General features: G+C 40.8%; 2 protein-coding genes across 5 annotated transcripts in view; both read right to left on the reverse strand.

Annotated features, from left to right (window-relative positions):
* Positions 1 to 1,838, reverse strand: part of LOC135092905 (scygonadin) — a 2,440-nt gene extending 602 nt beyond the window's left edge. The window contains exon 1 of the mRNA XM_063991686.1: positions 1,428 to 1,838. Within this exon, the coding sequence (XP_063847756.1) occupies positions 1,428 to 1,660 (233 nt within the window). The 5' untranslated portion in view covers positions 1,661 to 1,838. The remainder of the gene's footprint in view (positions 1 to 1,427) is intronic.
* A 15,390-nt stretch (positions 1,839 to 17,228) lies between these two features.
* Positions 17,229 to 88,084, reverse strand: LOC135092865 (antimicrobial protein 1). 4 transcript variants are annotated; one of them, XM_063991612.1, is made up of 4 exons: positions 87,559 to 88,084; positions 19,032 to 19,242; positions 17,848 to 17,978; positions 17,229 to 17,619 (listed from the first exon to the last, which is right to left on the reverse strand). In XM_063991612.1, the coding sequence occupies exons 2-4, from the start codon at positions 19,160 to 19,162 to the stop codon at positions 17,501 to 17,503; spliced, it is 381 nt and encodes a 126-aa protein (XP_063847682.1). In that variant the 5' UTR covers positions 19,163 to 19,242; positions 87,559 to 88,084; the 3' UTR covers positions 17,229 to 17,500. The 4 variants fall into 4 exon arrangements, with proteins under 4 accessions (XP_063847682.1, XP_063847683.1, XP_063847681.1 ...); XM_063991613.1 differs by lacking the exon at positions 87,559 to 88,084 and adding an exon at positions 76,717 to 78,693; XM_063991611.1 differs by lacking the exon at positions 87,559 to 88,084 and adding an exon at positions 76,691 to 78,692.
* Positions 88,085 to 105,000: the final 16,916 nt, after the last annotated feature.

Genomic DNA, 105,000 nt, shown 5'->3' on the forward strand with positions numbered 1-105,000 from the left:
GAGAGAGAGAGAGAGAGAGAGAGAGAGAGAGAGCATAAGAAAATAATGGAATCTTCAAGAAGCCGTCTGTCTTACAAATTGGAGTCCTTGCTTGAAACATACTTACCTATTATGCTCATCCATTATTTGCCTAACCGTTTTAAGCTCACTGATGGTTGTGCACTAACAGCTTGCTTACTGAATCTATTCCATTTATCAACCATTCTATTGAAGAATGTATGAAGTCTTAATGTATGAAGACTGAACCCATTACTCTTGCCCTTTGTTGATTTCTGACCCTGGGGACTTTCCTTCTGGCACCCTTGTTATATTCCCTATACCGTTTAAATATGTATCTCTTAAAATACGCTTCTCTAAGGAATGTAAATATAAAAGCTTCAATTCATTTTCGTAAGGAATATCTTTCATCCCTTGTATATTTTTAGTCAGTCTCCTTTGTACTGATTCAAACAAGGCTATGTCTCTGCTGTAACATAGAGACAAAAACTACACATCATTTCATGGATGAGGTTTGTCTAGCGAGAAATACAAGTTTAATATTACTTAGAAACTTCTACTTTTAGTATTCCTAAAGATGAATTTTAATGCATGAATTGCCGCCATATTTCTGGTCTCTGTACATTGTTAGTTTTCTGGCGAAGATCATAGCTAACTACAACTTACGATTTTTTTTTTGTTTTTTTGTTTTCTGATCTTACCAGAGCCCCATTCTTCATAATGTGTACGTATTGTATGGACTTGTACCTACATTAAGTACTGTACGCTTGTTAATTTAATTTTGATTTGCCGTCTCTTAGTCTATTCAATCGTCTTATCTAAGTGTGCCTGCAGGGAGACTGCATTCGAAATCCACCTAATTAATATATCTATCTTTGTATCGTCCGCAAATTAACTAACATCGTTACTAATCTCATTATCCAGATCATTAATGTAAATAAAAAGATAATAATGGTCCAAAATTTATCACTGTTGCACTTAGCTTGCCTCCACATCGCCGGCTTCTCTCCTGAATCTAACGATTTCCTAGTTTTATTAACTAGCATTTTATTAAAAAAATAAATAAATAAATTATATTCTTTCATTAATGAGGAATATATTTAATTTTGTCCTGGCGACTTAAATTCTACAGCCTACCCATCTCCTATTGCACTATCTAAATAGTTTTGGAAATATCTCTCAGCCACTATCTCGTTTGTTGTGGAAATATCAGATTATTATCATTTGCTCTACTTTTTTTGCCTGCATTACTTGCATTTTTTTTTCTGATTATAAGCATTTAGAAAGCCTTTTATAAATTTACTCATCTCTTCCTCGGCAGTAACTCTCCATTAGATGGCTTTCATAGGCATTCCTATTCTCCTTTCGGCGTTTTTGATTGCTACAAACTGATACTGGGGATTCAAATAAGTCTATTATTCTCAACTTACCCGACCATATAAATTATGGCGCTGACGATTTTAGGCATAAGTTTGTTGAGTGCCTGGCCTGCCATGCATGGAGGCACGATGACGCCCAGCAGCACCACCACTGTAAGGCCGAGTAGGAGAGATGAACGCATTGTGAGGGTCTGGAGGCGAGTGGATGTTGTGGTGGTGATTGAGGTTGCGGGTGTGTGTTGACTCCCAGGCTGCCTTCCCTTAAAAAGCACCGGGTTTGTCATGCAGGAGGTGCCACTCTCGCAATTCCGGACAACTTGGGTACATCATTACGGGTATTTCGAAAGATATACGGTGCACAACCAGAAATAAAGTAGATACTGCTGAAGAAGTAGAAGTAGTAGTAGTAGTAGTAGTAGTAGTAGTAGTAGTGGTGGTGGTGGTGGTGGTGGTGGTAGTAGTAGTTGTGATTGTATGTAATTGGAGTAGCCGTTGTTCTTGGCTTTATCGTTGTTGTTGATGGTAGTAGTGGTGCTTCTAACTGTAATAGTAGTATGAATGTATCTTATTGTGGTTATTACCACTAGTACTGCATTACTGAATATATATATATATATATATATATATATATATATATATATATATATATATATATATATATATATATATATATATATATATATATATATATATATATATATATATATACTAACTACATTTGGGATCATTACCAATTTTAGTAAAGTTGCGGATTACACGAAGTTAGGTAGATTAAGTAGGTCAGATTCGAATGCCATCACCTTGGAGGCAAATTTGGATAGTATAAAGAAAGGAACATAAAGATGGCAAATGGAGTTTAATGTTAACAAATGCAAAGTACCCAGTGTAAATAGAAGAATCACACACAATAGGTACAAAGTACAAAAGAACAAAGCACTTACAAGTTTTGAGAACTAAAAAGATTCAGGAGTTGTAGTTAGCTCCCATCTCAGAAATAAAACAAATCGGGTATAAGGATTTTTTTTTATTTTATTTTTTTCTTAGAAGTGTCAAAAGCACAGTACAAGTCACGAAGTAATACTAAAGCTATATATATATATATTTTTTTTTTATGTAGGAAGGACACTGGCCAAGGGCAACAAAATCCAATATAAAAAAAAAGCCCACTGAAATGCCAGTCCCATAAAAGATCAAAGCAGGAGTAAAAAATTGATGAATAAGTGTCTTGAAACCTCCCTCTTGAAGGAATTCAAGTCATAGGGAAGTGGAAATACAGAATCAGGCAGAGAGTTCCAGAGTTTACCAGAGAAAGGGATGAATGATTGAGAATACTGGTTAACTCTTGCGTTAGAGAGGTGGACAGTATAGGGGTGAGAGAAAGAAGAAAGTCTTGTGCAGCGAGGCCGCGGAAGGAGGGGAGGCATGCAGTTAGCAAGATCAGAAGAGCAGTTAGCATGAAAATAGCGGTAGAAGACAGCTAGATATGCAACATTGCGGCGGTGAGAGAGAGGTTGAAGACAGTCAGTTAGAGGAGAGGAGTTGATTAGACGAAAAACTTTTGATTCCACCCTACCTAGAAGAGCAGTATGAGAGGAACCCCCCCCCCACACACAAGTGAAGCATACTCCATACATGGACGGATAAGGCCCTTGTACAGAGTTAGCAGCTGGAGGGGTGAGAGAAACTGGCAGAGACGTCTCAGAACACCTAACTTCATAGAAGCTGTTTTAGCTAGAGATGAGATGTGAAGTTTCCAGTTCAGATTATAAGTAAAGGAGAGACCGAGGATGTTCAGTGTACAAGAGGGGGACAGTTGAATGTCATTGAAGAAGAGGGCATAGTTGTCTGGAAGGTTGTGTTGACTTGATAGATGGAGGAATTGAGTTTTTGAGGCATTGAACACTACCAAGTTTGCTCTGCCCCAATCAGAAATTTTAGAAAGATCAGAAGTCAGGCGTTCTGTGGCTTCCCTGAGTGAAATGTTTAGCTCCTGAAGGGTTGGACGTCTATGAAAAGACATGAAAAAGTGCAGGGTAGTGTCATTAGCGTAGGAGTGGATAGGACAAGAGGTTTGGTTTAGAATATCATTAATGAATAATAAGAAGAGAGTGGGTGATAGGACAGAACCCTAAGGAACACCACTGTTAATAGATTTATGAGAAGAACAGTGACCGTCTACCACAGCAGTATTAGAACTGTCAGAAAGGAATCTTGAGATGAAGTTACAGAGAAAAGGATAGAAGCCGTAGGAGGGTAGTTTGGAAATCAAAGTTTTGTGCCAGACTCTATCAAAAGCTTTTGATATGTCCAAGGCAACAGCAAAAGTTTCACCAAAATCTCTAAAAGAGGATGACCAAGACTCAGTAAGGAAAGCCAGAAGATCACCAGTAGAGCGGCCTTGACGGAACCCATACTGGCGATCAGATAGAAGGTTGTGAAGTGATAGATGTTTAAGAATCTTCTTATTGAGGATAGACTCAAAAACTTTAGGTAGGCAGGAAATTAAAGCAAAGGACGATAGTTTGAGGGATTAGAACGGTCATCCTTTATAAGAACAGGTTGAATGTAGGCAAACTTCCAGCAAGAAGGAAAGGTAGATGTTGACAGAGCTGAAACAGTTTGACTAAGCAAGGTGCAAGCACGGAGGCACAGTTTCGGAGAACAATAGGAGGGACCCGATCAGGTCCATAAGCCTTCCGAGGGTTTAGGCCAGCGAGGGCATGGAAAACATCACTGCAAAGAATTTTGATACGTGGCATGAAGTAGTCAGAGGGTGGAGGAGAGGGAGGAACAAGCCCAGAGATATCCAAGGTAGAGTTTTTAGCAAACGTTTGAGCGAAGACTTCAGCTTTAGAAATAGATGTGATAGCAGTGGTGCCAATTGGTTGAAATAGAGAAGGGAAAGAAGAAGCAAAGTTATTGTAGATATTTTAGGCCGGATGCCAGAAGTCACGAGGGGAGTTAGATATTGAATGGTTTTGACACTTTCTGTTAATGAAGGAGTTTCTGGCTAGTTGGAGAACAGACTTGGCATGGTTTCCGGCAGAAATATAAAGTACATGAGATTCTGGTGATGGAAAGCTTAAGTACCTTTTGTGGGCCACCTCTCTATCATGTATAGTACGAGAACAAGCTGTGTTAAGCCAAGGTTTAGAAGGTTTAGGACGAGAAAAAGAGTGAGAAATGTACGCCTCCATTCCAGACACTATCACCTCTTTTATGCGCTCAGCACATAAAGACAGGTCTCTGACACGGAAGCAGTAGTCATTCCAAGGGAAAGCAGCAAAATACCTCCTTAGGTCTCCCCAACTAGCAGAGGCAAAGCGCCAGAGGCTCCTTCGCTTAGGGCGATCCTGAGGAGGGATTGGAGCGATAGGACAAGATAAAGATATGAGATTGTTATCGGAGGAGCCCAACGGAGAAGAAAGGGTGACAGCATAAGCAGAAGGATTAGAGGTCAGGAAAAGGTCAAGAATGTTGGGCGTATCTCCAAGACGGTCAGGAATACGAATAGGGTGTTGCACCAATTGCTCTAGGTCGTGGAGGACAGCAAAGTTGTAGGCTAGTTCACCAAGATGGTCAGTGAAGGGAGAGGAAAGCCAAAGCTGGTGGTAAACACTGAAGTCTCCAAGAATGGAGATCTCTACAAAAAGGGAAGAGGGTCAGAATGTGCTCCACTTTGGAATTTAAGTGGTCAAGGTATTTCTTATAGTCAGAGGAGTTAGGTGAGAGGTATACAGCACATATAAATTTAGTCTGAGAGTGACTCTGTAGTCCTAGCCAGATGGTGGAAAACTCGGAAGATTCAAGAGCGTGGGCACGAGAGCAGTTAAGTCATTGCGCACATAAACGCAGCATCCAGGTTTGGATCGAAAATGAGGATAGAGAAAGTAGGAGGGAACAGAAAAGGGGCTACTGTCAGTTGCCGCTGATACCTGAGTTTCAGTGAGGAAAAGAAGATGAGGCAAAATGAAAAGATGAAGAGGAGAGGTGGTGTTCTACAGATTGAAAATTAGATCTTAGACCGCGAATGTTGCAGAAGTTAATGAAGAAAAAGTTAAGTCAAGACACTTAGGGTCATCGACAGAAAGGCAGTCTGACATGGGGACATTTATGGTCCCCTCCCCAGATATGGACTCCGAGGCTGGTGTAGGAGTCGCTATGATGATTTTAAAATTTTTGAGTGAAAGATGTGGTTGTCATTAGGTGCTTGTAGTTTTGTGTGGAGGAAGAGAGTTGTCTTTAGAGGGCGCGCTGTGACTGCCCTCTTGTGTTGTGAGACACAAAGGGAAACGTTCAGTGAGGTCACAGCTGGGTTTAATGATAAGTTCACAGCACCCTCTGAACAGTGCTTTAGACCTCACTGGGAGTAATTATCGTTTCGGCAGGTGTCTACTGCCTCCTCCTGGTGATGATCACACTTCATTTAGATTATGTTATACAGTTGAGTTCCCCATATTAAAGCAAGGATATAAAATGGCTAAAAGGATACAGATGACAGGTAGTACTTACGAAACGGGACTATAATTTTTAAATCTACATTTTTTAGAGAGGCTTAGGTTAAGAGATGACTTGACAGAGGTCTTTAAATGGTTTGGGGGATATAACATGGGTGAAGAATGCCAAATTCTCAAGTTCAAAAAACTTTCTTTCTTAAACATAATAGGTTTTCAAATAGAGTGGTAGGTGAATGGAATAGTCTCAGTAAGCAGATTGTTAGTGCCGATTCATTAGGGAGCTTTAAAAGATTAAACAAATATATGGATGGGGATAGTAAGTGGAAATAAGTAGGTACGTTTCATACATAGAGCGCCACGTGTAATCCTGATGGCTTCTTGCTGCTTCCATTATCACGTTTTCACTTCACTAACGCACTCAGTCTTTTCATTGCCAATAGATATATGGTGTATTTTTTCAATTTGTTTCAACATTCTAGTGAAACCAGAATATATATTTTCCAGCCGTCACACATCATCTCAGTAGAACACTTTAAAACAAACACACCCGTTTTGTTAGCCGAAGCAAAGAGCGGTTATAAAAGATAACTTTCTCTTATGTCAATATGTCAAACACTGAATCCGTTACTCTATGTTTTCAAAAATATATGTAGGGCTACCCTAAGTTGCCATGTAGTTATTTTCTCCTTTCTTGAGATTACCACAAGGGCTCAAAATAATTTATGATATGTTTTCACATCCTACCGTTGCGACCATATTATGTATCGAATGGTACCATTCTACACCACTGCCATCATTCATGTGGGCCTGACCATCTCATCCGACTATGGTCGCTGGTTGTGGTCCCCTTTGCATTGGGATCTCCCTGTGGGGAGTGACCTTGTTATGGTGGCGTGGACTGAAGCGTGGGTGGTGATGCCACCTTCTTTGATGTCTCGCCTGTCATTGAAGGTATTGGTTCTAATTGGCTCCGTGGACTGAAGTATTCATAGATTGTTCAAAGTGTGATGTTGGAGTCGAATACAATGTTATTTTACCTTCGTTTTGCCTTGGCCTTCTCAGTGTTACTTTTGTATTTATGGCAGAGCTGTCTCCCATTATCATAGATCTAAGAATTACTTTTACTCTTGCTGTTTCATCTTTTAGATTTTTTTTTTTTAGCGACACTCATAATGCTTTCTTCTGTGGAATTATTTGTCCTTTTTCCTTCCTCCTCTTCTTTTTTTCAGTTTTTGAGTGGCTTTACCTTTTCCAATGTGGAGGTTACCACGTTGGGTTTTGCTGGGTACCTGCACATGTGGGAGTTTCGGGAAATGAGAAAGTCGACAGGCTGGCTAATGAGACAGCAACTCGGGTTGCTCCTTCTAGACCCGTTCCATTTAACGATTTGCACTCCGGTATAAGGGTGGCAATTCTTGCCAGTTGGCAGAGCAAGTGGGAGGCTTTAACTACTACCACTAGGAAGCGGCGGATAACATCTTTTGGTGTTCGTCCTTGGACATATGTCCATGTGAGGGGCCGCAGCTCAGAGACTGCACTGGTGGAGTGTTCCAGCTCGTTGGACGTGCCATTGTGATACTTCTATCGTTTTCGGTGTGAACATGGAACGTTCTGCATCTCGCGGACACATGGAGGGAAGTTTCATTCCCAAGGGCATGATGAGGCCTTTAGGTTTGTGGATAATTTTTTTATTTTTTTTTTTATGTTCTAGCTTCCCTTTCACGTATATTTATTTTAATTATTTTATCTGTAATATATTAATAGGTAGGGCTTTAAGCTTACACGGGGAAATCCTGAGCAAGGCAGACACATAACGAACACTGCTGGGTCGTGGGGCCTGGGTCAGTGGCGTCAGTGTCTTGGGCACATAACGAACAACGCCAGATATCAGAATCAGTGGTGTCAGTGCCTTGGATAGGGAATGAAAAACACCAGACGTGCTGTTCTGGGTCCCTGCAACGCAAAACTCTTCAAACCGGTGCTCGCAAAGCTGGGGAGGCTTCAGCCGCCCAAGTTGAAATCCTTTCTGGTATATATGAATCAGCTACCTTTGAAAAAAAAATTCAATCTTTAAGAGTATGGATAGGGCATCAATAAAGGGCCTTGATATTTTATTTATTTATTTTATTTTTTTTATGTTCCTCAGTCCTTAGTTAAAACCTGCAGCAAAAAAGCTAGGGTTGTTCCACAAGGGAATGGTAGACTGCCTGTGGAGGTCATTTTTTTTTTTTTCTGAGATGAGCTCCCGGTTCCGTGCTATGTCCTCTGTACCAGCGCTGACGTTTCATAATCCATCAATGCTACCCTGAATCTGTCGAGGTGTATTGTTAACTCTTTGGACCTGCTTAAATATTTACGGGAACTTCTATTTAAGGAAGTGGAGTCTTGTAATGTAATGTGTGTGAACTGCACACATAAAAAAAAAAAGTAGAGGAAATTCCTTCACCAGTACAAACACTGTTTATTACTTTTGATCGTCTACAGTTACCTAAAATTATCAATTGTGCTTCGCTGAACTTCATCGTGAAATCATATGTCACCAACTGCAAGCGGTGTTTTCACTGTCAAACGTCAAACGTCGCCTATAAAACGGTCCGTGGTCGTCGCTTGTAAAACGGTGTATGTTATGTGCGCCAAGGACGACTATAGTGAGGACTGCCCGGACCCTGTGCGGTGCTACTACTGTGGCGATTATCACCCTGCGTCAGCAAAAGAATATGAACACTATAAATTCGAGAAGGAAATCTTCTTGACTAGGAATCAAGAAATCTTCGCCGAGGCGACAAGAAACAAATCACTCTAACCAGTCTCCACTCTTGGCAAGACATCTATCTGCCTTGTGGTCTCACACTGTACAACACTCTTATGCTGTTTTGTCTCTTCTTTTCCACCCTATCCAGCATATAACTGCTCTGACTTCTCCCGGTTAGTGAGATATGTCCTTTTCCGTTTCTGCAGAAACATCCCGCAGTGAAGAATACCTCGAGGATATGACTTCTGTCAAAATTCTGGAGCCACGCTCTACACTGGTAACGCCTCCTGTCTATCGGTCGGTTATAACTGGTACCGAGCTCCGTCAGAGGGTGCTGCCGTCACCTGCGGCGTCCTCTTCTGATCTTTCAATCCCAGAAGGGTCTCCTTCCTCTCCTTCCTCGACCAGTACTTCAGGGTGCAAGAGGTTAGAAAGGGCGAGGATAAGAAACTGTCAGCTGTGCATTCACTGCATCCACTGCATCTTAACATTGGATATCCTGCAAAGACGAATATTAATCCTACCCACCGCTCATCGCAGTCTAAGGATCAGGATCATGGAGAGAAATGCTTCGGATAGTTCTTGACATGTGTCTCCTTTCGTGATAATCTTAACAGGTGACGGAATCACATCCTGTTGTTGTTTTTTTTTTCCGTATATTTGATACAGAGTGGGTACATACTCTTCTTTATAGACTCCTTCTCACGACTGACGTCTGACTAGGGGCGAGATGTCAGTGTCCTTTTATTTGCTTCACGTGGACACCTGAAAGGGCAAGGATGAGATGGGGGAGAAAACAGAAACAAAGATTTATGAATCTTTTCCTGGATAGAGCCAGGAATTATTTATAGGTGTTGCCTAGTTTATTCTCCTAATATTTACTACAGAAATGAATATACGTCGCACATCAATAACAAAAGACATAGAAGTACAGCATAGTCCTATAACCATTCTTCTGAAAATGGGAGAGGTGGCAAAATCGTGCTATTTCTTTTTCGTAATACAACAAAATGTATATTCATATACTTACATAATAGTATTTTCATGTTCTTACATTGAGAGTTTCACTCACTCACTACCTTTGTATTCCCCCTGCAGTCCTGGATAATCTCTAGGCGCTTAGAACATTTATCAAAATTTTTATCATAAATGCATACAATGACAAGTTGTTCACTACATAAGTCGTGGAGTGGCTTTCTTCCTAGCAAGACCCTCGCCTGACGTGGTTTGAATCCATCAAGAATGCTTTGCTGAAGCCACCAAGAGCGGTCTAATTACAGAGGACGAAACTTGAACGCTTGAATAATGCAGATTTGTCCTGAACAAACTTAGTCTTTGAACACTTTTTCTAGGTATGTTATTTACTAATTTTTTTTTTTTGTAAAAGAAATTCTGCGTTCAAGAACATTCAGTAAAAAAAAGTATATATATATATATATATATATATATATATATATATATATATATATATATATATATATATATATATATATATATATATATATATATATATATATATATATATATTAGTATTCTAATAATAATTAGTTGATTTGCTTAAAATGTTGATGATAATAAAAATAATAATAATAATAATAATAATAATAATAATAATAATAATAATAATAATAATAATAATAATAAATGGTCCAGCTAGAAAAATTTTCCAAGTAACTGACACTACCCCCTCCTCTGTTCTCTCCTAATTTCTCTGCCGTTATTTTCAATCCAAAGCTGTCTGTGTGCAACGACCTAAGCTGGTCTTGTCCCTAACTCTTTAATCTTCCAAATAGACTTCCATCACTCAAACTAAATTAATCTTTGATGTATACCTCCTACCTGACTCTCCTCTGACGGTTTAACTTCCAAACTGAAGCACATCCTGACTTTCTACCCTCTCGCGGAGATCTCTATTCATATAGAATTCAATGTTCACACAAGCATTGGCTTTTCTCTTCCTACACTGACCAACCTGGAGAACTAGTCATTATGCCATCCTCCACGTCCTAGAGCAATCAGTGCAACACACTACTCATATTCTTGACCGTCTTGGAGATACACCCAACACTCTTAACTTTTCCTAACCTCTACTCCTGCTTATCCTGTCACTCTGTCTCCTTCATTGGACTCCTCCGATTACAACCTCATACTTGTATCTTGTCTTATTACTCTAATTTCTCCTCAGGATCTCCCAAAACGAAACTGAGGGGGTATTATTCTGATCTGGTTTGGAATTATTAATGCTTCCATGACAAAGCGTATAGCGGAGGAGATAATGAACCTCCCATCACCTGAATTTGTCCGGAATCATGTTAAGTTTGTCCATCAACAAGCTAAAATTTCCTTCACCAATAGAAAATGTCAAAATCTTTGTGAATTTGACTCCGGTCGTGATTTCTGGCATCTTGCCAAAAATATCTCTAATAACTTTACTTATTCATTTTTCTCTCCTTTATTTCAACGTGATGGCACCACTACCATCTCATCTATCTCTAAGGTTGAACTCTTCGCACAAACCTTTACTAACAATCCTACATTGGATGATTCATGCTTTGTTCCTCCATCTCCTCCACCCTCTGACTACTTCATGGTACCCATTAATATCCTTCACAGTGATGTTTTCCATCCCCTTGTCCTTAACCCTCAGAAAGATTATGGACTTGATTGGGTCCCTCCTATTGTTCTCAGAAATTCGCCTTCGACCTTGCCTGGTTAAACTCTTCCAACTCTATCTATCAACATCTACCTTTCCTTCTTACTGGAAGTTTCAACTTCTACTTCTATGAAATTGGGTGTTCTGAGTCTTTTCCGCCAGTTTCCATTTTTTCTCCCCACTCCATAAGTAAGCTGCTATGTATAGGGGGCTTATCCGTCCATGCATGTAGTAGGCTTCACTCTAAAGGGAGGGTGTTCCACTCATATTGTGTTTTTAGACCGGGTGGAATCAAAAGCATTTCGTCTTAACAGCTTATCTCTTCTAACTGACTGCCTTCATTCAGCCTTTCTCTCATCGCGGCAGTGTTGGATCTCTTGCTAATATCTACGTTATTTTCACGCTAACTTTTCTGATACTGCTAACTGCATGGGCACCCTCCACCTATGGCCTGGTTGCACAACACTTTCTTCTTTCTCTCATCCCTATTCTGTCTACCTCTCTAATAAAGGATTTAACCAGTATTCTCAATCATTCATCCTTTCTCTGGTAAACTCTAGAACTGCCTGCTTATGTATTTCCATTTTTCTATGACTTGAACTCTTTTAAGAGGAAGGTTTCAAGACACTTATCCTAATTATTTTTTTTCCTATTCCGCTGTCTTTTAGGGAACCGGCGCCCAAGTGTAGCTGTTTTTTTTTTCCTAAAATTTTCGTTGTCCTTGGACAGAAACCCTCTTACATAAAAAAAAATAAAATAAATAAATAAATAAAATAAAATAAACTTATGTGGTAGGTTTAAAAGTGATTGCAAAAATATAGTTGAAATCACTAAATATGAGAAAATGTAAAAGGAACTGAGATTAATCAGTGAGAAGTTGAGGACTACAAATTAAATAGGCTGATACTTGAATGCATTATTCCAAAAGTAGCTAAAAATATATGAATTAACATTTGTTTTCCTAAATATCCGTGTTATCTATAATTGCATGCTAATCCCTTCTACGATGTATACAAAGTTTGTTATTCTTTTTTATAATAACAATAATATTTATTATTATTACTATCGTTCTTATTATCATTATTATTATTATTTTTATTATTATTATTATTGTTATTATTATTATTATTATTTACCATTATTATTATAATTATTATTATTATTATTATTATTATTATTATTATTATTATTATTATTATTGTATTTATTATTATTATTATTATTACTATTATTATAATCGTAATAATAATAATGATTATTATAATTGGGATAATCATTATAATTGCATACATACTCTTTCATACAAGTCAACTTCCGGTCAGGGCACATTGAATTGAATCTCTTATATTTTTTTTTATGGATTTTTGTTGCCCTTGGCCAGTGTCCTTCCTACATAAAAAATAAATAAATAAATAAATAAATAAATAAAGATATCCATGAACAGCAAAGTTAAATGATGAAGGTAGTATCTATATATTTCTCTTAAATTCCTGAAAAGTTTTTTCATGTACTGTCTAAGTACGTATAACTTTTCTTTATTTTTTCTTTAATATATATATATATATATATATATATATATATATATATATATATATATATATATATATATATATATATATATATATATATATATATATATATATATATATATATATATATATATATATATATATATATATATATATATATATATATATATATTAAAGAAAAAATAAAGAAAAGTTATACGTACGTAGACAGTATATGAAAAAACATTTCAGGAATTTAAGAGAAATATATAGATACTACCTTCATCATTTAACTTTGCTGTTCATGGATATTTTTATTTGTTTATTTATTTATTTATTTATTTATTTATTTTTTTTATGTAGGAAGGACACTGACCAAGGGCAACAAAAATCCATTAAAAAAATATGCCCTCTGAAATGCCAGTCCCATAAAAGGGTCAGAGCAGTGGTCAAAAATTGATGAATAAGTGTCTTGGAACCTCCCTCTTGAAGGAATTCAAGTCATAGGAAAAGGGAAATACAGAAGCAGGCAGGGAGCTCCAGAGTTTACCAGAGAAAGGGATGAATGATTGAGAATACTGGTTAACTCTTGCGTTAGAGAGGTGGACAGAATAGGGGTGAGAGAAAGAAGAAAGTCTTGTGCAGCGAGGCCGCGGGAGGAGGGGAGGCGTGCAGTTAGCAAGATCAGAAGAGCAGTTAGCATGAAAATAGCGGTAGAAGACAGCTAGATACGCAACATTGCGGCGGAGAGAGGGGCTGAAGACAGTCAGTTAGAGGAGAGGAGTTGATGAGACGAAAAGCTTTTGACTCCACCCTGTCTAGAAGAGCAGTATGAGTGGAACCCCCACAGATATGTGAAGCATACTCCATACATGGAGTAACTTCATAGAAGGTGTTTTAGCTAGAGATGAGATGTGAATTTTCCAGTTCAGATTATAAGTAAAGGAAAGACCGAGGATGTTCAGTGTAGAAGACGGATGTCATTGAAGAAGAGGGGATAGTTGTCTGGAAGGTTGTGTCGAGTTGATAGATGGAGGAATTGAGTTTTTGTGGCACTGAACAATACCAAGTTTGCTCTACCCCAATTAGAAATTTTTGAAAGATCAGAAGTAAGCGTTCTGTGGCTTCCCTGCGTGATATGTTTACCTCCTGAAGGGTTGGACGTCTATGAAAAGACGTGGAAATGTGCAGGGTGGTATCACCAGCGTAGGAGTGGATAGGACAAGAAGTTTGGTTTAGAAGATCATTAATGAATAATAAGAGAATGGGTGACAGGACAGAACCCTGAGGAACAGCACTGTTAATAGATTTAGGAGAAGAATAATGACCGTCTACCACAGCAGCAATAGAACGGTCAGAAAAGAAACTTGAGATGAAGTTACAGAGAGAAGGATAGAAACCGTAGGAGGGTAGTTTGGAAATCAAAGCTTTGTGCCAGACTCTATCAAAGGCTTTTGATATGTCCAAGGCAACAGCAAAAGTTTCACCAAAATCTCTAAAAGAGGATGACCAAGACTCAGTAATTAAAGCCAGAAGATCACCAGTAGAGCGGCGTTGACGGAACCCATACTGGTGGTCAGATAGAAGGTTGTGAAGTGATAGATGTTTAAGAATCTTCCTGCTGAGGATAGATTCAAAAACTTTAGATAGGCAGGAAATTAAAGCAACAGGACGGTAATTTAAGGGATTAGAACGGTCACCCTTTTTAGGAACAAGTTGAATGTAGGCAAACGTCCAGCAAGAAGGAAAGGTAGATGTTGACAGACAGAGATGAAAGAGTTTAACTAGGCAAGGTGCAAGCACGGAGGCACAGTTTTGGAGAACAGTAGAAGGGACCCCATTAGGTCCATAAGCCTTACGAGGGTTTAGGCCAGTGAGGTCATGGAAAACATCATTGCGAAGAATTTTAATACGTGGCATGAAGTAGTGAGAGGGTGGAGGAGAGGGAGGAACAAGCCCAGAATCGTCCTAGGTAGAGTTTTTAGCAAAGGTTTGAGCGAAGAGTTCAGCTTTAGAAATAGATGTGATAGCAGTGGTACCATCTGGTTGAAATAGAGGAGGGAAAGAAGAAGAAGCTAAGTTATTGGAGATATTTTCGGCTAGATGCCAGAAATCACGCGGGGAGTTAGATCTTGAAAGGTTTTGACATTTTCTGTTAATGAAAGAGTTTTTGGCTAGTTGGAGAACAGACTTGGCATGTTTCCGGGCAGAAATATAAAGTGCATGAGATTCTTGTGATTGAAGGCTTTTGTGGGCCACCTCTCTATCATGAATAGCACGAAAACAAGCTGTGTTAAACCAAAGTTTAGAAGGTTTAGGACGACAAAAAGAGTGAGGAATGTACGCCTCCATTCCAGACACTATCACCCCTGTTATGCGCTCAGCACACAAAGACGGGTCTCTGACACGGAAGCAGTAGTCCTTCCAAGGAAAATCAGCAAAATACCTCCTCAGGTCCCCCCAACTAGCAGAGGCAAAACGCCAGAGGCACCTTCGCTTAGCGGGATCCTGAGGAGGGATTGGAGCGATAGGACAAGATAAAGATATGAGATTGTGATCGGAGGAGCCCAATGGAGAAGAAAGGGTGACAGCATAAGCAGAAGGATTAGAGGTCAGGAAAAGGTCAAGAATGTTGGGCGTATCTCCAAGACGGTCAGGAATACGAGTATGCTGTTGCACCAATTGCTCTAGGTCATGGAGGATAGGAAAGTTGTAGGCTAGTTCACCAGGATGGTCAGTGAAGGGAGAGGAAAGCCAAAGCTGGTGGTGAACATTGAAGTCTCCAAGAATGGAGATCTCTGCAAAAGGGAAGAGGGTCAGAATGTGCTCCACTTTGGAAGTTAAGTAGTCAAAGAATTTCTCATAGTCAGAGGAGTTAGGTGAGAGGTATACAGCACAGATAAATTTAGTATGAGAGTGACTCTGTAGTCGTAGCCAGATGATGGAAAACTCGGAAGATTCAAGAGCGTGGGCACGAGAGCAGGTTAAGTCATTGCGCACATAAACGCAGTATCCAGATTTGGATCGAAAATGAGGATAGAGAAAGTAGGAGGGAACAGAAAAGGGGCTACTGTCAGTTGCCTCAGACACCTGAGTTTCAGTGAGGAAAAGAAGATGAGGTTTAGAAGAGGAGAGGTGGTGTTCTACAGATTGAAAATTAGATCTTAGACCGCGAATGTTGCAGAAGTTAATGAAGAAAAAGTTGAGGGGGGGTGTCAAGACACTTAGGGTCGTCGACAGAAAGGCAGTCCGAACTGGGGACATTTATGGTCCCCTCCCCAGATGTGGACTCCGAGGCTGGTGTAGGTGTCGCCATGATGATTTTAATATTTTTGAGTGAAGGGTGTGTGTGTTATTAGGTGCTTGTAGTTTTGTGTGGAGGAAGAGAGTTGTCTTTAGAGGGCAGGCTGTGACTGCCCCATTGTGTTGTGAGACACCCCCTGAACAGTGCTTTAGACCTCACTGGGAGTAATTATCGTTTCGGCAGGTGTCTGCTGCCTCCTCCTAAAATATGAATGAAAGCCTTACATTAAACATGTAACATAGACTTCCTTGTCAAAAGAAAAAAAAAATAGATGTTGTTACTAATGGCAATCTTGATGTTAATGCTGCAGGTGTCTTGGCATTACTCATGGCTTTATAACGGCAAATCTTGTAAGAAGAACAAGAAAAAAAAAAATAATAAATCTAGCGCATCACACTCTCATTAGGAACTCATTCCCTGCATCAGACATCCTTCTAAATGTTTTTCTTTTTTGCACAATTCCAGCATCAATACAATACAATCCCTGCCTCTTCTTTTTTTTTTACCCTTTTTTTCTTGTTACTGTCTATTTCAGTTAGAATTTCCATGATGACTTTTTTCTGCTATCTTTTCATGCTTCTCACATTACAGCATCACATGTTTTACTGTCTTCCATGCTACGCATTTAGCATATTTTCGTGAGAGGCACAAGCCATCTGTAATTTCCTCCATTCACATTAGCACCTTCATGCTTAAAAATAATTTAATTCTTTACTTGTAAAGTTACTATTTTTTGTCAATGCACTCCCATACATAGTGCATATCAGTTGAACGATAAAAAAAAAAAGAAAGGAAGAAAGATGTGCCATAGTGAAAACTGAAAAAAAACTCTGAAAGTCAAAGTTCACGAAAAAAAAATTTTTTTATTCGTATTCTTCTTATCATTTATTATTTATTCTTGTTCTTATTTTCTTCTTCTTCTTCTTTTTCTTCTTCTTTTTCTTCTTCTTCTTCTTCTTCTTATTATTATTATTATTATAATTATATTTTTGTAACAAAAATATAATTATAATAATATAACAAGTATAGAATATTCTTCATCATCTTTTCTTCTTTTTCTTCTTCTTCTTCTTCTTCTTCTTATTATTATTATTATTATTATTATTATTATTATTATTATTATTATTACCTATTCTTATTGTTCTTCTTCTTATTACTCTTATTATCATTACAGCAAAAATAACATTTGTATACCTGGTAGAAGGAACTTGTTCCAAATAATTATTGATAACAAGGATATTAAAGAAAAAAGTGTAAATTTTGAGATTTCTTACGAGCAGCACTTGCTTCACAGAAAAGTGTAACAAATAAATTACTAAAAAAATGTGTTTCATTATCAGATTTAGTGAAGATGAATCTGAGTTAGTGTTTGTCCTCTATGATCAAACTAATACTGGTGGCTTCACCAAAGCAACCTTGATGGACTCGGAAAGCACGTCAAGTGAGCGTCTTAGTAAGAAGCAATCCAGTCCTCGACTTCCTCTATGGTGAACTTCTTGTAATCGGATGCAGTCTGGACAAAATTTCTGATGGAACCCTTAAGCGCCTCAAGTTCAACCCGGCTTCTTCCTGCGGGAGTGATACAGAGGCAGGTGAATGAGTGCACACAATATATGAATGTGTAAGTATCATGTATGTGTGAGTATATATATATATATATATATATATATATATATATATATATATATATATATATATATATATATATATATATATATATATATATATATATATATATATATATATATATATATATATATATATATATATATTGTTGAAACGTAACGATTTTGTCACCTTCCCCAACAATAGGATTATCAGAAGTCCATGAAGTACACCACATTTTTGCGGTGTAGAAACCGTCTGGCTGCCTTGTCGACTCCACCAGACATTGGTGGCCCAGGAAAGTGACACCTGCGTTCGGCTGCCTGAATCACAAACGCCTGTATGTTAGTATCACTACGTATCTGATACCTTTGCCAGTCTCTCGTGTTCAGCTAGTTTTTGTTCATAACATTTAGAAAAAAATCAGAGGACACACATATACACACACACAAATAAATAGATAAATAAATAAATAAGTAAAAAGTAGTGAAAGCTTGAAGATGCCGTTTGTCCCACACATTGCAGTCTTTGCATGAAACATACTTTGTGACGTCAGCAAATTAACTAGCATCGCTACTAATCCCATTATATAGATCATCAATGTAAATCGGAAATAAGAATGGTCCCATAATTTATCACTGTTGCACTCCGCTAATTACTTGCCATGATCCTATCACTTTACCTTCCATCCCATGCCCCTTAACCTTGTTCAAGAGTCTTATATGGGGGTACCTTGTCGAACGCCTTACTTAAGTCTATGCATATTATACCATAACTATCACGATTATCTACCTCTTCATAAACTTTACCACAAATGCATATCTTCCCACTGTGAAATCATGCTATGAATTTATCAACCTATGCTTGTCTAAAAGATTCCTAAAACTCCTCAAAATAATTCATTGGTTAAATATTTATCTTCTTTGTTAAAGATGGACACTACATTTTCCTCCACGACACCAGGTTCACTCCTATTTATGTTAACTAACGATTCATTAATTACATTTTTGTATTCTTTCATTAGCCTGGGATATATTTAATTTTGTCATGGGGACTTAAACTTTACAGCCTATCCATTTGTTCCACTGTTTCAGTCATGAAAGTATCTATCATCCACTGTCTCATTAGTCGTGGAAATATCTATCAACTTATCATTATCATCTGCTCTGAAAATCTGTTTTGGCCAACATTTTTTTGCATGTTTGCATGTTTCCAGGTCTTTTTTTCTCATCTTTTCCAAAGAACTATGCATGAGATACCCTTCGTAGATATTCTTCGTACATATTCTTCGTTCTTTATATAACTACATACACATAACTTGAGTTCAAAGGTTTAAACTTTAGTTACTACAAACTTATAAAGGAGCTTCAACTTACCCGATCATATAAATTATGGCGCTGACGATTTTAGGCATAAGTTTGTTGAGAGCCTGGCCTGCCATGCATGGAGGCACGGTGACGCCCAGCAGCAAGACCACTGTAAGGCCGAGCAGGAGGGATGAACGCATTGTGAGGGTCTGGAGGCGAGTGGATGTTGTGGTAGTGGTGGATGTTGCTGGTGTGTGTGTTGACTATCAGGCTGCCTCGCCTTAAAAAAAGACCGGGTTCCTCATGCAGAAGGTGCCACTCTCGCAATTCTTGGTAATTAACGTACATCAGTACATATATTAGGAATGATATCGTTGTACAACCAGTAATAAAAATAGCTGTAGCAGATAATAGTACTAGTAGTAGTAGTAGTAGTAGTAGTAGTAGTAGTAGTAGTAGTAGTAGTAGTAGAATAGTTGTAGTAGTAGTAGTAGTAGTAGTAGTAGTAGAAGTAGTAGCAGTAGTTATAGTTGTTGTTGTTGTTATTGTTTTTGTTGTTGTGATTGTACGTAATAGTGGTAGCTGTTGATCTTGTTGTTATTCTTGTTGTTGGTCTTGGTGGTGGTGGTGGTGTTTGTAAATGTAGTACAAGTAGCATGAACGTACTTTATTATAATTATTACCACTAGAACTGCATTATGTACCATATATATATATATATATATATATATATATATATATATATATATATATATATATATATATATATATATATATATATATATATATATATATATATATATGTGTGTGTGTGTGTGTGTGTGTGTGTGTGTGTGTGTGTGTGTGTGTGTGTGTGTGTGTGTGTGTGTGTGTCTGTGTGCGGAAACGCCTCAGAACGTATAACTTCATAGAAGCTGTTTTAGCTAGAGATGAAATATGAAGTTTCCAGTTCAGTAAAGGACAGACCGAGGATGTTCACTGTAGGAAAGAGGGACAGTTGAGTGCCATTCAAAAAGAGAAGATAGTTGTCTGGAGAGCTGTGTCGAATTGATAGATGGAGGAATTGAGATTTTGAGGCATTGACCTCTGTCCCAGTCAGAAATTTTTGAGAGATCAGAAGTCAGGCGTTCTGTGGCTTCCCTGCGTGAAATGTTTACTTCCTGAAGGGTTGGACGTTTACGAAAAGACTTGGATAAGTGCAGGATGGTATCATCAACGTAGGAGTAGATAGGACAAGAAGTTTGGTTCAGAAGATCATTGATGAATAATAGGAAGATAGTGGGTGACAGGACAGAACCCTGAGGAACACCACTGATAATGGATTTAAGAGAAGAACAGTGACCGTCTACCACAGCGGCAATAGAATGGTCAGAAAGAAACTCGAGATGAAGTTACCGAGAGAAGGATAAAAGCCATAGGACGGTAGTTTGGAAATCAAAGCTTTGTGCCAGACTATATCAAAACCTTTAGATATGTCTGAGACAAAATAAATTTCTAAAAGAGAATAACGAAGACTCAGTAAAGAAAGCCAGAAGATCACCGGTAGAGAGGCCTTAACGGAACTCTTTAGATAGGCAGGAAATTAAAGCAATAGGACGGTAGGTTCAGGAATTAGAACGGTTACCCTTTTTAGAAATGGGCTGACTGCAGGCAAACTTCCAGCAAGATGGAAAGCTAGATGTTGAAAGAGAGAGCTGAAAGAGTTTGACTAGGCAAGTTGCAAGCACGGAGGCGCAGTTTCGGAGAACAATAGGAAGGACCCCATCAGGTCCATAAGACTTCCGAGGGTTTAGACCAACGAGGGCATGGAAAACATCATTGCGAAGAATTTTAATAGGTAGCATGAAGTAGTCAGAGTAGAGGAGAAGGAGGAACAAGCTCTAAATCATCCGAAGTAGAAGTTTTAGCAAAAGTTTGAGCGAGGTGTTCAGCTTTAGAGATAGATTTGATAGGAGTGGTGCCATCTGGTTAAAAATAAAGGAGGAAAAGAAGAAGAAGCAAAGTTATTGGAGATGTTTTTGGCTAGGTGCCAGAAGTCATGAGGGGAGTTAGATCTTGAAAGATGTTGATACTTTCTATGAATGAAGGAGTTTTTTGGCTAGTTGGAGAACAGAATTGGCATGATTCAGGCCAGACATATAAAGCGCATGAGATTCTGGTGATGGAAGGCTCAAGTATCTTTTGTGGGCCACTTTTCTATCATAAATAGCATGAAAACTGGCTGTGTTAAACCAAGGTTTGGAAGATTTGGGTCGAGAAAAAGAGTGAGGAATGTACTCCATGCCAGACACTATCACTTCTGTTCTGTCCTCGGCACACAGAGACGGGTCTCTGACATAGAAGCAGTAGTCATTCCAAGGAAAATCAGCAAAATACCTCCGCAGGTTCCCCCAACTATCAGAGGCAAAACTCCAGAGGCACCTCCGCTGAGAAGGGATTGGAGGGATAGAAAAAAAAAATACAGATATGAAATTGTGATCGAAGGAGCCCAAAGGAAATAGGGTAACAGCATAAGCTAAAAGATTAGAGTTTAGAAACATGTTAAGAATGTTGGGCGTTTATCCAAGATGGAAAGGAATACGAGTAGGGTGTTATTCCATTTCCTCTAGATCGTGGAGGATAGCAAAGTTAAAGGCTAGTTCGCCAGGATGGTCAGTGAAGAAAGAGAAAAGCCAAAATTGGTGATAAACATTGAAGTCTCCAAGAATAGAGATCTCTAGAAAAGGGAAGAGAGTCAGAATGTGCTCCACTTTGGATGTTAGTCAAAGAATTTTTTATAGTCAGAGGAGTTAGGTGAGAGGTATACAGCACAGAGAAATTTAGTTTGAGAGTGACTCTGTAGTCGAAGTTAGATGGTAGAAAACTCGGGAGATTGAAGTGCGTGGGCACCAGAGCAGGTTACGTCATTGCGCACGTAGACGCAACATCCAACTTTGGCTTGAAAATGAGGATAGAGAAAGTAAGAGAGAAAAGAAAAAGGGCTATTGTCAGTTGCCTCAGACACCTATGTCTCAGTGAAGAAAAGAAGATGAGAATTAGTAGAGGAGAGATGGTGTTTTACAGATTGAAAATTAGATCTAAGACATGGAATGTTGCAGAAGTTAATGAAGAAAAAGTTGAGGGGGGTGTCAAGACACTTAGGATCAATACCAGAAAGTAGTCCGACCTGGGGACATTTGTGGTCTCCTCCCTTGTCCTTCTGATGGGATGTTTAAATCCATCAAACCACATCAACGTTTAATGGATGAAAAGCGTGTATCTACAACCAGGACGTGTATGAATTCTCAGATGACATCCTTCATCTACTTCCTGATAATGTTCAACGAGTGGCAAAGATTAGAAGAAATAGTAACATGATCATGCTCACTTTCTATGGTTCGTATCTCCCTGATCGTAAAAAAAGATTTGTTATCTTTCCCTCCAATTAAAGTCTTTTTATCGACCGTCCTTTACAATGTTAACTGTACAGTACAAATCGTCCCCGGTGAGGTCACTGCTCTTTCTCTGATTTACACCCTAGTCCTGAATGTGAATCTGAATCTTATTACTTTTACTGCATAAACAGTTCACCGTTGTGTCCTCAAGAATGCAAGAGGACCGTCTTTAGCAAAACATTTAGCTAATTCTCAATTCATTAATCTTGGTAGTGCTAAGCAGGAAGTCCTTTTTAGATAGAAGGATGGTGGTGCAAAGACATACACCTCCTCCCTCCAATCTTATTCTTCCACTGCTACATCTAATAAATTGTAGCACCTTCTCGCCTCTCTCAACCATCAAAGCTGTCCACAGCATCTTTAGCAACGTCATCACATACTCCTTTTACAGGGGAATCCATGTCGCCATGGTCTCTCAACCAACAACACCTCCGAAGGTTTTTAAGCTACAACAGACACAGCGAAAGCGTTCCAGAGGATCTGCTGAGTCCCTTGACTCAACGGGCGTTCACCCTTGAAAAATTAATTTGGAAGCATCATGTGGCCCTGAGCTGGACATAAATAAACTGATTCATCTACATACGATATGGAGATTGGGGATTTCTCAGCACATCTTCATATCTCTTCCTCCAGGAGCGATACCACTCCATCTATATCGAAGAATCCTCTTCTTCATGTCTCTTCACGAGTTTCAAAGAACCGTGGGCGGATTTCTATCACTGCACTAGGTACTCGATCTCATGTTTCTGGTTCTGCAAGTGATGCAGTTCCTCCTGCTCCTTCCGGATATTGTGCAATTTATTCTATTTTTTTATTTCGGGCAGGACCACCACGGCGGAACTTAATTCTGGTTCGCATTGATATATCTTACATTTGTCTTGAATTGTAAACACTACAGGCCGTTGCAGTCAAAATTTCCTTAAACTGTCCGCTCACTGTATGTAGTGTGTGTGTGTGTGTGTGTGTGTGTGTGTGTGTGTGTGTGTTCCACCTGGTGTTCCCATCGAAAGGAGCGATAATAACCGCCTCGTGCAAGTCCCTACTTCTCACTATATTTCTTCTTGTATTTCGCCATCCGCTGTGAGATGACAGCACAATCATCCCCAGAATTGTTTTACTTGCTTCTTTTATACAGGATGAGGAGTTGGGGTTTTTAAATTCAGGGGGACACAACGCATTTCTATAGTCAAACTGATACTTATACTTATATACTTATATGTTTCCCTCAGCTCTCCTACTGCTCTCTCAAATTTTAATTAACAAGTTTTACCAGATTTGTATGCTAGCGACCACTTTCCCATAATAATGGAATCGGCAGAATCTGAACCAAGGTCTCGTATTCCCCGTCGGCGTCTAGATATGGCTGATTGGCACTTTTTTACAAAACTCACTTCATCTGATCGTTCACTGGCTAACTTTCATAGTTCTAAAGAGGCTGCGACACATTTCACTAATATATTACATTCTGGTGTATCCCGATCCGTCCGTAAGATGTCTGGCGGTTTTCCTAAACATCCGGTCCCTTGGTGGAACGAAGATTGTTCAGCTGCTGTGCGGACGAAGCTGACATCGTGGGGACCCTCATTGCAATCCCTAGCTTACTGATGGTTGCTGGTGTCCTTCCATCGAAATTGCGTCGCCAGTTCTTATTATTAAGTTGCTGGTATCGACTTCAGCGTTTTCCTGAATCAGTTTTCTGTGTTTGTCTTCCACGATTCACGTTCTCAACTACATGTGCATCGCCAGAGTTAACTTAAACCTTTCAGTTTCAGGGTTGCATCTGCCATGGTGACGTTAAATGCACCTTACCTTTCTGTATGTCACTATAGTTTCGCAGAGTAGATTGAAGCAGTCGAGGTGTGTTATTGTGTCTGGGGTCCTGCTGAAATACTCGCAGGCACGTCTATTTAAGGAACTAGAATGCTATAATATAATTTCTGTGCAGCACATACAAAAAATATAGTTCCTACACCAATATTATTACTTTTAATAGTCTTGAGTTACCTAAAACCATCAAATGTACTTGGTTCAACCTCATTCTAAAATTACACTACAGGAATACGTCACACATTAATCATAAAAGACACTGAATTACAGCGCATTCTTATAACCATTCTCCCGCGCGCCTGCTCTGTTTGTGGGAGGACTTTAGAGCTGGTGGCAAACATTCCACATAGTTTCTCTAATCCCGAAGCTTGTAGACGTTGGTTCAACTCCGCTTCTTGTGTTGTCCACGATGGAGGCAGCTTACATACATACGTTACATTAGTTATATGTTCTTATATTCTTAAGAAAGCTACAAGAAGCCATCAGGCCTACACGTGGCAGTCCCTGTATGAAATATACTTACCTGTTTCTACCTATCATCCTCATCCATAAATCTGTCTAATCTTCTCTTAAAGTTCCCTAACAACTGAACACTAATAACTTCATTACTAAGTCCGTTCCATTCATCTACCACTTTATTTCAGAACCAATTCCTTTCTATTTTTTTTTTAAACCTAAATTTGTCAAGCTGAACCCGTTATTTCTTGTTCTATCCTGGTTACTGATCATAAGAAATTTGCTGACGTCCCCCTTGTTGTAACCCTTATACCACTTAAAGACTTCTATTAGGTCCCCTCTTAACTTACGTCTCTCTAAATCTCTCTTCAATCTCGCTTCATAACGAATACTCCTCATCCCCTCTATCCTTTTATTCATTCGCCTTTGTACTGATTCTAATAGACCTATATCTTTCCTGTAATATGGGGATCAGAACTGCATAGCATAGTCTAGATGAGGTTAGACCAGCGCCAAATACAACTTTAATTTTATTTTGGGACTTTTACTTTTAACACTTCTAAAGATGAATCCTAATACCCTATTTACCCTGTTTCTGGTTGTTTTCTTAGACGTAGTTCAGAGCTAACAGTAACACCAAATTGTTTTTCGTACACTGAATCTAAAAAAAGCTTCGTTGTTTATTGTATTCCTACTGTGTGGGTTTCCTATACCTACGCTAAGTACTTTACATCTGTTGATATTAAACTGCATTTACCATCTGTCAGTCCATTCGTTCATCTTATCCAAATTTGCCTGTAAGGCGATGGCATCCGATTCTAATCTAATTATTGTCATTGATATGTATTAAAAACAACAATGTTCCTAATACTGATCCCAGTGGCACCCCACTAATTACTTGACCCCATTCGGATTTAGAGCCATTTATTACAACTCTCTGTCGCCTATCGCTTAGCCACGACCTCTTCCAGTCTAAAACCTTTTCATCTAACCTTTCTCAGTAGCCTCTGCTCGAGTACCTTGTCAAACGCTTTACTAAAATCCAGATATAGGATATCAAAACTATCACTTTTATCTGCCGTCTCTTAAACCTTTCTGTACAAACTTAACGAGTTCGTCAGGCAAGACTTCCCTTCCTGAAGCCATACTGTGACTGATTTATCAAGTTATGCTTGTCTAAATGCTCCCTAATGTTCTTCGCTATTATTGACTCCATTATTTTACCTACGACAGAAATTAAGCTGGTAGGTCTATAATTAGACATTAAAGTTTTATCTCCTTTCTTAAAGATGGGTACTACGTTCGCCTGCCTCCACATTATCGGTACCTCACCTGACTCAATTGATTTCCTAAAGAGAGAAATTAATGTTTCACTAATAACCTTTTTGCATTCCTTAAGTACTCTGAGATATATTTCATCTGGTCCTTTTTTCAGCCTATCTATCTCCTGTTCCACAATCTCCTTATTTATGGTAATATCTGTCAGCTTCTCATTCTCTTTTGCTCTAAACGTCTGCTCACTATTCGGCATTTCCTGCATGTTTTCGTGGGTGAAGACCGTTAAAAAATACTCCTGTCCTGTCCTCTCTTCCTACTATTCATTAATGATCTTCTAAGCCAAACTTCTTGTCCTATCCATCCATGTGCTGATGTTACCATTCTGCACTTTTCCACGTCATTTCATAGACGTGGAAAACTCTTCAACTCTTCAAGAAGTATACAGCTCACGCAAGGAAATCACAGATCGTCTGACTTCAGAACTCTCTAAAATTTCTTTCTTTCTTTTCTTTTTTTGTGTGTATGAGGGACACTGGCCAGGGGCTACAAAAATACAAAAAAAAAAAAAAATGCTCACTGAGATGCCAGTCCCAGAAAAAGGTCCAAAGCGGTAGTCAAAATTTGAAGGATAAGTGTCTTGAAACTTCCATCTTGAAGGAATTCAAGTCATAGGAAATGGAAATACAGAGAGAGACCGCGGGAGGAGAGGAGGCATGCAATTAGCAAGATCAGAAGAGCAGTTGGCATGAAAATATCGGTAGAAGACAGCTAGAGATGCGACATTGCGGCGATAAGAGAGAGGCTGAAGACAGTCAGTTAGAGGTGAGGAGTTGATGAGACGGAAAGCTTTTGATTCCACCCTGTCTAGAAGAGCGGTATGAGTGTGAAGCTTACATGGACGGATAAAGCCCTTGTACAGAGTTAGCAGCTGGGGAGGTTGGGGGGGGGGACTGGCGGAGACGTCTCAGAACACCTAACTTCATAGAAGCTGTTTCAACTAGAGATGAGATGTGAAGTTTCCAGTTCAGATTATAAGCACAGAACAGACCGAGGATATTCAGTGTAGAAGAGGGAGACAGTTGAGTATCATTGAAGAAGAGGGGATAATTTTTTAAATTTTCTGAGTGAGTTTTTGAGGCATTGAACAATACCAAGTTTACTCTGCCCAATCGGAAATTTTAGAGAGATCAGAACTCGGGCGTTCTGTGGCTTCCCTGCATGAAATGCTTACTTCCTGAAGGGTTGGACGTCTATGAAAAGACGTGGAAAAATGCACGGTGGTATAATCACCGTAGAAGTTGACAGGACAAGAAGTTACGTTTAGAAGGTCATTGATGAATCATAAGAAGAGAGTGGGTGACAGGAGAGAACCCTGAGGAACACCACAGTCAACATATTTAGGAGAAGAACAGTGACCGTCAACAACAATAGAACAACAACAACAGACAACAACAATAGAACAGTCAAAAAGGAAACTTGTGATGAAGTTACACAGAGAAGGATAGCAGTCGTAGGAGGGTAATTTGGAAATCAAAGCTTTGTGCCAGACTCTATCAAAAGCTTTTGATATATCTAAGGCAACATCAAAAGTTTCACCAAACAGGATGACCAAGACTCAGTAAGGAAAGCCAGAAAATCATCAATAGAGCGGCCTTGACGGAACCCTGTACTGGCGATCAGAGGTTGTGAAGTGATAGATGTTTAAGAATCTTCCTGTTGAGGATAGATTGAAAAACTTTAGATAAGCAGAACATTAAAGCAATAGGACGGTAGTTTGAGGGATTAGAACGATCATCCTTTTTTTTAGGAACAGGCTGAATGTAGGCAAACTACCAGCAAGAAGGAAAGGTAGATGTTGACAGACAGAGCTGAAAGAGTTTTGACTAGGCAAGGTGCGAGCACGGAGGCATAGTTTCGGATAACAATAGGAGGGACGCCATCAGGTCCATAAGCCTTCCGAAGGTTTAGGCCAGCGAGGGCACGGAAAACATCATTGCGAAGAATTTTAATAGACAGCATGAAGTAGTCAGAGGTAGAGTTTTTAGCAAATATTTGAGCAAAGAGTTCAGCTTTAGAGATAGATTTCATGCGAGTGGTGTCATCTAGTTGAAATTAGGAGGGAAAGAAGAAGAAGCAAAGTTATTGGAAATATTTTTGGCTAGATGCCAAAAGTCACCAGGGGGAGTTAGATCTTGAAAGATTCTGACACTTCCTGTTAATGAAGGAGTTTTTGGCTAGTTGGAGAAAAGACTTGGCATAGTTCCCGGCAGAAATATAAAGTGCATGAGATTCTGTTGATGGAAGGCTTAAGTACTTTTTGTGGGCCACCTCTCTATCATGTATAGCACGAGAACAAGTTGTGTTAAACAAAGGTTTGGAAGGTTTAGGTCTAGTAAAAGAGTGAGGAATGTACGCCTCTGTGCTAGACACTATCAACTCTGTTATTCGCTCGGCACACAAAGACAGGTCTCTGTCACAGAAGCAGTAGTCATTCCAAGGAAAATCAGCAAAATACCTCCTCAGGTCCCTGCAACTAGCAGAGGCAAAACGCGAGAGGGACCTTCGCTTAGGGAGATCCTGAGGAGCGATTGGAGCGATAGGACAAGATACAGATATGAGACTGTGATCAGAGGAGCCCAACGGGGAAGAAAGGGTGACAGCATAAGCAGAAGGATTAGAGGTCAGGAAAAGGTTAAGAATGTTGGGCGTATCTCCAAGACGGTCAGGAATACGAGTAGGGTGTTGCACCAATTGTTCTAGGTCGTGGAGGATAGCAAAGTTGAAGGCTAGTTCACCAGGATGGTCAGTGAAGGGAGAGGAAATTCAAAGCTGGTGGTGAACACTGAAGTTTCCAAGAATGGAGATCTCTGCAAAAGGTAAACAGCACAGATATTTTTAGTTTGAGAATGACTCTGTAGTCGTAGCCAGATGATGGAAAACTCGGAAGATTCAAGAGCGTGGGCATGAGAGCAGGTTTAGCCGTTGCGCACATAAACGTAACATCCAGCTTTGGACTGAAAATGAGGATAGAGAAAGAAAGATGGAACCGAAAAGGGGCTTATGTCAATTGCTTCACACACCTGAGTTTCGATGAGGAAAAGATGAGGGTTAGAAGAGGAGACGTGGTGTTCTACGGATTGAGAATTAGATCTTAGACCGCGAATGTTGTAGAATTTAATAAAGAAAAAGTTGAGGGGGATGTCAAGACACTTAGGGTCGTTCTCAGAAGGGCAGTCTGACCTGGGGACATTTGTGGTCCCCTCCCCAGATGGGGACTCCGAGGCTGGTGTAGAAATCGCCATGATAATTTTTTATTTTTGAGTGAAGGGTGTGTGTGTTACTAGGTGCTTGTAGTTTTGAGTGGAGGAAGAGAGTTGTCTTTACAGGGCAGGCTCTGACTGCCGCCTTGTGTTGTGAGACACAAAGGAAAACGTTTAATGATAAGTTCACAACACCCCTTGGTCCAGTGCTTTAGACCTCACTGGGAGTAATTATTGTTTCTGTAGGTGCCTACTGCCTGCTTCTGCACAATCCTTCTGATTGTGGCAGAACAAATTTGATATTGTCCAATGTCTCACAAAGTCAATTCCCCCATTTATCAAATCGACACCACCTTCCAGATAACTTTGACACTCAACTGTCCCCTTCTACATTGAAAACTTTGTCTTTACTTTTCTAAGAATTTAAACTGAAAATTTACATTTTATCTCTAGCTAAAACACTTTCTATCGAGTTAGGCGTAAAGAATCGTCTCCGCCAGTTTTCTTATCCACCTAGCTGCCCTGTACAGGGTCCTTAACCTTCCATGTATTGAGTACGCTTCATATACCGCTCTTTTAGACATGGTGAAATCAAAAGCATTTCATTTTATTAATTCTTCTCTTCTAACTGACTGTCTTCAGCCTCTTTTTCAGCACCACAGTGTTGCATATCTTGCATAGTGACCAGTCTTTATATCTCCTGATTCACAGCATATATGTACATGTGTGATAGAATACTTTCGGTCCGAGAAACTGCCCTTATTATCTCAATACGTAGTCACACTCAACGCCTCATGGTGAAACCCTGCATTGCTTTATCGTAGTGATGTGACACAATGTCCATCATGCTACAAAGGCAATAACTTCTTATCATTATTGTACATTTCGATATGTTGGTTGACATTGTTTCAAAATCTTCAAGCATTTACATTAGCATCATGTTTAAACTGAAAGAATCCACAACAGCAGAACACGTAGTGTTTAAACTTCTTGTCGGTCATTACGGAGATGGAAGAAGACATGGCAGCGCAATCCCGTCCTTGAACTGTTGCGTCAATATTAAACTGGACATGGTCGTCGAGGGGTGGAAGGTGAGCGGTAAGGGATGGCAGATTTGTCCGGAATCAATGAAAGGGTAAGAAAAATGATGTCCCTATTTCATCATTTATATTCATGAAAAGAGTTCACCGGTTAAAGGATATTTCTACAATGTGTACCAAGAATAAGAAATAGACATACAAACATAAAAACATAAGAAAATAATAGAAGTTGTAAGAATCCATCAGACCTACACGTGGCAGTTCCTATACATGGCATACCTACCTATTTTCGCCGGTCATCCTCATCCATAAATTTGTCTAATCTTTTAAAGTTTTCTAATGAATCAACACTAACAACCTCATTACTGAGGCCTGGTTCACACTAGTTCGCTTTTTTTACGGATTCCGTCTTCGTACACCGTCCAACAATGACATCACCATCATTTCCGTTCGAGTTACTGTAGTGGGAACCGGGCTCCGTTTCTGCCTCCTCTGGAACGGACGCCATCGAGCGGAAGATATGAATCGAGTTTAACTTTGTACGGAGAGACAGGCACAGTGTTGCACGTAATGTTATTTTTAATGTCCTAGGTTTGATATTCAAGTATATGATGAAATGTTATTGAATTACAGCTTTGAAATGTATTCATGCTATATTGTAAATTAAATATTTTTACACTAGTCGTGGAAAAAGGGGAGTGATCTTGGTCCCAGCGAGAGGTGCAGCAACATCACAAAGCTATGTAAATAAAAGTACATGAATGGACTCGACAGGTTTTAGTCTAGCAAACTACAGAAGAGCAACAAGCCTCACTGGATAACTATGGTAATGACAGTGTACTAATAACTGACAACCAGGCAACCGAAAAAAATACTAGTATAACCTCCCTCTCCACCACACTGTGCATTGATACAGCAGACACTACTGCCTCCACAGTGTCTTGTAGGATTCACTAGCGTTTGGTTACTTTTATTTCTTTACTCTGCAATAAATGACACTCTTCTCCACTTCTCTGGCCTCTTCGCCAGCTTCGAACAGCAAGGTGGCAAGAAATATACAAAATTCCTTGTCGAGGAGGTCTCTTCTCCGCGCGTCCATGTTGACAAACAATGAATACGGAGACGGCAGTGAACTCCTCCATTCAGTACGGAATCCGTAAAAACGGCCAAGTGTGAACCAGGCCTGAGTCTATGCCTTTTATCCACCACACTATTTGAGAACCAGTTGTGTCCTAGGTTTTTTTTTTTTTCCAAACAATGACGGATATTCATGCCAATATATAGTGATACTGACAGAAACTTAATTATTTTGTCTTGTCCACAAGATCAACACAGTAATCCAGATATCGACCAGCTCCACCGCTGCATCTCCAATCCCGTCAACACACAGCTGGCGTAACGTAGTAGATGGCCATTCCCCAGTGGACGTCTTTGCCTGATAACCTGCCGAGCAACACTAAACTCCATTATCACTGGAAAATGGTGACATGACTGTCTTAACATTAAAATAGACTTTTATTTATATACAAATATGCTGACTTTAAAAGTAGGCTTTAAATTTGTGTTTATCACAAAGTAGGTAGAAATTTAGATATAAAATGTAGTGTTTTATTACCGCACACTATCTGAAGCGCAGTAGTGATCTGTTGTTCGGTTATCAAGTGGTACCTTGTGATATAAATCACAGTCTTCTTAAATGACACCATCTCAAATTCGCAGTCTTACATCAGCCACATGATTATGATTGGTTAATACATGATGGATCGATAAAATTTTAGCAGGGAAGTACACCTGTGAGGAAAACATTTAGCGGATGCAAGAATCATCTTCTTCAGTCTCTCCATTGTTCATATGGGGTTGGTCTTCCTTACTAGTCTTCTCTGTCACCTTTCCACTCAAACATCCCTTTCAAGTCCTCTTCTATGCACTTTTTCCATCTCTTCTTTGGCCTGGCTTTTTATTTCCCATTTACTGCCATTTTTACTATTCTCATGGCGACATAACTTTTTTTTTATGACTAAACAAACTCATTCTCTTTTCTTGTAATTTTATTCGACAACTCCGTAACTTTGGCTGTTCCTCCTTGTATACAAGAATGCCAAGCCAAATATCAGTCTCATTGGTTTAGTGCTTGACGAGGCAGTCCAGTACAGTAAGAGAACTCAACCGATCTAAAGGACTTTCAGAGACACTTAGAGTACTATCCCTCTAACCCCATGTCCATGCTGCATAGAAAATTATAAATAAATAAATAAATAAATAAACAAACGAACAAATAAGTGTGGGGTCCAACTTCAATTCTTTTTCTTTAAGATAGATTGTAATTTCAAAGCATGTTGTGTACAATGTTACTGTATACGTATAATGAGACCAGTTCATCAGTGTCATGTTATACGTGACGGTGTTGTAACGCTGGGTTTTAACGAGCATGGCAATTATAGCATTAAGTGTACACAGCGACTCGCCACATTGCTAGCACCAGCGGTGCAGGGCACGACTCTTCCTGTACACCGACACGAACCTCGTTAAGGGAACAATTTCTTGGTACAGAAGAATTTCAAACAAAACTAGGTGAAGTCAAAAACAGGGACACGAAGAGATCTGGTCGTAATGAGAAGCCTTGTTGGCAGCTGTAATACTGCATGAGCGGAATGTCAGCAAACTTTTACAAGCAGACATGGAACGTGACGAAGCGACGACGCCAAAGACTTCAGAGATTAGTTGATGTGCAAAGAGATACACATCCCAGAACAAGACTTCCTTCACTCTTTATCTCTTTCACTGCTAAACAAAATCTTTCATTTCAATACCTATGACTTCTTGGGCGTTATTTTCGTGCTAACATCTCGTAAGTATTTCCTTCTTTTAAGAAAAAAAAAAATTTTCTCTCCAAATTTTACTGTGGTAGGAATCTTAATGAAGGATAACTAAGGCAGTAGAAAGGTTAAGGATGTCATCAGATTTGTGACCACAAATGAGATACAACGTACACAAGCATCACACTTTTGAAGTCGATGTCTTAATCGCGAAGTGATGTAGCAGTATTTGATATCAGGTAGTAAATTATAAGTTATTTTCCTCTTACTCGATTAATATATAAAAAAAAATATCACTATTTTTTTAGATTATTCTAAGATATGCTTCACATGGTGAGATCCCTATTTGCACACTAAATATTCTTATATAAGTGATACATACAGACTCTTTAGAAAAACATAATAATAATTAGAAGTTGCCCTTGCAGGGACTGCCACGTGTAGACCTGACGTCTTCCTGCAGCTTCCTTTATTTTCTTATGTTTTTATAATTGCATAGTATTCAGGAACCATTTACCACCATTAACGCACATTTTTAATCCAATATCTTGAACCTCTGCTTTCATCTCTCTTATTACACAATCTTTATGTTGAGCAGTCAAGAGAATATCATAAATTTTTGTGTGACATCTTGTATCCTGGAATTTTCACTTGTTTCACTATTTACATTTTCTGATATATGTTTTTTTTTTCCATCCTTGTAAAAACCTTTCTCCCATTTCAATAAACTCACATCGTAAACCCTTAATACATCACACATTCCTATCTAAGCAGTTACGTCATACTTTTTCTCAAGGTCAGTTAATGCAGTACAAAGGGTCACCTATGTACAATATGACCTCTGTGCCTTTTGGGGACCGAGAGATTCTCAGGCGCACGAGTTTGAATTCTGCCCGCAGTCTGAGGATAGGAAGGACATCCACTCGGGGTAACTGTTCGCAAATGTCAAATCCAAAATCCTTCGTTAGGAGACTTGATAGTTTTAGGGATACCGAGCGTTTGAAAAAAAAAATAATAAAATAAATAATAATAATAATAATAATAAAGGAATAAACAAATAAATGAATGTAGTACAAACTTTCTTGGTGGCATTTTCCATCTGGCATCCTCACTTGAAAAAAAAAAACACCCCTCAATTTCTTAACTCTGTTCTTTTTATACCAACTCTGTGATTTTTTACATCCTTTCAAGACCTACTCTGCATTTGGTTTCCAAATCATTTGCATTCTCCTTTTCTTCGTTCATTGTTCCAATTACTCATATATTATAATCTACTCCTTTTCCTTCATCCCCGATTTTTTTTGTTCATGTTTTTTTTTTTCTCCCCCTCTCCAAAATCGTTCTTTTATCAATCATTTCAATCAACTTATTTATTTTGTTTATCTGCTTATTTTTTTTGTACCCTGTAAGTTAGATTCTTCAAACGTACTTTTCATCACTTGCATCCATCACTTCAGCCTTCATCCTTTACTCTACTGCAATGTTAGTCAATAAATTTCTTTTGGTCATTTACCTGGTGTACATGTGATTCATCATGTGGAAGGAGAGGGCGTGCTAGCAGGATCTACACTGCTAGAGGAGTTGTGTCTTCTGTGATTGATTCGCTACTATGATCTGCTTACAAGTCAGAGATTTCTGTCTGCTAATTTTCTTTAATATATTACGTTGGTGCTGTTGAGGTTTCTTTCCATAATGACCTGGTGATGATTTATTTATTATTATTATTTATTATTTATTTTTTCTTATGTCAGAGGGGGCACTGGCCCGCTGAGATGACAGTCTCAAAAGAAAGGAAAAAATTTCATCCAAAAGTGGAGAATAAGTTTGTTGAAACCTCCCTCTTGCAAGAGTTCAACTCAATGAAAGGAGGAAATAAAGAAGCAGGCAGGGAGTTCCAAAGTTTACCGGAAAAGAATAAAAGATTGCAAATACTGGTTAGCTCTTGCATTAGAGAGATGGACAGAATAGGGGTGAGAGAAAGCAGGAAATCTTGTGCAACGAGGCCATGGGAGAAGGAAAGGTATGCAGTTAGCAAGATAAAAAAAAATAATAATAATAATAATAATAGCAATTAGCGTGAAAATAGCAGTAGAAGATACCAAGAAATGCAGCACTGCGGCGATGAGACAGAGGCTAAAAAAAGACAGTTCGAAGAACTGGTAAGACAAGATATTTTAGATCCGACCCTGATGATGTCAACTTGAGAGTGTTTCTGATGAAGCGCTTGAGATCATTAATACGCATTTATGTTTTTGTTCTCATTGCCTTTTCTTTGCACAGTTTTATTTAGTTCAGGATGCCAAACTTCCACGCCATTATTATTTCTCTTTGTCTAACGAAATGTATTCCTAGAAGACGGTGGACATTTAGGATTTTGGAAAGTTCAAACAAAGATGAATCTATGTACTTTGTTTGAAGTTGTTAAGTTTTCGGAATCCTTCATGATGTGATGGCCTGATAAGGTTGTACACGTCCTGAAAAGAAACAGTTATCTGTTCTGCAGGTGAGGTAGTGGAGTTAAATGTCATGATTATTTAATTCACATTTTGCCTATACTCAAAGAATAATAATAGGAAAACCGTATATTAAATTAAATAATGATTATAATGATAATAATGATAATAATGAAAATAATAAACACTAAATGGAGAAATATGATGATGATGATGATGATGATGATGATGATGATTGATGATGATGATAATAATAATGATAATAATAATAATAATAATAATTATAATAATAATGATGATAATAATAATAATAATAATAATAATAATAATAATAATAATAATAATAATAATAATAATAATAATAATAATAATAATAATATTATTATTATTATTATTATTATTATTATTATTATTATTATTATTATTATTATTATCATTATTATTATTAATACAAATTTTATTTTAATATAATCAGTAAAGAAACAATATCAATGAAAAAAATACATCCGCATTTAACAAATATATTACAACGATTTCATATGCCAGTCCTCAGTAAGCCTCACATCACAGATTTTTCCTTTTTAAACACTTCTTTTCCTGTTCTGTTCCTTGTGTGCAAAGCTTATGTTAACTTTATAAATAATAATAATGGACATGACCGAGAAGTTGGGTAACTAATGGCAAATTGTGGTGATAGAACAATAGATGATTCATAATTGGAATTGAGGCCATTTGTTGAGCTATCCTGCTTTGGGTGACTTTTATATTACTGTGCGTGTCTTTTTACATCAAACAAATATCACGTTATTGAAAGGCGGATGTCCTAGTTCAGCGCCGCCGATTCAGCGCCGCTGCTTCAGCGCCAGCCCAATTCAGCGCCAAACTATTCAGCACCAGACTATACAGCGCATGTGTGCTTTTCATTAACCATAATAGGTGCCTTTGTTGCATAGCCGTTGGATGCAAGGATGAGGAGGGGTGACAGGAAACAAGGTACAAACGGTTTCCCCATTAACGACACCATAATTAGGATGCCTTGGTAGAACAGATCAGTTAAAGCATCTATGTTTACATATTAAGGATATCATTACCATCTTTGTGGATATTCAAAATTATCTCATTTACTATATAGCATAATAAACTATTAAACAACTGCTCAACAAAATACTAAACAACTCACCCCTCTTTTCCTCTAGTGAAAACCTGGCAATGGCTCAAAATTTCAAACTTTAACCCATCTCGCAACCAGTGCAAAGCAAGAGAGGAAGAGTGAAATTCTATCATGAAAGATATCTATATCGATTTGATAAAGTAAGCAAGACACAGAATGATGTTAAGTTTTGGCGATGGCATGGAGATGGAAGATATAAAGCCACAACAGTAATTAAGAGAATTAACGAACATACCCATCCCTATCTGCAGTTGAAGTTCAGGCAGAGAAGGCAAAAACAGATGCAAGACATCGGGGCGAGAAGACGTGTGAACCTCCAAGCATTATTATTAACAAGTGCTAGCCAGCGCTTATGCTAGCATTACACATTGACCAAATAGGCAACCAATGCGTAAAATCATTGAGTGAAAACGGGATGAAGTCAATCAAATTCATGAAAACCTCACGAATACAAAATATATAAGCCCATATCCGAAAAAAAAGACAAAATTTTGTTTGATGAATCAAGGAACGGGCCACGATAGAATTATTATTTTTGGAAGAGAGAGTTGGTTGGGACATAGAGCAACTTGAAGCATTTGGTATGTCGATGGAACATTTGCGATGACTCCTCATTTATTTTATCAAGTGTATGGCGTTATAATCAAGAAACATGCGGCCGTGCACCCTCTACTGTTTGCACTCTTAAAGAATAAGCAAAATATAACTTATATCAGAATGACTGAAACTATTAAGGAGATGATGCCAGATGCACGACGCAGTGCCATAAACTGTGATTATGAATATGCAGCTTTTGCAACCATCAATGACTGCTTTCGCGATGCAGAAATCAGAGGCTGCCTGTTCCATTTCTCGCAAATTTTACTAAAACAGATGAAAAGTATGGGTCTCATGGGTTCATATAATAGTAATCTCGACTTTGTTTTACATGTTAAAATGGTAACGTCACTTTCCTTTGTACCAGATGATGGCATTAACCGTCGCGTGGATTCTCTTGCAACGGCCTTGCTTGATGAATTGGTTCTGCTTTTAAATTGGTTTGAAGACAATTACGTTGGTCGTCCACACCGGACACAAACTAGTAGAAGACAATCATCGTTTCCCACAGAGATGTGAAACATGTAACAAGAAACTTTAGAAGAAGACAGAACAATTAACCATGCTGCAACCAATAACCATGTTGAATGCATCGAGTCCATGCTCTTGAACGAATCCAAAAAGGACAGGATGAACATTTCGAGAAACTTTCAGCTAAGCATGAATCTCAAATCGAATTATTAAAATACAGAAAAGCAGATGAAAGAATATTAAGAATAGTTTCTAAGTATGGGAACATAATTGAAGTATGCGTGCAATTGCTCACTGTTTATCACACACACAAAAAAAGAATACCCTTTTTAAACGATTCTAAATATGTTTTTTTTTCTAATTAGATAACCTGATTTCATAAATAAAAATAATATTAAGAAATATAAAGAAAAAAAAAAAGAAAAAAAAAAAAATATATATATATATATATATATATATATATATATATATATATATATATATATATATATATATATATATATATATATATATATATATATATATATATATATATATATATATATATATATAATCTAAATAAACAAATATAAATAAATATAACAATTGATTTGGTGTCGATGTATAGTCTGACTGGAATGGCGGCGCTAATTGTTACCCTATCCATTGAAAGGTATGGAGAGAGAGAGAGAGAGAGAGAGAGAGAGAGAGAGAGAGAGAGAGAGAGAGAGAGAGAGAGAGAGAGAGAGAGAGAGAGAGAGAGAAAGAGAGAGAGAGAGAGAGAGAGAGAGAATTCATATAACTTTATTTCTACTAATAGAGTGGCTTTTTTCTTACATTTACAGTACAACATAAAATGTGGTAAAGCAAGATACGATAAAATTAATTATATATTGACACACATTTTTTTTCCTGATTTTCCATGGAATGACTACTGCTTCCGTGTCAGGAACCCGTCTTTGTGTGCTGAGCGCATAACAGAGGTGATATTGTCTGGCATGGAGGCGTACATTCCTCACTATTTTTCTCGACCTAAACCTTCTAAAAATCGGTTTAACACAGCTTGTTCTCGTGCTATACATGATAGAGAGGTGGCCCAGAAAAGGTACTTAAGCCTTCCATCACCAGAATCTCATGCACTTTATATTTCTGCCCGGAACCATGCCAAGTCTGTTCTCCAACTAGCCAAAAACTCCTTCATTAACAGAAGGTGTCAAAACCTTTCAAGATCTAACTCCCCTCGTGACTTCTGGCACCTAGCCAAAAATATCTCCAATAAGTTTGCTTCTTCTTCTTTCCCTCCTCTATTTCAACCAGATGGCACCACTGCTATCACATCTATTTCTAAAGCTGAACTCTTCGCTCAGATCTTTGCTAAAAACTCTACCTTGGACAATTCTTGGCTTGTTCCTCCCTCTCCTCCACCCTCTGACTACTTAATACTACCTATTAAAATTCTTCGCAATGATGTTTTCCATGCCCTCGCTGGCCTTAACCCTCGGAAGGCTTATGGACCTGATGGGGTACCTCCTATTGTTCTCCAAAACTGTGCCTCCGTGCTTGCACCTTGCCTCGTCAAACTCTCTCAGCTCTGTCTCTCAACATCTATCTTTCCTTCTTGCTGGAAGTTTACCTACAATAAACCTGTTCCTAAAAAGAGTGACCGTTCTAATCCCTCAAAACTAACGTCCTATTGCTTTAATTCCCTGCCTATCTAAAGTTTTTGAATCTATCCTAAACAGGAAGATTCTTAAATATCTATCACTTCACAACCTTCTATCTGATCGCCAGTATGGGTTCCGTCAAAGCCGCTCTACTGGTGATATTCAGGCTTTCCTTACTGAGTCTTGGTCATCTTTTAGAGATTTTGGTGAAACTTTTGCTGTTGCCTTAGACATATCAAAAGCTTTTGATAGAGTCTGCCACAAAGCTTTGATTTTCCAAACTACCCTCCTATGGCTTCAGTCCTTCTCTCTCTAACTTCATCTCAAGTTTCCTTTCTGACCATTCTAATGCTGCTGTGGTAGACGGTCACTGTTCTTCTCCTAAATCTATTAACAGTGGTGTTCCTCAGGGTTCTGTTGTGTCACCCACTCTCTTCTTATTATTCATTAATGATCTTCTAAACCAAACTTCTTGTCATATCCACTCCTACGCTGATGATACCACCCTGCACTTTTCCACGTCTTTTCATAGACGTCCAACCCTTCAGGAGCTAAACATTTCACGCTGGGAAGCCACAGAACGCTTGACTTCTGATCCTTCTAAAATTTCTGATTGGGGCAGAGCAAACTTGGTATTGTTCATTGCCTGAAAAACTCAATTCCTCCATCTATCAACTCGACACAACCTTCCAGACAACTATCCCCTCTTCTTCAATGACACTCAACTGTCCCCCTCTTCTACACTGAACATCCTCGGTCTGTCCTTTACTTATAATCTGAACTGCCTCTCTCTTCTTCAATGACACTCAACTGTCCCCCTCTTCTACACTGAACATCCTCGGTCTGTCCTTTACTTATAATCTGAACTGGAAACTTCACATCTCATCTCTAGCTAAAACAGCTACTATGAAGTTAGGCATTCTGAGACGTCTCCGCCAGTTTTTCTCACCCCCCCCGCCACCCCACAGCTGCTAAGGTGCCCCCTAAGCGAAGGTGCCTAACAGGCACCTTCGCTTAGGGAGATCCTGAGGAGGGATTGGAACGATAGGACAAGATACAGATATGAGATTGTGATCGGAGGATCCCAACGGAGAAGAGAAGGTGACAGCATAAGCAGAAGGATTAAAGGTCAAGAATGCCCAATGGAGAAGAGAGGGTGACAGCATAAGCAGAAGGATTAGAGGTCAAGAATGTTGGGCGTATCTCTAAGACGGTCAGGAATACGAGTAGGGTGTTGCACCAATTGCTCTAGGTCATGGAGGATAGCAAAGTTGTAGGCTAGTTCACCAGGATGGTCAGTGAAGGGAGAGGAAAGCAAAAGCTGGTGGTGAACATTGAAGTCTCCAAGAATGGAGATCTCTGCAAAATGGATGAGGGTCAGAATGTGCTCCACTTTGGAAGTTAAGTAGTCAAAGAATTTCTTATAGTCAGAGGAGTTAGGTGAGAGGTATACAGCAGAGACAAATTTAGTTTGAGAGTGACTCTGTAGTCCTAGCCAGATGGTGGAAAACTCTGAAGATTCAAGAACAGGGGCACGAGAGCAGTTAAGTCATTGCGCACATAAACGCAGCATCCAGCTTTGGATCGAAAATGAGGATGGAGAAAGTAGGAGGGAACAGAAAAGGGGCTACTGTCAGTTGCCTTAGAGACCTGAGTTTCAATGAGGAAAAGAAGATGAGGTTTAGAAGAGGAGAGGTGGTGTTCTACAGATTGAAAATTAGATCTTAGACCGCGAATGTTGCATGAAGTTGCATGGGGTGTCAAGACACTTAGGGTCGTCGACAGAAAGGTAGTCCGACCTGGGGACATTTATGGTCCCCTACCCAGATGGGGACTCCGAGGCTGGTGTAGGAGTTGTCATGATGATTTTAAAATTTTTGAGTGAAGGGTGTGGGTGTTATTAGGTGCTTGTAGTTTTGTGTGGAGGAAGAGAGTTGTCTTTAGAGGGCAGGCTGTGACTGCCCCCTTGTGTTGTGAGACACAGAGGGAAACGTTCAGTGATGTCACAGCTGGGTTTAATGATAAGTTCACAGCACCTGCTGAACAGTGCTTTAGATCTCACTGTGAGTAATTATCGATTTGGCAGGTGTCTACTGCCTCCTCATATATATATATATATATATATATATATATATATATATATATATATATATATATATATATATATATATATATATATATATATATATATATATATATATATATATATATTTATTGTCATGTTGTTGGCCGAGTTTACCTGGAATGGGATCACGTTTTCTTAGTGTCCCCCGTGTTTCGGTTACCTGCCTTTCGGACATTATCCTTATTATTGGTTATAAGTAGTGTAAGGCTTATTTACTCTTTTTATATCATGTAGTATTATTCTCTTCATAATTTAAGTTGTCTATCTTTGTATGTATAAGGGAGGAAGTATAGTTGAGGTGGAATTATGTTGAAACGAGGGGAGCTTGAGTGGGCAACAACACATTCCAAGGAGGGGAAGGCAGAGCGCCTTAGGAAGTTGAGGAAGAACGGTGGGGAGGCGTCTCTCAGGGAAGAATCTTGGTGTGGATTGGTGATGGAGTGAGTTTGTGGAGGTATTAGTGGTGTAGCGATATAACCTTGATATCGAGGATTAGGTTAGTGACTCTTTTGTGGTACCAAGAGCTCTTGTCCGCTGAAATTCGGTTGTTGAGTTGTGCCAGTGACGCTGTTCGAAAGGGTCATAGGTCAAACTGGCAGCCATTTTGTGAGTGGAGGTTGTGGTGTTGACCTTAGAAACTGGTGTTGTGGTGTATTGGTGATTTTGGGGATAATGTTATTGTGTTATGGGTAATCTTTGGTGATGGTGGTAATCTCCTGCAAAGCTTGAGGAGGTGAAATACGGGAATTATTGTCTGGGGACGCGGTAATGGCGTCTGAGTAAATTCCTGCGGTTGAGGGGAAATATTTCTGTGACTGGTGGAGGTGTAAACGGGTTCTGGTGTTGTGTGAAGTGACGAGAACGTCATGTAGTAACGTGTACTACCTCATGTTGTTTGTGAATTATTATTAGTATTAATATATGTGCTTGTAACATAGAATAATCGTGTTTTCTACTCCCCCAACATCGATCTGGTATTAGAGGTGATCCCATGTGTGCTGGGTCAAGGTAAAGGAGAATGAGAGGGTGTAATTTTGGCGATTTCGGATAGGTCGGGTAGGCACTCGAAGCCTTTAAAAATCCAGAGCTTTAAAACTTTCCGGGATCAGTGTAACGTCCACTTTCTTGGAAAGATAACCGGGATCGTACGATCGTGACAATATATATATATATATATATATATATATATATATATATATATATATATATATATATATATATATATATATATATATATATATATATATATATATATATATATATATATATATATGCGAGGGGTGGACACGTGGAGTAAGCCAGACTACCGTGTTGTCATGCTGCGTCTGCAATGACGTGGCCTTTCGGCTGCGTAAGTGGAACAACAAGCACAGCTGGATGCAGAATGGGTGAAGGACGACACCAGGATATTGGAACACCTGTCTTCGAGGTTCATCATGGTCGACGCTACCGAAATTAGAATCTTGCATTTCGAGGAAGCCAGCCAGCTGCCTGGCGAAGGACTGATAGTGACTATGACACATCTAAAGTAGCTGGCTGGACAAGCATTCGCTAAGGTACCGGTAGATATTGTGCCCTAGCGAGTCGTATGACGTTTCCTGGTTAGGATTTGGGACAAAGAAGTGAGGCTGCACATAATTAAGGAAAAGTGGATGGAGGATGATGAAATCGCTAAGGGGTACGCTGCTTTGCTGATGATGGCGGAGTCTGTCCTGTCAACGAAAAACGCAACTTTCGCAACAGGCTAGATGAGGGTGGCACCAGGAAGGGGAAGCACGGCGCAAGTTTGGGCTAGACAGCCGGACGACTATGCAGCAGTTGTGGCGACACAAGAACCACCAATGCTGACAGCAGGAATTCTCCAAACCGCCCCTCCTGCCCATCTCAGGAGCGCCCCCTCTCCGAGGATACCGAGGATCGGCAACAGGACAGAGCACCAGCAGTACCGTACCGTACCGAGTGTTACTACTGTTTCAGAAAACACCGTGGAGGCTGGCGTTCATGCTTCGAGAGGCTACATGAGAACCCTGGATGGAAGCCACGGTCTTCCAGACAAGATTTTCAGTAGTGCCCGTTACGCATCCACGTGACTGGCGACGCGCTCGGGACTCCGGGCCGTTCAGACCCCTTAGCAAACGGTTGTGTCCATAGTGCATGCGACGACGTGGGAACGCCACGCGAAACACCAAGTGGAGGAAGTGGATAATCTCATGTCTCGCATCCTTAATTACGTGGAAGTTTACCTATAGCAGAAGCCCGTGCAAGCACTTGTGGACAGTGGCAGTAATTATTCGTTGGTGAGTGCGTGTGCCCTCAGCGCAAAGCAAATGCAGTACCGTGTCACGTAACAACACACAGCGTCTCCAATGAGTTATTTATTGCCTATCGTTCGCCAAGTGTTTTTGGGTGTCGAAATTCGAGGAGTGTACAGGAAAGGCTATAGGTTTATAGTTGTGTCTGGATTAGTTACAGGTGTGATTCTGGTTGTGGACTTTTGGATTAGAGTTGGTGGCTTTACGTTAGATTTTAATGTAATTAAGTTCCGCTTTCGCCAGTGAAGTCAGTGCCCTTAGTTCCATCGTCATTAGCGTTAGTGAGCAAGAATGGACGAGCTAAGGCCGCAACAGCGGTTGTCATCGTGAAGTTGAAATGTGACGTCACTATCTCTCCCAGAACAGAGGAGATGGTAAGCTATATTGCATCGGGACTCGTTCCATCTCAATCGTACTTGGTAGAACCACTACACTCCTGGGGAGCAGCTGTAGTACCCGCTCGTTCCTGTATTATAGGCCGGGTGAGTTTACTTATGGGAGGGTTGTAGGATCGTTAATCCCATGTTAAATTGCCTGTATTCGACTCATCTACTTTCTTACTTCTTGACCAATTTCTTTCATTTAAAAAGCATTTTAATCAGGAAGGATAGGAGAACAATGTCTGCTATCGTTTTTTCTTGTGCGATAATAAATATATATATATATATATATATATATATATATATATATATATATATATATATATATATATATATATATATATATATATATATATATATATATATATATATATATATATCTTGTTCGATAAAAAGTAAGAAAAAAAGTGACTTTCAAATATTTGTCAAAAATCAAAATCAACTCCAAGCAAAAATTTCGATACCAGACTTTGTTCTCCTCTCACAGCTTCATAAGCTGCAACAGCCCATATACGAGTAACAGGAATAACAGCGGAGGAGATCATCTTTATACACCAAAATCCGCCATTTTGAGATATTAATACATCATAAAGTTTGAGAGGTGATTATAATTCACTTATTGCAGCTAAAGACTTGAAATTCACATGATGTATATTCATCAGAATATGTTGAAAAAGCAGACATAGTTTCATTTAGTTACTTCGATTGGTTTTGTACATAGGCCTAAAGCGATTCATGATTCCACGCTTAATTACCAGTGAAGGGGGAAGGAGATTAAAAACAATTTTCATTATATTTCGACATTTTTTTTTAAATAAAAACAAGTGTCTAACTGTTTAAAATAAGAAAAATAATCATGCAAAAGATATCTGATGCAGATACATTATTTGCTGGATTTAAGAAAAATAATAATTATATAATTTAATTTTTCGTATATAAATTTAAGAAAAAGTTACCCTTAAATTTCGTGCTCCCGAATGTTGTACGCAGCGAGGGAATTGTAGAATATCATAAGAAGCTAATGAAAAACGGTGAAAAAAAATATGGGAAAAGGCTGGCTGGCGAAACCGTGTAACTTCATGACGGAAGACCTCATTACATAAGGAGGAAAGATATAAAACAAGTTACATATATTAAAATAAGCGGGGAAAAATATGCTAAAAAAAAAAGAAAAATCAGGTCCGGATCGTACAACCCACCCCTTAAGTGTGGTGAACACTGCGAATACACAAATTCTGCACAAGGGGGAGGTTTTAAGCAAGATATAAACCGGAACTAGTGTACCTCTCACCGAGATGGTGATTGGTGACGAATTGATCAGCCAGCAAAGGGAAAGCCTGTTAATGTTAACTTCAGAAATTCCAAGCTGTCTTCTACACCGGGAGTACTCTACCCTTAGTGAGGGTGGGCGTGGAGCACGCTGTGCGGCCCTTAGCCCCTCAGGCGTCACCCCTTGCGTCACGGCCGCGAAGGCTGTCTCCGTTGGCTGAAACCGAAGTATGGGGAGAGGAGATAAGGAAATTTCAAGAGATGAATGTCATCAGAAAGTCGTGTAGCCCTTGGGCTGCACCTACAGTTTGCGCCCGCCGTCAAGATGGCAGTCTGCGCCTTACAATAGATTACAGAAAACTGAACAAGGTATCCAGCTCCGTCACGTTGCATCTTCTCCCTGTCATCGAGGGCTTACTTGGCAGACTCGGAACCCCTCGTTACTTCTCCATTCTGGGTGCTAAGGCGGGATGCCACCAGTTGCCAATGGACGAAGAGGACAGTGCAGTGTATGTTTCCGTTGTGCTCTGCGGGCATTACGAATTGGCGGGAAGAACGCCGTTAGGCCTTAAAGGGTTATTCTTCATTTCAGCATATGATGTTCACTATTCGCGGGGAATGTGACTATGCTGATACCCTGTGTTACCTCGATGACATCCTTATTTGGGGAGAGACTTTCACGAAACACATCCTTTGGCGGGAGTAATTATGACTCCTGTAGGGGCTAGGTTTGACGGTGTGCCACACCTCCCTATGCGATGTGAAAACCCTCCTTGAGATCTAGTTGCAGGGGAAGTCTGCTTCCACGTGGCGCTCGCTGGTAATGGGGGAACAAACCTTTGAGTTCGGGTTTGGTCCCTCGGCTAAAATGCTTGCTGCCCCGCGAGACGGGCGAGAGGCGGGAGCTGGACATATATTCCATCTTCCCTTAATCATACGCTCGTAGAGCAATGGGGTTCCGCCAGGCTTCGGTTCTCTTAACAGGTTCACTGATCCGGAGTCTTCCTGCCTTTTCGGGTTCTCTATCCCGTTTGGGTGGGAGCCGTCGGCGTGATTTCTCGAGACCCAGTGCCAAGCCGAACCCACTTAGCCTGGGCTACGGTAGTTTTGCTGGCGTTTTCGGGATGACGGCCCGCTGGGGGCATGACAGTGCAGTTCTAGGCAGAAACCCAGTGGGTTCATGGCTTTAATCAGGGGTACACGGCGTGTTTGCGATGTCAATCCCCCCAGGCTGGAGGGATGGGCATATTGCCTCTGTGTCCGTTCCACAGGCCTGAGGCGCTATCGCAGGCGGTGTCACACTTGCTAATGATTTTCCTACTGCAGCGGGCCTTGTGGAAAGTAGCCAACCGCCTGCTCTAAGGGTGGCGTCCTCAGCTGGAATCCTACCGAGTGAGAGCCTGGTATGTAGATTTCTTATCGCTCATGCCGTCTTCACTGACGGTGGGTGTGAGCAGTGCTGGTTTTAACCCACTACCCTGTCGTTCCCCCTTCAGGGGGATTGTTTTGGCCATCTAGTACGGCGCTTCTTGTCCAAGCGCGAGAACGGCGGTCAGAGAAAGTATGACTCGATTAAGGTAGTAACCCTTTCTGGGTTACGTAACCAAGAATCCCCTGATTAGACAACCATAAGCAATGACGGAAGGGATGTGGTTTTCCTCCGGCAGCTGTTTCGTTATCGGCTCCCATCAAAGACTCCATGATCGCGTTCATACCTTTGTACTCCTACTGCGCTTCCGTCAACTTCGTTGTATTCCAGAAGGTGGGGACAAACTGAGATGTACCTGTAACAGGCCCCCACTGAAAATTCTCCCTCTTCTATGTCATCGACTACTTTAGACAAGTAGTCAGCCATCGACATGGGTAGTCCAGCCTTATGTATTGGGTTGATGTCGAATTGCTGGAGAAAATTGATCCATCTCCCCCTTCTGTCCCGTACTTCTCGTACGACGAGAGAGCCCCACGGAGAGGCCGGTGATCTGAGATCATGTCAGATTGGGAGGAACACAGGTATATCCTGAATCTCTTTATTGCCACTATTACAGCCAACAGCCTCTTTTTTTGTCACAGGTTAACGGGGGTGAAGGTATGGTGAAAGAATGCAGTCGGAAGTAAAAGGCCGTTGTCTGCTCTGTTAGCCAGCATTGCCCCTGTCCCCACATTACTGGCATCGGTCACCAACTCAAAGCGTTTCTTGTAATCGGGCAGATTTAAAGAGGCTGCCTTTGTCACCTGCAGCTTGAGAGTCTGGATGGAGTGACGCTTTTACTTGATTTATTTTAACCTTTGGTAAGGGTTCTTATCCTGAGCATCACAGAGTGGCTTGGTTGTCTCTGTCACCGTTTACGTGTACGTAGAGTGGAATGCTTTGGATCAGTTGTGGATGACGGGATGTTACGCATAAGTGAACGAGTGAAGGACTTGAGAACAGTACCGACACCTACAACTCAAAAGAGCTCTCGGCGGATTTTCTTATGTGCGGCGTTGACTACCAAACTTGACAGAGACGACCAAGCCATTTTATGATGCTCAGGAGAAGAACCCTTACCGGAGGCTAGAATAGACCAAGAAAATCCGTCACTCTATCCAGACTCTCAAGCTGCAGGTGGCAAAGGCAGCCTCGTTAAATCTGCCCGATTACAAGAAACGCTTTGTGTTGGTGACAGATGCTGCGGGCACTGGTGGTTTGTGTGTCGCCACCAGCCCAACACTGCTGCATAGTCGTCCGGCTGTCTCGCCTAGACTTGCACAAATTGATTGCTAACTCAGAAACAGGAGCTCCGAGCAGAGTTTATAAGAAGTATAGTTGAGATGATGATAATTAGTTATTTAATTCAGGTTTAAAGTGTTCAATGTAAATAGATGTCCATCAGATTTATATATTATTCTGAAATCTTCTGAAAAGTGATACAGATTATCTTTACAAATCACTGTAATACAAAATGTGTCGTATCTGAAACACAAATCTCCAGAAGAGAGAGAGAGAGAGAGAGAGAGAGAGAGAGAGAGAGAGAGAGAGAGAGAGAGAGAGAGAGAGAGAGAGAGAGAGAGAGAGAGAGAGAGAGATGAGAGAAAAATAGAAAAAAAAATATGAAATAGGTAAAAAATGTATAATATATTCAAAGAATATAGAAGCAGATGTGATTTGTGAAGAGAAATACAAGAGGTAATGAGATGGAGGAAGTAGAAATGGGAAGGGGTAGGATAGGGGAAGGCAAGATAGGGGAAAGGAAAAGGGGATCCTTATTACCGACTACTTTCCGCTCTAATTCTTCACACACACACACACACACACACACTCTCTCTCTCTCTCTCTCTCTCTCTCTCTCTCTCTCTCTCTCTCTCTCTCTCTCTCTCTCTCTCTCTCTCTCTCATCTTTCCTCCTTACATTTATTTTCTGTCTATCAGTCTCCACCCTTTCGACTCTTCCTTACTCCAAGTATTCTCCTATTCCCGTTACGAGTTCCCTTCCTTCTTCTACTTCACAATACTTCCCTTCCTCACCCTTTTCATTCCTCACCCTTCCTCTTTCGTCTTGTCTCAGATCTTCCTCCCTGTCACCTCCGCACCCATCATCTGTTCAAGATAAAGCGACAAAGGAGTGATACCTTGCTTTCTTCCTCTGAGTCACTCTCCACCCTTCCTCATTCTGTCACTGTAAGGGGAGTAACAGCACCAGCTGTTACCTGGGTAGTTTCGCATCTTGTCCTACCCCCACCGCCTCGTCTGGTTCACCGCACATCTCGGAGCCATCGCTACTACCGAGTCAATTACACTGCACTCTACTCTTGATCCTTCACTCCTCGGTGCTTCATGAAGCCTCACCCGAGGTGACGAGGTTCATGCTCCCCCGCCTGGTCTGGCGCGGAGCTCCTTGTTTACCACTGAGGCACTGGCACACTTATCTCCACTCGGCTGGCCACATTATTGGATAATTTGTACGTGTACTTCTCGTGAGTGAAGAGACAGTAAATTCCTTCACTCTGTGTAGTGTTTTACTCACCCGCACACGCACCTCAGACGACCTGCTGAAGTACACGAGTATGTGGAGTGAGCTGATTCCATTTCATACCCCGATCCACCAAACATACCTTCACGAATAATTCCATCCTCATTCTCGGTCTCATTCTATTTATCAATCCTCAGGAGTGTTCTTATTCACTTACTCTCACATTTCATCTTTCGCTAACTTTCATACTCATGCTTGTGACCTCTTTCACTCACGGTCTCACTTAATTAGCACATTTCCCGTCCTTACTTTCAGTCTCACACACACTCTTTCACTTATTTTTATATTATAATTCACTCTTGTTTTACCCTTCACGCTGACTAGCATTCACGCTTCTCACTTATTACTTACTCTCCATTACACTCATTCACGCTTATTGGTGAAGATCTTTTATTGTGTTAAAACGCTGATAGTATTTTCACTGCGGATGCTCCGCGGATGGGGAGGCAGGGGCGGATATCCTATACATCACTAGTATGTGCGTGTGTGTAAATTTTCTTAGATAATGGAAAGAATAGCAGAGGAAAGTGGAAGAATAAAGAGTCAATAAAAAACGTGAAAGTGAAAAGACATTGTAAAATAGAAATAAGGTAGGACTATGTGGTCATGCGCGCTAGCTGAGAAAATTAAATAAGTTAAATAAATAAACGAAAACAAGAATAGAGAATTTAGAATATAGGAAAATAAGGGAAGCTGCAGCAAGTCATTAGGCCTATGCGTGGCAGTTCCTGCGTGAAATATATCTACATGTCCAATCTGTGTTTAATCCATTGAGCTCTATAGCTTCCTCTGCAACTTAATAAAATGGTTTACTTCAGGGGTTCTCAGCCTTTTTAATCCTGTACACCTCTTAAAGTCTTTCACTACTGGTGATGATCCAGAACAAAAATTTGTAAATACTTTTGGAATCGGTAAAACTTTAGAAAAATAAATAGATAAATGAAATTGTAAGCTACAAGTGGTTAAATTAGATGGTGATATTTAGAGATGACAAAGGCGCACAGGGTAATAATATCGTTTGGTTTACAAGGCAACTGTAAAATAACCACATTCCAGGTTTCTGCTAGGTTGGTCACATGAAAAATCCCAATCACGAAACATTGTAGATTAAGAGAAAATATGCCAGAACTGACAAATTATGCATTTTGAGAAATTCTTTGTTGATGTTTAGATCCCACAAAATTATTAAGAGTGTTAGAATCCAGGAGTACGTGGGAAAATTAGCAAAACGTTTTAGACAAAATTGTGAATGTAAAAGGTGTCTAAACTATTAAGAATGTTGCAAAATTGTGTCTTATAGACCAGGCTTACTCGTGGCATTCCCTGTATGAAATATACCTACCTGTTTTCACCTATCATCCCCATCCATAAACCCGTCTAATCTTCTCTTAAAGTTCCCTAAAGTCTTATCACTAACACTCCCTAATGTCTTAGCACTAACAACGTGATTACTGAGTCCATTCCATTCATTTACCACTATATTTGAGAACCAATTTCTTCCTATCTTCTTCTTAAACCTAAATTTCTCAAGTTTGGACCCGTAATTTTATGTTCTGCCCTGGTTGCTGAGCTTTAAAATTTTGTTTACGTCCCCCCTTCTTATAACCCTTATCACACTTAAAGACTTCCATCAGGTCCCCTCTTATCCTACGTCTCTCTAAAGAATGTAAATTTAACAGTTTCAGTCTCGACTCGTAAGGAATACTACTCATCCCCTGTATCCTTTTAGTTATTCTCCTTTGTACTGATTCTAATAGACCTATATCTTTCCTGTAATGTGGGGACCAGAACTGCACAGCGTAGCCTAGATGAGGTATGACCAACGCTAAATATGACTTAAATATTACTTCGGTCCTTATACTTTTAATACTCTTAAAAATGAATCCTAATAGCTTATTTCCCCTGTTTCTGGCCTCTATGCATTGCTTTCCTAGACGGAGTTCAGAGCTAACTATAACTCCTAAATCTTATTCGTACCCTAGACCTACCAGAGTTTCGTTGTTTATTGTGTACTTTATTGTGTACCTTCTGTGTGGGTTTCCTCTGCCTACGCCAAGTACTTTGCACATGTCGATATTAAACTGCATTAAACTACCATCTGTCCCTCCATTCATTCATCCTATCTAAATCTGCCTGCAAGGCGATGGCATCTGATTCTGACCTAATTTATCTTTATGTCATCCGCAAATTTACTAACATCACTACTAATTCCACTATCCAAATCATTGATATGTATTAAAAACAACAATGACCCTAATATTGATCCCTGTGGCACCCCACTAATTACATGACACCACTTGGATTTAGAGCCGTTTATTATAACTCTCTGTCGCCTGTCGCTTAGCCATGACCTTATCCAGCCTAACACCTTCCTATCTATCCCGTGTGCCCTAACCTTTCTCAAGAGCCTTTGATGTTAAACGCTTTACTAAAGTCCACATATAAGGTGTCAAAACTATCATCTTTATCTACTACCTCGTACACTTTACTGTAAAAACTTAACAAGTTCGTCAGGCAAGACTTTCCCTTCGTGAAGCCATGCTGTGACTGATTTATCAAGTTATGTTTGTCTAAATGCTCCTTAATGTTCTTCGCTATTATTGACTCCATTATTTTACTTACAACAGAAATTAAGCTGACAGGTCTATAATTAGACGCTAAAGTTTTATCTCCTTTCTTAAAGATAGGTACTACATTAGCCTGCCTCCACATTACTGGTACCTCACCTGACTCAAGTGATTTCCTAAAGACAGAAACTAACGGCCCACTAATAACCTCTGCATTTTTAAGTACTCTGGGATATATTTCATCTGGTCCTAATGTCTTGAATTTTCTAAGCCTATCTATCTCCTGTTCCACTATCTCCTTAGTTATGACAATATCTGTCAGCTTTTCATTCTCTTCAGCTCTAAACATCTGTTCACTATTTGGCATATGGTACATGTTTTCCTGGGTGAAAACAGTTAAAAAATTTACTAATCTCCTCAGAACTAATCAGCTTTACAGAACTAACCAGCTCCACATCTGCTGCCTTTAATGTACCTATAGTTTCCTTATTTTTCGTCGTATATACCTGATAAAATCCCTTGGGGGTCCGTCTTCACCTGGCTGGCTACCTTTAATTCATAATTGCTTTTAGCTTTCCTCGTTAACCTCCTGAATGTTCTAATTCATTATATTGTGGCCTTAAAATCTCTTTCCGTGCCTTTTAACCTCTTGTACCTCTTATATCTCTTAACCTCTTATACCTCTTAACCTCTTTAACCTCTCCCGTCCTATATAGAGTTTTAACCTAACAATCATCTATTCAGGGGAATTTTTCTGTGATCTTATTGCTCTATACGGGATGTTTGCTAACTCTCCTGTATGCAGTTTATCCACGAAATATTTATACTTCACCTAATCCCTTCATCTCGGCCCCTTCCATCCTCTCCACTCCTTCATCCACTCGCTTCGACCTTACCTCTCCCATCTCAGCACGACCTGTCCCTCCAACATACTCACTCATATCTCCGCCTCTCTCCCTCCTCCGCCCCTTTCAGACACTTCTTCCCTCCTCTTGCCCTACACCCTCACACACTCTACACACCTCACCTCTCTCATCCTGCCTTACCTAACTCAACTCCGTCTGACCTCACCCTGCATCCGTTGCCAGTCAACTCCTTGGAGGTACCTTTTTAATTCCTCAAAATCTGCTCTCCTTGATTCAGGTATTTTACTAGTGTTTAGTGCTTCTTAAAGTTTCCTCTCATTTTAATTTGTACCTAATTTCCCAATGGTCACTGTTACCTAGCTGTCCTCCAATCTATCTGCGTGACTGCTTCCTCCCTGTTAGTAAGAATTTAATCTAGAATATTGTTCCCCCTTGTGGGTTCTACACCTACCTGTTTAAAAAAAAAATTATCCTGAATTATCTTAAGAAATTTCTCTGCCTCCCTCCTACACACCATCAGACTCCATCTTAACATTAAAATCTCCTACCACACATACCTCACTGTACCTTCCTGCTCTATTAACTTCCTGCCATAGTGAGATGTTAATTTCCTTTGTAATGGTCGGTGGCCTGTACACTATTCCCAGTACTACTGATTGTGATCCTTACTTAATATCTACCCATATCGACTCTGTTTTGCTATCTGTTTTAATTCTACTGTTAATACAACACTGTAATGTGTCCCTAACGTATAACGTAGGCCTCCTCCCGTCTATAAGGGATCAGGATGACAAACAATCCAGTCGTTTACTCGCTTTAATGCGGTTAATCAGTAGTGACAATTAATTTGACATCAGAACGAGGAGTACTGAAATACAATAAAACATTCGCATGCACTTAAGGTACATAAACATTTTGACATGTAGCAGTTACTTAGACAGCTAATTAACCACAATGTAACATTTACGACTATGAGGGTTGGCGTTTAAGGGTTTAGGGTTTATGGAGAAAACAGAGCGAGTCGCTACACCTCTCTCTCTGAAGACTGGGCACAATCTGTCCCATTCTGGACCAGATATGCAACCACGGATGACCCATTTTTCTACAGAGTCAGCAGAATCCCTGTGTCTTATCTACCCTACCTGCCATGTCATCAACTTTACCATGTAAACACAACCCTCACTACCTCTCTACAGCTAAGCTCTCCCCAGCTAATTCCTCTTAACTTCACTACTGCAATTAACTACTACAATGAATTCAGTTTCCTTAATTTCTATTCTTTCCTTAGTGTTACACATGCTTCATATTAGTCTCTCGCCACCAGCCTCACAAGACCTTGTGAGCGACACAACTGGCGACTACATCATCTTAATTTATAGATTAAATACTTTTCCTAACATATCTAACCAAGTTTCTGTGAAAACAATGATAAGTTTCTCTATACACGCTGTTCCTCTAAGAAAATCTATTTTATTCAAAATACTTCTACAATTTGTGTAGTAAACACTTAAGCTATTTCTTGCATTCTCTGAACTAGTTACCTTTCTAGATTTAACGAATTTATCCTTCATTTCGACCTCACAACTCTTTCTTCCCTCCTGATTAATGAAAAAAAAAAAAGCCCTGGAGTGCAGTTACCTCCCGCTCAAGTGTTCCGGCCAAAATCCGAACACCCTGTCGTGATAAATGCACTCCATCCCTGGCGTGCAAGGTGTCCCTACCATAAAAGAGGTCCCAGTCGTCGATGAACGTCCATCTCTTACAATGATTCGCATTCCTGCGATTCACTGTAGTAGCCCGGGATAGCCACTCAGCACCAACTCCCCTCCTCGGCTAGACACCACATACCACAGGCATCCCTCCCTTGTCCCTAATCCTATCCAAAGCCTTTCGAAACCTCCCGAACAGCTCCTCACTCCTGACCTTAACAAGGTCATTCCCTCCCGCTTTGAGAAAAACAATGGGCTTTTTCCTATAATTTTCCAAGCACGTGTCTAGCCTATCAGCTGCCTTCCCTATCCCAGCCCCCGGCAAACACACCCTCGACCTACGCTTCCTGTCTCTGGCATAAAGCGCACCGTCTAAGTGCCTAACCTGACTATCTCCAAGCACAAGCACTAATTGCGTCTGCCCCCTCCTCCTTGTCTCCTGCCACATCCACCTCCTCCTCCTTCAATCCCTTCAGCACACTGAAGGGATTATTTGTCTCCACGCAAGACGCCCTGAGGACCTTAAGCCTCTTGCCGCCTCTGCACTTAAACGATCCTCCCACAGGTGCTGAGATCCTCTCAGAGAACTCAACCTGCAGGTCTGAGATCCTCTCACGAAACTCAGCCTGCACCTCTGAGATCCTATGATGGAACTCAGCCTCCACCTCCGAGAACTTCGCAACGAAGGCCTCGAGAACAGGAGAACTAGCACAACCATACGACTGAGCAACACAAGGCGCCATGTCTACACTAGCCAGCTATAGCGTTAGGTCACTGCTCACTAAACACGTTCGCTAGGAACCCTGACATGAAACTGAGGAACCCTAACCTGAGACTGAAGTTAAGGAAGGTACCATCATAGATGAAGTTGTAAATAATATCATAGACATCAAGGAAGCAATTGAAAGTAGCTGTATAATAGAATTAAAAATTTGTATCAATAGAAAATTGGGGAGAAGGTTGCCCAACACCAGGTTTATTCAGTTTAACACAGTAACTTATGAGAATCAATTGTCATCTGATGGGGTACACTTTACAGAAGAGAAAGACCTAATCCATGACAAAATTGTTCCATACATCAGGGAACATCTTTTAGATAATGAACCAGAGTAAGGAGCATTAGTGGTGGTTATGTTATCCGACAATTTACTGTTTACCCCATCTCAGTAAGTTAAAAGGAATCGAATCCTTACTGGAAACTAACCTATCACTAAAGTCCATCTCTATCTAGACAACATGGATCCCATGGAGTCAGAATTTAAGGCAGAGAAAACCCATCAGCTGACAATGGAGGATTTACAAACTAAAAATAACTGCCTTTTGCGAGATAATTGCTCATCAGAATGACACAATTGAAAATTTGAATAGAAGGATGGCTTCACCACTCAAGGCTTCAGTCACTTGCCCTTCTGCCTAATTTTTAGTAAAACCTCAGGATATCCCATAACTGTCCTTACATGATTTAGAGGGTATGGAAGCAGGAGAAAAGTTACATATGTTCTTGGACAGGGTAGAATTCATTTAAACAGATGGTGAAGCTAGAGTGCAGACTGCCAAGACTAAATTTAGCTCTCAAATTGCTTTGTTAGAACAAAATTAACAACAAAAAAGTTTGTGTCAAACCTGGGATTCCCTTAAAACTTTTCTTCAAAATGAATTTACCACTGATATGAATTTTGACATGGCATGGCAGCAACTTGAAGAGCTGCAATATTACTTGGGAAATTTTCTTTACTCGTTTAATCACAAATTTTGATATCAACATGCGGTAATAGAAATCAATTTCCCTACAGAAAAATTTCCAAGTAGAGACCAAATAATAAAAAAGAAAGCTTTGTCGTGGATTGCCACCCGAGTCCCGAGAAAATCTGGAGGCCTTCTTAGAAGAGAGTTACCTTCTAACTAAATTTATAGATAGAATTGAACATAAGAGACAGTTCCTTTTAGTAAAGTCATATTCAGACGTGTATGCAGTAAACAAAAGGTAAAAAAAAAACAAAATTGAACAAGTGAAAACTGCCCGTGATCAGAATGCATTACTAATCCAAATTAAAGAATTGTCAAGGAAAATGTAAGGTCTGATGAAGGAAGGTAATGCACTTGCTGCTGTAACAGTAATCATGACACCCAGGAGTGCTGGTGGCCACCAAAGACCAGGTACCGTAGTTGACTAACGCGGAAATACCTACCCTATTATATCCATCATTGTAAACCAATGATTAGTGCGGGCTTTAGTAGACACCGGTAGTGGCTACACTATAATTCAGCAATCAGCAGCACGGAAACAAATCTGTGAGATTAATCAGAGACGTGCCACTACCCTCCTTAGAGGAGTAACAGGGACACTTTTAAGAATACTGGGTTCAATGTGGCTGAACATAAGAGTAGGGAGAAAAAAAAAAAAAAATATATATATATATATATATATATATATATATATATATATATATATATATATATATATATATATATATATATATATATATATATATATATATATATATATATATATATATATATATATATATATATATATATATATATATATATATATATATAAGGTACTGGATAGCTATCTGAATTCGGAGCAGCTGTTGGGTTGTGATGTTCTGGGAAAAGATAAACTGACTTGGGATCATAAGGAACAAACTCTAATATAGAGAAATGACTTCTATCTTACCAGTTTTGTCCAGAAAAGGGGACGAGTAGAAAGAGTCACTGTCATTTCTTACAAACCTAACACCTCAGCTCAGGGGTGACCAAAAAGTGAATCTGCCCTTTACCAATCAAAATTCATTCCAATCCATGTTAAGGAAAATCCAGGAACTAATGTAATTATCCATCCAGAAAAGAACACCAAGTGTACTCCATTTCCATTTTGTACCTCAGTAAATGAGCAACAACAAATGTACTTACCCAGTGGAAATCCATGTGAAGTTCACATTAAAATTTTTCTAGGAACTTATTTAGGGTCTTAAGAAGTGTAGATGAGGCAAAGGTATTTCCAACTAATGCCATACAAAACGATTTAATGCCATACATGCACCAAACCGAAACTAAGGCCAGTAGAGAGGAAAGACTAAGACAGTTACTAACAGCCATTCAGTGGAAACACCTAACCAAAACCCAAAGGAGAATCTCAGCTCAATTGTTCTGAAATATAATAAATAATTCATTCTTGACTCAAATAAAATTGGAACTTTTCACCTACCACCTGCAAAAATTAATATTTCCAACCCAACACCAGTAAGAGAACTCAGGTATAGATACCCGGTAGCTGCGAAAGAGATCATAGCGGACATACTGAGAGAAATGGAAGAGAAACAGATAACAGAAACATCAATAGCAGCATGGCTTAGTTCCATAGTTTTAGTCAATAAACCTGATGGAAACAAAAGGATGTTGCTGAATTATAGGGCAGTAAATCAGCATTCAGCGGCCGATATTTATCCCCATATCATGGCTGGAAGAATTATTGGAAACAGCGGCGAGTCATAAGTATTACGCCACTCGAGATTTAAAAGAAGCATATTTTCAGGTAACCTTACATGAGGACAGTCGTGACGTCACCACCTTCAGTGGCGTCTCCTTGTATAGATTTAGGAGACTCCCTTTTGGACTTTCTTGGCCCCACTAGTAAGAGGTTGGGTCAGAAATTACCTTGGTGACGTCATTGTGTAGGTCCATGATTTTAACACTCTAACCACCAGATAAGATAAACTATTTCAAAAATTAACTGAGAATGGAGCAAAATTAAACCTTTCTAAGTATACATTTGGACAAGCTGAGGTAAAATTCGCAGGTGACATTGTTTCAGAAAACGGCTGTCGTCCAGACTGCAAATGTAGAGGCAGTAGTGAGGATGAAACCTCCCACTAAAGTAAAGGAAGTACGACGTTTCATTGGCATGTGCGGGTTTTATAGGAAACTTTCAAAATATCGCTAAGGTTGCTGTCCCATTCACTAGCTTGACCAAATCAAATGGGCAATTTAAGTGGACCTAAGAATGCCAACAGTTTTTTTAAATCATTAAAACAAAATTAGCAAAGGGCCCTGTGTTGGTAAGAGCAAATTTCTCGAAAAAGGTCATAATCATCACTGATGCAAGCAATACTCATGTTGGGGGAATACTTAACCAAATTCAAGATGATGGTAATATTTCAGACATCGGGTATTTTTCCAGGAAACTTAAAGCTGCAGAAAACAGATACTTGACCTGGACAACATTCTCCCAATTTACAAAGTATGAGGATTATGTGAGAAAACAAAATGATGGCAGTGTAAATTTCAACCTTGTAGTTCCAAGATGCTTTAAGAAGGAGGTCCTTACATTTGCACATGTTAAATCAGGTAGGGTCGGCCCCTACCGAGTGATGGAAGTGTTGAGAGAAGAAGGCGCTTATTTCCTTATAAACTTGTTTAATGGGCAGACTCTCTAGCGCCCTGCAGATAAAGTAAAACCTTACTGGGGGAGGGGTGAGTGGGTGATGGAACCTCAGGAAATTAGAGTACTAGAGACTCAGCAGGATTAAGTCCCTGCCAGAATGAGGAGACCTCCCATAAGGTACATAGAAGGGTGCCATATTACTCGTAGTTTTAAGGTGTAAGAGTAGGTAGTGGTGGTTGTTATGTTGGGTGCCTCTCAGCAGACCCAGAGTCTGAAAGAAAGAAAGAGAAAAAGGGCTGAAAAGAAGGAAAAAGAAATTCTCGTACTACGATTACAAAACAAAAGGATCCTCCTATGGAGAAAAGTTCAGAGACCTTGTCTTCTGTTTTATGGTTAAGTTTTAGACCCCCAACCATACATATCCCCGAAAACACACCGTCTTGACCTCACACGGGAAGGACGTGTGACCTCAGACGCTCTAGAGCAGCCTCGGCCAGCATGTTGGCCTTCCCCGCCCGCTATTGATAGTGACCTCAGTTTTTTTTTTTTTTTTTTGTCTGTTTTCAACTTTTAGTTTTTAGTTTTAGGCTCGCCCTGGTTGTTGTAGTTGTGAACACATTTAGCGAATGCGTATCGATACATAAAGAATAATGAGTGCTTCAGTGCAAACGTACGAACGGAACTACCTCCTGCGTCGTAGGCGAGCGAGGATCCGGTTACCCGCCGCCCAACGTGATACAGTGCCTTAAGACCTTGAAACTATTTCGGAACCGCGGATCGAGAGGAGGTAAAAATGTGGTGCGTCCCATCAAGGTAGTGACCTCCAGTGCCAGAGAAAACCGCAGGGTGGAGAAGAGGGAATACAAACACTTTGAAGTGCCGCGTGTGTTGTATAGTCTTTCCTCTCTCCTCTTATTTTTTATTTATTTATTTTTTTTTTTTATGTAGGAAGGACACTGGCCAAGGGCAACAAAAATCTAATAAAAAAATGTCCACTGAAATGCCAGTCCCATAAAAGGGTCAAAGCAGTGGTCAAAAATTGATGAATTTAGTTAGTCTTGAAACCTCCCTCTTGAAGGAATTCAAGTCATAGGAAGGTGGAAATACAGAAGCAGGCAGGGAGTTCCAGAGTTTACCAGAGAAAACGATGAATGATTGAGAATACTGGTTAACTCTTGCGTTAGAGAGGTGGACAGAATAGGGGTGAGAGAAAGAAGAAAGTCTTGTGCAGCGAGGCCGTGGAAGGAGGGGAGGCATGCAGTTAGCAAGATCAGAAGAGCAGTTAGCATGTAAATAGCGGTAGAAGACAGCTAGATATGCAACATTGCGGCGGTGAGAGAGAGGTTGAAGACAGTCAGTTAGAGGAGAGGAGTTGATGAGACGAAAAGCTTATGATTCCACCCTGTCTAGAAGAGCAGTATGAGTGGAACCCCTCCAGACATGTGAAGCATACTCCATACATGGACGGATAAGGCCCTTGTACAGAGTTAGCAGCTGGGGGGGGTGAGAAAAACTGGCGGAGACGTCTCAGAACACCTAAATTCATAGAAGCTGTTATAACTAGAGATGAGATGTGAAGTTTCCAGTTCAGATTATAAGTAAAGGACAGACTGAGGATGTTTAGTGTAGAAGAGGGGGACAGTTGAGTGTCATTGAAGAAGAGGGGATAGTTGTCTGGAAGGTTGTGTCGAGTTGATAGATGGAGGAATTGAGTTTTTGAGGTATTGAACAATACCAAGTTTGCTCTGACCCAATCAGAAATTTTAGAAAGATCAGAAGTCAGGCGTTCTGTGGCTTCCCTGCGTGACAAGTTTACCTCTTGAAGGGTTGGACGTCTATGAAAAGACGTGGAAAAGTGCAGGGTGGTATCATCAGCGTAGGAGTGGATAGGACAAGAAGTTTGTTTTAGAAGATCATTAATGAATAATAAGAAGAGAGTGGGTGACAGGACAGTACCCTGAGGAACACCACTGTTAATAGATTTAGGAGAAGAACAGTGACCGTCTACCACAGCAGCAATAGAACGGTCAGAAAGGAAACTTGAGATGAAGTTACAGAGAAGGATAGAAACCGTAGCAGGGTAGTTTGGAAATCAAAGCTTTGTGCCAGACTCTATCAAAAGCTTTTGATATGTCCAAGGCAACAGCAAAAGTTTCACCAAAATCTCTAAAAGAGGATGACCAAGACTCAGTAAGGAAAGCCAGAAGATCACCAGTAGAGCGGCCTTGACGGAACCCATACTGGCGATCAGATAGAAGGTTGTGAAAAAAAAGTGATAGATGTTCAGGAATCATCCTGTTGAGGATAGATTCAAAAACTTTAGATAGGCAGGAAATTAAAGGAATAGGACGGTAGTTTGAAGGATTAGAACGGTCACCCTTTTTAGGAACAGGTTGAATGTAGGCAAACTTCCAGCAAGAAGGAAAGGTAGATGTTGACAGACAGAGCTGAAAGAGTTTGACTAGGCACGGTGCAAGCACGGAGGCACAGTTTCGGAGAACAATAGGAGGGACCCCATCAGGTCCATAAGCCTTCCGAGGGTTTAGGCCAGCGAGGGCATGGAAAACATCATTGCGAAGAATTTTAATAGATGGCATGAAGTAGTCAGAGGGTGGAGGAGAGGGAGGAACAAGCCCAGAATCGTCCAAGGTAGAGTTTTTAGCAAAGGTTTAAGCAGAGTTCAGCTTTAGAAATAGATGTGATAGCAGTGGTGCCATCTGGTTGAAATAGAGAAGGGAAAGAAGAAGAAGCAAAGTTATTGGAGATATTTTTGGATAGATGCCAGAAATCATGAGGGGAGTTAGATCTTGAAAGGTTTTGACATTTTCTGTTTATGAAGGAGTTTTTGGCTAGTTGGAGAACAGATTTGGCATGGTTCCGGGCAGAAATATAAAGTGCATGAGATTCTGGTGATAGAAGGCTTAAGTACCTTTTGTGGGCCACCTCTCTATCATGTATAGCACGAGAACAAGCTGTGTTAAACCAAGGTTTAGAAGGTTTAGGACGACAAAAAGAGTGAGGAATGTATGCCTCCATGCCAGACACTATCACCTCTGTTATGCGCTCAGCACACAGAGACGGGTGTCTGGCACGGAAGCAGTAGTCATTCCAAGGAAAATCAGCAAAATACCTCCTCAGGTCCCCCCAACTAGCAGAGGCAAAACGCCAGAGGCAAATTCGCTTAGGGGGATCCTGAGGAGGGATTGGAGTGATAGGACAAGATAAAGATATGAGATTGTGATCGGAGGAGCCCAACGGAGAAGAAAGGGTGACAGCATAAGCAGAAGGATTAGAGGTCAGTAAAAGGTCAAGAATGTTGGGCGTATCTCCAAGACGATCAGGAATACGAGTAGGGTGTTGCACCAATTGCTCTAGGTCATGGAGGATAGCAAAGTTGTAGTCTAGTTCACCAGGATGGTCAGTGAAGGGAGAGGAAAACCAAAGCTGGTGGTGGACATTGAAGTCTCCAAGAATGGAGATCTCTGCAAAAGGGAAGAGGGTTAGAATGTGCTCCACTTTGGAAGTTAAGTAGTCAAAGAATTTCTTATAGTCAGAGGAGTTAGGTGAGAGGTATACAGCACAGATAAATTTAGTATGAGAATGACTCTGTACTCGTAGCCAGATGGTGGAAAACTCGGAAGATTCAAAAGCGTGGGCACGAGAGCAAGTTAAGTCATTGGATCGAAAATGAGGATAGAGAAAGTAGGAGGGAACAGAAAAGGAGCTACTGTTAGTTGCCTCAGACACCTGAGTTTCAGTGAGGAAAAGAAGATGAGGTTTAGAAGAGGAGAGGTGGTGTTCTACAGATTGAAAATTAGATCTTAGACCGCAAATGTTGCAGAAGTTAATGAAGAAAAGTTGAGGGGGTGTCAAGACACTTAGGATCGTTGACAGAAAGGCAGTCCGACCTGGGGACATTTATGGTCCCCTCCCCAGATGGGGACTCCGAGGCTGGTGTAGGAGTCGCCATTATGATTTTAAAATTTTTGAGTGAAGGGTGTGTGTGTTATTAGGTGCTTGTAGTCTTGTGTGGAGGAAGAGAGTTGTCTTTAGAGGGCAGGCTGTGACTGCCCCTTTGTGTTGTGAGATACAAAGGGAAATGATCAGTGAGGTCACAGCTGGGTTTAATGATAAGTTCACAGCACCCCCTGAAGAATGCTTTAGACCTCACTGGGAGTAATTATCGTTTCGGCAGGTGTCCACTGCCTCCTCCTAGTAAATTTAATGCGACGTCTCTGGCCAACTAGATGGACGAGTTGATTGTGACGGTGAGTTCTACTTGTGCGGACATTGTAGTGGTTACTGAGGCGTGGCAGATTGTTCCTGAGGTGTGCATGATGCAGGACTACCAGCTCTACCATCACCTCAGGACAAGACGCAGGGAGGGGGGGAGTGGCCGTTTTCTGCCGCTCTGCCCTCAGCCCCTCACACCTCCCTGTCGATATTCCTGCCGGAGTAGAGGCCCTGTGGGTGAGAGTTACGCCTCCCTGCCATCCCAGTAACACAGCCTTCATCATCGTGCGCGTAGTGTACCACCCCCCACCGAGCCACCACAGCACAGTTACTCACCACTCACATCATTGACACTGCTGATGCCCTGAGGGTGAGGTATCCTGCCGCCAATCTGGTCATCTGTGGGGACTTTAACAGATTAGATATCAGCGATATCCTACACCAGCTACACCTCGCCCAAGTCGTGGACTTTCCCACCCACCAGCAAGCCATTCTCGACCTTATATTGACAGACCTGGGCCAGCAGTACTCGCCCTCCAAGCCGCTGCCTCCCATGGGATGGAGCATAAACCTCTCCATACTGTGGACACCCACACCCACCACCTCGACACCCCGGTCAGCTGTCACCAGGATCCACCGCCCCATGCCTGACTCAGCCATGAGGGAGTTTGGGCAGTGGTTGACACAACACCCGTGGAACGAGGTGCTGGATGTGCAGGACGTCCACTTAAAATGGCACAATTACGTCGCCACCACCACAGAAGCCTTCCACCGCTACTTCCCAGCCAAGAGCGTCACAGTGCACCTGTCTGATGTCCTCTGGATGACGGCCCATATTAAAAGACTCACGTCAGCGGACCTGAGCGTTCCACTCCTGCCCGGTCCTATATAGGAAACTAAGAAACAGAGTGATCAGGGAGATTAAGGCTGCCGAGGCAAGCTATTACCCGGACAAGATACACCACCTCAAGCTGGCCAACAATAGACAGTAGTACGCTAAGATCAAAGCGTTGTGTGGCCTACAAAAGCACATTTCATCTCTTCCTTGCACCTCTCACCTTCCTGCTAATCTCGCGGCTCAGGCGATGAACGATCACTTTGCCGCTATCTGTCAGACCTTTCCTCCCCTCCACACCACTCCCCTTCCTGCCTATCTTCCCGCTCCCTCCCCTCCCCCCATTGTCCAGGCGATGGATGTTTTTAAGAGAATACTTAAATTCAAATCAAGATCCACCACTCGCACTGACCTTCCTATAAAAAATTTACAAGGAGTTTGCTATAGAGCTAGCAACACCGTTATGCTCCATAATAAACACCTCTCTCTCCCAACACTCTTGCCCTGCAGACTGGAAAACATCTTACGTCACCCCCATTCCCAAACATCCAGTCCACAGGCACTCAATGACCTCAGGCCAGTCTCTATCACCCCCATCCCTAGCGTTATTTGTGAATATTTTGTGTATGACTGGGTCTACACCAAATTTTGTAATACCGTGGATGTCAGACGGTTTGGAAATATTACAGCCACTTCCACCTCCCATTACCTGACCAGCTTCCTTGAATTCATCTACAGCCACCTGGATAAGCGAAACACCTCTATAGCTGAAGTTAAGCTGACAGGTCTATAATTAGACGCTAAAATTTTATCTTCTTTCGTAAAGATGGGTACTACATTAGCCTGCCTCCATATTACTGGTACCTCACCCGACTCCAGTGATTTCCTAAAGATAGAAACTAACGCCTCACTAATAATCTGTTTGCATTCCTTAAGTACTCTGGGATATTTTTCATCTGGTCCTAGTGTCTTTAACTTTTTTTTGTCTATCTATCTCCTGTTCCACTATCTCCCTAGTTATGGAAATATCTGTCAGCTTCTCATTCTCATCTGCTCTAAACACCTATTCACTATCTGGCATATCGTGCATGTTTTCCTGGGTGAAGACAATTAGAAAATACTCATTCAGAAGTTTACTAATCTCCTCCCCAGAACTAACCAGCTCCCTATCTGCTGCCTTTAATGGACCTATAGTATCCTTATTCTTCGTCCTGTATGCCTGATAAAATCCTTTGGGGTCTGTCTTTGGCTGGCTGGCTACCTTTATTTCATAATTGCCCTTGGCTTTCCTCGTTAACTTCCTGACTGTTCTAACTAATTCATTATATTGTGACCTTAAAACTTCTTCACCTGCCCTTAATCTAATATATATACTTCTCTTACGCCCTATATAATGCTTTAACCTAGCAGCCGTCCATTTAGGGTCATTTTTCTGTCACCTTATTGCCAGTTACCTTATTGTCAGTTGCTAACTGACCTCTATGAACTTTACGAAATATTTATACAATTCATCTACGTTTACCTCACCTAATCCCTTCATCTCGGCCCCTATCATCCTCTCCACTCCCTCATCCACTCGCCTCAACCTCACCTCTCTCATTTCAGCATGAACTGACATTCCAACATACTCGCACCTATCTCCCCCTTCCTCTTTCCTCCGCCCCTTCCGGACACATCTTCCCTCCTCTTGTCCTACACCCTCACGCCTCACATCACCTCTCTCATCCTGCCTTATCTCTCTGAACTCCGTCCCTGACCTGACCTCACCCTGCATCCGTTGCCAGTCCACTCCTTAGAGGTACCTTTTTAATTCCTCAAAATCTGCTCTCTTAAAGTCAGGTATTTTACTAGTATTTTTGCTTCTAAAAGTTTCTTTCCATTCTAAATTGTACCTAATTTCCCTATGGTCACTGTTACCTAGCTGTCCTCCAACCTCTACTTGCGTGACTGCTTCCTTCCTGTTACTAAGAATTAAATCTAGAATATTATTCGCCTCGTGGGTTCTACGACCCACGAGGCGAATAATTATCCTGAATTACCTTAAGCAATTCCTCTGCTTCCTTGTTACCCACCATAAGACTCCAGTCGATTGAATACTCCAGTCAGACTCCAGTCGATTATACTCTAAACCAGAAAATTCACATTTCATCACTACCTAAAACAGCCTCTATGAAGTCAGGTGTTCTGATTCGTATCCGCCACTTTTTCTCACCCCTGCTTCAACTGCTAACTCCGTACTTTATCTGTCCATGAATGGAGTATGTTTCACATATATGGGAGATTCCACTCATACTGCTCTTTTAGACAGGATAGAATCAAAAGCTTTCCGTCTTATCCATTCCTCTCCTCTTCCTATCTCCTACCGTTATCTTCACGCTAACTATTCATCAGATCTTGTTAACTGCATGCCTCTCCTGCTCCCGTGGCCTCGCTTTTCTTCTTTCTCTCAATTCAATTTTGTCCACCTCTCTAATACAAGAGTTAACCAGTATTCTCAGTTATTCATCTCTCTCTCTCTCTCTCTCTCTCTCTCTCTCTCTCTCTCTCTCTCTCTCTCTCTCTCTCTCTCTCTCTCTCTCTCTCTCTCTCTCTCTCTCTCTCTCTCTCTCTCTCTATATATATATATATATATATATATATATATATATATATATATATATATATATATATATATATATATATATATATATTATCTGAAACTGACCTGACCTCGTGACCTGAAGATCAATGCGGGCAGGGGGATTCGGGTCCCCTCGGGAAGAGGATTTGTTTGTGTGCTGACAATGCAATACGCCATCAAGTGCATTATGTACTTTCAAGTATAAGTAGTCTGATAACTGAACCTAATTGTCTAAGCAGATTTCCATCTCCAGACATGATAAGATTACACACGTGAACAGTTATCGTTTTTTTTGTGTTTTGTTGGAAATTATATTATTTTATTACGTTGTGCTTATTGTTTTCGAACAACTAGCCAGATATCTGGAGAAACATTATTTTAGAATAAGGCGCAACACAAGAAGCGTTAGATCAAGCAGTTCGCAATTTTAACACCGGATGAATGTGTGTGTGTGTGTGTGTGTGTGTGTGTGTGTGTGTGTGTGTGTGTGTGTGTGTGTGTGTGTGTGTGTTACTAAGTCCAAGCAGGGCAGAAGGCATGGAGTGGATTTGAGGTGAGGTAAAGGGATAAATTAGATAGATAAATTGGTTGTAGCCAGGTAGTGATGTCCTGTAAACTCACACTCATGAAAAACTAAGTTTCATATATTTTAGTAATGTTTACATCAATTTACCCAATGTATGTTTCTCTCTGACACTAATATTTGTACTCAGTTAAATGAGCTTTTATTGCTTGAAAAATGTGATGTAGCTTAATGCCATGCATTTACATTTTTTTACAACGAAGTGTTTCAAGAAGAAGGCCTCAAGACACACTCTGATTTTTTATAATTCATTCTGGCCTCGCTCTGGGGACTGACACTAAAGTAATCATAGAAGGGTATGTAGGGATGAAATTTGGCTGGAGGTGTGTTCTGAAATAAATTTTCCGAGTGTGCAAAGTGGCCTGTGACTCAGACATCCTGAGGCCTTTATGGTCTCAGGCCTATCAAGCCTCATGTTCACCTGACTAGAGACACTGGTCACCTTCCGCCTTAGTACCAAATTACTGTGAACCGAATAGGAAGAAGATTAAGTAGAACAAAACGGGCTGAGTTAAGATTTACGAGTTTTGGAAATGGAAAAAAGTATGAAGAATATAATTATGCCCTTGTCCCAGGAAATCACTTCCATTATGCAGTCTGCATGAAGAGATCGATCACCAGTAAATGAGAAATGTTTCTTGTTTGATTGACTACCGCTGCTACCACTGTTCTGGAGTTGATGATGATGCTTGCCACTGCTGGATCAGATGAGGATCTTGGTAGAGTGGACGACCAGTAGCGAGCTTCGTAGTCTTGTAGCATGGAGGACCGGTAGTGAGCTTGGTAGTGTTGTAGCGTGGAGGACCGTGGGTAATACGTTGATATAGTTCATGTGTGCAAATAAAAGACACATATGATGAAAGTTCTTCTTGATTTGATAATAGATAGAATGTACACCCTTGATATGAGACGAAATTATAACGTGACGATTGATTGTCCTCTCTCTCTGAAGTGATATATAATGATGACTAGGCAGCATCTCTCAAGACTGATTGTGACTGAGCAGAATTGAGTGAGAGACCAAGAATGACTCTTCGTGACTGACTCTCAGGCGAGGACTGACTGACTGACTATATTATTTATGTGAGCTAAGTGGATCCCGTTGTAGGTTTTGTGGTGTAGAAATGACAAATGAAATACCAAAGTGAATTCTGGTGAAGGAAGCGATGGGATATGTCATTATTTTGGCCAATGACCAGCAAGAAGGCTGCAGAGCAAAGGCAGGTGTTTTCCCTAAGGACTGGAAGAGGGTGTGAAATTCCCTTGTGAGTAGAAAGGTTAAAAATATAATAGAATGACTGGCCATGGCCACATGTTGGATGAATATATGAACACGTCGAACCTAACCTAGTCAATATATATATATATATATATATATATATATATATATATATATATATATATATATATATATATATATATATATATATATATATATATATATATATATATATATATATATATATATATATACGAGGTGTGTCATTAAAGTATATATATATATATATATATATATATATATATATATATATATATATATATATATATATATATATATATATATATATATATATATATATATATATATATATATATATATATATATATATATATATATATATATATATATATATATATATATATATATATATATATTCTTACAACCACAATTCCTAGCCCCTTCACCAAGCTGCAGCACCTGGACTAGGTTCACTGAGACACCTCTTATGTGGACTCAGTGCAGGGCTCACAGATGGGTGTACAGGGTCCCTTGTGACTCCTGCACTCTATTCATGACAGTTGTAACTCCAGGTCACATTAACTGGAGTTTGCCAGACTGTTTTACAGACAAGGAATATACTCCAAACAACACTTAACACCCACAGCTCCAAAAGATTCGACAACCACGTCTAGGAAAAACAGTTAACATACCATAACACGTATATGGTCAAGGTATAATACCCCGATGGGCTTTCGCCCACCGTGACTGTCCTCCTACTGCCCAACAGAGTGTTCTAGCCTCAAGCCGTGTAGTATCGTTTACTGGGCGACAGGACTTGTCAGGACATGATGACGGAGTAAAGTTTACTAAGTGGCTAATTACATAGGTCCTCTGCTTTTGAGCTGCATCAGCCTGCAGTAGCATTTAAGGCAAACAGGTTCACTAAGAAGAGACACCAGAAACTACAGCAAAAAGAATGCCCACAAACACCGGGGAGGGTCAGTCACCGCTCACTGCGCCAGCTCGACGTGTATTGTCACACAGGCAAGGAGTCACTTTCCTAGGTATAGTGTGTAATTCACAACTACCCTTACTGACAGACTACTATGGAAAATCCTAGTCTATATAAGTAGGCCTGGGCATATGGCCAGCAATGACTCTCTTATCCCCTTAAGGGAACTAACCCGACTAACCAGTATCCCGCCTTAGTCTCCCTTGAATATTAGAGCATGTCTCACTACGTCTGCTCCTTCTAACTGCTGAGTAATGACTGAAAAACTGCGCACCCACACCCGCTTCCCACGCGGTCTTTATGTGAATAAAACATTTTAACAAAAAAAACTCTGCTGACTGAACAAAGGAGACTAGATGAATACTAATAGTTTCTTTGTCAAGGGCAACTCTTCTAATAAATATTGCGTGAAAGTCAAATTAAATGGATAAAGGGAAGCAAGGAAATTTAAATGAGGAACATGAGTTCCTCATTTACTACAAGCACCTAATAACACACAAACCCTTCACTCAAAAAAAATTTTAAATCATCATGCCGACTCCTACACCAACCTTGGAGTCCCCATCTGTAGAGGGGACCATAAATGCCCCCAGGTCGGACTACCTTTCTGTCGACGACCCTAAGTGTCTTGACATCCCCCTCAACTTTTTCTTCATTAACTTGTGCAACATTCGCGGTGTAAGATCTAATTTTCAATCTGTAGAACACCACCTCTCCTCTTCTAAACCTCATCTTCTTTTCCTCACTGAAACTCAGGTGTCTGAGGCAACTGACAGTAGCCCCTTTTCTGTTCCCTCCTACTTTCTCTATCCTCATTTTTTATTCAAAGCTGGATGCTGCGTTTTATGTGCGCAATGACTTAACCTGCTCTCGTGCTCACGCTCTTGAATCTCCCGAGTTTTCCACCATCTGGCTACGACTACAGAATCACTCTCATACTAAATTTATCTGTGCTGTATACCTCTCACCTAACTCCTCTGATTATAAGAAATTCTTTGAAAACTTAACTTCCAAAGTGGAGCACATTCTGACCCTCTTCCCTTTTGCAGAGATCTCCATTCTTGGAGACTTCAATGTTCACCACCAGCTTTGGCTTTCCTCTCCTTTCACTGACCATCCTGGTGAACTAGCCTACAACTTTGCTATCCTCCATGACCTAGAGCAATTGGTGCAACACCCTACTCGTATTCCTGACCGTCTTGGAGATACGCCCAACATTCTTGACCTTTTCCTGACTTCTAATCTTTCTGCTTATGCTATCACCCTTTCTTCTCCGTTGGGCTCCTCCGATCACATTCTCATATCTTTATCTTGTCCTATCACTCCAATCCCTCCTCAGGACCCCCCTAAGCGAAGGTGCCTCTGGCGTTTTGCCTCTGCTAGTTGGAGGGACCTGAGGAGGTATTTTGCTGATTTTCCTTGGAATGACTACTGCTTCCGTGTCAGAGACCCGTCTTTGTGTGCTGAGCGCATAACAGAGGTGATAGTGTCTGGCATGGAGGCGTACATTCATCACTCTTTTTCTCGTCCTAAACCTTCTAAACCTTGGTTTAACACAGCTTGTTCTCGTGCTATACATGATAGAGAGGTGGCCCACAAAAGGTACTTAAGCCTTCCATCACCAGAATCTCATGCACTTTATATTTCTGCCCGGAACCATGCCAACCATCTCCAACTAGACAAAAACTCCTTCGTTAACAAAAAATGTCCAAACCTTTCCGTCAAGGCCGTTCTACTGGTGATCTTCTGGCTTTCCTTACTGAATCTTGATCATCCTCTTTTAGAGATTTTGGTGAAACTTTTGCTGTTGCCTTGGACATATCAAAAGCTTTTGATAGAGTCTGGCACAAAGCTTTGATTTCCAAATTACCCTGCTACGGATTCTATCCTTCTCTCTGTAACTTCATCTCAAGTTTCCTTTCTGACCGTTCTATTGCTGCTGTGGTAGACGGTCACTGTTCTTCTCCTAAATCTATTAACAGTGGTGTTCCTCAGGGTTCTCTCCTGTTACCCACTCTCTTCTTATTATTCATTAATGATCTTCTAAACCAAACTTCTTGTCCTATCCACTCCTACGCTGATGATACCACCCTGCACTTTTCCACGTCTTTTCATAGACGTCCAACCCTTCAGGAGGTAAACATATCACGCAGGGAAGCCACAGAACGCTTGACTTCTAGTCTTTCTGAAATATCTGATTGGGCAGAGCAATCTTGGTATTGTCCAGTGCCTCAAAAACTCAATTCCTCCATCTTTCAACTCGACACAACCTTCCAGACAACTATCCCCTCTTCTTCAATGACACTCAGCTGTCCCCCTCTTCTACACTGAACATCCTCGGTCTGTCCTTTACTTATAATCTGAACTGGAAAATTCACATCTCATCTCTAGCTAAAACAGCTTCTATGAAGTTAGGCATTCTGAGACGTTTCCGCCAGTTTTTCTCACCCCTCTCAGCTGCTAACTCTGTACAAGGGCCTTATCCGTCCATGTATGGAGTATGCTTCACATGCCTGTGGGGGGGTTCCACTCATACTGCTCTTCTAGACAGGGTGGAATCGAAAGCTTTTCGTCTCATCAACCTTTAACTCTCCTTTAACTGACTGTCTTCAGCCTCTCTCTCACCGCCGCAATGTTGCATATCTAGCTGTCTTCTACAGCTATTTTCATGGTAACTGCTCTTCTGATCTTGCTAACTGAATGCCTACCCTCCTTCCGCGGCCTCGCTGCACAAGACTTTCTTCTTTCTCTACCCCTATTCTGTCCAACTCTCAAACGCAACAGTTAACCAGTATTCTCAATCATTCATCCCTTTCTCTGGTAAACTCTGGAACTCCCTGCCTGCTTCTGTATTTCCACCTTCCTATGACATGAATTCCTTCAAGAGGGACGTTTCAAGACACTTATTCATCAATTTTTGACCACTGGTTTGACCCTTTTGTGGGACTGGCATTTCAGTGGGCATATTTTTTTTTATTGGATTTTTGTTGCCCTTGGCCAGTGTCCTTCCTACATAAAAAAAAAAATTTCTCTCTCTCTCTCTCTCTCTCTCTCTCTCTCTCTCTCTCTCTCTCTCTCTCTCTCTCTCTCTCTCTCTCTCTCTCTTTCTCTCTCTCTCTCTCTCATGCTCTGTCTCCCCTATTATTCTTTTCTTATGCGTACATACTTTCTTAATTTTATGTTGCTTTATCCCGCTGTACATTACAATATATATATATATATATATATATATATATATATATATATATATATATATATATATATATATATATATATATATATATATATATATATATATATATATATATATATATATATATATATATATATTGACTTTTGAATATCATTTGGCAGATACCCAACTTCCTAACGGTTCGGACTATACGACCTTTTTTGTAAGCATGTGCTGAAAGGCTAAATCACAACTAACACATTCAAGAAAAGGACGCAATGACGGTTGACGAATGGAAACACCAGCCAGGCATGAACTTTAATGGTGCTAGTGGTTGTTCACTGCAGGCAGAGGAGCAGGAACAAGCAGGAAGAGCTTAGGCGTCCTCATGAAGTATGATGAGTAGTAAAGGTCGCAACATGAAGCCATTCCATCCTAAACCCTTTCACTGCTAATTGACACTTCATTCCTTAATCGCAAAGTACCTATAAATGTTATACTAGCTAGAAAATTTCATTTCTTTAAGTATCCTGTTTTTTTTCCTAGAATGCTGGTAAGGATTTTGTACAGGTTTTTTGCGACTCAATCTTAGTCCTGTGAATAGTTGTATATCGTAGTGAAAGAGTTAAGAAGTCAACGTACAAACACGTGACGAAGTTAGGGGAAAAGGGGTTTGTTTAGTGACATTGATGAAAGGTTTCTACGCAGAGGAGCTGGAAAACAAACATTTAGTGAACTGCAGCTGGAGAGCATGAGCGAGAAACACGTGCACAGAGGCAAAAGGCGTCTTAGTTTTATGAGTTTGCTTCATATAAGATGTAACGAACAAATAAGTATTTCAGCCATTATTTTGGTCTGAAAAAATCAATTGCAACTAGTCTCCTACAACGATTAAATCTGTGAAGTCACAACTTCGCAAACCTGTACTAGGTAAATCTGCTTTTTCTAGTACTTTGTAGAAGTGTCCAGGATACAGACAAACTCGTTGTAAATGCAGCTACAGTTATATCAATATAAATAAAACTGTACAGTTTAAGTAAAATTAGTCGCCAGGAGCCGCACGTCCAACTCTGAGGCTGGCTGAACGAAGACTACCCATGCTGGGATGATTGCTGAGTCTGCTGGCTCAGGTCAGGACAGGAGCTGGCGTCCGGAGACAAAGGGATGAGGGGTGACCTCACTCCCACGTTGTGATGGCTGAGGTGGCCAGAGGCTGGGTCAGGTCCCAAGGAAAGGGTACGGAGAAGCAGGGAGAAGCGGGAGAAGCATCCCACTACAATGCTTGGCCACTCTTCTCGCGGTGTCCTCGCAACGATTAAAGCATCTGTGTAAGACACGTGATGTATGCACTTTAGCCAATCGCAAGTCTAAATAAAATCTTCAAGTGTGGTGGATCGCGGCAAATTATGCACTGGAAGCTACGAGCAAGAAAGACCACACGGACAGGAAACACCAAAACTTGCAGGTGCAAAGACTGATAGCATGAAATCCAAAGTCTTGGAATGACGGGATCAGCAACAAAGCAGTCAAGTTGCGTCGGTGACGGCTTAAAAAGTCAAGGGATGAAGCAGGGATGGCGTCGGTGATGGCTTGAAGTCGTACGGGAACAGGCTGGCTGGACAGGCTTGTCATAAAAAAAGCTTGAAAGAGGCCCTGAAAGCAGCTTGAAGAAAGTACCGTAGACGTGTACTAGCGTAGCAGTTTGCTTCGGTGACGACTTAGCAGGTAACCCGGAGGCGATGAAGGTAGCTGAAGCAGCTGGTGATGAGCAGGGTGCGTGGGCATGGAGGACTAGTAGCGTCGACTCCAATCCACCTCTGCCATTATTTTTATGCACTAGGTAAATCTGCTTCCTCTAGTACCTTGTAGAGGCGGCCAGGATAGAGATAAACTCATTGTAAAAGCAGCTGCAGATATATTAATATAAATGATATTTTACAATATAAATAAAGTGAGTCGCCAGGAGCTGCACATCCAACCTAGAAGCTGGTTGAACGAGGACTACTCATGTTGGGGTGGTTGCTGGGCCTACTGGCTCAGGTCAGGACAGGGGATCATGTCCGGAGACAAGTTGATGAGGACTGAGCTCTCCCACTTGGTGATGGCTGATGGGGCCAGAGGCTGGGTCAGGTCCCAAGGGAAGGACGCGGAAAATGGAAAGCAGGGGGGGGCGAAGCATCCCACCACAAACCATGTGCTATGGAGGACACAGCTAAGGCAAAATGACACACAAGTATGGTTTATAATATTCTGTGTGCTACCTCCCACTAGAGACAAAACCATCCACAATTATAGAATATTATATCCTCCTGCAAGTGAATAGTCTGCTTGCAGTCTTCTAGGGGTCTATAAGCAGCTACACACATGCAGAGTTATAAGAATCATCTGGCTTCAGAGCTTCCAGCAGCAGCTCTGAAAAAACAGCTGCATTTAACAGCGCAAAAACAATGATTACACAAGTACATCACAACAGACAAAGCTTAAGGTCAGAAAAAAAATAATCCAGGCTCCCAGTAGAAAACAGTCACTATGACGCATGGACGGAGAGGGTAAAAATCGTAGTCTACCACGAATTAAACTGGCACGAATACTCACTCAAGCCTGTGACCGATGTTTATCCTATCTAGCAAAAGGCAGGGGCATACTGCCGCTAACACTTATTCAGTTACAACTAATAATGACCCTCTAATACATTTCCCGTGCTTGTCACTCAGGCAATTTATGTGCAGTCTTCCCTACAACTACTCGACTGGCTCCTGGAACAACGGAAGACACAGGTCTCACCAGAGAGCTCCTCGACGAGGCGGTTAAGTCAGATGACAAGGAGGAGGGGATGGAACATTGGTTAGACATGGAGTTGAAAGCCATCCTGCACTGCACCTCCACCCATATACAAGTTCACTATGTAGTTAATGTTGCAAAAATTATTGTGGGCTAACTACAGGGGCTGGGTGGGTTCTGATCACTCTATATAAGAGGTCAACTCTTCTGTTATACAATATTTTGGACTCAACATGAGAGGACAAAAGGAAGTAAGAAACTTTAATAAGGGAATAAATCTAGGTGAGTGGGCATTTAAGATAAACTGGGTGAGGGCGGGCAAGCACTTATCGCGCCTCAGGAATATTCTTTCTTTCTCCTTTTCCCCACATCTTCTTTGTCTTATTTCTCTGTTCTTTATTCTTCTTCTCACAATCTTTATATCTCACTCTGCATAACAATATATATATATATATATATATATATATATATATATATATATATATATATATATATATATATATATATATATATATATATATATATATATATATATATATATATATATATATATATATATATATATATATATATATATATATATATATATATATATATATAATCACTTCATGTTGTAAGTCATTGGTCAGTTTAAGGTCACTTTGTGATTGGCTCAGATACTCTTTCTCTTTCTCTAGATTCTTTCACATAAATATAGAGCCGAGGTAAAGTCAGAGTCAGTTCAGTTCAGAGAGTGAGAGAGAGTCGAAGCATTCCGTCACGTCCATCTTTATCTGTGTCTGTCGATATCATTACTGTCATGGATCGGGGTCCCTTTACATTTTAACACCTGCCGATCACATGCGACTCCTGGTTGAGTCTCCAGGTAGACTAGGGTAGGACACTCAAAAGAAAGCACAGTCACAAATCTTCGACTTATATTTACACAGTAACTACAACAAAGGCCTGGCTAGCTATGGCTACACTCAGTGGCGTGTGGGCGGCACACAGAAAGAAATACCTATTCCTCCGGAAGTGAGGCCAATGCCCGGTCCTTTTACGTTGTGAGAGCACAGCCTTACGTTAAGTTACTGGATCACGAAGCCGGCACTATGCCGGCACTATGCACTGTATCACTCTGCCGCACAAGGAGCGACGACCACGTGGTCGCTGGGTGACTGGATATGCGCTCGAGAACAGGCCTTACCACAAATAACTCACCTAAGGCGTTCCACTGGTGTACTCACTCCTTCAGTCTGCTTCGATGAAAGCCAGCTTCGTCGGTCAGGGCTTTGGCTTACCGCTGCACCACGCTGTCCTATCTGCAGGCTGGTTCGGGAGGAGTCGAGGAGGGCACGTCTTTGGCGCTGGGTGACCCGGCCGGGAGTGAGACCTGGCAAGGTCGTGACCCGCTCACCTGGGCCCGCGCGCATTGATACAGGCTCCGCCCACCTGCCCGCATGGCAAATGGTTCTCTCCTATGATAGGGCGGTAATTTATTTCCCTCTCAAAATCTAGTGTTCCTGTGCTCTCACAATTACGTATACATATTCTGTTATTCATCATTAAATCAGGAAATTGACTTTGTCTGTTGTGTTACCTTTACTCGCACATAAACTACATAATCTAACAAATACCCACGAAATTCCATGCTACCAATATATTATCAACGGAGAATCAACAAGCCACCATAATCTATGTTGCTACCATCACCACCATCCAAAAAGTCTATCAGCCATTGAACAGGCGGCAGTGACTATCCATCTGAATCAGTGGTAGCAGCAGGTAGCAGAAATAACATCCAGAACATTTGGTGAGTAGCAGATCGCCCATCTAGAACAAGTGGTGGGCAGAGAAATTCATGCAGAACAAGTGGCGCAGTGTTTCATGCGATCGAGGAACACACAGATCCATTGACTTTCGTAATATGTACACGCTGAGACGCGTATATAGCGCCTCCATTGCACGCAAGTTGCAAGGCGTCATCTTAATAACGAAGGAAAAATTTGGGTTTCACAACGGACGTTCATAAGGTGGTGTTGAATAACCTTCAAGTGACTAGCCGCCTTCTGATTCTGCCTGTCATTCACCACACTCAAATCCTAGGTCAGCTAACCTCACCAGACGCCGCTCAGCTCCAGTCATCTCTGCTATCCACCCGGGCCGCCACTCTGACCCAGCCACCTCACTCTCCCGGCGTGCCTCATGCCGAGTCTTCGCTCGCCCCACGTCTCCGTTCCTGTCCATTACGCCGTTCCTGCTCTCCGCCGCTTCTTACCAGGCCCGGCGCTTGTCAATCGCGCCCGCTCCTGCTTCATCTGAGCAGGAGCTGAACATCATCTCCCGGCGGCCACACTTTTCGCTTCACCCACTTCGCTTCGCCAGGTCTCCTCCTATCTGCGCCACCCCTGCTTTCTCCAAGGTGTGGGTGTACCTTGGCTCTTTCCCCGAGCCATCTCCCACCCGTTACCCTCTCCCATCCGGTGGTACTCTTTGCCGCTCCTTATGCCACACACACCTCATCACTCTGCTCTCCGCCTGTGGCGGCCTCAGCTGGTCATCTTGCCGGACGGCCACTTGCAGCCTTTGCCTCATCTGCCTCGTCTTCCCAGGCCGCCGTGCACCTCACCGTCGTCTCATCGCCGCGCTCCCCACCAAGTGGTAGCCGCTCTCACCGCCGCTTCATCTGCGCTGATGCCCCTCCTTCTCGGGCTGCCTCAAGGTCATCTCTCCCGGTCTCCATCTGAGTCCCCCCAGCCGTCTCCAGTCATCGGGTTGTCTCCGCCATTCAATCCAATTTTCATTCGTTTTCTTGTCTTCTCCACTCCTCCTTCTTCTGGTGATAAGTTCTGTCTGCCTGTCTGACTGTCTCTGCCTGCCTGTCTGCCTGTCTCTGTCTGTCTGTCTATCAGTATATATATTATTTTCTTCTGTCCTGCATTATCATTTACTGTTAATTCTGTGTTACTCTGTGTCTTTTATCATATTTGTGAGTGTTATGATATATTTCCCTAACTTACGTTTTGTTGTGTTTTATTCAGTTTTAACTTGTGTTGGTTTATTCACTAATTCGTTTGTGCGGTTCACGACTCCTTATGAGGATAAGGTCACAGTCTGCACTGCCATCTTCATCACTATCTAACACAATGCCTGCTGACAACACAACACCATCTCACATCACATTCATCCATGAGTCTCACCAACTTCCTAACTTTTCTGGAGCTGACACAGAAACAGTTAATCAATCTATTCAGTGGATAGGGGAGCAATGTACCAGACGTTCCACCACTATTGATAAAGAGAAGATATCCATTTTAAAATCTTGTATCAGTTATGAGCTCTCGAATCTGGTTAGTCTTTGGGTTAAGTCAGATAAATTCGCTTTTCTCACTGCCTTTGATGTCTTCACCGCTCAACTCAGAAATCATTTCCAGAATCATTCATATCTTGAAGCCACAGTTTCTTTCCTCAAACTTTCAAAATCTTTCACTCAACACGTTCGATCACACGGTAATCCTTATAATGCAGAAAAAAATCACTTCATCCCTGAGCTCTGAATTGATCTCTCAACTCCAAGATTAAAAATAAAATTGGTTTACTGGTGACTTCTCTAAGAAGGAAGTAAAACGACTCGTAGCCTTTCACTTGTTCACCACCTTCTTTGATGGTTCTAATTTAAGGTCGCAAGTGACATAGAATTCAGCAAATCAGACTATATATGACGCGCTGAATGCCACAAGGGGTCAAGTGCCGAAAGTAAACAAACGAGTAAATCGCACTTAAAAGTAAGCACACTGCGTGCGTCGGTCGTTCATCGTCGCTTTATTTGATCTGTCTAGTGTATCCTAGACAGAGTATATGCAATTATTAGTAATACTTCGTTATAGACTATATTTTATTGGCTTTCACGTGATATACATGTGATATCTTTATGCTGAGTAATGAAAGAGTTATAAAATGCGGTGTAGGCGATGCCAGACGTACGATGTCTTCCACTATTCCTTTTTCGTCTCTCTCTCTCTCTCTCTCTCTCTCTCTCTCTCTCTCTCTCTCTCTCTCTCTCTCTCTCTCTCTCTCTCTCTCTCTCTCTCTCTCTTAGTTTTTAAGAATGCTCAGGGTTTTACAGTTACCACTTTTTTTATTAATTTTATTTTTATAACGATAATAATAATAATGATAATAATAATAATAATAATGATAATAATAATATTATTAATAATAATAATAATGATAATAATAATAATAATAATAATAATAATAATAATAATAATAATTATTATTATTATTATTATTATTATCATTATTATTATTATTATTATCATTATCATTATTATTAGTAGTATTAGTATCATTTCACTCAATCAATCTTACTATTACCACGAATGCTACTGGTAAAACAACACATTACAAACTCCTTGGTAATGTTTTGATTGTACGTATCCTCATAATTTTTTTTTTTTATTACCACGTTGTGAATCTTTCAATTCTGTCAGCGTCAACCTCACAGAAACCTTAGTCCCAACACTCAAAAGAACAATCATTGATGCTAATTTATTATCAGTACATAGGTGATGATTGTCAAGGATGAGAATGAACTAATGTCAAGCAGCGCCTCACTATACTGGTTTCTATTCTCAACATTCTTATACTATACCCTTTAAAAGGTTCGCAAGTGATTCACCTTTCCTTGTCAAGATCACATGAGAGAGAGAGAGAGAGAGAGAGAGAGAGAGAGAGAGAGAGAGAGAGAGAGAGAGAGAGAGAGAGAGAGAGAGAGAGAGAGAGAGAGAGAGAGAGAGAGAGAGAGAGAGAGAGAGAGAGAGAGAGAGAGAGAGAGAGAGAGAGAGAGAGAGAGAGAGAGAGAGAGAGAGAGAGAGAGAGAGAGAGAGAGAGAGAGAGAGAGAGAGAGAGAGAGAGAGAGAGAGAGAGAGAGAGAGTTGCACTATCAATGCAATGCGCTGTGTTTTTTTTTTTTTTTGTAGGAAGGACACTGGCCAAGGGCAACATAAATCCAATAAAAAAAAAAAAATATGCCCACTGAAATGCCAGTCCCACAAAATGGCCAAAGCAGTGGTCAAAAATTGATGAATAAGTGTCTTGAAACCTCCCTCTTGAAGGAATTCAAGTCATAAGAAGGTGGAAATACAGAAGCAGGCAGGGAGTTCCAGAGTTTACCAGAGAAAGGGATGAATGATTGAGAATACTGGTTAACTCTTGCGTTAGAGAGGTGGACAGAATAGGGGTGAGAGAAAGAAGAAAGTCTTGTGCAGCGAGGCCGTGGAAGGAGGGGAGGCATGCAGTTAGCAAGATCTGAAGAGCAGTTAGCATGAAAATAGCGGTAGAAAATAGCTAGATATGCAACATTGCGGCGGTGAGAGAGAGGCTGAATACAATCAGTTAGAGGAGAGGAGTTGATGAGACGAAAAGCTTTTAATTCCACCCTGTCTAGAAGAGCAGTATGAGTGGAACCCTCCAGACATGTGAAGCATACTCCATACATGGACGGATAAGGCCCTTGTACAGAGTTAGCAGCTGGGGGAGACGTCTCAGGACACCTAACTTCATAGAAGCTGTTTTAGCTAGAGATGAGATGTGAAGTTTCCAGTTCAGGTTATAAGTAAAGGACAGACCGAGGATGTTCAGTATAGAAGAGGGAGACAGTTGAGTGTCATTGAAGAAGAGGGGATAGTTGTCTGGAAAGTTGTGTTGAGTTGATAGATGGAGGAATTGAGTTTTTGAGGCATTGAACAATTCCAAGTTTGCTCTGCCCCAATGAGAAATTTTAGAAAGATCAGAAGTCAGGCGTTCTGTGGCTTCCCTGCGTGATATGTTTACCTCCTGAAGGGTTGGACGTCTATGGAAAGACGTGGAAAAGTGCAGTGTGGTATCATCAGCGTAGGAGTGGATAGGATAAGAAGTTTGGTTTAGAAGATCATTAATGAATAATAAGAAGAGAGTGGGTGACAGGACAGAACCCTGAGGAACACCACTGTTAATATATTTAGGAGAAAAACAGTGACCGTCTACCACAGCAGTAATAGATCGGTCAGAAAGGAAACTTGAGATGAAGTTACAGAGAGAAGGATAGAAACCGTAGGAGGGTAGTTTGGAAATCAAAGCTTTGTGCCAGACTCTATCAAAAGCTTTTGATATGTCCAAGGCAACAGCAAAAGTTTCACCAAAATCTCTAAAAGAGGATGACCAAGACTCGGTAAGGAAAGCTAGAAGATCACCAGTAGAGTGGCCTTGACGGAACCCATACTGGCGATCAAATAGAAGGGTGTGAAGTGATAGATGTTTAAGAATCTTCCTGTAGAAGATAGATTCAAAAACTTTAGATAGGCAGGAAATTAAAGCAATAGGACGGTAGTTTGAGGGACTAGAACGGTCACCCTTTTTAGGAACAGGTTGAATGTAGGCAAACTTCCAGCAAGAAGGAAAGCTAGATGTTGACAGACAGACAGCTGAAAGAGTTTGACTAGGCAAGGTGCAAGCACGGAGGCACAGTTTCGGAGAACAATAGGAGGGACCCCATCAGGTCCACAAGCCTTCCGAGGGTTTAGGCCAGCGAGGGCATGGAAAACATTATTGCGAAGAATTTTAATACGTGGCATGAAGTAGTCAGAGGGTGGAGGAGAGGGAGGAACAAGCCCAGAATTGTCCAAGGTAGAGTTTTTAGCAAAGGTTTGAGGGAAGAGTTCAGCTTTAGAAATAGATGTGATAGCAGTGGTGCCATCTGGTTGAAATGGAGGAGGGGAAGAAGAAGAAGCAAAGTTATTGGAGATATTTTTGGCTAGATGCTAGAAATCACGAGGGAAGTTAGATCTTGAAAGATTTTGACATTTTCTGTTAATGAAGGAGTTTTTGGCTAGTTCGAGAATAGACTTGGCATGGTTCCGGGCAGAAATATAAAGTGCATGAGATTCTGGTGATGGAAGGCTTAAGTACCTTTTGTGGGCCACCTCTCTATCATGTATAGCACGAGAAAAAGCTGTGTTAAACCAAGGTTTAGAAGGTTTAGGACGAGAAAAAGAGTGAGGAATGTATGCCTCCATGCCAGACACTATCACCTCTGTTATGCGTCAGCACACAAAGACGGGTCTCTGACATGGAAGCAGTAGTCATTCCAAGGAAAATCAGCAAAATACCTCCTCAGGTCCCCCAACTAGCAGAGGCAAAACGCCAGAGGCACCTTCGCTTAGGGGGGTCCTGAAAAGGGATTGGAGTGATAGGACAAGATAAAGATATGAGATTGTGATCGGAGGAGCCCAACGGAGAAGAAAGGGTGACAGCATAAGCAGAAGGATTAGAGGCCAGGAAAAGGTCAAGAATGTTGGGCGTATCTCCAAGACGGTCAGGAATTCGAGTAGGGTGTTGCACCAATTGCTCTAGGTCATGGAGAATAGCAAAGTTGTAGGCTAGTTCACCAGGATGGTCAGTGAAGGGAGAGGAAAGCCAAAGCTGGTGATGAACATCGAAGTCTCCAAGAATGGAGATCTCTGCAAAAGGGAAGAGGGTCAGAATGTGCTCCACTTTGGAAGTTAAGTAGTCAAAGAATTTCTTATAGTCAGAGGAGTTAGGTGAGAGGTATACAGCACAGATAAATTTAGTTTGAGAGTGACTCTATAGTCGTAGCCAGATGGTGGAAAACTCGGAAGATTCAAGAGCGTGGGCACGAAAGCAGGTTAAGTCATTGCGCACATAAACGCAGCATCCAGCTTTGGATCGAAAGTGAGGATAAAGAAAGTAGGAGGGAACAGAAAAGGGGCTAATGTCAGTTACCTCAGACACCTGAGTTTCAGTGAGGAAAAGAAGATGAGGTTTAGAAGAGGAGAGGTGGTGTTCTACAGATTGAAAATTAGATCTTAGACCGCGAAAGTTGCGGAAGTTAATGAAGAAAAACTTGAGGGGGATAACAAGACACTTAGGGTCGTCGACAGAAATGCAGTCCGACCTGGGGACATTTATGGTCCCCTCCCCAGATGGGGACTCCGAGGCTGGTGTAGGAGTCGCCATGATGATTTTAAAATTTTTGAGTGAAGGGTTTGTGTGTTATTAGGTGCTTGTAGTTTTGTGTGGAGGAAGAGAGTTATCTTTAGAGGGCAGGCTGTGACTGCCCCCTTGTGTTGTGAGGCACAAAGGGAAACGTTCAGTGAGGTCACAGCTGGGTTTAAGTTCACAGCACTCCCTGAACAGTGCTTTAGACCTCACTGGGAGTAATTATCGTTTCGGCAGGTGTCTACTGCCAAATTAACTAGCTCTGATTTGGTTTTGAAAAGCATATCTTCACTATAAACTGTCTTTTAAGGGTAATGAGACGGTTAATAGTGAGGATCTGATGTTATTTGTTCACTACATTTTTATCTTCTACCCTTTGAAAGATTCGCAAATGATTTGCCTTCGCTTTTCAAAATCACAGGAGAGAGAGAGAGAGAGAGAGAGAGAGAGAGAGAGAGAGAGAGAGAGAGAGAGAGAGAGAGAGAGAGAGAGAGAGAGAGAGAGTGCACTATCACCATGGTAAAGCGCCGTGTTGCCTAACTAACACCTTATGGTAGAGCACTCTCTCTCTCTCTCTCTCTCTCTCTCTCTCTCTCTCTCTCTCTCTCTCTCTCTCTCTCTCTCTCTCTCTATCTATCTATCTATCTATCTATCTATCTAACTATCTATCTATCTATCTCTCTTAGCAATAGATAAGTAATAATTATACCTTAATAACATACTTTCTTATAATAACTTGACGCAAAACATACGGATATGGGCATTACCAATACCGCAAGACAGTTTGGGCTGCCTAGTGTGGTACGTGTTGATAGAAATAACTTGCGTGTCCCACCAATTAATTCTTTTTTTTTTATTGTCAATTATGGAAACTTACCTGTTTGTAACGCTAATTTGTTGAGTAACAATAGCGTACATTAATGTTTTGTGTTAGAATTAAACATCATTATCAACAGCTGCCTCTTCAAACATCTGATATTTACTGAATGAGATAGTGATGGCGATAGCATGATTGATGAAGTAAACATTGTAATGATTAATGGACGTTAGCTGCAGGCACAATAGAGATACGGTCACACCGATGTTATTTCTAACAAGTGAATTATTATAAAACAGAATACATTATTAACTCCATTTCACGGTAGTTGGCGCTTGTCCCTTTGTTGCACGCAGCTACTGCTACTCCTATATGACGTCTGCAAAGTAACATCTGCTAAACGTCCTCTTCCCACTTCTGAGCCTGTCCAGGTACTTGACGCTCATGCATCTGACGCTTCCACCCCAGCTCCTCACCCACCATCTCGTCCTTCTTCCACACATCTCAGGAACCAGATATATGTGTTTATTTCTATATTGTATCAAATGTATCTTTCAGTGCAGATCCTCTCATAAGCTTCAACACCATGTCCAAATATGACATCAGCTTTATTTCCTGCTCTCTATGAAATAGTTCATAGGAATACTTATATTCTACTGTTCTCCCCTGTAATAATTTTCTTTCTTTTGATGGTGTGGTAACGTCCGTCGCGACTCTCCCTTCTCTAAGCAACCAGACATTCTCAGCTCGGTATTCTCAAATGCCTGCCCCAGCTCGGTGTCAATAACAGACTGACCCACTGAAAAGACTCAGACTCCAGGCAGGATACTGGGTTTCGGTACCACTTTCTTGTCATATGCAAAGCACTTTCCAAGGAAAAGACCTTGGTTGATCCTTATAGGACCTCCAGTAGTGTTCACTACCAAAGCATCAGTGACATGACTCTTTCTAATTGTGGAAAGAGTCGATTCAACTGCCAATCGCTTGACATTACCTATACCTTCAAGGCAGATGTCACTGCCTACAGGAGCTTCTGAAACACAAATTTGAATCTGTTTTGCCACATGAGCAGGAATGTCATAATTTGCATTGACAATTACTTTGGCTTCCCTCCATGCTTCCATCATATTCTTATCTCTTATATGAGACTGGACATATTGAATCATATGAGGCTCTCCCATTGGATCTCTGTCCATTCCTTAATGATGAACCATTACTGGGTTGCATGGAAATCAAAGGCATAGGATTTCATCCCTTCCAGATGTTTTCCGCAGTACATTACTATCTGGTGAGACTTCATGGCTTTTAACCCTAACAAACCATCAAAAGGAAGTTTAAAGTTACTGACTACATAAAAATCTGTTTGAATAGGTTGAATATTCTTAGACAATCTTATTGGTAAGGAAATTATTCCTTAGATTTTCAGGGCTGACCCGTTGACACCAGAAATATTCAGGTCACTTGGACGGACCATTCATTTACCATCACGTGGATTCTGTTTCAGAATCTTGTAAGATTCCTTAGAAATTACGTTTACTGTGGCCCCAGTGTCTACAACCAAAGATAAGCGATGCCATTATGTATGGTTGGTTGTTAGCAGCATTTATAGTTGAGTACACTGACATGTCAGAAGAATTTGTTGCCTCAGCGTCTTGCGGATTTGAGTGTTTTAGTCGGGTTTGTTTATTACAGTGCACTGGTCTTATCCCGATTGCTTTGTACTGCTCGTGCTAGTTCTGGCCTGTTTTTCATTTCTCATTGGGTTGCAACGTCCTACCTGTGTTCACATGGGGGGATGTGCCTGCTTTTGATCTAACAGTGAGCTTACTCCCTTTTGTTTTATTTTCCGAGTTGTATTTATTTAATGCCAGATTCTGTTTTTTTTTTGTTTCTTAAAGGACCTTTTTTTTCAATATGACCTATTTTGTGGCAATACGTGCAGACATTTCCACGCTTTGCCATGGCTGCCGCACAAGGTTGGGGATGGTCGTTATCTTTGAGCGGAGCGACCAGTGAAGTGAGGTTTGAGTTCCTCAGGAGGTACCAGGTTGACTCCTTTTTTTTTCTCTCTCTCTAGCTAACACTGCAAGATGTGTCTCCCTACTGTGTCTCCCGGCTTAAAACTAAAGTAACTTGCGTTTTTTCTCACTTCCTCATTCACCAATGTTATGCAAAAGATAAATTCCAGAAATCTTCTGAAATTTATTTTTGTCATGTTGTCGTCCTGGAACTAGTTGTTAAGCTGTAAGACGTTCATGTAGTCTGTTACGAACTGGTACGTCGAGATTAAGGCCTTCATTCCGTAATGAGAGCTAGCTTCAGCTGTTCACCTAACATCCACCTTGGAAGCTAGTGCCATGAGATCAGTTTGGCTCTTGCCTCCAAAAATGTTCATGAAATTTTTCTTGAAATTAGCATAACTGGTCCCTATTTCAAGTGAACTGAAAGCGCTGGTATTCATCATGCGTGATACATCTCAAGCCAGTTTGGACCTAACGAAAGAGATCTTGTCCTCATTTGTGATAGTATCTGATCTCATAACATCTTCACCCAAACGGAGCCATGAGCTCGTTCTTGCTGGTTTTCTCTGCAAAATTTTGATATTGATTCAGAAATAGGAAGTACCTTCAGTGTAAATACATGCAAGGCATTAGGAAAGCTAATAGAAAAAGAAACAGAAGCATCAGCATTAGCCATGAGTGCTGCTGATAATGATGGGTATTTATTCCCTGATCTTGTAATCAACACGTTCTCGTCCTCATGAGACACGGTATTTACCACTGTAGTGGAATTTTGTTCTGTTGATAATTCTTCTCATGAGCTAGTATCTTCCGCTTGGGACTGACACTCCAGTTCATAAATTTCTGGTAACTTCTCAGCTTTAGCCATAGATGTAGCATTATTATTCTTCCTTAATTAGTATTAATTAAACACTTGCATTACATTTCTATTGTCCAAAGGCGTCTCTGCCTTAAAAGAAGAATGGCTAGTACTGCCAGAGATGTGAAAATTTTAACTGAGTGAGAAGTCGAACGACAGAAATTGAATTTTCCGGGCTATCCCTAAATAATCAACAGAAAACGGAAGCGAGTGCTCCGTCCAACTAAAAAGAAAACGGTATATGAAGGACAGACTAAATTATTTTAATCTGCACAAAGGTAACGTCATCTCACTGCAAAATAGGTAAGTTATACATGAACCATAACAGTGTTTGCGTTACAGTAAGTGTTTTATTTAATATTTGTGTGCTGTACCACTAAGTGTTTGTACTCACAACTGTAGCCAGAGAAATTAACACAAAGTAGTATATGTCGTCCTCCTCTTGGGAAGACTCCTTAGGTCATGGGAAGCTCCTCTTGGGGTGATGGTGTCCTTATAGGATCCTGTAGAATTCCTGCAGCTGGGGGAGGTGTTGGTCTGCGCCGAGAATCTCTGCGCTGATGATGTCTTCGCCAAGAATCTACGACGAACAATAAAACCGAAGGGAAATTATGTTAGGTTTCGCCGTGAGCCTTATAAGTCTCCTCTTCTATAACAGGGAGAAGTGAATCTTAGGAGTAGCAGATTAGGTGAGTAAGGCGAGTCCGTTAGGCGAGCCGCTCCTGGCTGGGTGCGAGTGTTTTTGGTTTCTCAGCGTAAGTTCCATAAACAACGTCAGCTCACTCCTCGTTACTCTCCTCATTACACTGCCACTGTTTACCGTGTTCTCCGTTTCGGTGTTCATTTATCACTTTACTTTCAACCAGTTTATTGATATTGCACTTGGCACTGGAGTTAATTATTCGTATCTCACCGCTGTCACCAAATGTTCCAGTGGGGTTAAATTAACCATTACCCCTGGACACTATTAATTATTTTCTTACCTTTATGTTTTAGATAAAGTCATTCGAGGTGAGTTTCTGTGGTTTTCAGGTGAATGTCAAAGGTGAACGTTTAAAAATATGTACTTTTAGGTATATCTCGGAGAAGGATGTGACGTATACGGGACAACAGATGTCCTATGTGTGGTACACCCAGGCCGGAGCAGACTCGGGGGACGCTTAGCGCCTTCGAAAAGAGCTGACAGCAGAAATATGGGCGTGTTGACCGCACTCACAGTATATGAATATAATTATAACTATAGCTCTCTAATTACATAAATCAGTCAAAGGAAAAACTACTTATAGCTAAAGATAATACATGCCAAAATACATTTAAGAAAGATTAACTACGGGAAATACTTAGATAATGTAATGTAGGTGCTACCGATTATTTATCGATGGCAATTAAGGGATTATATGAAGTTCCAGTGTGTGTGTGTGTGTGTGTGTGTGTGTGTGTGTGTGTGTGTGTGTGTGTGTGACGTATTGTGGCGTCATCATGTCCGCCTCACTCTTATACGTTAACACCCCACTACCTACACTTATACATAAATATATACATACACTTATATTGCTAACTAGACAAAAAAAAAAATAAAAAAATATATATATATATATATATATATATATATATATATATATATATATATATATATATATATATATATATATATATATATATATATATATATATATATATATATATATATCAGTTTGCTTACCTTAAAATGCAATTTATTCGTTTGTTTACTTTTGGCGTTTGGCCCCTTGTCGCAGCCAGCTACTCATTTATGACACTGAAGAAATCCTAGCTGAGGTATACATAACTACAACAGCATATTTGACCCCATGTGTCATTTCATGCACGTTAGCAGAGAAATGCTGCACCCTTAGAGAGGAAGAGGAATCAGATACTTACCGAAAATAACTAGAAAAATTAAGGAACTTTCACGAAATGAGGGATACCGTAAAGAGCCCAGCTGGTGTTTGTTGACGACGCGCGCTTGATCCTTCTGGAAACTTTAATACTTCATAGAAAGTATGAGAGGGGGTACTACGCATGTAATGTATATATATATATATATATATATATATATATATATATATATATATATATATATATATATATATATATATATATATATATATATATATATATATATATATATATATATATATATATATATATATATATATATATATATATATATATATATATATATATATATAATGCCGTTATTTGGAAATTTATTACGGATTGGGCAGCCCTACATCTCCTTAAAATCCCCTCACTTAAAAGTTCCAAAAGTTGTTACTGCCATAAGCAAAAGCAGCGGCTAAAGGTGATTGAACTAACCCTGTGTAATGCAACTGTTTGCTATGCTAACGCCACGTGGTTGCGCGAGTACGGGAGTGTGCGCGTGTTGGATGTGTTTTTCTGTCTCTTCTGTCCCGGCCATAGTGGTGTGCAAGAAACAATGAGACAAGTATTCAAGAAACCGGTTCCTTGGGAGGGCGAAACCGCCGAAATCAGTTCCGGAAACGGTTCCATGGGCAATCGGTAGAGCGCGGCAGGTGAGTATCCGAGTCTCAGAACCGCCAGCGAGGTGCTTGGTGGTTACCAGGCTGTAGCGGTTCCGGAACCGGTTCCGTGGAGAATCGGTAGAGCGCGGCTGGTGAATCAAATTCACAATTTGTAGAACACCACCTCTCCTCTACTAAACCTCTTCTTTTCCTCACTGAAACACAGATGTCTGAGGCAACTGACAGTAGCCCATTTTCCATTTCCTCCTACTTTCTTTACCCTCATTTTCAGTCCAAAGCTGGATGTTGCGCTTATGTGCGCAACGACTTAACCTGCTTTCGTGCCCATGATCTTGAAACTTACGAGTTTTCACCATCTGTCTACGACTACAGAGTCACTCTCAAATTAAATTTATCTGTGCTCTATACCTATCGCCAGACTCCTCTGACAATAAGAAATTCTTTGACTACTGAACTTCCAAAGTGGAGCACATTCCGACTCTCTTCCCTCTTGCGGGGATCTCCATTCTTGGAGACTTCAATGTTCACCACCAGCTTTCGCTTTCCTCTCCCTTCACTGACCATCCTGGTGGTGAACTAACCTTTAACTTTGCCATCTTCTACGACCTAGAGCAATTGGTGCAACACCCTACTAGCTTTCTTGACTGTCTTGGGGATACTTCCAACATTTTTTACCTTTTCCTAACCTCTAGTCCTTCCTGTGCTGTTACCCTCTCTTCTCCGTTGGGCTCCTCCGATCACAATCTCATATCTGTATCTGGTCCTATCTCTGCAATCTCTCCTCAGCATCCCCCCAAAGTGGAGGTGCCTCTGGCGTTCTGGCTCTGCTAGTTGGGGAGACCTGTGTAGGTATTTTTCTGATTTTCCTTGGAATGATTACTGGTTCCGTGTCAGAGACCCGTCCCTGTGTGCTGAGCGTGTTATACATGATAGAGAGGTGGCTCACAAAAGGCACTTTAGTCTTCAATCACCAGAATCTCATGCACTTCATATTTCTGCCTGGAACTATGCCAAGTCTGTTCTCCAACTAGCCAAAAATTCCTTCATTAATAGAAAGTGTCAAAATCTTTCAAGATCTAACTTCATAACTTATGGCATCTAACCAATAGCATCTCTAATAACACTGATTCTTCTTCTTTCCCTCCTTTATTTCAACCAGATGGCACCAATGGTATCACATCTATCTCTAAAGCTGAACTGTTCGTTCAAACCTTTGCTAAAAACTCTATCTTGGACGATTCAGTGCTTGTTCCTTCCTCTCCTCCACTCTCTGAATACTTCATTAAAATTTTCTGATTACTCTATTAAAAATTCTTTGCAATGATGTTTTCCATGCCCTCGCTGGCCTAAACTCTCAGAAGGCTTATGGACTTGATGGGGACCCTCCTATTTTTCTTCGAAACTGCAGTTATGTGCTTGCACCTTACCTAGTCAAACTCTTTCAACTCTGTCTGTCAACACCTACTTAATCTAAAGTGGAAACTTCACATCTCATCTCTAGGTAAAACAGCTTCTTTGAAGTTAGACATTCTGAGAGGTCTCCCGCAAGTTTTTCTCACCCCCCCCCCAAGCTGCTAACTCTGTACAAGAGCCTTATCCGTCCATGTATGGAGTGTGCTTCACATGTGGGAGGGGCGCGGTTCCACCCTTACTGCCCTTTTAAACAGGGCGAAATCAAAAAGCTTTTCGTCTCACAAACTCCTCTTCTCGAACTGACTGTCTTCAGCCTCTTTTTGATCGCTGCAATGTTGCATCTCTAACTATCTTCTACCGTTATTTTCATGCTAACTGCACTTCTGATCTTGCTAACTTCATGCCTCCTCTCCTCCCTCGGCCTCGCTGCACAAGACTTTCTTCTTTCTCTCACGCTTATTCTGTCCATTTCTCTAATATCAGTATTCTTAGTCATTCATCCCTTTCTGTGGTAAACTCCGGAACTCCCTGCCTGCTTTTGTATTTCTGCCTTCCCATGACTTGAATCCCTTTAAGAGGTAGGTTTGAAGACACTTATCCTTCAATATTTGACTACCGCTTCGAACCCTGTTCGGGGACCGGCATCTAGTAGGCTTTTTTTTTTTTTTTTTTTTTGTTTATTTAGCCGGTGCCCTTCCTATAAGTAAAAAAAAAAAAAAAAAAAAAAAAAACAGTCTCGGAACCGTCAGCGCTGTTCCGGGACTCATCTAACATACTGGCGGATATGATTACAGAGTACCGACTCCCGGTCCCGAGAGATCGATGGTCCGGGATAGATACTGAATTTATTTGATGCTTACTCTTATCTCACGCAGGATTTAATCAATAATAAACATGCTTGAGTTTATATTAACTCGCATATTCAGTGGGACGTCTGGCGCGGTGTTGCACATTTGGTAAAATTCCAATGCATTTCACCTTGTCTTTACAGATTTAAGCATACGATGCAACATCAGACAACGTGTGCTCTATATAATTCCACAGTGGAACAGATCTACTTCGCTTCGATGTCATTCTTTTGTTAAATTGACTAGATTTAAGCATGATAAATCCTCTAATACAGCAAATTCAGATATAATCTCGATATGAGCACCTTTAACGCCCTGAATTTGAAAAATCCTTGGTGCTTGAAAAAAATGTTCCGTTACTGTTCGAGACAGAAAGGATTACAGAACAATCAACATATAAGATATCTGATTTATCTACGCAGGTAAGGTTTTTATTTATTCATGAAGACAAAGGTCATAGCCCTCCTTTAGGTTGGCAGTCTTAACTCTTGTGACCCGTCACCGGTAGTGCACCAATATTTGAGACGCCTAAAGCCAGAGTAACGTAAGCGCCAGAAATAGAAAGCCAAGATCAAAGTTTTGCAACATTCAGAATCCAATATATCCTCAATTGAGATAGGAAGCAGGGCTTGGCTTCAAAATGCTTCTTATTGCATGTGGTTTACAGCCTAACCCTGGGCATTTAGTGAAATTAAAGCATTCTCAAAAGGTTAATGGATGACTGCTTTTTTATCCGTTTTATTTGTGGAAAAAAAAACAACACTTGCAATATTTTGTTTATCAAACAGGCATGCACTGTTTATTCTGTTTCTGTGTCAAGTTGTTTCAATAGCATGTAGTTTATTGAGATTCTCCACCACTGAAGCCATTCTTGATTGATGTACTAATTTTATTAAGCAAAAACGTAAGCGACACTCATGCACGTACTTCCTAATTTGACCACATAATAACATTGGAGAATGATTACGCACACTTTTCCTTCCCTAGAGGGTTCTGGCTCCTCAGGGGGGGGGGGTGTTGTCCGCCATAATAATGAAATCTTGCGTATTAGCGTAAAAGAAAGGCAGAGTGACATTCAATAGTGACGAGCTGGCGGAGGCTGCATAAGTATCTGTGGGTGTGAGGTTTGGGGGAGGCAGGCTGCTGTCAGTCGTGTCGCGTGACGCGCAGCGCGTGCCATCATTGGCTCGCTGGCTGCTAGGTGGGAGTTACTTCATTGAGCACCACCCGCTCATCGCCTTGCTTCGAGAGCGACACGAAAGGTCTACAGATAACTGCATTTGGGTGGATTTTCGACCCTATTGCGTTGTCCATTCTAACTTTTACTCTGCTTCCAGCCACAGTAGGAAGGTGGGGAAATACAATGCGATAAAAAATTATAATTTCGGCCGGAGTGTCGCTTTCGTTACTCTGGCTCTAGGTGCCTCATATATATATATATATATATATATATATATATATATATATATATATATATATATATATATATATATATATATATATATATATATATATATTCTATGTAATGATGTCATAGAGTATCAACCAAACTACAAAAACAGATTACACTTATGGCAACACTAAATGTGCATCATATTGGCTAACATGAAAGAAATATTTTCATATCATTCAGGCAATTTCTTTGAATATTAGACACGGACACTCATTGATATTTAATTGTATTACACTATGTTCTTTGGTAGATACCATTTTTTTTTTTTATGTAGGAAGGATACTGGCCAAGGGCAACAAAAATCTAATAAAAAAATGCCCACTGAAATGCCAGTCCCATAAAAGGGTCAAGGCAGTGGTCAAAAATTGGTGGATAAGTGTCTTGAAACCTCCCTCTTGAAGGAATTCAAGTCATAGGAAGGTGGAAATACAGAAGCAGGCAGGGAGTTCCAGAGTTTACCAGAGAAAGGGATGAATGATTGAGAATACTGGTTAACTCTTGCGTTAGAGAGGTGGACAGAATAGGGGTGAGAGAAAGAAGAAAGTCTTGTGCAGCGAGGCCGCGGAAGGGGGGTAGGCATGCAGTTAGCAAGATCAGAAGAGCAGTTAGCATGAAAATAGCGGTAGAAGACAGCTAGATATGCAACATTGCGGCGGTGAGAGAGAGGCTAAAGACAGTCAGTTAGAGGAGAGGAGTTGATGAGACGAAAAGCTTTTGATTCCACTCTGTCTAGAAGAGCAGTATGAGTGGAACCCCCCCAGACATGTGAAGCATACTCCATACATGGACGGATAAGGCCCTTGTACAGAGTTAGCAGCTGGGGGGGTGAGAAAAACTGGCGGAGACGTCTCAGAACACCTAACTTAATAGAAGCTGTTTTAGCTAGAGATGAGATGTGAAGTTTCCAGTTCAGATTATAAGTAAAGGACAGACCAAGGATGTTCAGTGTAGAAGAGGGGGACAGTTGAGTGTCATTGAAGAAGAGGGGATAGTTGTCTGGAAGGTTGTGTCGAGTTGATAGATGGAGGAATTGAGTTTTTGAGGCATTGAACAATACCAAGTTTGCTCTGCCCCAATCAGAAATTTTAGAAAGATCAGAAGTCAGGCGTTCTGTGGCTTCCCTGCGTGATATGTTTACCTCGTGAAGGGTTGAACGTCTATGAAAAGACGTGGAAAAGTGCAGGGTTGTATCATCAGCGTAGGAGTGGATAGGACAAGAAGTTTAGTTTAGAAGATCATTAATGAATAATAAGAAGAGAGTGGGTGACAGGACAGAACCCTGAGGAACACCACTGTTAATAAATTTAGGAGAAGAACAGTGATCGTCTACCACAGCAGCAATAGAACGGTCAGAAAGGAAACTTGAGATGAAGTTACAGAGAGAAGAATAGAAACCGTAGGAGGGTAGTTTGGAAATCAAAGCTTTGTGCCAGACTCTATCAGAGGCTTTTCATATGTCCAAGGCAACAGCAAAAGTTTCACCAAAATCTCTAAAAGAGGATGACCAAGACTCAGTAAGGAAAGCCAGAAGATCACCAGTAGAGCGGCCTTGACGGAACCCATACTGGCGATCAGATAGAAGGTTGTGAAGTGATAGATGTTTAAGAATCTTCCTGTTGAGGATAGATTCAAAAACTTTAGATAAGCAGGAAATTAAAGCAATAGGACGGTAGTTTGAGGGATTAGAGCGGTGACCCTTTTTAGGAACAGGTTGAATGTAGGCAAACTTCCAGCAAAAAGGAAAGGTAGATGTTGACAGACAGAGCTGAAAGAGTTTGACTAGGCAAGGTGCAAGCACAGAGGCACAGTTTCGGAGAACAATAGGAGGGACCCCATCAGGTCCATAAGCCTTTCGAGGGTTTAGGCCAGCGAGGGCATGGAAAACATCATTGCGAATAATTTTAATAGATGGCATGAAGTAGTCAGAGGGTGGAGGAGAGGGAGGAACAAACCCAGAATCGTCCAAGGTAGAGTTTTTAGCAAAGGTTTGAGCAAAGAGTTTAGCTTTAGAAATAGATGTGATAGCAGTGGTGCCATCTGGTTGAAGTAGAGGAGGGAAAGAAGAAGAAGCAAAGTTATTGGAGATATTTTTGGCTAGATGCCAGAAATCACGAGGGGAGTTAGATCTTGAAAGGTTTTGACATTTTCTGTTAATGAAGGAGTTTTTGGCTAGTTGGAGAACAGACTTGGCATGGTTCCGGGCAGAAATATAAAGTGCACGAGATTCTGGTGATGGAAGGCTTAAGTACCTTTTGTGGGCCACCTCTCTATCATGTATAGCACGAGAACAAGCTGTGTTAAACCAAGGTTTAGAAGGTTTAGGACGAGAAAAAGAGTGAGGAATGTACGCCTCCATGCCAGACACTATCACCTCTGTTATGCGCTCAGCACACAAAGACGGGTCTCTGACACGGAAGCAGTAGTCATTCGAAGGAAAATCAGCAAAATACCTCCTGTCCCCCAAACTAGCAAAACCCCAGAGGCACCTTCGCTTAGGGGGATCCTGAGGAGGGATTGGAGTGATAGGACAAGATAAAGATATGAGATTGTGATCGGAAGAGCCCAACGGAGAAGAAAGGGTGACAGCATAAGCAGAAGGATTAGAGGTCAGGATAAGGTCAAGAATGTTGGGCGTATCTCCAAGACGGTCAGGAATACGAGTAGGGTGTTGCACCAATTGCTCTAGGTCATGGAGGATAGCAAAGTTGTAGGCTAGTTGACCAGGATGGTCAGTGAAGGGAGAGGAAAGCCAGAGCTGGTAGTGAACATTGAAGTCTCCAAGAATGGAGATCTCTGCAAAAGGGAAGACTTTACAAGACTTCCTAAATAATATTAATGATTACATACATATTTTAAACACTACATAAATATTTTAACTCATGCGTATCTGCCTGCCATCAGTACTCATATGGAACCGTTAAGGTAGAACCAGTGTCGCAGGTTTTAGTGACCAGCTAGCTCCACAAGTGACCAAAGGCGTTTTTACCAGCGCATCAGAATATCAAACGCTATCAAACAGTGTTTGATGTTCTTGCTTGGTTTTACCAAACGCCTGGGACAGACGTTTGATATACGGCAGCGAATCTGCCCAGAATAGCAAACACGCACTGTGATTGGCTGAAAGGTATTGCCATTCCTTTCACATTTAATAATCACGATTCTGAGGCTCTAAGGATTATGATAATTGTTTTATATGAAAAGATCAAAGTAGTAACTTGTTCCTGGCATTAGAATTCAAAAGAATTGTCCATAAGACTTGAAATAAATGGTTGTGTCGTCTTGTGATACGTCGACACTGTTCAGACATATGTCTAGTGAGGGACGTCCGTGGCAGTTCATGTGGTTGTGACTTCGTCTTCCAGTTATGTGAACTTGGTATAGTTTATGCTATATTTCTGTATAATACTTGCTGAAAAATAAGAATTAAAGGATTACCTTATTGCTGTATGCTACTGATATCAGTATTAAAGCAAATATATCGGAGAAATTATATTTGTTTTGAAATGCTGCTGCGATAACACGAATATTGCGTACATCATGGACGCTCCATTGTTGTGACTGTTCTGTGTAGCGGCATCACGACGATTTCATTCCACATTTTAACATTCCATAGAACATTTTAAATAACTCTATCATATCCCCTCTTATACATCTCCTCTCAAATGAAAACATGTTTAATTCCTTTAATCTATCTCTATACTCCAGGCGCTTTATCATCCTAGTTACTCTTCTCTGAACTGCTTCTAAGATGTTAATATCCTGCCTATAATGGGGTGACCAGGCCTGTATGCAATACTCTAAATGGGGCCTAACATATGAATTATATAAGCTACGCACCACTTCCTTACTTTTATAACTAACATTTCTACTTATAAAACCCAGGATCCCATTTGCCCTATTTCTTGCTTCTAAACATTGCTTTGAAAATTTCATAGTCCTGTCTATCACTGCACCTAAATCCTTTCTCTCCTCTACTGCCTCTAGCCAACATTCCTCCATCTCATAGCTAAAGTTTGTTGTCTTTACCTAAATGCATAACCTGACACTTTTAGAATTAAACTCCATCTGGCACCTGTCTGCCCATGCTATCAGCCTGTCCAGGTCTCGTTGTATTCTGTAATTGTCCTTTTCACCCTGTACTGCACATGCTATCAGCCTGTCCAGGTCTCGTTGTATTCTGTAATTGTCCTTTTCACCCTGTACTGCACATGCTATCAGCCTGTCCAGGTCTCGTTGTATTCTGTAATTGTCCTTTTCACCCTGTACTGCACATGCTATCTTAGTATCATCTGCAAACTTTAAGACTTTTCTACTAATTCCTATATCTACATCATTAATATACACCAAGAAAAGAAGAGGTCCTAGCACTGATCCTTGGGGTACCCCACTAATCACTTCCTTCCACTCAGACATTGCCCCATTTAATACTACTCTCTGTTTCCTATCAGAAAGCCATGAGACGGTGCGAGCGAGAGTCGTCTGGTAGCACAGTAGTCGTGTTTACCAAAAGCCAAGCCGAAACATCAAACAGTGTTTGATATTCTGATGCGCTGGTAAAAACGCCTCAAGTACGCGCACAGTCATATTTTCAATGCCAGACGTATGGCTCATTTACTCCCAGCCATGGCAACGCACAGACCACATTGGACCCCCTCTTAAGGACACTTATGTTATTCTCGGAAGAACGTTTAGGCGTTGGCCGAGATCCGTTAGCTACCATGCCACATCACACAATTTCTCTTTAATATATAAATGTATGAACCCCAAGGGATTTTATCAGGTATACAAGACGAAGAATAAGAATACTATGGGTCCATTAAAGGCAGCAGATGGGGAGCTGGTTAGTTCTGAGTAAGCGATTAGTATTTTTTTTTTTATTATCTTCACTCAGGAAAACATGCAGGATATGCCAAAATAGTAAACAGATATTTAGAGCAGATGAAAATGAGAAGCTGATAGATATTTTCATAACTAAGGAGATAGTGGAACAGAATAGTTAGAAAAAGCTAAAAAATTCAAGACATCAGGACCAGATGAAATATATCCCAGAGTACTTAAGGAATGCAAAGAGGTTATTAGTGAGCCGTTAGTTTCTGTCTTTAGGAAATCACTTGAGTCAGGTGAGGTACCAGTAATGTAGATGCAAGCTAATGTAGTACCCATCTTTAGGAAAGGAGATAAAACTTTAGCGTCTAATTATAGACCTGTTAGCTTAACTTCAGCTGTAAGTAGGAGGAGGCAGTAGACACCTGCCGAAACGATAATTACTCCCAGTGAGATCTAAAGCACTGTTCAGGGGGTGCTGTGAACTTAAACTTATCATTAAACCCAGCTGTGTCTCACAACACAAGGGAGCAGTCACAGCCTGCCCTCTAAAGACAACTCTCTTCCTCCACACAAAATTACAAGCACCTAATAACACACACACCCTTCATTCAAAAATTTAAAAATCATCATGGCGACTCCTACACCAGGCTCGGAGTCCCCATCTGGGGAGGGGACCATAAATGTCCCCAGGTCGGGCTGCCTCTCTGTCGACGATCCTAAGTGTCTTGACACCCCCTCAACTTTTTCTTCATTAACTTCTGCAACATTCGCGGTCTAAGATCTAATTTTCAATCTGTAGAACACTACCTCTCCTCTTCTAAACCTCATCTTCTTTTCCTCACTGAAACTCAGGTGTCTGAGGCAACTGACAGTAGCCCCTTTTCTGTTCCCTCTTACTTTCTCTATCCTCATTTTCGATCCAAAGCTGGATGCTGCGTTTATGTGCGCAATGACTTAACTTGCTCCCGTGCCCACACTCTTGAATCTTCCGAGTTTTCCACCATTTGGCTACGACTACAGAGTCACTCTCATACTAAATTTATCTGTGCTGTATACCTCTCTCCTAACTTCTCTGACTATAAGAAATTCTTTGACTACTTAACTTCCAAAGTGGAGCACATTCTGACCCTCTTCCCTTTTGCAGAGATCTCCATTCTTGGAGACTTCAATGTTCACCACCAGCTTTGGCTTTCCTCTCCTTTCACTGACCATCCTGGTGAACTAGCTTACACCTTTGCTATCCTCATGACCTAGAGCAATTGGTGCAACACCCTACTCGTATTCCTGACCGTCTTGGAGATACGCCCAACATTCTTGACCTTTTCCTGACCTCTAATCTTTCTGCTTATGCTGTCACCCTTTCTTCTCCATTGGGCTCCTCTGATCACAATCTCATATCTTTATCTTGTCCTATCGCTCCAATCCCTCCTCAGGATCCCCCTGAACGAAGGTGCCTCTGGCGTTTTGCCTCTGCTAATTGGGGTGACCTGAGGAGGTATTTTGCAAATTTTCCTTGGAATGACTACTGCTTCTGTGTCAGAGACCCGTCTTTGTGTGCTGAGCGCATAACAAAGGTGATAGTGTCTGGCATGGAGGCGTACATTCCTCCCTCTTTTTCTCGTTCTAAACCTTCTAAACCTTGGTTTAACACAGCTTGTTCTCGTGCTATACATGATAGAGAGGTGGCCCACAAAAGGTACTTAAGCCTTCCATCACCAGAATCTCATGTACTTTATATTTCTGCCCGGAACCATGCCAAGTCTGTTCTCCAACTAGCCAAAAACTCCTTCATGAACAGAAAATGTCAAAACCTTTCAAGATTTAACTCCCCTCGTGATTTCTGGCATCTAGCCAAAAATATCTCCAAAAACTTTGCTTCTTCTTCTGCTATCACACCTATTTCTAAAGCTGAACTCTTCTTTTTTTTTTTTTATGTAGGAAGGGCTTGTTCCTCCCTCTCCTTCACCCTCTGACTACTTCATGCCACCTATTAAAATTCTTCGCAATGATGTTTTCCATGCCCTCGCTGGCCTAAACCCTCGGAAGGCTTATGGACCTGATGGGGTCCCTCCTATTGTTCTCCGAAACTGTGCCTCCGTGCTTGCACCTTGCCTAGTCAAACTCTTTCAGCTCTGTCTGTCAACATCTACCTTTCCTTCTTGCTGGAAGTTTGCCTACATTCAACCTGTTCCTAAAAAGGATGACCGTTCTAATCCCTCAAACTACCGTCCTATTGCTTTAATTTCCTGCCTATCTAAAGGTTTTGAATCTATCCTCAACAGGAAGATTCTTAAACATCTATCACTTCACAACCTTCTATCTGATCGCCAGTATGGGTTCCGTCAAGGCCGTTCTACTGGTGATCTGGCTTTCCTTACTGAGTCTTGGTCATCCTCTTTTAGAGATTTTGGTGAAACTTTTGCTGTTGCCTTGGACATATCAAAAGCTTTTGATAGAGTCTGGCACAAAGCTTTGATTTCCAGACTACCCTCCTACGGTTTCTATCCTTCTCTCTGTAACTTTGTCATAAGTTTCCTTTCTGACCGTTCTATTGCTGCTGTGGTAGACGGTCACTGTTCTTCTCCTAAATCTATTAACAGTGGTGTTCCTCAGGGTTCTGTCCTGTCACCCACTCTCTTCTTATTATTCATTCATGATCTTCTAAACCAAACTTCTTGTCCTATCCACTCCTATGCTGATGATACCACCCTGCACTTTTCCACGTCTTTTCATAGACGTCCAACTTTTCAGGAGGTAAACATATCACGCAGGGAAGCCATAGAACGCTTGACTTCTGATCTTTCTAAAATTTCTGATTGGGGCAGAGCAAACTTGGTATTGTTCAATGCCTCAAAAACTCAATTCCTCCATCTATCAACTCGACACAACCTTCCAGACAACTATCACATCTTCTTTAATGACACTCAACTGTCCCACCCTTCTACACTGAACATCCTTGGTCTGTCCTTTACTTATAATCTGAACTGGAAACTTCACATCTCATCTCTAGCTAAAACAGCTTCTATGAAGTTAGGTGTTCTGAGACGTCTCCGCCAGTTTTTCTCACCCCCCCAGCTGCTAACTCTGTACAATGGCCTTATCCGTCCATGTATGGAGCATGCTTCACATATCTGGGGGTTCCATTCATACTGCTCTTCTAGACAGGGTGGAATCAAAAGCTTTTTGTCTCATCAACTCCTCTCCTCTAACTGACTGTCTTTAGACTCTCCCTCACCGCCGCAATGTTGCATATCTAGCTGTCTTCTACCGCTATTTTCATGCTAACTGCTCCTCTGATCTTGCTAACTGCATGCCTCCCCTCCTTCCGCGGCCTCGCTGCACAAGACTTTCTTCTTTCTCTCATCCCTATTCTGTCCACCTCTCTAACACAAGAGTTAACCAGTATTCTCAATCATTCTTCCCTTTCTCTGGTAAACTCAGGAACTCCCTGCCTGCTTCTGTATTTCCACCTTCCTATGACTTAAAAGTAGAAGGCCCGAAGTAATATCAAAATTATATTTGGCGCTGATCGGACCTCATCTAGACTACGTTGTGCAGTTCTCGTCCCCACATTACGGGAAGATATAGGTCTATTAGAATCAGTACAAAAGAGAATGACTAAAAGGACACGGGTGATGAGGAGTATTCCTTATGAAGCTAGATTGAAGCTGTTAAATTTACATTCTTTAGGGAGACGTAGGTTAAGAGGGGACCTGATAAGTGGCATAAGGGTTATAACAAGAAGGATGTAATCAAAATTCTTAAGATCAGCAAACAGGATAGAACGAGAAATAACGGGTTCAAGCTTGAAAAATTTAGATTTAAGAGAGGAAGAAATTAGTTCTCAAATAGAGTGTGTAGATGAGAGGAACGGACTCATTAATCATGTTGTTAGTGCTAAGATATTAGGGAGCTTTAAAACAAGATTAGACGGGTTTATGGATGGGAATGATAGGTGGAAATAGGTAGGTATATTTCATACAGGGACTGCCACGTGAAAGCCTGGTCACTTCTTGCAGCTTCCTTTATTTCTTATGTTCTTTTGTTCTTATATTAGTTATTTTCACTTTTTTTTTTTATTGGAATTCAGGTATTAGGCATGGATTATTTAATCAATACATTCAGTACTACGAATGGTTCGGGTTTTAACATAATAGGACACTAATCTAACTTAGCATTACCTAACCTAAGTTAAATGATGTTTACTCGTAGCAACGGCTAACCCAACCTAACATTACGTAACCTAACCTACATGACATGCTCATTACTGCTGTTGTCGAATGGCGTCGGCTGAAGATGCCTGTGCGTTGTTGTGGCTGGGAGTGAATGCGTCATACGTCTGGCAGTAAAAATGGGGCTGCACGCGCACTTGGTCACTTAAACTAGCTGGTCACTTGAAACTACTACACCGGCTCCAAGACTGGGGACCGGTTCCTAGTGATTTCTGGAGGAACCGTCCAAACAGGTTCTGCAACTGGTTCCCGCCCAGCCCTATCAGGTCACTTGCAGGGCGCAGAGCGTGGGAACAAACCGCATTTCCCGTTCTCAGGTGACTGAGACTGAGATAGTCCCCAGTTCAGCAGCGCTGTACGACATAGTACTGATGAGGTGGCGCCGACACGCTGCCCAACCCTAACATAGTTCATATAGGTATGCCACTATTTCACTGTGAATAACCCCGCAGTCACGTTGCACAGTTTCGCCGGATTAATATGTATATACCTTTATGATACTAATTTTAATACATTAGTGACACACATTACAACTTTTATGATATTTTTCTACCATTTTGGTATGCCATGTTTAAGGGCATACCAAGAATATGTACCTTACTCGAAATGAAGTGTATTGTTACTATTATTTGTCAGAAAATTAAGATAGGAGAGAAGCATTGATACTACAGCTGATGAAATCTTCCCATTCTCATAGATTCCTTTTACTATGCCCATCTTCCTTTAAAACTACTTGCTCGAGTGGAAAGATGATTAAAGGGACTTACGCAGTTTAAAAGTAGAGGCATTAAGGCTGAAACAGAGTGCTTGGCAAAGCGCCGTGTCAAAATTTTGTATTGACATTGTTTTTTGTTTTTTTATCTTTATTCATGATGAGTTTTCTTCTTAATAATACGACATCTCCCTCCCTTATAAAGTTACGAATAGATATCGTCATCAGATGTCATATTTCCTTGATAATCTAGGCCTTGACAAGGCATCCTCACCAACAACAGTAACAGCTTGGGTGAGATGATTATGTGTTTTTGCCTGTAATGTTTGACGATGTTGACATGCTAGATTAAATGATAAATGATGATAATGATGATATGATAACTCAATTAACGCGTCCTTGAGATTAGGATATTGTTCTTACAACTTTTAAAGTGCAGGACAGCTGCAGGCATTGCTTTTAAATGAACCAACCGAATCAAGATGCGATGCCCTTCCTGGAAGCCAATGGCAACAAGCGAGGATGTGAGTGGCAAAGTAGCATTGCTCTCATCATGCTAGCTGGTGGGGATGACAATAAGACTCAGTAGTTTTCAACCCGACACTCTCCCGAAGGTTGGGGGGTGGGGGAGCACAGGAATCGAGAAAAAAAAAAAATAACAAAATCACGGACTCACCGAGTGTTAAATAGCCTATCCAAGGGCTATATCTATCTATCTATCTAGCTAGCTAGCTAGCTAGCTAGCTGGCTAGCTAGCTAGCTATCTTATTCTATGTATATACGAGTATGGTGGCATAATTGGGGAGAGTGTTGAGTGGGTAGCGCTGGGAGGAGGGGGAGCCAAATGTATTGAACCAGTTTTGGAAGGCCAGCTTGCAAAAGGTTGAAAACCACTGCCATAAGTGAATGAGGGCGAGCACCGTGTTTTGGGTGAATGGAAGTGGCGACAGGTGGACTTCGCTGAACGTGTGTGTGTGTGCTCAACCAGGGTGGGTGTCAGCAGCAGGCATGATGGGTAGGTGACACGCGTGGTGAGGACAGAAACCTTGATCACCAGGTGGGTGCACGAAACAGATAGTGGTGATAACACGAGGTTATCGTTGCTAGCAAAGGCTGGGAACAGACATGTTTTAAATGTCCGCATTCTCAACGTTGGTCAATCAGTAGGGTTCACACACACACACACACACACACACACACACACACACACACACACACACACACATACATCTCTTGGGATATTTTTCTTGACAGGGTTCGTTGTGGGTAGCTGTCTGCGTTTGGATGGTGTGTAGATGCACTGGTGTTTATGCCTTTTCTAACGTTATCTCACATCTACTTGACTTTTATTTTTTATTCATTTTCGTCTGTGCTGGCATATAAAATTTTTTCCGATATCATCAATACCGTATCTTTCCTCTCAAACCATGCTTTGTGTCAGCACTTGTGTGGAGTGTTATTTTTTGGCTTGGAGATGCGACAAGTTGTGTTATCATAGCCACTCATCTTCGTGCCATTAGCTTTCCTGTTTCTGCATAATATCCCTTAATCAGGATTCGAACCTGAGCCGGCGGATTCGTGCGCTAGTCACTTCACCACGGAGGCACTTTCTCTTTTTTATATCACGGAGGCACTTTTACTTTTTGAGTGTTTCAACTGTTTTTGAGTGTTTATTCCTGTTTAGGTTCGTCCGGTGTTTCATACCAACAGTCATAATATCCATTACCTTTCCATACCCAGTCCCTTTGTCGTTCTTGTGTTTCTCCAGTTTCTGATAAATGCTAGTTAATCGTTTAGTTTCGGTAAATCCTTTATTGCTACTACTC

Source organism: Scylla paramamosain, chromosome 41 (assembly GCF_035594125.1).
Source record: "Scylla paramamosain isolate STU-SP2022 chromosome 41, ASM3559412v1, whole genome shotgun sequence".
NCBI classification, from domain to species: domain Eukaryota; kingdom Metazoa; phylum Arthropoda; class Malacostraca; order Decapoda; family Portunidae; genus Scylla; species Scylla paramamosain.

Excerpts from the sequence above, each read along its gene's own strand:
- LOC135092865 (XM_063991612.1), bottom strand. The coding sequence starts at position 19,162 with ATGCGTTCATCCCTCCTGCTCGGCCTTACAGTGGTCTTGCTGCTGGGC. Across the intron at positions 17,979-19,031 it reads GCCATAATTTATATGATCGG|GCAGCCGAACGCAGGTGTCA; the intron begins GTAAGTTGAAGC and ends TTTGTGATTCAG. Across the intron at positions 17,620-17,847 it reads TAATCCTATTGTTGGGGAAG|GAAGAAGCCGGGTTGAACTT; the intron begins GTGACAAAATCG and ends TCACTCCCGCAG.